This window comes from Gambusia affinis, linkage group LG15 (genome assembly GCF_019740435.1).
Source record: "Gambusia affinis linkage group LG15, SWU_Gaff_1.0, whole genome shotgun sequence".
Taxonomy (NCBI): Eukaryota; Metazoa; Chordata; class Actinopteri; order Cyprinodontiformes; family Poeciliidae; genus Gambusia; species Gambusia affinis.
The window spans coordinates 12,778,604-12,899,337 of NC_057882.1; the positions used below are offsets into that span (position 1 = coordinate 12,778,604).

At 39.4% G+C, this 120,734-nt stretch overlaps 8 protein-coding genes across 11 annotated transcripts; 5 read left to right on the forward strand and 3 right to left on the reverse strand.

Annotated features, from left to right (window-relative positions):
• Positions 1–8,066: 8,066 nt before the first annotated feature.
• On the reverse strand, positions 8,067–15,547 carry LOC122844636 (transgelin-like). The gene is made up of 6 exons (XM_044140307.1): positions 15,460–15,547; positions 13,535–13,656; positions 9,890–10,076; positions 9,622–9,793; positions 9,406–9,508; positions 8,067–9,317 (listed from the first exon to the last, which is right to left on the reverse strand). Exons 3-6 carry the CDS (start codon positions 10,067–10,069, stop codon positions 9,167–9,169), a joined length of 606 nt encoding a protein of 201 aa, XP_043996242.1. The 5' UTR covers positions 10,070–10,076; positions 13,535–13,656; positions 15,460–15,547; the 3' UTR covers positions 8,067–9,166.
• A 10,223-nt stretch (positions 15,548–25,770) lies between these two features.
• On the reverse strand, positions 25,771–47,766 carry LOC122844635 (gap junction delta-2 protein-like). Of its 2 annotated transcripts, XM_044140305.1 has the most exons (3): positions 46,566–47,766; positions 43,607–43,663; positions 25,778–28,182 (listed from the first exon to the last, which is right to left on the reverse strand). In XM_044140305.1, the coding sequence occupies exons 1-3, from the start codon at positions 46,634–46,636 to the stop codon at positions 27,324–27,326; spliced, it is 987 nt and encodes a 328-aa protein (XP_043996240.1). In that variant the 5' UTR covers positions 46,637–47,766; the 3' UTR covers positions 25,778–27,323. The 2 variants fall into 2 exon arrangements, with proteins under 2 accessions (XP_043996241.1, XP_043996240.1); XM_044140306.1 differs by lacking the exon at positions 43,607–43,663 and having other exon boundaries at positions 25,771–28,182.
• Positions 47,767–51,894: 4,128 nt separating this feature from the next.
• Positions 51,895–62,064, forward strand: LOC122844637 (ras-related protein Rab-6A). Of its 2 annotated transcripts, none has more exons than XM_044140308.1 (8): positions 51,895–52,225; positions 55,604–55,662; positions 55,744–55,797; positions 56,319–56,424; positions 56,577–56,688; positions 57,406–57,499; positions 59,465–59,531; positions 60,562–62,064. In XM_044140308.1, the coding sequence occupies exons 1-8, from the start codon at positions 52,156–52,158 to the stop codon at positions 60,624–60,626; spliced, it is 627 nt and encodes a 208-aa protein (XP_043996243.1). In that variant the 5' UTR covers positions 51,895–52,155; the 3' UTR covers positions 60,627–62,064. The 2 variants fall into 2 exon arrangements, with proteins under 2 accessions (XP_043996243.1, XP_043996244.1); XM_044140309.1 differs by lacking the exon at positions 57,406–57,499 and adding an exon at positions 58,693–58,786 and having other exon boundaries at positions 51,906–52,225.
• A 922-nt stretch (positions 62,065–62,986) lies between these two features.
• On the forward strand, positions 62,987–66,607 carry dnajb13 (DnaJ heat shock protein family (Hsp40) member B13). Its single transcript, XM_044140310.1, has 8 exons — positions 62,987–63,183; positions 63,274–63,377; positions 63,659–63,820; positions 63,908–64,056; positions 64,731–64,844; positions 65,694–65,807; positions 66,002–66,078; positions 66,267–66,607. Exons 1-8 carry the CDS (start codon positions 63,116–63,118, stop codon positions 66,430–66,432), a joined length of 954 nt encoding a protein of 317 aa, XP_043996245.1. The 5' UTR covers positions 62,987–63,115; the 3' UTR covers positions 66,433–66,607.
• LOC122845312 lies at positions 66,559–74,421 on the reverse strand. Its single transcript, XM_044141516.1, has 14 exons — positions 74,319–74,421; positions 73,877–74,010; positions 73,587–73,794; positions 73,307–73,504; positions 73,125–73,226; positions 72,846–73,026; positions 72,457–72,564; positions 69,003–69,126; positions 68,589–68,699; positions 68,283–68,499; positions 68,012–68,209; positions 67,820–67,921; positions 67,567–67,747; positions 66,559–66,682 (listed from the first exon to the last, which is right to left on the reverse strand). Exons 2-14 carry the CDS (start codon positions 74,000–74,002, stop codon positions 66,568–66,570), a joined length of 1,971 nt encoding a protein of 656 aa, XP_043997451.1. The 5' UTR covers positions 74,003–74,010; positions 74,319–74,421; the 3' UTR covers positions 66,559–66,567.
• A 4,365-nt stretch (positions 74,422–78,786) lies between these two features.
• On the forward strand, positions 78,787–86,153 carry ppme1 (protein phosphatase methylesterase 1). 2 transcript variants are annotated; one of them, XM_044140312.1, is made up of 14 exons: positions 78,787–79,079; positions 80,435–80,528; positions 81,313–81,405; positions 81,501–81,558; positions 82,157–82,208; positions 82,497–82,651; positions 82,800–82,890; positions 83,207–83,272; positions 83,376–83,502; positions 83,581–83,710; positions 83,837–83,881; positions 83,961–84,025; positions 84,144–84,211; positions 85,782–86,153. In XM_044140312.1, exons 1-14 carry the CDS (start codon positions 78,994–78,996, stop codon positions 85,783–85,785), a joined length of 1,134 nt encoding a protein of 377 aa, XP_043996247.1. In that variant the 5' UTR covers positions 78,787–78,993; the 3' UTR covers positions 85,786–86,153. The 2 variants fall into 2 exon arrangements, with proteins under 2 accessions (XP_043996247.1, XP_043996246.1); XM_044140311.1 differs by having other exon boundaries at positions 83,376–83,710.
• A 2,579-nt stretch (positions 86,154–88,732) lies between these two features.
• On the forward strand, positions 88,733–90,526 carry LOC122844641 (odorant receptor 131-2-like). The gene has a single exon (XM_044140314.1). It carries the CDS (start codon positions 89,553–89,555, stop codon positions 90,477–90,479), a length of 927 nt encoding a protein of 308 aa, XP_043996249.1. The 5' UTR covers positions 88,733–89,552; the 3' UTR covers positions 90,480–90,526.
• A 5,828-nt stretch (positions 90,527–96,354) lies between these two features.
• On the forward strand, positions 96,355–118,723 carry nectin3b (nectin cell adhesion molecule 3b). Its single transcript, XM_044140315.1, has 6 exons — positions 96,355–96,657; positions 105,746–106,093; positions 107,803–108,102; positions 108,564–108,681; positions 110,785–110,936; positions 114,995–118,723. The coding sequence occupies exons 1-6, from the start codon at positions 96,375–96,377 to the stop codon at positions 115,663–115,665; spliced, it is 1,872 nt and encodes a 623-aa protein (XP_043996250.1). The 5' UTR covers positions 96,355–96,374; the 3' UTR covers positions 115,666–118,723.
• The last annotated feature ends 2,011 nt before the right edge of the window (positions 118,724–120,734 follow it).

A 120,734-nucleotide genomic window follows, 5' to 3' on the forward strand; every position in this document is an offset into this window, starting at 1 on the left:
TCACACAAGACTACATGCAGTAATGTAACCTCATAATGTCACTGAGACACGTCCGGAAAACCCTTTTCTGCCCCACTACCACAAAAATAAACAGACTGAGTTTAGCCTTTAACTGGAACAGCAAGATATTTTTTTTCTAAGCTGATACTAAGTATGACATTTCAAACAACATGCACACCAGCAGGAAGGTCAAACACGGGATGAATTTGTGGAAAAGCACCTCAGACTCACTGTTAAATATGATCTCGATTCCCAAAGGTTTATAAAAAAAACAAAACTGTTCAGCTAAACTGGATCTTATCTGCGGCTTAGAGGGCAGATAGGCGAGTATAAATGATTATAGATGAGGACCCAAACTTATTTTAGCACCATGCATACAAAGACTAATAAAGGAAATAAAAACAACTCCAAATGGTCAACAAGTCTCCATAGCAGCCATTATGGTTGTACTGATGCCATCATTTTCAGTTTTACCTTTATTAACAAAACAGTTTATTACACTCATGGGCACTGGAAAAGCATATTTCCCAGTGCACCAATATATTCTAATTTAATATAATATACACTGTTTATTTTTTTAAAAGCATGTTTAATATTTTGATGTTATATAGGGGCCATATTGTGGCCTATAGAATCATAGGGAGGACTGCTGACCTGACAGATGGCTAGAAGACGGTCACTGACGTCCTCCATATGGAGAGTAAGTGATAAAAGGTTGAAAGAAGCTGGTTGTTCGCAGAGTGTTGCATTCAAGCACATTCATAGAAAGTTAAGTGGAAGGACAAAGTTGTAAAGACGTAGAAAAAATGCAGAGTACCCCTTACACAGATCTCAGTTGGCTTTAAAAACATCCTGGTTGTGCTCCAGGACTTGCTGTGCTCCTTCATGATGTTGTTTGTTCACTAATGTACTCTAACAAAACTTTGAGCTCTATGCAAAGCAACTGGGTTATACTGAGGTTAAAGTTAAATTACTGTAATTACAGTAGTTGATTGGCTTTTATTTAAAGTTTTTTTTTTGTATTGGGATCTAATTACCAATTCACACCACCACCTTTTATATGTATATAAAATTCTATTAAAATACATTCATGTTTTGCATCTGTAAGGCGACAAATTATGGCAAAGGTGAGGTGCTTTAATTTTTGCAAGGCACTGTATTTTTTTTTATGTGTTTATCTTCATTGATATGGCCAAAAATTTACTTCCTGTCCTTCAAACAGATCCCTCAAGTGTCGTTAAATCCTTTAGATTAGCTTAATCACAAGAAGGATTGCAGAAGGTATTTCTACTCTGATACAGCTGTTGACACTATTTTATGTGATTTCCCTTTAACATTTTACCCTAGCTGATCGACTCCAGCCTGTTGAGCTGTTGCTTGGTGACCTTTGATGAACATCTCCATCTGCTGCACATAGTTATAAAAAGCCCAGAACTTCACTTGCTGTGAGTTAATGGTAATGTCCTCGTTTATGACACTGGTTTGTCGCCTTTGAATATATATTTCTCTTGCGGTGTTTATTTATTTCTCTTGATTTCATTTCCCCTTTTCTTTCTGACTGTAACTCGTCAATATTATCACTTGGTGTTGCTATGAAGGCTCGGCCAGTCAGCTGATTGCAATCTTCCAAATGTTAATTCTTGTACATTTCCAGCAACCGTGTGCCTCAGGAGCGCAGGTATGACAGACACAGACTGCGTGAGAGCAACCAGCAGGAGGCGCTAGAGCAGCAAATAGGACGTTATTCGCTCTCATGCTTCAGCCAGACAGTCAAGGGTTGAGGCCAGAGATCTGCTGTGATGTGTGACAGTTTTTCCTCTGCGTCACTCAGAGTCCTAATGTTTTGACTTTACTAAGCGTGGCATTAGTTTCAGTCCAACAACCACACTGAAATCACAGAGAAACGTCTTTGTATGGAAGTTTTTGCAGAAGTCACATCCAGATGGTTTCTTATCTTCCCTCCCGCGTACTGTTCTGTAACCTTCCGCTTCTGACATGGGTGAAAAACAAATGTTGAAACCACATGAGTTGGATCAATCTAAGACCTTTGAATGACCTCATCAGAGGGAAGATCTGTCTCCTGATGGTACAGCAGGAGCGGTGGACTTTAGCAGCTCTGTGTCCAGTAGGTGCTGAAGGATTAAAAGCGTTTTAGCGCGGCCACCTCGTTTCATTTTTCCTGAAAGTTGTAGGATTCAAACTGGGATCTCTAAAGTCTAAAACCTCTCCTCCTTCTCTGACCTAAAGCCCAATTTTATAGCCTCTGACATGCCAGTAAATGGCAGCAGAGTGCATTCCTCTTCACGCTGACGTTGTGTTCCTGCTCTCACACCTTTATTAAAAGCTTTACTAAGCTTTACAAGCTTTACAAAGTGAAATCATCTCAGCAGCACAGACCTGCTGAAAGGACAACGCTAAAAGTATAAACAAAAAGTAACCAGAAACGATTTAGACATAACAGATGGATTTCAAATTAAATACACTTGTCTAAGAGATGATTACTGAGATTCATCACTACAACCTGAGAACTGAAACTCAGTGTTTTTATTGGGATTTTATGAAAAAAATGCAAACACAAATGAGTGCATAATTGCGAACTGGATGGAAAATGATGCTTTATTAAAATTGTTTTACACAAAAAAAAAAAAACAAAAAAAAATCTGAAAAGTAGTTCCAGTTTCTATCCAGCCTGATTTAATCGGACACTCCTGAACGGTAAAGTCCTATTTGCGGTGCAGAGGACAAAGCAAACGTTTGGTTAGATTCAACTAAAACTGCAGTTTCTGAAAGTAAATAATAAATTGTTTGCTTCCTTGTGTTATCAGATAAAATCTCACAAAAAATACATGAAAATGTGTTGCAAAATGTGAACAAGTGGTCAAAAACCTTTGTAAGCGACTATGTGTCACACATTTTTATAATGTCGTATTTACAGGTTTGCTGAAATGATATTTTATCATTATGGACCAAACAGGTGTGGCTATAAGTAAAAAAGACAAACAGTTGTTTTTTTTTTTCATTTGATGCCTGAAACCCGGCTGAAATAAATTTAGGTAAATCAAACTTTGTGAGTCCCAATATGGTATGATGAATTACTTTTGCATTAATGGTAATATGTTGATGTTTTTTTTTTTTGTTTTGTTTTGTTTTTGTCTTGCCTTCCTTTTAGGTTACTTTTGCATCATCTTTTCTGTCAAGTAGACTCCATCTGCTTCCCCTCTTGCAGCCTCTATGAGTTGCAAAAGGGGAACACATTTACTGCTGTGTTGTAAATGTGCATGGTGCAAAACACCCTGCTCAGCGGTGCAGTTCTCCTGCTTGTCGTGTTTTCAGTGCTTCTTGGATGTAGTCCATGCTGCAGGTCTGCTCTTGTTGTATGTTAAAGTGCTAATTTTCTGAAAGTTTTTTCTCCAGATAGATTTCTATTTGACTCTGACAACAAGCAAACATGTTGGTTTTGCCCTTTATGGAAGTCTTTATAAAGGACTTTTATAGAAGTCGTTATAAACGGGAGATATTTTGCTCATAAAACTTGGATTAACTTTACTTGAGTACATGCCTGTATAGACCTGAAGTTGTGACGAAATAACTTGCACCGTGATCAGGTGAAGATGCTTTTGTTTTTTCTCCACTAATATAAATCTACTCCCATTCCTTTCGAAATCGCCTCCTTTGTTTTGGGAACATTTAAGATGGCTTGATTGTTCATAGCTGATGTCACAGAGAAAGCCATGAATGACAAGCCCTACAGCTGCAGAGCCGATCTGAACACTTTGCCAAACGACAGCGCCCCGACTTCTGTTTACTTTAAGTCTGAGGTGGTTGAATTGGAATGTCAGCTTCTATAAACCAGGTGGCTCTGAAGGCATCAGTCTCTGTTTTCTCGTGAAGTTCAGGCCAAATCGTGTTAGATCAGAGTGGGCTTGCTGAAGCTTGTGCAGATTATATCTTCTAGCGCAGGCGTGGATACAAAATAAAGAGTCGCAGCTTCTTTTTCTTGCACGCGCCTTCTCTTCTATTTGAGGCCGTCTCTGATAAGTTGGTTTGAGCCAGTTGTTGGGATGCGTAACCGTGGCAACAAGATCTTGTTTTCACAACTGGGTGTATAGCTGATTGGCGTCTCAAATGATACCTGAACTATGACCTCAGATCCCAGAGCAAAGAGGTTTTGTGGAGGCAGAGCAGGACCAAAGAGAAGCAGGAAGTTCAATCCATCTCTTTCTGACTGGACATCCAGACAGAGATATAAAGGAGCAGCAAAAGCAAATGAGATGGATTAGCTGTGCTTGGCAGCCACTGATGATTTTATCTAGTGGATGCTGTTGTGAAATATTGTTGCTTTCAGTTTTTAAATGTCGGCTTTGCTTATTAAAGGAAAGAAAATCCAACGTAATCGCTCCTTTTTGAAATCGTGAATTTACAATTTCACTGTTACACCTCGAGTTTCATCAACTAATTAGAACAGACTGACAACCTGAAGTAGGGGGGTGGGGGGAGCACAATCAGATGAAATTTCTATTCACTATTCTCTCTTTCTAATTATTTTGTCTTTGAGATCCGACTTTCTCACAGTTCTTTTGGTCACAGGTTATCACTAAACCTTGTTTATGTAAGCAAAAAAGAGAAGCGCCAGCATATAGTTTGCTTTCCCTAATGAAAGAAAGACTGATGAGCCATGTGTACAAAGTTCAACGTTTTATTTTCTCTAGTGGAGCAGATGACAAATGCTACCGGGCCAAGAGGAGGGCGGAGAGGACAGTTAAAATCTCCAAGGATCTCCATGAACACTGTTGTTTGTTACCTAGGAAAGCTGGCTCGTTGTCGTCACAGAGACTGCTATGAGGTGATCGGCTAGATAACAATGGACACCTCTCAGAGTAACTCCGGATGATACAGAGGAAATGTTATCACCCATAGTTCAGAGTCCAAGGCATGAAGAAACTTGTTTGCAGTGATTACATCATCGCAATTCCTTTTAGAAAGCTTTTAATCTTTTCTCTCTGTTTGCCTTCTCTTCACCGTTATATAATAATAATAAAAATAATAATAATTAATAAACAGATTGTTTCATATGTGCCCCCGGCCACCACATCATGGAGAAATATTACAAGAGACTAATTCCACATTGATGACAATTGCAGGAAGAAGTGGCTTGAACTTCCTGTTTAAACGGGGGAGGCTTTGTTTCGCCACGTCCTGCTGTGCCTCCTGCCGAACTCGGTTGGGATTTGAGGGATCAGTTAGGCTTTGTAAAGCTAAACTAGTCACAAGTCAAGTTAGTTTGAGCACCCATCATCACAGATGGGTAGTACCACAAGTTAGCTAGCAAAATCTAACGCAACAGATACTCTAAAACATCCATTTGTTCCTACTTATCTTTGTGGGGTCATGGTGGAACCGGTGCTTAAATTCAGCAGTGATTGGGCGAGAGGCGCCTGTTCAACACATGGCAGACTCTGTCAAAACCTGTTTTGTGGGAGCTCACATCAAAAATAAACAACACTGCCAAATTTAGGTGAGATTTTACAGACCTTTGCCAACCTGTTGATACCTTTTATATATTGTGTCAGTGTTGCACAACAAACTGTAGCAGGTTTTACATTGTGTCGGTGTGTCGCATAAAAACCAAAGCAGCAGTTTATTGTAACATGGAAGGACAATGATTCAAGGTTAGTGATATACTGCACAAATAAAAATATGAACATTGTGTCTTGCATTTGTATTTAGAACTGCCTTTAACTATTTTGCGGTTTATCTCTCTTTGGAGGGTGAAATAATGTTCCTGTGCATGTAGGGAGTTCTGCCCCGATACTCATGTCTCCTCCCACAGCCCACAAATCCTCAGTAGAGTTTGCTGGATGAAAATGCAGACAAATTAAATGGGCACGAATATCTTACAGGGCACTGTAAAATAGTGCTGCCTTATTCTGTGTATGTGTTTTCAGGTTTTCAGATGGCTTCTGTCAGATTTTTCTCCCTTTTGGCTGTCTTCATGCATTGTAAACACCCATAGAGAAATATAACTTTTGAGTCTACAGTTGATTCGCCACAGCTGTGGATTCTGCTGCAGAAGGAAGAAATGATGAAAGGAACGTGTCACCCAAGGAAGTGCATGGACTTATTATTCCTTTGTGTGTAGGTGCTCACATTGTATCCTGTTCAGTGTGTGGGTCAGGAAGGAACATCTTTTTTTAACCCTCTCCATGCAACAGTGACTCCTTTTTTCGGAAATGGCCTCTGCTTTCTGAAATCCTTCTTTGTCTCAACCCATCCCGTGTCTGACCTCGACCCCCATGCTCTCCCCTGAGTCCATCTGGATGTTTCTATTTCTGAAATAACACTTTATGTTGCTTTACAATATCTTTTCTTATCAAATGTTGCTTTGTCCTTTTTTTTCCCCCTCCTTTCCTCACAGTTTTTTATTTGTTTTTGTCCCTTCTCTGAGCCGGTTCAGGCTGAACTTTGCTTGAACAGATCTAAAAGTGAAAACAGTGTAAACAGAACCTTGGCAGGAGAATCGGTATTCCTCCTCTGAATCCCCCTCTGCTTTTTCATCTTGTTTCATCCAATCAGGCAAAGTCCATCATAATACCCTCCTGCTTCATCTCTCCTCCTGGCTTTTGGGCATGTTGTTTTCTTTTTGTCAGCTCTCATCACATCTGCTGATCTGTAGTAGAGGTCCGGTTCAAGTTTAAAGCGGTGGTTGTCACGGACTCATTGCTACCAATTGATCAGGTACTCCACAGTCTGCCAGCCAGAGAAGATTCCATCATAAGAACTAACTAAAAGTAACTCACATTTACGTTTTCCTTAAAGCTTTGTGACAAAAAGCACCACATTTTAAAGAAACGTATTTAGAAATTAGGCTTGCAGAAATGTATGAACTCTAGTTTCAGGTGCAGTGATGTGTTGTCAAAGATCTACAGTACCATGTAATGAGCCAAAACTTATACAAAGATGTGCGTTTTTCATTGCTAAAAAAAAAAAAATCACCAATAGTGTTTCAAAGATATTTACACTCATCACTTAATTTGTGGATGCATGGTTTGCAATTTTGCAGCCATTATTCTTCTCCACAGATCTACTTTAGGTCAGTTGGGTTGGGTGGCCGGCTGTTGGCGGCCATTTTTTGATCTTTATGGAGATAGATTTAGGTCTGGAGGATGTTTGTTGACAATCCACCCCATTTCCGATAAACTTTGTAGAGTCAAAGTGGACAAGCAGTAATGGCGGCAATCGATTCTCAATAGGTTATAGTTCAGACCCTTTGTATGAAGCAAAGCATAGAAAAAAGGAACTGGTTTTTACCAGGTGACAGGAAGTGCATGTCCTTTTATTTCATAAAGTCTTCTGTTGCTAAATAATGGAGACTTTTCTTCATATGATTTGCTTTTGGAGGACTGCAGTTTCCGTTCCTCCATTTCTTGAGTTTCTGCTCTGATGTGCACATTCAGCTGTGAAACCCTACGTAGATAAATGTGTTCAATCAGCTGAATTAACCACAAAGATTCAAATCAAGTAAAGAATCGGAAGCACGATCAGTGGAAACCTGACACATATGTGCTCAGTTTCTAACTAGTAAAGAATGTCAATACTCTTGTTTCCATTTTTAAAATTTAATAACTCAAAAATATCCATCTGAAAATTTGTTTTCACAAAGGCTTTGTTGTGTAGAGCTTTTTGTTTGGAGAAAATGTGTAAATGGGATTTTAGCACTTATTGGAACAAAATAGAAAAAGCAAGGGGTGTGAATATCTTTGAGTGTCACTGATCACTTTTTTAAATCTTCAGCCACGATCCAGCACAGACTCAAAATTGCTCCTGGGTCACATATCTTGCAATTTACTTTGTTTGCCTCTTGCCGATATTTCTCTCCATGCCAAGTTATAATATGATGACCTTTGTTTCATCTCAAAGTACTTTCACAACTGCACAGAAACATGCAAAAACAAACCGATATCACTGCCAGAAAGTCAGCACTTGCAGCTAGAAGTACGCAGATGGTAACATGGTGTCTAGTAAATAACTCATTCCTCCATTGCAAACTTATTACTCAGACATTGGCGTGTCCTTGAATGCACCACCCGGTGAAGTTTTATTGTTTTGTTGGGGGGTTTTTTAAGCATTGTGTCCTGGTTACAATTGTGAAACAGAGAGGAGAACAGAGAATTAATTTTTGCTTGACATGTTTTCCAGCCACACTGAAAAATAAATCAATCATAAATGTTTGCATTCGGGGGAGGGGGTTTTGTTTTGTGGAGAGGTTATGAGCCGTCAATATCTTACCAGTAGGAAGTATTTCTCTGCCATTTCCTGTAGCTAGAGGTTAATCCAGATGGGGCCAAAATCAAAGTGGATTGATCCCATCTTCAAATAACTCCAGTCTCAGCAGGTAATGCAAAAGCTAGTTTAGAAACCTTTAAACCACCATCATGTTTGCTTTAGACTTGATTTACATAGAAGCTTATGGTTCTAAAAAGGTTGCCATGTGAAACGCACAGTGGTCAAGCAATTTTACAACAACCTAAAGGTCAGACTTTAGATCAAGTTATACTTATTACAAAACAATAATTTTGTAAATGACAGGATACACCTGTTATTGTAATAGACCACTAACTCATTGTAAATAATAATAAAAAAACAACTTCTGTGTAAATTAATCTAATGCAAATTTGATTCTAGTTTGAAGATTTACAAAACAGCATTCACATGAAAACAGATTTGGGATTGGAGCCACTTTAAGATGGCAGCTTTACATTAATATTGGGCCCTCTCTGACTAGCAGTTAGCATTAGCCTCCATGGAAACTAATCAGAAGAAAACTTTAAGAGCATTACCTATTACAGGCAAGACGGTCTTTGTTCATAACTTTCCCACAGAAACCCGATTTCAGAAATTAACATACTCCTTCTCATAAATGAAACGTAATCGGTTTAAAAATGTAACTGACAGGCAGAGGGGTAGCTATAAATCTACAATGTACCAAGCTTTAGACATCAGCTTAAGGTCTCAATGTGATATGTGCTCAGGTTCTCTTTGGTCCCTAATTTGGTCCAGTTTTTCTTGACCAGTAAGGTCAGTTTTCTCCTCACGCCCAAAGTCAGAGTCAGAGCTTCTCCGTCCCTCCTCGTAGGACCTCTGAGGGCCGTATAAGACCCGCCCTGCTTCAGGGGTTGTTGATGATCTGCCTTGGGAGTCCGTAGCCCGTCATACCAGCTTGAGATGCTCCTCGATTTGTGCCCATCTGCAGGCCGATGACGTTCCTGCCTTCGTTCAGCTGGTCCTCTGAAAAATCTCTCTTGTTTTCCTGCGACTTCCTGCACACATACAAGCACAATTTTCAGCACCACAGGCTTTTCTTTTGTCTGGATTTAGTCACAAGGATAATAAAAGTGTTAAACTCACTTGGGGAACCAGTTAGGGTCTCCTTTGTAATTCCCATCATTCTTGGTGACAGCCAAACTACCCAGGGTCAGCAGGGTCCTCTGGACAGCAGCCAGGTCTTTGCCTGCAAACATGCAACAGTCCCATTTGAACACATTCAAGAGGAAGAAATAGACCTGAACATTAGCCTCTTAATTCTGCTAAAACACGTCAGTAGGCATCTGCTGATTTTCTTACTTTCATAAAGATCTACAGTCTGGAACATGTCCGTTTTGATGACTCCGTAGCTTTCTGCGGCTTTAAGGAACATGGAGATTTGCTCCATCTGCTTGAAGGCCATACCGGAGGTTTTAATGGCCTTAATGGGTTTGTTGGCTCCATACAGGCTGTTGATGAGCTCACACAGTACCTAAACACAGAACAGATACCTCTCATCAACACTGCCACAAGTGTGATTTACTAAGTCCTATTTAGATAATTACATTCCTGCAGATCAAACACTCACACATCCATCCTTGAGCCACTTTTGGAAGCCAGCCTTGTCTTTCTCGGGCTCTTTAACGTTGGGGCCACACTGGGCGATAATCCACTTCACCAGCCTCTCCTCCACTTCCGGGTCGTACTTCTTGTCAATCTTGCTCTGAACCTCGCGGCTCAGGCCGTATGCTGGACCCCTGTTTGCCATATTTGTCCTGTTGGGTGTCATTGAGAGAGAGTTAGATAAGCTGGTCGTTCATTAACCTTACATCTGCGCAGGATGGTGTGTCCATGTTATTGCAGCATTTGCAACCAAATGTTTGCACTATGCACACCCAAAACCCAAGATTGAGCCACGATTTCTATGCTATTTGGGATTACATAACTTTCTTTTGTAGTTTTTAATCATTAGTTGAGTTTCTTTCAGATATATAGTACCTTGCAGAAGTATTTTGTTCTCACTTTTTCCCCCATTTTGGAATGTCTACACCTTAAGCTTTAACATACATTTTTTTTAAGCTTTGAAAACATTAGAAAATTTGTTAAAGGTTTGCAATAAGCCATATAGTATGCATATAAAACATGTGGAGTGTTTTATAACTTAACACTGTAAATCACTGAACACACCATCCATTTGGTGTGACATGGTGGTGGTTGCATCATGCTGTGGGATGCTTTAGCTTAGCAGTTTCAGGAAAGCTGATGAGAGTGGATGGTTTAGATCAAATACTTATGCGTTGGAATGGCCCAGTCAAAGTCCAGATCTAAATCCAATTGAAAATATGTAGCAATATACAAAAATTACTCATAAGTATATAGTTAATTGAATCTGAATATGTACTATTTTGTTTGACTAAGACGGGACTCGGACTATAATTCACACTGTCAGATTTAAACAGCTTGGGAATTCAGATTATCATTTTTTTTTTTGATAAATTAGTTTCAGATAATGCACCTAAAGCGTACGTGCATTTTGGAAAGCCACTTCCACTGGAGTATCTTGTGTGTTTTAAACTATAAAGATAAAACCAGTTGCTCTCTCAATAGAAAGGGAAGAATGAGGGACAAGGACTTTTCTGGAAACTTTATAGGAATACAATCCGTGTCCTTTTCTACAATGCAAAACACATTTAACTTTCGACTGTAAATCATGGCCAAAACAATGAGTGGTGGTGTTTTCATTATCCAGGCCGTGGCAGTGTAATTATCCAACAAACACGAGAAAATTAAAGTGATGGATGTCTTGTGGATTACAACCCAGTTGCTCTCTGCGAGTAATTGTGGCTGGCCTATCTCAGTTATTAATGCTCTATGAACTTCCTGTCGAACCGCCCTGCTCCCTGCATCCTGTTTGCTCACTCTGGTGTCACTTCCTTCCCCCCCTCCCTGACAAAAGTAGCTATGTGTACAGAGGAATCTAAACAAAACACTACGGTTGTCACTATGGGAACCGGCTTCAAAATGACAAACGCTGCATTCAGCCTGCTAAATTGTAACAATACTCAGCCTGTGTAGAAGCGGGGCAAAAATCCTGCAATTTCTGGTTTTCCATGACTCCGGATAACATTATGCACATGTTTAGAAGTGATGGGAAAGTCTTCCTGGGTATTTTTTAAGCAGTCCACACACAAGAAGTGGTGCGTTTTGCATGTAAATATCAATGCAAGAATGTGCTTGTGGGTTTTTGCAGGAGGAATGGTTTAAATTTGATCCATGAGACATTAGGTTCTCTGGTGCACAAAGACGCACCTATTTTGTCCATTGCAACACAAGACACTCGTCAGACTTGCGCAATAAGTGATGATAACTTGACGTATCATCCTCACAGAAACAGTTGATCACTTGCACATCGTCTGCATTTTTTCTTTCTGGTTTCAGTGGTTACACACCAGATGGATCTCTTCCTGTCCTCTAAATTATTCCACGAGTTTGTTGCAATAAGTGTGGGGAAAAAAATACAAAATCCCCAAAACATCTAAAGTGTGTTTCTCAATCGGAGGAGTTTCATCAGGGATGTTCTGGCATGCCCGGGTTAACAAGCTGCAGCTGCAAACATCAGGACTTATTCTCAGTGAGAAATCGAGGATGACAAAGACAATATAAACTCTCAGATTACACGGCACATTTGAGCAAGTGGCATCGTTTCCAAGCCAGTTGTGTGTTTAAGTGTCGGACTGAGGGACTTGAAGACGTTTCAGCATGGGTTTATTTTAAAGCATGATCAAACAAAATGTGTAGACGAGTAGGAAGCAAACTTAGGGCAATTTTATAGTTTAAAAGCTAAAAAGAAAAATGTACAGGAATTTCTGTCTTTTTTAGAAACTCTTATCAAAACAACATTACAGATGTAATTTCTTGGAGAGAAGGTTGTTCAGAGCTTATATAACTTTAAAACCCACAACATGTTGAGTTTCTCGTTATCCATCATTACACTTTTAGTGTAAAAAAATTTGATAAAAACTAAAAGCGCTCTCTTAACTGTACTTCAGCAGAAAGTCTGACTAGTTTGCTTCATGAGTGGAAATAGCTAAACTTTCATTCTTATAAAGGGGAAGAAGTCTTTCAGGAGAGGGACTTTCGGGAGAGGGACTACACCGTTACTCTATGTTGATTACACCCAAAAAAAAAAAACAAATCTGAAAACTTAGACATATTGTACTGAAGAGGATTATGGTGAGGATTCTGACAAATCTCAGATTTGTTCATGCACCATCAAGTTAATCTAGTCTTAAAACTCAAAGGGACAAGCTTTCAGTCTGGGTAAAGGGCACTTTTACAAATCCTATAACAAAAGAAATAGTTATGCGATTATTTTTACATGGTAATATAAGTGACACACCGAAGAATGTTTGGTTATTTGGATTATGACAGACAATCAGAATCCAGATTATGTTTTTTTTTTGTGGCACTGATCTTCTCCCGTATCACCGTTAGTACGTCAGAATGTAGAAGTGGTGCGAATTCATTTCTTTAAACTGGTTCTGAAACCATTACCGTTTACAGTTATGGTTTCAAATCACGTTTTATGAGTTTACTGAAAGTTCTCCGTAGTTAATCAATATGCAACAGATCTGTATCAAGTCATTATCGAAAGTTAAATCTCACCTGCCATCTGTGCTTTCATTTGCACCAGCGCTCCCACACTCTCATATCATAACTTGCGATCTTCCGTTAAATGAAGCGTTTCACAACTTACTTGTTGCAACAGAATTTGAGAAGATCACATAAGAGATCCAAGTAAAGGAGCCCATATCAGCTTTTGTTTAATTTCTGCCAGACCTGACTTTTCTCACACTCACACACAAACGCACTTAAAAAAACAAAAAAAAAAAAACACCTCATGCTTGACATGAGGCACATGATGAATAATGTTCTGCATTTACTTCCTGAATTAGACTCCTGCATTTCAGTGTGTGAAGCAAAAGATGGCTAAAATAGACAATTTCAACTTGAAGTGGTTGAATCTGAAGGAATACATGTACATTTTCTCCAGGCCTGTGCATAATTAAACAGTAAGGAAAGAGAGCGAGAAAGAGGGTGGGGTGCTTGAACCATTGAACATTTCTCATTCTCCCTGTATGGAATAATCCACAGCAAACAAACAGGCATCCAAACTACCAGAAAGATCTCAGAAACCTCAGATTGAAAAGGAAAACCAAGGGATTTTACTCACGTTGGGTTGTAGCTTTCAGGTGGATAGAAATTAACTGGGCCTTGTGCTGCTGTGTTTTCCTGTTTCCTCCACGGCTCGGTGCAAAGTGTGCTGCCAGCACAAGTACAGCAAACACCTCCCGTCTGTGACAAAAGAGAGAGAGAGAGAGCGCAAAAACTGTTACGCCTTCAAACCCTCTCATTTCACTCCATGACCCGCCCATGGGGCTCCAACTTTGTTTCCTCACTAAAATGTAAATTCCTTATTTAGGAAAAGGAGAGGAAGGAGGGGGATTAAAAGCCGAACATGTGACTTGAGAGCGTGGTGTGGTCGCTGAAAGGAATTCTCCAAATTTCCCACTCGACCACAGGAGAACAAGATGGGATTAAGCAGAGGAGGGGAGGCAAGGCAGGGGCGATAACATCCTCCAGACGGGTGAAGCTTAAGGAGCAGAGAGAAGGGAGTTGCTGTAATTAAAGACCGATGAAGCACATGTGGGAGATTATGCACTGCTTCAGTTGAAGCCGGTGGTGTTTGTGGTTCTTAAAAAGCTCGTCTGAAACGAAAACAGAGAACCGGCGGCTGTGAAACGGAAACCTCCCCCGTCAGGACGAACAAGAGAAACGGGTCATGAAACAAAAGTTCAGACTGGCTCTTCATTTTAGTAAACAAGCAGAGACGCTTCCCCCTCTGGTGCATTCCAGCCTGTTCACCTCTTGATGGCAGCAGCAAGTAGGAACCTGTCAGGGCTTCTGCATAAAGACGTGGAATCGTTGCTGATGCGATTACGCTCCAAGAAACACGGCACCAAGAAAACTGAAACGTTAAAACCCATACAGGACGCAAACGCTGCCCAACCAACAGGCAGGGTGCGAGTTAGAATCACGTTTCATTCTTTCTGCATTTGATGAAAAGTTCGCAGCCAGTTCGCCTTGGCATTAGGTTTGGGGTTCACTCGCGTACCTTCAAGATCTTGCGGAGAACTTTTCAATTCAACATCTGAAAGTGTGACCACATAGCTATAGCTGCCTGGGTTAGGATCACAACTGAGGCAGCCAAGAGGCCAGCGGCAGCTCTGGAGGAGCTGCAGCTAACCCCAAGAGAATCCAGCTAAACTAGATTATCGATCCGTCTCTTCTCAAATTTGAGAGTGGCAAGAAGAAAGGCACAAATTTGCGGTTCACTTAGCCTCTTACCCTGTAGGGGCCACCGGAAACACGTGGAGGAAAACTAGCCTGCGCATACTTCTACATATCTTGTAGCATTGTGTATTAAATTTTTCTTTAAAGCCTTTCTGTAGATGTGCAAGGCTGTTAGAAAAACTCTATGATGTGCAGCAAAGGCCTTTTTACAATGCAAAGATTCATGGGGATAGATTACACGTTTACACTTCCTGAAATTGTCTTTTGTGGCAGTCCATGTTAATAAAATACATTAAAAAATAAATGTCAACACTGTGCAAATGTATAGTAGACAGAGAGATGTGAAATTCAACATGTAGGAGGGTGACTGATGTGAAAGCAAAAATCCTCTAACCACACCAAAGTTCCACAGTTCCACCAATAACCTTGGGTGACATTGGTTTTTGAACATTTTGTTTCACTTTCTATCTTTAAAGCACTCATGTTGAAAGTTTACTTTGTTTTCACCAATCCTTCTCCAAAATGATGCACATGTAAAAACGATCAGATCGTGTTTGCTGCGTTTTCATCCCTGACACTAAGCTGCTTGTTCCTGCTCGTTAGCGACATCTGGTGGACAAAGGTGGCAGATAGCAGTCAGGATCCTTGTTTGCCTCCCCGTAATTACTAAAGTCAGAGCAACTCGTGCTCCTTTTTGCCTCTACTGTGTCGTGTAAAGATGACAGACTCAAAAGCAGGCAAATTCTAGTTTTCAGAGACTTTGAAAATTGAACAGCAATTAAAGGAAAGAGAAACTAGTCAAACCTCAGGCAGCACAGCAGCTCAAGATGAACAAAGGAGATAAAAGACATCAAAAACCAGGAAGTATAAATACTGGAGAGGATGATTATTGATTGAGGACAGCTGTGCTGATCACGTAAGAAACAGCTATGAAGAACAATCATGTTACAAAACAAACAGGAATTTAAACATTATAGCTAACATCAAGGTAGTGTTTGTAGTTAAATACTTTCTGAAAATGAATGCAGTAACATATATATATGGTTCCACACCTACTGATACCCTCTACAGTTCAAAATAAATAACTGAATGTAAATTTTTTTTCGTTTTTAGATTGATTATAATATTTCGGGAATTTTATTTACATAACTTCCTGTTTGATAAAGACGTGGCCTACAACAAGAGAAATATGACAAGAGGTCATATCACTAAAGTAAAGTTGATGTGCTTTAATCAGCATGCTACACAAAATTACTAATTTAAACCTTACTATATGTAGAGCATACGGTGGTAAGAAGTTACGAAGAAGAGAAAGCGTTCAGCATTGTTCGTTCGGCCATCTGATTCTTCAGATCTACATCCTGCAGAAACCAGCAGGGCGAGCTGGAGAGGAGACAGTCTAACAGAGGATGATAGAGGGAGATGGTGCAAGTCAAAGATTTCTCTCTCTGTCTGTGTGCTCCAACACAGAAAGATGGAGGAGGAAAAATATAGGGGCTGATCTACTGGAAAAAAATAGGGTGTACAACTTATTAGCAGCAAGGTGTTGCCAAAAACTACGGCACTAATAGTTTTTTGTTTTGGTGTCGTTCATCTTTTCGAGGTGGGATGCAGGTCAGTTCAGAATGAATGCATGTGAATAAATAGTGGTATGTGTGTTCTGTGAACTCATTAACACTGCGACGCCTCTGGTCCCAAGACATCAGAAATATGATAGGTTTAGAAAACATTAGTGACCAGCCCTAGAACGTACAGATGAGTTAACGCAGGTCATTTTATCAAACTAAACTTAGACAGACACGCCCGCTGGGTGATAATGATCAAACCGAAAGCTGCTAATTGAAAAAGAGCCGGCCGGTGGTCAGAGCGGTGTGCGGCCATCAGGGTGTAAAGTGTGAGCCTGCTGGACACAAAGGAACTGCACAGGCTGAGATGATGAATTGCAGCCCAGGGGACGGTCGGAGAAAAGCAGTTAAGTGTTTTGTTGCTTTCAACCTTGGAGGCGAATGATTTAAGTCTGCTGCTTTCTTTTTTTTTTTTTTTGGCTCACATCCAGGAGAGCATCACATAGCCCTGTAAGATCTGCCTGAGTGATTTCTGAGTTTCAGAAAGGTGAAAACCCTTGAAGTGGAGTGGGCTTTCCTTGGTGAAAAACAGCTGGACACATAAACAATAACCGAGAGTCTGCACGAGTCTGTGACACGGAGCAGTGCTGCAATGCTGCTGCTCTCTCCTGCAGGTCTATTGATCTCCATTACCATGTACATTAAGTTTTACTGCCTTCCATCAGCAGATAATCAGGTGTTTGTTTCAACAATATGTGCATTATTTTACAGCCAAATTCTAGTAAAACCAAAATAAAAGCTAACCTTTTTAGTGCCCAGAGTCTCTCTCACTGAGATCAGTGTGTCATTTTATAACTGGAAACTACTGCTTCAAATTTGGAAAATAAACACTTAAATCGACATAGTTGGAAGAAAAACAGGAGCGCCTTACGAAAGTATTTAAACCCCCTGAACTGCTTCACATTTTTTCACTTTACAGCCACAAGATTTCTTGTATTTTGATGGGATTTTATGTAATAGACCTACACAAAGTAGCACAGCCTTGCAAAGTGGAAGGGAAAAGACACAATACTTAAACATTTTCTGTAAAAAAAGATTTAATAAAGTGCTTGGTGCATTTTTCTCCAGTCCCTGTTGCTCTGATACCCCGTAATTAAATCCATTGCAGCAATTTTTCTTAAGAATTTTCATAGGCAAACAACTCTCACTTGTGTGTAATTTAATAAAACAAAACATTCTGTTGTTATTGGACATCAATGAACAAACAACATCTTGAAAAACACAGAATGCAGCAGACAGGTCATCATCCAATTCATAATGATGCACTTCTTTGTGTTAGTCCCAATGCCATAGGCTGAAATTTATGCTTGGAAAGCGACAAAGTGTGAAGAAAAGCTCAAGAAGTATGGATACGTTTGCAAGTATTCACTGACATAAATGATGCATGTGGTAAACACACTAAAAGCAGGAAAATCACCTTTTGGATTTTATGATTCCAAAGAAAAAGCTAATTTCTCTTCAGTCATTTTCTCCAATGTTGGTTATTCTGAACTCTCATTTACTTGCATAGTTTTGTAAACGCTCTTATGGCCAAACTGCCGGCAAAATAATAAATGCCAACATGATGTTGAGCTGCTAGAAGCAGGTTTTTGCCTACCGAGTGGAAAAGGTCCCCCTATTTATTGCAGCTCTTTAAAAAATAAAATTAGAACGCCACATGCATAGTAAATGTCATTCTGAGCTCCAGATGGCCAATGATAAATTATATTTTACCCAGTCCTCCGCTCACAACCACAAGGATAACGATGCAGTGGCAAACATAAACTAAGGAAGTGCCTGGTATCAATACTTTCCTGCACTTAGTTTAAAGCGGACCAGTTTGCAAAGACGTGTGGTAATCCGGTAGCACAGGATCAATAAAATATATACGGAAACAATCCAAGTGAGATCATTCAGAGTCGAGGTCGCTGCAGGTATGACTGCTATCTGAACAATGCAATCCCAGATGTACCGCGGAAACTTGTTTATCGATAATATAACAGGACCGCTTCTGCAATTCGTCGAGCTGAAGTGTGCGGTAGTCAAACAATTGCTAACAATTATTCTCCCCGTGCTCTCAGCTGACCCCTGAACGTCCATATAAATCTCATCCTCCCCACCTCCTCACTGTAACCGTTGCTCCGACGCGGGAGCCAGTTGAGCAGAAAATACCCATTTGCCCTGCAGTAACTGTTTGGTCGCGTTCTTTTGTTTTAAAGCAGAGCTCTCTGGCTGCAGCAGCAATGACGTCCGTATCCTAACCAACTGTATCGACTGAACACAGCTGATGGACGGCAGCGACATGCTGTTTATTGTAGCTGTAAGTGAAGATCAGACGTAATGTATATGACCTCTGTGTGTTGATCTGATAGAGGAGCGTGGATGGGGGATGGGTGTGAAAAGAGAACCTGAGATCATAGAGGGCAAGGGTTCTGAGTGCGGTTCTTCTGTAGAGCAGTCACTATCCCACCTGAAGTGGGACAAACATGCAGTTTCTTCTTTGACAAACATGCAGTTTCTTCTTTGTCATGAAGCATCGGACTCAAAGAGTCAACTGAATGGGGCTCAAGATTTTTCCAAAATCTAAAGATTGCATGTGCTTTTATAAACGCCTGCAATGTCATCTCTTTGGTTTCCAAAGTCAGAGCTCTACGGTTGCTTTCCTGGCTGCTTTCGTTCCTTCCCAGGATCAACACACCTAAATCAAATCAAGTCGAATCATGGCTTGTTACCAAATGTTCTGCAAAACCTGACTAAAAATAACCAGGCTGAGACCAAATCTGGTAAAGGCAGAAAGGAAAGGCAGCATGTAAATGTGTTAATTTATACTAACCTGAATTACTGTAGATTTTTGCATTTTGATTTCTACCGTACATTACTTCTCATCTGTTGCCACGGCCATACTGTCTTCTGTTACAACAAACCTTTTAGCAGAACAGACAAAAGACACATGCACTGAGTGTTCATGCTGATGCTCAAAAGAACAACGCAAAACCAGGACTGATTTGTTTTTCTTGTTGTTTTTTTGCTTCTCTTCCAGTATCAAGAGTAGGTCAGATTAATCCAGGATTTAAAACCATGAAGCATTTTACATTTCATTTCTAACTCTCCTCCAAAGACAAATTAACCCAATAAGAAACAAAGAGGTGAGAAGAGACATTTATTGCAGCTCTCAATATTGTAACCTGGTCTTTTATGCGTTTTATATACTCTAATTGTCTAAATATTTTTCTAGAAATGTAAGAGTGATGTCAGAGCAGCAAAAAAAAAAAGAATAAAATAAAACAGCTCAGATTCCTTGGTAAAGCTGTCTCAACCTAATACAGTAACAGGAACATCCCAGGTCTCTAGCTGAGATTCAGCAGTTATAAACAAGAAGGAAGAAAAACGGAGGAGGGAGGAAGGATAACTGGGATTAATGTCGATCCGAGAGGAAATCCAGGTGGACGAACCGGAGCGAGTCTGGATGAGTGAGGGCGGAGAAGGTCAGAGGATGGCAGGAGGGCAGGATGAAAAAAATGTGGAGGTGGACGAAGCGGCGGGAAAGAAACGCGCGCAGGACCAGATGGAGGCAGAGAGAAAGGAAAAGCAGAGAGAGACCGATCCCACAAAAAGGAGTCAGAGTCACTTGCAGAGAGCGAAATAGAGACTGACATAAACCGATGGACGGAGCCATTAGGAGAGTGGAAGTGGAGCGGGCTCCAGAGAGGAATAAGCCAAGTCCAATTTCATCTTTATGAGTGAGGGAAGTGGCAGAGAGGGAAATATTGAAGGAACGCAGGAGAGGAATAATGAAATGATTCCCCTCCTGTGTTACTGTTGGCATATTAATAAATCAGCTTAAAGGAGCGGGTCACGGAGCAGAGAGAGGTTTAATGAGGAGGCCCGGGAAAGTTTCTGTAACAAGCCGGCCGCTTATATTCAGTCTTATTACTTCCTATCAGGAAAAAATATTTTCCCCCTCTTTTTAGAGAGGGGATATCCTCTTTTTTTGCTTTTTGTGACACTTAAATGTCTCATATCATAAAGAAATGTTAAAATTAAAGATAAGTTGAGTAAAAACAAAATACATTTTGAAATGATTATTGAAAAAAGCTTTCTAAACCAACTCGATGCTATTCAAAATAAATGGCCTTCTGGGGCTCATTAGTTACAGAAAATCAGGAAATTCTGGTTATTAGTTGAAGTCTCAGTTATTAAAACAATTATTAGATTTCAGAGTTTGCAAAAACAATCGATTTATTGCATTTAGACGACAGTGGAGTGACTTGAATATTATATTTTCTTGTTGTCCAGTGAGTGACACAGCACACGTGGAAAAGGTCAAACTACAAAACTGCACAACACCGTAAACAGGGGATAATCGCACCAAAACTTATGAAATAAATTAAGAATCAGTGGCTTGATGTTAACCGATTTTAGCTGGTTTCCAAAAAAACGTTGACAAGCATTTCAGTCCCTTGATGTGCAATAACGGACAGGAGAGACTTGCAGCTGGAACTGTAATGAATTTAAAGTAAACTCAGGGAGTCTGAAGATTGTTACATGCCATATTTTTTCAGTTTTTTGTTTGCGAAAAAAAAAACCTAATTATAAACCATACGGTAACTTTTTAATCAGATGGTATTTAGAAGCACAGACTGTGCTGTTTAAAAAAAACAAAAAAAAAACAGGTATTGTCTGAAGTTCAGAAATGTGAAACTAGAGAAATAGCTTCAGTTGCAACACCCACTTGCGGCCACTTTCACCTTTGACCTGCATTGTTGCCTGTGTCCGCTATGCTGCAACATTTGTGTTGGAGCTATTTATTCTTTATTTCTTTATTTATTTGAATTTTGTTAGTTAATTCTTAAGTGTATGTTTTTTGTATTATTTACAGTATTTATTTGCAAGTTAATAATTGTTGATTCTATTTAATTTTTTGTTTTATTATTTTTCTTATTCATTTTGAGTTAGACAGGAAGTCATGTGGGTCAGTCCACTTGTCTATAAGTATAGGGGCCTGGTAAAGGACCAGCAGGCATTTGGGTTTGGGGCCTATGGTTTTTACCAGAGCAAAAGAACAGTGCAAGAGAAGTAGATAGGAGAACAAAGAAAAGTTTGAACATTGTAACTGTTTGCTGAAAAGGAAAATAAAAGCAACCAAGACAGTCAACAAGTTTGGACAATACAACTTCTTTCGCCTGCGTGAATAAACTTGACCCCAGTGCCTCTTAGTGGCTGAAGGAACTTTTATTGGATGTTTGGTTTGACAAACAATCGCCACTACAATTTGCATGCCGCTCTTCTCCAACACATTACTGCATTGTGATCTTTTGAGGTAAGTAACGTAATACATCTCTAAACCTCTTAGCAGTGTTATCTAAATGATTCTGACCAGAAGCTACAATTAATCCAAAACAGTCCCATAGGATCGGCTTCAGCTAGCTTGCTTCTGTTAAATAGCACTTCACCTCTTTAGCTTCCAAAACCTTTGGTTTGCATTTGCTGTAGAGTTTCTCATATTTCATCCATTCTGTCTCATAAATAGCCCCAGATTTGATTTCTCCTCACTTCTCCAAACACTTCAAATAGCAAAAAACAATCTGTCATTGATTGTTTTTTATTTTGGGTTTTTTTGCTAAGATTTTGTCAATTTGTTAATATTTCTACATGTCATTTATGCCTATGATAGCTCTGTATGGAAAACTGTTGTTCTCATTATCACTCCTCTGCTGTTGACCAGCTATTTACACACTTTAATGCACAAGGGGGCGGCTGGGATGTACTGTGTTATGCATTGCTCTATTCAGTGGCCTCTGCTGGGGACAAAAATACACTAGAACCAGACCGGGAGCTGTTTTAATTCTGACTGGAGAATGAAAGCAGTTTTGAATTCACTTGTCATTATAAGAGTAGTTTTTGCTTTGCTTTGTTCTTTTGCACTGGAGGCAGCATAGTTCAGCCTTTTAAATCAAAATGTTTTCAGGAAGACTGTTCAATACAAAGCCTGAGCATGCATATGCAAATTAAATGTGTTTGATGGCACAAAAAAAATCTCAGATTTTATATCCAATCCAGCTCAATACAGGAAGACAGTGGAGTGACATGTTCATGTTTCCTTTATTTAATTAGGATCCAGATCAAATTGTTCTCTATGTATTGATGTTTGTGAATGCATTTATTGATGTTTCTTGGAAAAGTGGATTGCATTAATATATTCTTGAGGAGATTAAATGATGGACTGTTGTTTTCTTGCAACAAACAACAGTTTGTTGCATCAAATGACATAAATAAACAGCATTTCGCTGGTGGAAATGAGAGTCTATTGCTCTCTTTGTCTATTTTAAAGAGAGCAATAGACAGAGTTTGAGATGTTTTAGAGATGCAGAGGTGTTTCATGTGTGTTTCAAATGTGAGTTTAGTCCATCCATCCATCCATTTTCTGTACACCCTTGTCCCTAGTGGGGCCGGGAGGTGTTGGTGTCGATCTCCAGCTAACGTTACGGGCGAGAGGCGGGGTGCACCATGGACATGTTGCAGGGCAACACGGAAACAGACGGGACACACAACCATACACACACACACTCACACCTAGGGAGAATTTAGAGAGACCAATTAACCTGACAGTCATGTTTTTGGACGGTGGGAGGAAGCCGGAGAACCCGGAGAGAACCCACGCATGCACAGGGGGAACATGCAGAAAGACCCTGGGCCGGGAATCAAACCCAGGACCTTCTTGCTGCAAGGCAACATCTCTACCAACTGTGCAGCCCTGTGAGTTTAGTGTTGTGGGTTGTTTCTGTTCCTTGTCCAACTTTTTCTGCCATACGTTTTCCTTCCACTCAACTTTCTTTTAATGTGCTTGGATGCCGGCCTCTGTGAACGGCCAGATTTTGTAACAACATGTTGCAAATGGACATTTTGTGGCTCACGCTCCTTGCAGAAACATGCAGTTTCTCAAACCTTTTGAGAAACTGAATTTTGAGTTTTCGCAAACTGTAAAAATACACTTGGAAAACCTGAAATCTGTGCAGTGGATCTATATAGTAAATTAATATTCTGTTATGTCCTGTGTTGTTTGAGTTGTTTTTGGGTTTGTTTATTCTGTATTCCTTCATTTCTTTTCATGAGATCAGCCTTTATTTCAGTCCTTTGTTAGTGATTCTAGTTAGTTTATTTCTTATCTAGTTATTTTTTTTTTTATGTTAAACTTGATTTCCTTGTCCATTGTTCCAGCATTCACACTCCCAGTATTTATTCACTTTTCTCTCTTTCCTATCTTCTGGTTCCTTTTCTTTTGGATAATCCCATTACATCCCCATCAGTATCCTGACATTCTCCTTTTTTCCTCATTGGATTTATGATTTTTGTTTTACTCTGGCTCCCTGGGTTCTCTGTAATTTATTTATTTTTTTGCTTATTATTTTTTCATTAAATCTTCCAGACTATTCGCCATCTCATCTTCCTGCATTTTAGTCTGCTAACAGTCTCATCATGACAGTTTGGCACTGAATTAAAGAGAGAAACCTTTTGAGAGAAGCATTTGCGGCTCTGTTTTTATCAGCCTGACGAAAAGCAAGTACTGTCTCATGAAACTGTTGCAACAGAGGAAAATAGGATTTAGCCACTATTTAATGTCCACCTCATAAGTGCATCTTTAGGCGCAAACTACTCAGAGCTGAAGCTTCAGAGCTGCAGCAGAGAACCCAGCCCAGCTCACCATGTGTCAAACTTTCAGCACAAATCAATGTGGACTTTAATGTTCTCTGTGTGGCACCAGGGAGCGACAGGAGATATAGTCCAGGGCTTCTGCTCTTCACTGGTGTACGTCTCTCGGCTGCTTAACATCATTACTGCCCTCTTGTCGCCACAGCAACCGGCCTGGTCACATCGTCAGCAAAGCGTCAGCATTTGAGCTCAGTTTGTTTGTGTGTGTGTGTGCTTTAAAGTGTGGAGGCTGGGCATCAAATACCAAACGGATTCAGTCAGGGGTTTCTGTGTGTCAGTATATGTGGCTTGTAGGGAATAAATAAACACCGCTTTCATTATTTTACATAATATCCCACGCTCCATTTTATTAACACTCCTCCACATCACCTTTGTTCCTCTTCCTCTGGTCCCTCGCCGCCGTCGGTGTGTCCCCAGGATGCGACCACGTGCCTCGCGCGCCGACTGAAGATTTAATAACGCTAAAAGGTTCGCCACCCCCACACCTTTGTGTTCTCTCCCTCAGTAACCTCGCTCATTACTGGAATTATCAGCTCCCATCTAGTAACCCACCTGCCTGCCGAATGAGTCACAGACTCTGGGAAACAGTGGGCGTCAGACAGGGATATTTATACTGCTCAAACGCATGGAAGCTGTGAAGGCGGAAAAGCCCAAAGAAAAAGTTTAAGAAAAAGTTTTTGCACTGGGTTTACGGGGAGAACAAAAAAGTTCACCCAAGAGTGTAATATCCTGATATGAACAGATTAGAAATCAATAATTCATCAGGAGAAGCCCTAAGAGTGAGTTCATGTTTCTCTAAGAGATGTATCATCTCTTTGAGCTAAATAATAAATGGTAAAGTTGGGGTCTGAGCGTCTCTGTTGTGGACTTTTGCAAACCCCTTTAAACTTGCTCACATTTTGCCACTCTACGACCACAACCTTTACCGTGTTTTACTGGGATTTTGCACAACCAAGCAACTCAGAATGTACATAACTGTAACGTAGGGGGAAAAAAGGATATACTTATTTAAAAAAATGCTTGAAAAACAAAAATCCGAGTGGTGTGAAAAGCGTTTGACGCGAACTTTTCTCAGGTGCCGCGAAATTAAACATGGCCAACATGCCATTTATTTAATAATATGGATGTTTTTCTTTGATTACATTTTGATAGATGCTTGTCCCATTTACTATCAGATGTAGAGTTCTTTGCTAAATATAAATGTTTTTCATCTTAATCGATGTGTTGCGCTCTGTGAGAAGATTTGTTAAATGCTAATATTCACATATGTTCTCCATTCAATCTGAGAGACCCTGAATTAATATCTAAAGAGCATCTGGCAAACATATCAGTCATTAGATGTGTTAAAACAGTAGATGCATGTCCCAAAATGGAATTTCTTTATTCTTTTAACACTAGATGTTTTAAAAGGTATTTGTCACTTGCAATTATGCTCTACTTTCTGCTGGTCTATCATATAAAATCCCATTAAATTAGACTAAAAATCTGGCTGTGATATCATGAAATGTGTAACACCTTACAAGGTATGAATGCTGTCGCAAGACATTGTGTGCACGGTTTAAATATGCTTACTACCACCTAAATGCATGCTAGATCTACTCAGTGCAATTAATTATAATTTAATACCACAGGGTCTGAATTCTCTGTGCATTAAGCTCTTGCTTTTGATGCTCCGCGTTCATTCTGCTGATGTGTGCGGTTTGCTCAGTCCGGTATGTCTGCTCTGACCTTTCCAACACATCAACTGAAAACGAAAGCAATGCGATGTTAATTGGGACCGTAAGACACAATACAACCAGAATCGCTGCATAATCATTTATTCACATATTTCTTTTTCACATGTTATAGTCTATTATTGCTGCAGTTGAGGCGCCTTTCCGATTTTCTGCTCTCAGTGTTCCCCATAAAACGAGATTTCCTTGTCGTGTCTCTTTATATTTTTCATCTTCATGCATGCTGAATATTACATTTCACAGGAGCAGGATGCAAATAAATAAAACAGTCTCTTTTTTAAGTTACATGTCATATTCTATTCCATTCTATTAATGCTTCTGTAACATGCCTTTTTCAAAGTCCGAAGAAGGAAGGAAGAGGAAAATAAATAAAAGACTTTGTGGGACATTGTTTCCGTTAGAGGGGAGTGGGGATTGAAGGCATAACAAAGAGCACATTAATGCTAAATATTGTTAAAGCTGCAATCTATGGTTAATTTTCAGAAGCACCCAAAGCCCCTGCTCCCCACCCACATGTAGCCCATATGTGACAGGGGAAAAAGGCTAAGTGTAATTACTACATTTCCTCTATGTACAGTAGCTTTGAAATATGGCACCAAATGTGCTTGTGAAAAAGGTTTGAGGTTATGCATTAAAATATTCGTGACTACGTTGTTTTGTATTTTCCCTCCGTTTAACTCAAAAAGGTCTGCGTGTAACTCCATTCGTAAGCCCTTGGCAGCAAGAGCATTTTACAAGCTAACGTAAGGTTACTGGCGTGGTTTTCGGTTCTGAGCGTAAACGGCGTGCCGCGGAGGCGCCAGGAGCAACGAAGAGCACCGACACAGTGTTGGAAATAAAACTCATTGTCAGTCCGTTTTCTTTGTGGTATCTGATCCATCAAAGCACATAAAGAAGTGTGACTTTTTTTTTTCTTTTTCCCAAAACAAAAATCCTGCAGCGACAACAACAATACAACACAAATACTGTGTTCCAGTTGACACGGATCATTCTAGTGCTCGTAGATTATGCTCGTTTAAGAAAAAAGGTGCTTATTTATCCATCCAGTAACTATTCTCCAACAATGAGAAATAACTATCTTACTTTCAGTAATTTAGAATAATTTAGCATTCAGTTTCCCATAACATACACACTCGCGCGCACACGCACGCACACACACACACACTCTCCTACTTATGCATGCATGCACGCACTGGCGTAAGCTCTTGCATATGCACATATGGAAAAAAATTACATCATCTTTTTTTCTGACCTACAGCAAAGGCAACTAAGAAAGAACTGTAGATTTTTCAACCTCAGACTATCTTTACAGTATCTTAGTGATATTTGTAAATGCTCAGTTTCAGTGTTAGTTTCTCTGAAAGCACCTAGTGTCACCCAGGGAGAGGTCAGAGGTGAGAAAACTGGACATACGAGTTTTCGCGGGTGGTTCTTTTTGTCTTCAAGTGTCCAAAACCCTTTTTTTGGGGGGTGACATGTTGTTTTGTTGTGACTACACAGAGTCTGTGCTCTTGACCACTAAGGGTTCAGTGGCCACTCTTGTGTCCTACTGAGCAGGCCGGGGAAAAGCTCTCCTCCAAAGTTTTAAAGGTCCTCGAGCTCCCAGGCGGAGAAGCCTCTGTCAGACATACGCTGACTCACTGGACTGGGTCCTGCCCAGGTTTGGGGCCTGGGACAGGTGTGAGACGTCCTTCTTGCGTACTTCGCAGATGGACTTCCTCCGGGCCTGCACACCCCGGATGGCCGTCTTTATCTTCCTCCATCCAAGGTGGTTGAGCTCGGCCAGGTTGAGCAGCACACATATGCCGCTTACAGCGAACATAAAGACCAAGAAGACAGTTTTCTCCGTCGGACGAGACACGTAGCACTCCACCTCCTTCACACAGGGGTAGCGGTCACACTCGAACATCCCCGGGACGTTAAAGCCGTACAGGAAGTACTGGCCGGCCAAGAAGCCGATCTCCAAGGCATTGCGGAACACCACCTGGATGACGTAGAAGCGGGAGATGCCTTCCTGCCGCCGCACTTTGGAGCTTTTGTGCGTGGGAAGGGCCCCTCGAGGTCCGTTGGGGATCTCCTTGACGTCCATGTCTTGGTCGTCCTTGCTTTCGGGGTGCACCAGGATGCCGTTGATGTTGCGGGAGTGCAGTTTGCGAACGTGATGGTCGTGGTGGCGACCGTGGTGACCGTGTCCGTGGTGGTCCATGTGAGAGTGGAGCAGGGAGTAGCTGCGATCACGCGCTTTGGCGGACTGGTGGACGGAGTACGTGATGAAGCAGAGGCTTGGCGTGCACACCAGGATGATCTGGAAGACCCAGTAGCGGATGTGCGAGATGGGGAACGCCTTGTCGTAGCAAGCCTGGTTGCAGCCGGGCTGCATGGTGTTGCAGATGAACATGATTTGCTCGTCTTCATACACCTTCTCGCCCACTATCCCGACTATGAGGATACGGAAGATCACCACCACTGTCAGCAGGATCCTGCAGAGACGCAAAAGAAGAAGGAACAGACAGGTAGGGGAGCGGAGAAAGATGACAACAGTTAATGAGGAGCAGATGTACCAATCTGCAGGGAAACCTGGGTGTGTGTGTGTGCGTGTGTGTGTGTGAGTGTGACTGTTCAGTTTAGATGCTGAAATTCTTGTTCACTATGTCCTAAATGCTGATTTTCTTTTTGCTCGTTATTCTTACTTTTTCTAAGCTGAAGGAAGAGAAATAATTTTGTGGTCACTAATAACGTGTGCTCATGTTAGACCACTGGTGAAGAGAGAGTTAATCAGAAGCCGTAGACACTTTCTCTGAAGATATGTGATCTTTACATCTTTTATTGTTCTATGTAGAAAAAAAAAGGTTTTAAATGAATAACAGTTAAAGTGGCTTTTTCCTGTTGCAAATAGCTTTCACCTTCAAAGTGGAACAAAAAAGAAGCAAAAGTATTAATACTCCCTTATATTAGATTCAACACGTCAGCCCAGCAGAAAGTTTGCAGAAAACACAGAAACAAATAAATGCATGACTTGATGTGAAACAAAGAGAATGCGAAGTTAAACGGAACTTAATTGAACTGAATTGGATTTTAAAAAATAGCTTAAAGTGGCCTAACACTATTAATTAAATTTCATTCAATCGAACCAATTAAAGTGAAAATAAACTGAACAAAATGTGCTGTTGTTGATATAAATTCAGATAAACTGAACTGAACGTTACTCAATTCAGTTCACCTGGGTTACATGACATTACAATGAGTATTCTTGCGTTTTGGTCCAATCAAAAACCCACTAAACTGAATTCAACTGATCTTAACAGAGTTGAGTAGCAATATATTCTATTGAAAGGAACTGAACCGAACAGTGTTGAACTGACTTGACTTACACAACTCAAAGGAGCTGATTGCACTGACTGCAGTTTTAGATTAGTTGAAATTAAAATTTATTAACTAATTCCAAGTTAGCTGAATTACATGGATTTTATGTAGGTAAATGAAATTGTTCCTGGTTTGAGATGATTTGTGCTGCATGAAGAGCTCAGATTGAACAAAAGTGAATCAAATGTAGTTCTCTTCTTTAAAGTGGGTTGACATGTGACTTGAGTGTTGGTGCTGTTAGCGGTTTTTGTTAAACTGAGTTGAATTGACCTGAATTAATGTGAACGAATCCCCAGGAGACAATTTGTAAATGGTTCCGAACATTCATGGTAAAACCTTCTGGGCCACCTTCGGGGATTTAACATTTAAACGAACAAATTTAACATTTATTCAATTTTTATGTTAATGTTTTTTAAGTTTAAAACCCCCATAAATCTTGGATTTCACCATGTTGCTATTTATTAAACAAGGAGGAAGCAAAACCCTCCATCATGCACAAATAAACCTCTGAACTTATTGATGTTGTATTCTCTTTTGACCACGACTGCAACAATGATCCCAATCAACTTCTCTGTTACACTGAAGGGTTTTCTACATGCTGCTGCACTTTGACCCCTGCGGCCACCAGGAAAGGTTTTATCTGCGTCTAAGCGTTACAGTTTAAGAGCTTTTGGCGGTGCTTTTAAATTCTTTGCAATTATTAAAACAAAGACTTAAACAAATCCTCTCTTCCGAAACTCACATCGTCAAACTATTGTCAGCTTTTTCTCCTGACGCATATATGCTGAGCCGTCAAGGGTGGCTGGCTGTTCTGAAACCTGTAAGGACCTCCCATTGAGCATTATTAGAGCGCTGCTGCAGTTATAGAAAGCCGTGTCCGGGGAGCAGCAGAGCTACAGAGTGGTGCAGCTGCTTTTTAAGGCCTCTGAGAGACTGATGTGCTGCACTGTTACATTCTGGTGTCGATCCAGCTTGGGCACTGCGGAGGAGGACTGGGGCTTTAGGGCTGCACACTCAGCTCTTTTTAATGAGCAAGGAAAGCCTGCGCATCACAGGGGCTCCCCGATACTCACGCCACAATGCAGAGGATGTGCCTGTAGCCCTCCTGCATGGAGGAGGTAATCACTTTTAAAACACTTGCTCTGCGCACAACAGGGACACTCACTATGCAAGTTAGGGGACAGAGAAAATAGGTTAGAAAACCCCTGGTAGAAGGCATTCACTAAGGACCCATGCTTCTAAGGAGGGCTAAAGTGAAGCGGCATTGATGTCTTTTACGAACAAGTGGATTGCCGCACTTTCTACCTGCATTAGGGGGAAAATTCTGGAAGGAGGAAAGTACAAAGTTAGGGGAAAAGCACTGCAAAGATTGATAAAAGGGAAGGGAAAGTGTCTGAATCCAGGCTTCCTTTTGTGAGGGAAATAATAAACGTCTCTGAAGAGCGTGACTGGGGTGACAGCTTGTTAAAGCGAAGTGAGAGGCAGGTGAAGATAAGAGCAGGAGAGGAGCATGTGTTGACAAAAAAGCAGACTTAAAATAGAGCAGTGTTACATTACGGCTGTTCCTGCCCCACCTGTGTTTATCTGCCTGTGTGTGATACTTTTTTTTATTTATTTGTTTTTGAAAAAAAAAAAAAAAGACAGACTCAGGGATGCAGAAACAAAGACAAAGACTCAGCCATGTGTGCAAAATGGTGAACACATCCAGCAGCCTGTGCTCAAAGCAGCTGCCAGTGCATATGCAACACTGACTGAGTGTGTTTGATAACCCGACTGAATGCAGATTCCCTGCAAGTTTTGAATTCAAGATTTTGCATGTAATTTACATGAAGTAACAAAGTCATCTCGTGGCTCTGTTTGCTCGGCCTCGGTGGGATCAGGAGGTTTGGCAGTAAAGCGTTTGAGTGGAAATTGATGCACCTTTTTGCCGTTTCTTGCGTAAAGCTCTGAATAATTTTGAACAGTTCCCATTTCATTTTGTTTTCGGAAATGGAAACTGTGTTTGAAAGAGTCAGTCTATATTCTGTTGTTTTAACTTTTGTCTCTATCAGATTTGGAACAAAGAGTTCAGTTTACATTTAGTAACCTATAAGGCAGCCCTTCAGTTTAGTGCTGACCAAATTTTGTTACGGTGCTTGCAATGTGCCCAACATGGGGACAACTATTTTTCATTTAGTGGAAATGCAAACACATACAGGAACACTCAATCGGACTCTGTTTTCTTTATGGCGCTGAACAGTGTAACGCTCATGCCTATGATAACACTCTGGGTGGAGAGCCATTTCCCTCAGATCAAAAACCTCCACTCGGTATTTGATGCAAGCAGACATGGACATTTTTGGTTACATGTATTTAACTGCAATATTTGTTCACATTCTGTTTTAATCGGCAAAAGTTACATTGTGTTTCATTTACTAAATCAACCTTTTTCCCCTTATCAATAAAGACTACACACATACTGCATGGTAAAGCTAACTAACTCACTCCCCTACCTCGATGTTCAGATGGTGAAGAACTCAAAGACGAGACGGTTTTCTGATGCGGAAACGCTTTTGTTGCGTTGCTCTGTTTCTGTCCGATCTATTATAGAAGTTGTTTTGCAACAGATGGCTTGTTTCACCAACAATCAACAACGTATACGATCCCTGCAACGTAATTTAGCATATAACCACTTAGCAGTCAACTGGAAATATGCAAGATGTTCGGTGCAAACCAGCGGCCTGCTCATTAAACACTCTTCTCATCCATCTCACTGAGGCTCATATCCGAGGTTTAATTAGTGGTGGTCTGAACTCTCAAGAGTCCTTTCTGTGTGCATTCATTTGTGGTTTCGTTCCTTTTATAAACACTCTCACCTCACATATACCGTGAGCCTTTTTTGTTAGCACTTTAAAGTAAACTAACCTGTATGCTGTTCGTTTTAATTAAAACTCCTACAATCTGTTCCACAATCTACAATCTTTACACAGATGGTGTAAGACAATTCAAGTCTCCAACACAATGACATATGTTTTTATAGAATTGTTTTTTCACATTGTGTAATCATTCGGGTGATTTATCTTCCTAGATTATAAAATTAAATGAAATAGAATCAGATATGATTCAGAGGTTTGACCATAAACGACAAGCGTGTAACGATCTGAACTCATGGAGGCTTGAACTCCTTTCAGCTCCTGAAAATAAAACTGATCATAAATTTTCTATTTTATCTGAAGTTGCTACTAATAAAAAGATTTTAGGTTGATATTTATTTAACTTTGTTGCATGAGGGTAACTCTTTTTATGCTTTATAAATTTTAAATTAAATAAGCTACTTGCAGTGCTTTGCAGAAATACTCTTCTGTTCTCTACTTCTTTTTTTTTTTTTGTCAATTTGATCAGTTGGAACCTCAAACGTCAGTGTGTTTTACTGGGATTTTGAATCTAACAGACCAACAGAAAGTAGCCCATCATTTTTTTTTTTTGTTTAGTTTTATTTTTTTTAATGGTTTTAAAGGTCTGACTGCTTGTTTTGGATCTTTGTCTTCCATCTACCTGCCCATAAACTGTGGCAAGCTTCTCTTCTCCAAAGCATTATCCTGCCACCACCTTGTTATCCTGTAAGATTTTTATGCCACACAGACCATGAAGTTCAGTCTGGATCTCATCTGAGAGAACGCCTTCTTCACCATGTTGCACCCCAAGTAGCTTGTGGCAAATAATGAAGCTGGAGGTAATATGACATTTTTTCAACATTGCTTTATGTTTAGTACTCTTCCATAAAGGCCTGATTTGTGGAAGACAATGTTAATAATTATTCTGTTTTATGCACATGTTCACTTTATATACTAAGGAAGTAATTTTTCAAAACAGTTAATCATATTAGATTTTATTGAGGGGTGTTAAGGTAAGAAAGGCTGAGTACAAATGGCATATTTTGTCCTGTGTAAAATATTTATACACTTCTTCTTTTACTTTATAACTCTGGACTAATTTGCTTAGATCTGTTTCATAAAACAATAATAGAATATTTTGAAGTGAGAAAACTGACGTATCTGAATGTGTAGCTTTCCGTTAGTTGATTGGCGCAGCATGAATCATGTGACAGGCCAGATCTTTTGAAGTATCATGGAGGACAAACATGGATAAACCTTTTGTTTGACGTCGCGGTGCCGGCAGCCGTTTCTGGCTGCGGTTTTCTCACTGCAGCTTTGTTCACCTCAGTGGTTTGCAGATTTAACCTGTGGATGTTCAATACTGCGGCTACGGCCATTCAGTCTGTGCTGAAGCAATTTTTGTCATAAAAAAAAATAAAAAAATAAATCCCAAGACATTGCGTGTATTGAACGCTTTCTGTGTTTTCCAAGAGGGTGTGTATTTATGTGTGTGTGCGCTCACCAGTGCTGGGTAACAGGATAATCAGCACGAGGCGGATTGCTGCATTAGCAGAACGCGGTGCACTGAGGTTATCTGCAAACATCAGTGTTTTAAGTCCCGCAGAATAACAAGCCAATACTGTTAGCTGGAGCAGATCAGGACAGTAAAGCCTAAAGGCCTGAACCTGCAGAATATTCAATAGGCATCATAATTTATGAAAAAAGGGGTTCAGATTCCTAAGTGTTCTTACACCCCAAGGGAAGGCTCTAAAAATAAACTCACTTGCTGAGTAAAATTTCTAAAGACAACATGAAAAAGATTCAGGCGTTACAACAAATGGATCCTTCAACAAAAAGTTCTTTAAATGACGGGTAAAAAAAAAAAGATCACCCACATCAGTCTCCCTCTCATCACCTCATTTAGCTGCCTTCCTCTCAGAGGACTTCCTCTTAGTTGAGACAAATGATTACAATTTCAGAGGCCTCTGAAATCCCCCTCGGTGTCCAATAAACGTTACAGGACTTGAAGAAAACTGATGTGTCCGCCACCAACGCCCACGTGGCTTCACATTCAGAGCTTCTCATTTTTATCTGTTTGCGCTGCAGAGACGACAGTTGGCATTTTCCTAAAACTTCAAAAGACCAAGAGCGACTCGTGGGCAAGCAGAAGTAAAGGTCTGGAGGGACGAAAAGTGGAGGAAGTGAAGATACGGGCGTCGCGCTTCGCTTCGAGAAGCCCTTCGAACGAGTCTGCTGACTGACCTGTGTGATTTGTGTTTCACTTTATGCTTGCTGCTCTTCAGCTGGTGTGTTGGCTGGATATGCAAGCCCTGTCTTTCCCAGAGGCTTTCACGCACGCACACACACTCAACACACACACAAAAAAAAAAAACTTCATTCATACAACAGCTGCTGCCGAAGGCCTTCAGGGAGAACAGAGCCACCCTATGGCGCAAGAGCAGATGCATCAGCAAACACACTGCTTTTCCCTCTCGCATAAAATAGTTGCTTGCTTTAAAACATGTAAAACATTCTGTGCCTGCAGAGTCTGAGAAACAGTCCTGAAGCTTTCACCCCGCCCCAAAGTGAGGCAAGTTAAGTATCAAAGTTACCAGAAATGGGAAGATTTTAACTCCACTGACCTTCTAACCAGCTTCCCTATCCATGTGTCAGGAAGTGTCCCCACAGCATGATACTGCCACCGCCATATTTTGCAGTGGGGTTTGTGCTTTCGTGAACATGTGAAGTGTTTGTTTACAGATATATATATATATATATATATATATATATATATATATATATATAAAAATAAAGAATGTCTCTTACTTTTACTAGATTCTCAATGACATCAACTTAAATTTTCTAAACCTAAAAATAGGTCAAGTTCAATAACCCTTGGTTCGTCACCCCAGGATTACAAGGATCTTTTAAAAGAAATATATAATTTTTTTTAAATATATCATTTAAATATATAATTTTGCTCCACAATAACTTTTTCCCTAACCTGCTTTCTGTGTTTCTTGGTTTTCTTGATGCTGCTTGATCACTAATGCTCAATACCAAACCTTAACTCAAGAGAGTGTTCATATTGACAGAAAACACTATTTTTCATCTCACAGCAAATATCTTGCTTTTCTGTACCATTAGCAACAAAACTTAAGGTGTAAATTATTACAGAAGACAAGTTTCTGGAAGGGTGTTCGAGATTAGAGGTATCTGTGGTAAAAATATCCCTCCCGCCCATAAGCTCTCAATAATAAGCTCCACTGATTACTGATGGCACCGCGTAATGAATAAAGACCTTACCAGGCCTCAAATTTAGGCAGCTTAATTATCAGAGCGCAGGCATTTCTTTTCTCCCGTCCCTCATTTCCTCATCCGCACTCCCCTCTTAAACTGTTAATAGTTTCAGGCTTCGCCCATGTATCAGGCAGTGAAGCAGACAGCCAGGGGTGCCGCTAAGAGTGGGCGCAACAATTACTGTAATACGGGCTAAATTTGTGTTCCCTCAGCTGAGGCGCTGCAATTAAGAGATTTGTAAGATATTCTGTTGTTTCTTTATGGTTTTAGAACTAAAAATCTCTATGTTTTGTTCATATACCAACAAGAATTAATAGTCATGGAGATGTAATTATTTCACTACATCATTCAGCGTCTCTGAGGGAATTGAACTCCAGCTGTTTTAGAGGGGACAAAGAACGAAACGGAGGAAAAATGAAGATTGAGGCGCCCAACAGGTATGAGGAAAAAAACAACAAAAAAAAACAAGCTAGAGGATTGTGATTAAACACACCTTTTCTGTCATTTCAGCCTAACCAGGCATGACTGCGCCGCACACCAGATCCGGCTTTTCCACATCTCATTTGTCTTCATGTCATCTGAAACTACCCTTTCATTTCTATTCAAGCGAAGAACGGCAATGCCTGTGTATACAGAACATCTAAAATAAGCCGAAGGCTTCAAATGAATCACATCAGCATTTCCACTTGAGTCCAAACCAGCACTTTATGCTGATTGAATCAAAATGAGAGATTTTAAAAAATATTCCATAAATCATTTATTTGCTCGTCAGAATTTCTGAGACAAACATGTCAGGAATACGATTTTAACTCGGAGCAAAACATTTCTCTTTGGAGATCAGTCTTTATTGCTTTACTTTGATTTCTTCACATCACCTCCCCCTTCGTTTTAAGGAAACATTCATTCCACCATTAAGATCATTTGCTAAATTAAATGTCTCCTTTCTGCAGCTTTTTATGTCGCAATATATGCAGAAAATAGTCCAATAATATACTTTTTCCTTTAAACATGTTCGTCTGAATGAAACAAGAACACTATTTGTTATTTGTTGTACTCTGAACAAAGCTGAAGCAGATGACACAGACATGTTTTCCTCGTCTGTCATATTGGACCCTGACTCGACTGGCTTGGCACAGCCCCACTTGGCCATGTTGTGCAGGAGAAAGCGAAGATGTGGAGGGGTGTCCAAGGATGTGGAAGAAAATCTGATCTGACATTAACACTGAAATGTCCATGAATAATTTTGTTAAAAAATTAAAGCTTTGCAGAAAAACGTCACTAAAGAAAATCACCGTGTGTTCCAGCTGTCGGGCAGCACACTCGCTACAGTTTTCATAGCTTGAAACAAGTTCAGCGGTGAATTTCTCAACACAAAGATTTTGTCTGTGTGACCCTATTAGACAAGTTGCTGTTGATGTAGGATCTGTCTGTCCCTGCTGTTTTGTCTATCTCTGGTTATACTGCATACAGTAATGTTGTGATGAATAATGTAATTCCAATAGTTTAAGAAAAAAATGGAATGTCGAAACGTATGCCCCTGTCATTAAGCAATATAAAAATGTCGATTAGGATTACAGCAATCAAACCATTGTTAAAATTGCTCATCGACTTTTTCAGTGTTTTTACTGTTACTTTGACCATTTATGATGATTTACTCCAAGTCGCAGCAGGTGGAAGACCCTAATCTTTATTTTACAATCACCACCCTGCTGCACAATATAAATCAGATGTAACAAACAACTCTGTAGAAACGGGTTCAACCTTGTTCTAATTTTGTGTACATGATAGCATTAGCAGAAAGCAGAAAGAAACGCAACAATCGAAAGCTCATTTAAATATTTCGCCCTCCCTTTATCCTCCATGTTATGCTTGAAAGCTTCGAATTAGATCAACTTCAAAGCCAACTGCGGTTTATGGCCACATATTTTTTACATATTTGATTTTACTGTGCATGACCGAGAGGAACACCCACTAGCCATTGACAGAAAATGTAAATACCCACTAAGATCCTTATTGAGTTAAAATTCAGATTTTATTTTTTGAGTGTGTATGCCTCAGATGAATCTTGTTTTATCAACGGGAATAATTTTACATAAATTTTCATTTTGAACCCATCTATAATGCTGTATTTAAAAATGCTACTTTTTGTTGACCATGGTTTGCAGGAATTTATAATAGAATATGCATATTATTTTGCTGATACAATTGATCAGCCCAACAATCTGCGTGATATCCTCGACAGTGACATTCACTTCCTGTTTGTCTGTGCCATGTGACCTCCCCTGTGTTTCCCTTGGCTGAAACATTGGCCATTCAATTTTACCAATGTCTAAAGGAAAGCATAAAATCTCTCCTTTGTATACAGGTGACCTACTCAAACCTCTTCTTTCAATAAGGGCCAAAATATCAACAAGTCATACCAAAACAGAGAGAATAAATTCTTCCACTAGCCTAGCACTTACGCTAGCAAAGCGCGCCAGATGAAAACATCGTCAGCAGGAGTTTAATAAAAACTGTAAGTGTATGTACTGATAAAATTGCTGTTGCTCTCCAGAAAACTGGATTCTGGAACATCATTGGTCTGTTAAGTGGGATGCAGTAGTAATAAAGTGCGGAGAGTTATTTTACTGTACTGGACTGTGCATGGGTAGAGACATTTAACCTGAAGTTGGCTAATCACCGCTATTTTTTGGTAATTCATGATTTTGAAATCTGCAAAAAAAAGTAAATATCTGTTCTTACGCATAAGGAGCTCAACATCAGTGCAAGGAAAAAACTCATCTCCTGCTTTTTCCCCGTCAGAGGATTATGTACAGTTACAAATTCTTTAGTTCTCGCAGTTTGAAAGGTTGGTTTGTTTTATAGGCAGTTTCATTGATTTGGTTAGACTCCTATTGTTAGTCTTTGCCAGGTAATCTCTAAAGACTGAGTTCAATCAGCCTACAGCCCAATAGAACAAACAGTAATGTACTTCCTTGGATGCTTGGGAGTTGTAAATGCCTCATTACATGTGCGAAGTTATGGCAATATGGATCATGCATGTGATTCACAGAGTTCACATACGTAACGCTTTATAAAGTCTGCACAAACACACACATCGCTGATTGGTTGCTAAAACGAATAACAGCCTGTGCTGAACAAAAGCTGAACTCTGCTTATCTGCAAAAATCATGCAGTCGAATAGAATAATCAATAAAATTCAACATCAGCTATTGCTGCACAAATAAAGCAATGGCGACTCTGGATGCACGCACAGACACTTCAATTCAAATCACAGCAGCAGTGACTGATGGATTACGATTTCTAACCCGTCGCTTGAATATTGGTGGCAATATTTCCCTTTGTATCGAAATCCCTCTGTGGCAGAACGCAGAAAAGACCTTTTCCAGGGTAAGGCTTTTGAAAGTTACATGAAATATGTCCCGTCTTAATGTTTCTGATGGGATGATGCCCTCAATTCCAGCAGAGCATTCCTGTATCTTGGATTATTTTAGGATATCTAGAGTGCCCTCCTTAATGCAGGGTACTTCCGTCTTGTGGATATCCTGACCCATTTAGGGGAAAAGTGAAGAGAACGTGTCCTTTAAAACCCACAAGAGTGAAAAGCGGCAGACTCTGTATGTTTTCTGCTTTTAAAGTCAGCAAATAAGGCTTTCCAAGTGTCATCCAACATTGCGCGGCTCTCCTTTTCTTTTTTCCGAGCTTTCACGGCAATGAGGTATTTCATGCACCACTTTGTCCTCCACATTAAAAGGCCGGTCAGTTCTGCATCCATTTTTAATGAATGATTTGACACCTGTTGCAACTTGAAACAGGCAGAATACAACATTTATTAAGAATTTATGACTTATAATGCTGAAGTGAGAAGTGATAGATTATAAATAATGGATTGAGTTTGTTATGCCTGCATGAGATATGAAGTGGGGGGAAACTGATTTGGACATTTACACCAACATTATTGTACACAAAAATGCCTCTTATATATGCCGAGTAAGAAATTAACATACCAAAAATATATTTTTTAGCTAATCTCCTAAATTCATATTAAACATAATATGCCTCTTTTCTTTATTTCAGCACCGGCTCCAAAAGGAAGCAGCTCTGACACAGATTCTCTGGACCGAGCCTCTGCGGAGAGAAAACTTTTTCTGCTTCCTCTGCATCCTACTCTCCCTAAATGCAGTTTTTTTTGTTGTTGTTCTATCTCCACAACTTCTCCTTTTATCCATCGGCAGGCTTTATCATTTGATCTTTCCTTAGATCCTTCTATACTTCCATTTATTGCTGCCTCGTGTGCTTTCTTACTCCTCTATTAGTCTTTGGCGCTGGCGTGACTACAGCATTGCAGTCTTGTTGAAGATGCATCGACACTCTTCCTGTCTTTCCTTCCTCCCTTCCTTCCCCCCCCCCCCCTACCTGCAAGACATCAAATCCTATTACATTAAGGAGCATCCGCTGTGTAACCCTTGGTTAACCTGTGCATTATGCATTATGTAAATACTTTTTTCTTTTTCTCAAGTACGCTTTGTGTTAGAGCTAATAGCTTAGGTTTTTTATTCTCAGTATTGTGTGACTGTTGTGTATAGCTGACATCACACAGGGGAAGAAAGAAGAACGAACAAAAGCAGATGGTGGGAGATGCCAGACACCAGCCGTCCACATTTAGTTATCATTTTGGCAGTTCAGTGCAGTTAATAAGCATTTGTTTTTCCTGCAGGAACAAGCACTGTATTCACATTATGTACAAATTTTAATCCTTGTGTTTAAAAAAAAAAAAATCACTGGTATGATGCAAGAACTATTCATAGCCTATTCCTTGGACTTTTAGCACTTTGTCACATAACAACTAACTTAAATGTATTTTATGGGATTTTTTTTGTGATAGACCAACACTGAGTAGTCTGTGATTTCACAAATACCAGCATGAAAATGTGGGCCTACATTTGTTTTTCTATCGAAACAAACTAGTTGTGCACCCTGCAAAATATGCTTCTATGTAAAATTGATACAGCAATGCTGTGAGAGACGCTTCTCTTCAACAATAACAGAAGAGATGGTCGACGTCATGAGAAAATGGTTGGCGCTAGAGCGGGCAATCCAGGAAAAGAACCAGTTTAAGGTTGCGAAACACTTGGCACTGGGTTTAGCAGGACATAAGCCCTAAATATAAAACCAAAGCAACAATGGAACAGATTAGATCAAAGCATATCCATGTCTAGATGGCCTAGTCAAAGTCCAGACCACCGAGAAGCTGTAGCAAGACATGGAAGGTGTTATTGCTTTCCATCAACTCTAGTTGTCTCCAGTTGTGCAAAGATTTCCAAAAGCTGCAGCTGTATTTTCATTTGAAGGAGGTTTTAGAAACCATCAACTCAGAAGGCAGGCCAGCAAGTGCACACCACACTTTTCAGATTTTTTTTTTTTTTTTTTTTTTTTTTTTTCCCCACCAGGGGGTCTTTTTGTGGGCTCTAGTGTCCCTTATATGACAGTAGGCTGACAGGAAAGGGGTATGGAGAGGGAATCGAACCCACGACGGCCGCACCGAGGACCGAAGGCCTCCACACGTGGGCCGCGCCATCCCCCACGCCACCACAGCACGCCCCACTTTTCAGATCTAAATATGTGTCCTGTCTTTCATAATTATGTAGTATTGTGTGTTGGTCTGTCAGATAAAATTTAAAACAAAAACTTTAAAATTGTGATTGTAATATGACAAAAAAAAAAACAATCCTGAAGTTTAAGGGCTATTTTTGAAAAGAAAAAAAACTTTGCAAGAACAAATCAGGATTTTTATGGTTTTCACAGAGGTGGAAACATAGAAGATTCATTAATAAATTATATATAAACCCATGAGACACAAAACAACCACCAACATTATCAAGGCTGCCAAATCAATTTAAGGCAGCTGTGCCCTCAGCATAAAATCTGTTATTCATTTTTGTGACAGTTAGGCATTTAGAGATCCACACAAGGCACAGCACAGACAGCACAGTGCTGACTAATGCCACCTAAGTACTTTCCATTATGAATCCTAATCAAATACGCTGGAATATCTCTGTAAGCATGTATTTTAATTAAATACATAAAGTGCACAAATAGCTCTGGCTCTGTCCTCTTAGGAAGCTCCCTCTGCCCATTACAACCAGAAATGTCATTAATTCACCAACCTGACAGAGCAGCTGAGACAGGCTGTGGCTTATTTTCAACATGTTTAATGCTTCAAAGTCCCACATCGTTGTAACTTTAAGCACGGGGTTCTGATCTGCAAACATGGTTATTGCAGCCTTGACAATGCTTTCTTTATCGGTGTAGTCACGATTACAGACGTTGGTTATCCATGCACACACTGTACACAGACCAGTCAGATCACAGCACATAACATCAGTCTCTGAATGAGTCACCATACGCACAGCACCTGTGGTTAGTCAGAGGCACAGAAGCAATTCTCAGTTGTCATTCTCCTTCCAAGACCGTAATTAAGCTAACCTATGCCGCTCCATGAAGATGGTCCGATTCTATTTCTGTATTCCTGGGCTAATTACCTGTCCTATGCCTGGGCATAGGTTAGCTTAAAATCTACAATTAAGAATCAGCTTAATTGTAGCTTGATCAGACAGTCTAGTCATCCGACAGAGGAACTACATTTGCTGATTGGCGCTCAAAAAACGATGACAGGCATGCAACCATGTTTTCAGGGTGATGCGGGGAAGACTTTTCAGTCAAAGGGAAACATCTTCTATTTCTACTTTGGAAACACAGTGTTTGTGCTGCAAGCACACACATGCAAAACTGTTGGAAACAAAAGAAAACGACACACACAGGCTGGACGCTCCTAGTCGTGATGCGGTCTTTCGGACAGTGGCTGCATGCTCTGGCCACACCCTGTGAAGTGTTAGACTTCACAATGCACAACGGTGCCACAATACATCACAGTTGTTTATGTTCACAAGTGCAATGGAGCACACCTGACCACCCCCAACTACACAGCTGGGGGTGGTCAGTGGTGCAGTAGACTTGAACCTTTCAACCCATAGAGGTCAGTGCGTAAATTTGTACGTAATTTGGTGTGGAGTGGCTCAGTAACAATCTAAGAGGCACCTCCACAGCACAAAACTGTGCCAGTGGTGAACAATTCTCCAATTTGCTGGTACGTCCATAGACATCCATCCATTTTCTAACACCCTTGTCCCCTAGTGGGGTCGGGAGTGGTGCTGGTGCCTATCTCCAGCTAGAGGCGAGAGGCGGGGTACACCCTGGACAGGTCGCCAGTCTGTCGCAGGGCACTCCATAGACATCATTGTCATAATTTAATGTGGAAGGTGTCAGTAATGTTCTGACCATGCAGACACATGCTTAGGATTTGGAGTCAAATTGTTATCTTCAGTAGATTTGTTAAAACTGCAAAAAATAATTAAAATAATTGCCTCTCTACAGGTAGAAAGCCCAGATCCAGACCATCGATTCATGATAAACTGCAATAATCTAGTTAAATACTTATAATATGGAAACTACTGTACGTTTCACTATTTTTAATTAGGGTTTCCTGCAAACAGGCTAGATATAAAAACCACATGATTTTGAAAAGGATAAAGAAAAAAAAATTCAGGGGATCTATGACCAAAAATGATGTACAACGTGAATACAAAAGACAATGTAGCTTGTCTCCTATTTCCTAGTCAAAGTGAATCGAAGACAGACTGGGAAGCTCCTAATGTAACAATTAATACCCTAGGGTCAACTAGAAAGAGCCATGTAGGACAAACACAGTCTGAGGGAGGCCAAATACAGAGGGATTATTTACAAAGCATCTCAGCGTAATCAGCACTGTATCGCATAGCTGTGGTTGCTGTAAAACTACTCCCTATGGAGGGAAGGGGAGTGCTGTGTTCTCTAGCTCATGGGATCATTTAGATAGCTAAATTTATGTCATAGAAAGCTTTCTATATGATAGTTCTCAACACTGAAAGACACAAAAAGGCATGAAGAATTGACCTGCACCAATTAGAGAAGCACTGCTTGTTTAACTGTGGTACTTTATTTTTTTTAATGAGTTTACCTTTTTTAATGTTCACACGCCTGAAGGTTACAAGAAAGCATTACATCTTCAGAGTGTTTATTATGATTTTGAGAGAAGTAGCAGACAAATTGAGAGTTGCTTCTGTGCCTCTGTAAGACTGTAGGTGGCTTGAATTATCCAGAGATTGATTTTCATCACTCATTTATTCAGCTTCCAGGACAGGATTTCAAAGCTGCATTAAGTAATTTTTTTTTTATCTTTATTTTGACCACTAGGGGGCGGAAAGACTCCAAAACATGTTCACAACAGTTAGCATCTAGCTTATGAAGTTGTTATGGCTGACATATTAGCAAACAGTTGCCTACTCACATATCCAGCAGAAACAGAGCAACACGGACATCCCTTTGGTCTCCTTTGTCTGGCCACCTGTTGAATGTAATTCCAATATTCACTGTCGCTTTAGCCTTTTTTTGCTCCTCTGGCTCATGAGGAAAATATGAGTACCATTTTGATTTCCTAAATGGCCGACTTCCTTCACCAGCTCTCCCAAGTTTGGTGAAATTGTCACGAAGGTCAGCTAGCTCGTCTTCGCTCCTGCTCAACAGCCAACTCTGCTTTGGCTGAAGCTCAGTGGAGTTAAAAAAATGTCTGTGTAGCAATTCAGGTCTAGAAGTAGTTTGCTGAGAGTTGGCAACGAAGCCAAGAGTGGGAAGGAAACTTGTGATTTATATGAACGAAGATATTGCTTAATGCACCTCTAAATCAAGCTGGTTTGCAGGTTTTCATCCCACCAAAATATTAGACCATTCATAGGTCATTCGTCTTTCAGTAAGCAAATAGGAACTGACTGAAATTTCGTGGTTGGAAGGGAACTCCCTACCACAGGGAATGCCTCAGTTCAGATCTTTTTTTTTTTTTTTTTTGAGGATATCTTGACAGCTGAGGTGGAAAACTTCATTCCTCACCAACCGGTGTCCTGCATGTAGGCGTCTCCCACACACCGGACACAAAATCAAAGGGTTCTAGATTCAAATAATCAATTATTTGAATCTAGTGTTGGAGCAGGGCCACATCTAAAACTGACAGGACTCATGTCCCAAAATATTCCACCCCTGTCGTCGAGACCCACATCATCTGTGCTGCTTTGACGCAGTTGCAGTATCAGTAATTTGTCAGATTATTTATGATAAAATGTAGAGGCTTACAAAAAGATTTCACACATTATAATTTCTCACATTGAATCACTTATAACCACAAACTGCAGTGTATTTCATTTGGACGTTATATGACAGAAAAGTGCCAAACAACTGTAAAGTTATATATATATATAACTGTTATATAATATATTTATTATATAACAACAACATCAATAATAATAAAAGTAGTATTAAGTATATATATATAGTATTAAGTATATATATATATATATATATATATATATATATATATATATATATATATATACTTAATATTAAGTATATACTATATATATATATATTAATATATATATATATATATATATATATATATATATATATATATATATATATATATATATATACTTAATACTACTTTTATTATTATTGATGTTGTTGTTATATAATAAATATTTAAAAAATCATAGAAAAATGTGCTATGCAGTTATAGCCACCATTCTGACCAACTACCTTCTTTCGACTCTACCAATCATCCCCACAGCATGACGCCACCACCACCATGTTTCACACTGGGAATGGTGTTTTCAGAGTAATTCAAAATGTTATTTTGCCATCCCCAGTGTTTTGCATGTAGCAAAAAAATAATAATCTGCTCTCAGATGATTAGAGCACTTTCTTCTTCATGGTTGCTGTGTCCCCTGCGTGACTTGACGTAAAATACAATGGCTTTCTTCTTCCTCTTTATCCTCCATCTTTAGGCCAGATTTGTTGAGTGCACAAGTAATATTGCATCCTCCCACCTGAACGGTCAATCTCTGCAGTTCCTTCAAAGTTACAATGCACCTCTTGTCTGCTTTTATGAAAGCTCTAGAGGGATAAAAGTTTCTGGTGGAGTTTTTACTGAGACACACAGTTTAGGTGACATCTTTAGATACCTGATAGCACTAGATTGTATTTATGGGTATCACAGTTAAGGGGATAAAATAAATCTGCACACTACATTTCTTAGATTTTGTTTGCATACAAAACAACAATATATGCATTGTGTAGCTTATGCTTTACAATGCACTGCAGTATCATCATCAGTATATTGTTCTATCAAATGAAAAAAATGTAATACATTAAAGTTTGTGGTTGTATTGTGACAAAATGTTTCTTTAAAAATTAGCAAGGCACTGTGTTAGCCAGTTCCTGCTCCTTCCATGGATAAAAAAAAAAGCCACATTAGAAAGAAGAAGGTTAGAGAATGCCCTCCCTCTAGACTACCTGTGATCAGGGTTAATGAAGAGAGAGCAGCCATATTAACTGATTCAAAGGTTTCCCATTTTCTTTGTCTTCTAATGAGAAAATTCTCTAATTACACTCTGACGCATCCTGGTTTCACAGGCTGGGCAGCGTTCACTTTTCCAAATGAACATCCAAGTGGGACGTTTGGATGGTGTTCAGTCGAGAGGAAAATTCCACTTTTGCATCCCATTAATCACACAGAGATGATGTGGAGCACATATTTCACACAGATTGTACAGAATGTCTCCACGGCATGTCCCGACTCACAATCTAAGAAGAACCTTTTTCCTTCTTCGCCTCGTCACTGCAAACTGTTCTCGCTGTGAACATAAGAAGCCATCTCACCATATGGTCATAAGGAGGAAGGTTAGTGCAGACCAAAAGAAGCTAGCAAACTTTTTGTAAAAGTTAAACACAAAAACTCTTCAAATATCAATCTCTGCCACCTTTGATTTCTACCTTCCTCACCTTGCTTTCATCTTCCATATCTTTGCTCTCTCACTTCTACTCCCCTCTCCTCCTTCTGTCCTATTGGTCTTTGGCCAAGCTCAATCTATCAATACCCGGGCTATTAGCTAGTATCAGCTAAGGACCCTCTCTGCATTAACCATAATGCTTATCAAAGCCTGGTATTGATTATGTGCAATTAGTTTATCCCTTAACTAGTGATGCGAGAGGAGGATAATTGCGAGGAGAGGGTGGAAATAGAAAATGAGGGAAGACTGAGGAGAGAGCTCTGGGACAAGCCTGGAGAAGGAGCTGGAGGTGTGCGGGGGTCACCAAACAAAACGGGTACTGTACATGAACGCACACACCTCGAGTTAATATTAACAAAACAACACAAGCGTGAGAAAAGAAAATTTTTATACCGGCCTGCGCCTTACCTCCCAATCATGGTGGAGTGCTGCTGGACAGCTGCCTCCAGCAGCCTCTCCAGGATGGTCCATTCTCCCATGGTGATGGACCGGCGTCGGTGGTGTCACAGGAAACAGGACTCTCGGCTTTCCTCCGGCCCGCAGGACCAGCCTATGACCAGCTGAACCGAGCACCAGGTCCTTTCTGACCTCTACTCGCTGACCTGGCTTCTTGTCTCTTGTCTTGGTGTCTTCTTCTGGGACTGTCCTACAGTGCGTCCCCTTCCTGGGTGCTGAACTCACTGCATCCCCCCCACCTCTCCACTACCTCCTCCACAGTGCAGTAATGCTTGTCCTCCCCCCTGCAGCAGCGCTCTGCTCTGCGCTACAGCATATGCTATAGCTCACTGTACGACAGCCATGATCACCCTCTCACTGTTCTACTTTCCTCTTTCTGTCCTCTAGCTGTTCTCTCTCTCTCTCTCTCTCCCTCCCTCTCCTTCGTCCTCCTCTACCCCTGGGGCACTCCTTGTACTTCAGCTGCACTCTCGGCCATTGGTGTCATTCGGCACTCGTCCTTGCATTGTTTAGCTTTGTCTTTGCTGCACCCTTGCTGCTCTAACCTACACACTCACACACAACACCTAGAGCTGATCCACTTTGGCTAAGCTCACCATAAACGCACACACACATAGTTTCCGCTCGATGACAGCTCCGACTCCCTCTCTACTACTTCCTTCGGTGGACTGCAGACCCCCACCAGAACAAAAAGCTCCTGCCTGCTGAATGTCACTTTATGACTGGAGGAATGGTCGCTCCCCGCAGCTCGGAGCGCCACACAGACCCATAAAATCCTGCACACACACACGCATGCACTTGCAAACACGCTGCCACCCAGCCCCTCAGTAATAAATCAGCTGCCTTACTGCATCCAGCAAGACTGAACCTGAGGCAGCTCTCCGAAGACCCTCTGTCCTGCCCGCCGTTGTCCCCCTGGCTAATTTCGGCACAGTCCAGTGCCCAGAGTCATGTCTGCTGCACAGGGCAGGAATGGAAAGCTGTCCAACCTGTTTCTAGGTTCCATCATCTGGCATCACTCCCCCCCCTTTCCTCCGCTTCCACCTCCACTGATTCCCTCTTGTCTCTCTTCTATTCACGTTTGCGTGCAGATCTCAGTCCTTCCTGCTGCCTCTGCCTCAGTGCTCCATCTCCTCTCTCGGAGCTCTGTGCTCTCCTCTCTGTCCCTGTGCCTCCTTCCTTGCTTTCTTGCTCTATCTCTGTCACACTCTGTGAGCATGCAACACCCCCCTCCTTCCTGCCCCCTCCCTCCCCTTCTCCTCTGTACCTTCTCCGCTCATAGATCTGCTCCCTCTCATCCTCATCCCCTCTCCTCCTCCTTCGCTCCCTCCCCTTCCCTCCTTCTTCTCGCCTCTTCTGGTAAATGTGCTTGGATTGCTACCCTGATCGCTGCTTCCCTTATGCTTGCAAGAATGCCTGCTGCTGTGCCGCTGTGCCTGTCTCTGCCTGATGTTGCACAGAAAGGGCGGATTTGAGATCTAAGAGCGGCTCCATGCCCCGCAATCCTTTTGTTTAGTTTTTTTTTCCACATTGAACTCTTTCAGGTGCCACAGATCAAAAGCGTTAAAGAAAAAACTATCGTTCCTACATTGAATTCCCTATTTGTCTCTTAATGTCACCATCTGACCCAACCCTCATGCCCTCTTATGTTCTTTCTCTCCTGATCGTCTCTTTTGAATCTCCCTTATGCAGCCTCCATTAAAGCCCCCCCACACTCTGTCCCTCTCTAGAGAAATGAGAGCTGTATGGTACTTTGCCATGACATTGAAAGCTGCCTTCAATAGATTTATGGTAACATGGTGAAGGAAATGTGTCAGTCTACCTCCAGCCCGCCCACAGACGCATGCAGATGGATATTTTGCTGTCAACAAACTCAAATGCACACGTACATGCAACCAAGGTAAGCAGAGGATGGACAATTGTTTGAATTATACAGAATCCTTGGGCTGCTCTCAAGATGTGAGTCATAGTAAGGTTTTCCCATCTGGAGGACTGAGTCAAGATTTGCAGAAGTGAAAAAAGATGCAGTGGCAGCACATGAGACCAGCGCACCAAAATAACGTCATGGCAGCAGATTTAATTGTTTGACCCTGGGATGCTTTTGAGAATTTTAAACCCCCCCCCCTTATATAAACCCCCTTATTTATATATATCTATATATATATATATATATATATATATATATATATATATATATATATATATATATATATATATATATATATATATATATATATATATATATATATATATATAACAAAAGAGGTGAAGTCAAACACTTTTACTTTGGAACCTTAGAAAATGCACATGTGGGAATAGATAAAGATCAGGACTTGATGGGGCAGCAAAGAGATTTTGCCAGATCAGCATCTTCTGTGGTGGGACTAGAGACTGGGGGGGGGGATGGATGTCGGAAGGGGGGAGGGGGTCTTTCATTTACCAAGGACATATGGCGTAGGAGTGCTGAAGCACAGAGGAGAGCTGGGCCGGTGGAGGATGAGGGCTCTTGCTTGGCACAAGCCGACTCTCAAACAGAGCAGCTGAAGCGCTGGCATCAGCCGGTCGGCACTCCGGAAATAACTGGATGGCTCATGAATGAAGGAACACAGATGTATATTGTCTTTTCAGTGACCTAGAAGAGTAAGCGAAAGCAGACAGAAACATGGATACGGTACTCACGAACATGGACGCATAGCTGCTATAATACAGGCATAAATGTAGTAAAACCTTACCTCTCAAGAGAATTTATAATTTTGCCAAATGAAGAAAAAAATCAGGCATGGTTTTCAACACGCATTATAAATGGAATAAGCTAAAAAAGAAAAAAAAGTGTGGCATTTGTATTCAGCTCCCCTGAGTCAGGATTTTATAGGACTGTTGCAGATACAAATCGGTGTGTTCCTATCAATTAAGTGACATTTTTTGGCATCCTTTGCAAAATAGTCTAAGCTCAGTCAGAATGGATGAATTTCAGTTTCAAGACTACTGACTCTTATTTAGATGTAGGACAGGACTTTGACTTGGCCATTCTCACACATGAATATGTTTTGCTATAAGCCGTTCCACAGTAGCTCTGACTGTATTTTTCAGGGTTTTAAGAGCAAACGGGGGCAGCTTAACTTAGATATACCAAACTCTGCAGATGTTACTGTAAACATTTTGAAAATAAAACATCATTTCATTCCACTTCACAGTCATGCACTTCTTGGCATTACTCTGCCACAAAAAACCCAATAAAAGCCTTATACCTTTGTGACTGTAGCATGATAAACAGCTAAAGATTTGAAGGAAGGAAGGATTATTTTGCAGAACATTCTATAAAACACTTTCTTAGAATCAACGGGGTCCTGTAGTGTTTTACTGCACGTCTCTCATTCACAAGCACACATGTGTTGTTTCATTTTATATACTTGCACTCTTCATATTAAGTGCACTCTGTATGTGGAGCACTTAACTTTGAATCAAAGTACTGACCTTCCAGTTGGGGGACAACCACTCATCTTATTAGGCCATGACTTCATCCATGAATTTAGAGTGCACACATGGAAGTAAGAAAAAGCTAATTTATGAACTGACGTGTGTACTATGCATTCTGTTGGAACCTTTTCTGTTTTGTTTTGTTTTTTTTTTACATTTTATAACAGTAAAACAACAAACTTCTGAATATGTTTTTTTAGATTTTATGTTACAGAACATGCATAATTTTGAAGTGGGTTTTATACCAGCATTTCCCATTCATTTTTATGTGACTATAGGCGGAAATTAGCATAGCAATTCATTAATATGCATTTCCCCATTCAAAAAAAACTCAGTTTCATTTAATTTCCCATCAGCTCTGATGAGCTTCTCTATCCCTACATACATTTCATACAATTGAAAATTGTAATTTGGTTTTCATTTCACTATTATTGAGTGTTAATATAATAGATTGAAGTACTTAGCTGTTGTATGACAAAATGTAATAATGTTCAAGAAGTTTAAATATGATTCTATTCACAGTTTGCTGTTGTGAACACATTTTTGAAGAATTGAGTGTCTCAACAGTACAGCACTGTGTGTCTCTCTTGTAATTTTGTTTAAGATCATTTTCTTGCTTGAATGTGAACCGCTGGCTCAGTCTCATGTCTTCTGCAGCTTCCTACATTAATGCAGCACAAAAAAAATATTTGCACATCATGAAGTTTCCACTGCCATGCTACCCTGAGGATGTGTAGCATGGCACAAGGTGAAATGTAAGAAATGTGAAAACCATATTTTTTTTTTCTTCTCACTTAAAAATGATAGAATCCCCATTATATAATGTCTTATAGATTCCATATTTAATAATGTTGTCATGTAACAAATGTGCACAAGTTTTAGTAGCATTAAATCTTTTACAAAGCACTCTGAACTAAGTCATCTTGTGGACAGACAGCTGCTGTCCCATCAGCTGAAGGCCACAAGCAGTCCAGTGGGTCTCGTACACAATGTAATGTGATGACAACTGAGTCCAATTTCACACCCACTGTAAATGCTGCTTTCCCTAAACTGCGATTCCATTTTCTTCACAGAAATAATTATGGCCAGTTGGCTTTCTTTTTTTATAAAAAACAAAACATGGTTGCCAACAGAGGCTGGCACCACTGCAGTGAATTTAGCAGCACTCACATGCTAATTGCAGTGAGAACTAGATAACAGAAGATGGTAAGACAAAAAACAAACAAGTGTTAACCCTTTAATTCATGGTAAGACGTCAAAAAAACCTGTCTTTGTCCTATATTATATAGATTTAAAAAAAGTGGGTAAGGTCTAAGTGTTAATTAATTTTGGATAATTAAATATATTTTCTTTTTAAAACTTGCAAATGTAATAAATACGAGGAGACTTGCTTAGATATATTTCACCTAGCTCTAATAACAAAAGATTTATCAGTCACTAATTATGTGAGACATTAATCAAGCCAGCTTCCGCAGAACTCATGATTAGATTATCATAAAAGTTGCTTAGTATGTAAAATATAAGATATGGTGTACGACCGTCCCCTTCTGGACACAGCAATGCATAACACGTCTTTCACTTATGATTCAAATTTTAGACCAGTACGTATCAATGTAAAAAATATACGAATGTGCATTTATATAAGTTAGTACTATAGGGTTTTAGATACCCAGCAGAATAAATCAGAAAAATCCTGTCTATTCAGGTTAGATTCATCATTTGGTTTCTCAGTCAGAGCGCCTGACTTGGTTCTAATGGTGGGTTATTTCAACCACTAGGGGGCAGCATGATTGTTACTCGAACAATGTTCACTTTGTGTCTAAGGAAGAAGTTATCCAGCTAGCTGGTAGACAGTTAAAGAGACTGCAGTAATGCTAACTTGGCCGCAGTAGTGACTGACTTATCCAACAAGTATTAAAGCTACAAGGGGAAACTCTGGAGCAACTAGCATCGCCGAGTGGCCATTTATCAGCGTTGGAAAACCAGTAAAACGCTGCGGATAGTGGACCATTAATAACTGAATCCAGCAGCTGCGAAAGCTCAGAAAGTATCATTATATTCAATCATGTCTGCGGCCGGAGACTTCGGAAACCCTTTAAGAAAATTTAAACTGGTCTTTCTCGGGGAACAGAGTGGTAAGTTTAAACACGTCCCGTCGTAACTGATTGAGAGGAAAGTAGTGCTGCTATCTGTGTGAAACGTAGCCGATTTTAATGGCTTGTTGTGGGGATTGACGCCGAGCTGTTAGCCAGGCTAACGTTAGCCGCATATCGTTACACTGACTGTGTTGGCACTTTGGGAGCATTGCGACACTGTTGATTCCGTGTGTTTGTCCACGCTGGCTGCTTCTTGGACCTGCTCGTCACTCCCTTCCAGACATGACTCTTGATTAGGGAAACTGACGTATTCACGTAGTTGCTCACTCTGACGCGATGTTGCTCATAGACAAAAAGAAGGTAAAGTAATGGGAAACTTTGATGACTGGTTAATTAGTCGAAAACAGGAGTTATAATCGAGAATTGAATCTATTGATAGTGTGTTTTATAAGAAAGCAATCGATGTCGGTGAAAGTCCATGAACTATGATCACTCTGGTATTTTTTTTCCACCCTTGAGGCACTTCATAATTACTCAGACCTATCGTGTAGCATTCCTGAAATACCCCATCATTATTGCCACCCTTTCCCAGCCTGAACCCACCTGCCCAATGTGAATTAAGCTTTGGGGAGGGAATAGGGAATTTTATTTTCAGCGGTACAGTGCTTACTTATTCCCCGTCTTTTTAAAGCTGAGCAACAACGTGGCGTGAGACTAAATTTGGGGTTTCAGGTTTTATTTTAATCAAACTTTGCTGTACAGATGGGAGCTGTAGTTACCACACAGTAGGATAATTCAGCGCATAATTAAAGAGAATTGATGAGCCACAGGCTTATGTGTGTGCTGGAAAACCACTACTATTCCACATAAAATCATAAATATAATTAATGACTGGACTCTGGTATTGATGTCAGCCGAGATATATATATATATATATATATATATATATATATATATATATATATATATATATATATATATATATATATATATATATATATATATTTATTTATTTATTTATTTTTTTTAATCAGGCAGTAGTACTGTTATACAAATTATAACTACTCGCTTACAAAAAATTTAAGATGTAATTTCTAAGTTCTCCTTAAAAACTTCTTTTTTGAATTGGTTTCTGTGAATAAAGACTTTTTAATTAGTGCACCAGTTATACATTCACCAGTTTTGATTGTTGCATCGCTCTAATGATAAGAAATAATCAGATAAAATTATAATTAGCTGGCTAGACCTCAAAGAAAATAAAAGAAATTGGTATTGACCTGGGAAATAAATGGGATCTGTGGTTCTGTAGTTTCATTGTTGTATTGTATACTGGCCTAATGCTGTGTATGTAATATGTAGTGACCAAACTATTTTACGTTTAAATATACAGCCAGAAAACAATGCAAATTTAAAGAGACGACTTCTAACAGAATGTGAAAATTGAAAGGAATTTACAATTTCCTTTCAATTCAGTCAAACAATGCTCACAATAAGCATTGTTTGACTACAATAACTCATAGTTGCTGTTCTATCAGCATCTATGCCATTCAACTATTGCTATATTTGTCATGATATAATCTAAAAGAAGATTAGCTTCCCATCTTTGGGTAAGTTTTGTTGTCTATTCCTTGTGCTTCGTTAATTTTGTAGCGCTTTGCACCTCACGGCCACCGTAACAAACGGAGGACAACACCAAACAAAATAAATGAAAGGTTGTTAGCCCGCCCTCACAATCACTAAGGAGAGACAAATAATCCAAACTGGGCGGACTAACAAATCAAACTCTAAAAGGACAGCAGGAAGCAGTGACAAAACTGTAAAAACAAAAATAAAAAAATTACTAAAGCTTATTAGGAAATCACTTTAATCAAGTCAATCTAAAACACTGCATCACATAAACCACCATATATATATATATATATGTGTATAAATATACATATGTATATGCGGGGAAATATACATATGTATATAGTCTAAATTTTCACCAACAAGCATAACGTTTCTGTTTCTTCTGCTGACAGTCCTGGAGGTCTGAGTTGATCTGAAACTGTAGCTGTTAAACAGACCAGAGGAGAGAAAGTCTCATGTTATGAAATAAGCAAAATTGCTGCCATTTTACTAATTAAGCCTTAATATCTATTTAACCTCTAACCTTTTTGTTAGTGGAGACTGAGAATCCATTTTATTTTTGTTTTTGGTTGTTTTGTTTATTTTATCAGTTCCAGTGTTGAGTGTTCTTTGGAAAATAAAGTGTATTTATCTTTGGCAGGAAATCGCATGCATTATTACGTCATTTCCATTAAATCAGCGTACAAAGGTCTTCAAACAATACTATCGTCTGTCGCAATAGTTTTTTGAGATAATAAATCGTTCAACAAAATTTGCTATCGTGACAGGCCTATCCACGTGTAACAGATTGATTTTTGTTTGTGGGGCCGTAATCAGCTGTGGGTCTTTGCGAACTCTGAAGCAGGTGTGTTGACTTTAGCCATGTCTCTGTCACTTGATGCACATTGTAACTGATGCTGTAACCTGAGCTCACCAAAAAGTCACAGTGTGTGGCTGAGCACCACAGGTCCAGAACTCAGCAAGACATCATAAGTTCAGCTGTTAAGAAATAAAACAAAAACAAAAAAAGAACACATTTGTTTTGCACTTGTGTACAAGTGAGGAGTTTGTATAAAACAGCAGCTCTCAAAGCTGGGGTCACAAATATGTAAATGTGAGATACTCTTGAGAAAATAACATAAATAGCTGTGAGAAAGCATGTATGAGTGTTTTAAGATAAAAGACAGCTCTTGAATAAATTAAGTCAACTTATAGGTCAACATATTGACAGTTGATTCTGCTTGTGTTGCCATTTTATCGGTTTTTAACTGACTCAGGACAAAATGCTTGTACCCTCAACCAAGAGTCGGCGTCATGACTCTTAGATTTTTATTTTGTGGGTCAGAGGTTGGGCATTTTGGAAGGCAGTGTTATAGATGCAGAACATGAAAAATCAAATACCTTTCTTTAAAAGCTGCAGTTTGCTTTTCCATTTAACCAAAGGAGTATTCCCAGTGCCGTAAATGGATTTAATATGTTTCACCACCATATTTTAAATATTTCAAAAGCAGCTCTTTTGAATTAATATTAGAGATGTCATTACAGATAAACTAAAAATGGTCTTGGTGTGTTTGTTTATAGTAAAAATATTTTTACCAAGGTTAGCTGTACGTATACAGTAAGTCTGTATTTTTAATGTAGTTTTTCTTGGACTTATTTTGGACTTATTTTGTTGCAGAGCAATGGCATATTTTATTCAGTAATTTAGCCCTTTTATTTTGAAAGGTCGTTACTTTGATGGCCTTAAGCAGCTGAATAATCTCCCAGTTTGAACTAAATGGGTTTTTTTTCTTTCCATTCGTGTCTCAGTGGGCAAGACGTCATTGATCACCAGGTTCATGTATGACAGCTTCGACAATACCTACCAAGTGAGTCATCACTGTTTTTAAGTCACCATTCTTTATGTCTGCAGTGGATGAGTTGGTTCATAATTTCTCATCTATTTTCAGGCCACAATAGGAATAGATTTCCTGTCAAAAACCATGTACCTTGAAGACAGAACAGTAAGTTTGTTTCCAGTGCTACTAATGTTCGGGGATTCTCATGTGTTGGGTGATCTTGTTGTGCTTATTTATTTTTTTATGGCTTGGTGATTTTGTGATCAGGATACTGTTCCCTCTGGACAGTCCGTATATTCACTGAGTGCTTACTCCTTCAACTTAAGTCTTCTCCGTCTCCTTCCTACCCCTCCATCTATCTCTCATCCCATTTTTTTTAATGAAAACACCTTACTTGATCAGAAGAAGAGGGATGGTGACAAGTGAAGGGTGATTATTTATTTCTTTCCCCTCCAGGCCCAGACAGCTTGCTTTCTCTGATGGTCATTCTCGACCTGCATGCCCTACGCTCTGTCTGTTTCTCTTTATTTTTTTTCCCCATCCGTCTTTCTTTATTTGGTTTTGTTTCGATTTGTTTTGGCCACATTAACTTAGCTCATTTATCTGTTTCCTTTTTATTTCCATTCTCTCTTTATTTTTTTTATTTTTTTATATATTTTTTGTTCCATCCTCTCCCTGGCCCACAGATCAGGTTACAGTTGTGGGACACAGCGGGGCAGGAGCGATTTCGCAGCCTGATCCCAAGTTACATCAGAGATTCAGCTGCTGCTGTCGTTGTGTATGACATTACAAGTAGGTGACACGATATAAGCTCCGTCTGTTCAATTATACTCTGTGTACAAAAACTTCAAATCAATTTCAGACTCTTTAATAAATTTCTAATGTAAAAGGTGTTTCCATCTCCCTAATAGTGTGGATCTGTTTCCTCTATTACTTTCATCCAGATGTCAACTCTTTCCAACAAACCACAAAGTGGATTGATGATGTCAGAACAGAGAGAGGAAGTGATGTCATTATCATGTTGGTGGGAAACAAGACAGACCTTGCAGACAAAAGGTTAGTTGTTCATCTTTCTTGCCTTTGTCTTTTAACATTGTTAGTGTTAAAAGGCAGATTAATATTACTAAAGGGACATCATTATGTAAAATTAACTTTTTTGAGTTTTACATCATGTTATAATGTTATTCCCTCATCAAAAACATACCTGGAGTGTTGCCTTGATTCTTTCATGCATGTTTGAGAAAACCTTTAAGCTCTTGTGGCAACAGCTCCTCCTCTTTTTGAGGCAAAGCACCTCCTCTTTTTGAGGCAAAGCACCTCCTCCCAGGTGCAGTTTCCAAGGTTCTGCCTCACAGTACACACCCCCCCCCCCCCCACTCAGCTCCTTCAGACTAGACAGCATCAATTAGCAAGTGCCTAGTGGAGCTGTGCATCTGCTGAGCTCTTCATATGAGCTACTTATCAGTGCAATTCTGGTAAATATTTTGTTAAAGGTTTAATAGAGGAGAGCTATTGCAATGACACATTATGCTGCCTCTTTAATTATAACTTGCTTGTTATTAATAACTTTTCCAAAGCAGCGTTACATCAGATGAGTTTAATTTTTTCTCGTCTTTATGGATGTCAAAGCAATAATCGACTTTATCTTTTCCGCATTTCTGATCTCTGTCTGTCTGCAATGTACGACTTTTTTTTTTTTTTTTCTCTCCACTATATGAACTTGTATTTTCATCTGTCTGGCTGTGCATCTTTTAATTTCCTTATCTATCACAGGCAAGTATCTATTGAGGAGGGTGAACGGAAAGCCAAAGAACTAAATGTAATGTTTATTGAGACTAGTGCGAAAGCAGGCTACAACGTGAAGCAGGTAAGTGTGTGTCTGAGTCGTGCTCTGAAGTCCTGCTGCTGGTGCTGCAGCTTCTCTGCCAAAAGATTCCCGTCTGGAGCAAATAAAGAAAAGTTGCAACTGAGCAAGATTTTTTACAAATTTTTTAATTCTTCCAAATATGCAAATAACTCTTACTTTTCTTGATATTTCCTGGATATTGAAAATATTTAGTATCTATGGTGCCTTATGCAGTATTCATACCCCTTTTTACATTGCAGCCTCTTACCTCAGTGTATGTTGTTGGGATTTTGTGTGATAGATCTACACAAACTTGTGCATAAATGAGAAGTGGAAGGATAAGGTTTTGTGGATTTCAATGTTTCTTTTTTTACAAATAAAAATGTGAAAAGTGCCGTGTGGATTTTTATTCAGCTTGGCTGAGTCAATAGTTTTTTTGCATCACATTTTGCTGCAATTACAGCTACAAGTCTTTTGGGGGTATCATTCTAGCAGCCCTAGCAATATTTTTACCAATTCATCTTTTTTTTTTTTTCTAACAGCTCAAGCTCACAGTGGATGGAGAGGATTTATGCACTTTAGTTTTCAATCCTGACACTCATCATTTCTCTGATTTTGGTCATTGAGTCATTTTAACTTAGAAATATGCTTTTAACCAATCCACTTCATCATCACTCTGGCTTTATGTTTAACATTATTTTACCTGTAGGAAGGAGAACTGAAGGTGGATTTATACAGTTTATGTCGCACACAAACATGTGGGCTCTATTTACTAAATCTGGAGGAAGCTGGTTGCATTGTGCTTTTCTTCGCAACACCAGAGTAAAAGGAGCTACTAAAAATTAAAACCCATTCATCATTTGTCTATTTATTATGCACTACTTTGTGTTGGTCTGTCACATATAATCAAAATAAAACACATTTGTGGGTGTAGAAGAGTAGATTGTCAAAATGTTCAAGGAGTATTAATACTTTCTCCTGGCCCTGCACTGAGCAAACTTTGAATTTAACTGCAAGCCGGTACATATTAAGGTTTGTTAAATTGCACCGGGAGACTTTTGGTTCTTGAGCAGCGGTGCCAGTTGCAGCAAGGAGGAGCACGGCTTATTATTTCACTTCAATATAATCACTTTTTTTTTTCTTCTTCTATCTGTGTTTCGATATCTGTGATGCGTGTCACGGTGGGTGTTTGTTCGTTCGATTGGGACTCTCAGACAGATAACCACAGAAGAAGGAGAGCAGAGAGCGAAAGAGATGAATGTTCTGTTTATTGAAACGAGTGCAAAGACAGGCTACAATGTCAAACAGGTAGAAGCTGCGCACGCTTGTGAGTGTGCGTCCACAGCACTCGCTGCCCTGTTTTGATCGGCTTCCATTCTACATGCATGCGTGCTAGACATGTGCTTTAAGCGTCTGCTTCCAGTGAGGAGCGGGATTTTGCTTTTCAAGCTCTCGCCCAACTGTTGTGCGTAATGATTTGGCCAAGTTTTGATCAAACGTCTTCAGGATGGGTACGAGTTTGCAAACCAACGACTGGCCTTTCTTGATTTTCGCAGTAAAAGTTTGTTACTGTGAAATCTTGGTTATGGAAAGTTGTTTCATTTCATGCAGTTTATTAGGGATGTGCATGCTCTGCATCTTGATTAAATATATCTCATGAGGATCCATCAGTCAATTAAAAAAAAATAATTACACCATCAGCGGCTCAGTTGCACTAGAAAGGCACTCTTAAGTTTTTTGGGGGTTTTTTTCGTAGCCCTCTTGACTTATCAGATGCATGTTCATGTAGGATCCCCAACACAAGCGCCTTAATCACTGTCGGATTTGACAAAGCTCTGTTGGGTGTGTTTGCTTTGTTAAAGTTTGAGGTGAACTTGTGCTATAAAATATGTATTGTGATCTCACACTGCATGCATGCTTGTTTCGACTGGTTGTTCTGTCCTGAAAATATTCCTGACGATATGCGTCCGCTTGTCTTTCCTGCAGCTTTTCCGCCGCGTGGCAGCCGCCCTCCCTGGCATGGATACCACACAGGACAAGAATAGAGAGGACAGTATCCTTTGTGTGCTCGTCACCGTCTTCGCCTGACATGACAAAGGAGTTGGGAGGTCTCCTTGCTCTCTAATGTCACCTCATATCAAATCTTGCATATAATCCTTGCCACGGGGAAAGTCCAGCACAGCTTTATGACGCCTCACTTTTGTCATTTAACCTATGAGTCGCTTTAGATTTAGTTTTCCAAGGACATCCAGCTGCAGATTTAGTATGATCTAAAGGATCATACTAAAGATCATATATAAATATATATATATATATATATATATATATTTGTTTTTTTTTTCTCAAGGGACTTTTCATCAGGCAACAGTTTGAGTCACACTCAGGAATCTTCAGAGCATTTTGTAACTTGAGGTGGCTCAGGCTATTGCTAATGTACCCTGGCTAGCTAGCTAACAAGCTTTTTCTGCCTTCTATGGATAGGTGCAAATTTATCACCAGTTGACTGGACAATGTTCATCAAGCACTAGTCCTACCTTTTGAAGAATTTTATTTAAACAAAGTTGTTACTGTAGAAGGAAATCCATCTGAGAAGTAGAGTAAGGAAGAATGGAGCCACGGATGCAACTATGGTGACAAATAAAGGAAAAAGATCAAAAGGAATGGCATTTAATGTCTTCAACTAAAGTTAAGAATGTGACAATATCAATAGATAATCTCACAAGTAGTACCATTTCTTCCTTGAAAGCCTTCAGTTCTTTTATTTATACATATGTTGTGATACTGGCCTTAAATCTAATTGATAATGGTCTTAAGAAGTTTTTAATTTGAGTTGGTGAAACTCTGGGTTTCTGTTAACAGATGAGGATAAATTGCCAGTAGTAAATCAGCTGAAATGTGGTGGTATGTTTTGTTCATGTTGGAATTATTATTTAGTGCTTAGCGTGACTTTTATAATGACTTTGTTCACAACCCTTTCCTCCAGTTGTTTCCCGTTTAGGTGTTGGCTGCAGTGTTTTAGTTCCTCTTTAAGTCGGCACATTTTTTCTTGTTCTGTGTTGTTCCTTAATCCACCAACCCTGCAGTGATCGACATAAAGTTGGAGAAACCACCCGAGCAGCCGGTCAGCGAGGGAGGCTGTTCCTGCTAGAGTTGTCCGCCGTGCTGCAGGCGTTTTCCTGGAAGCCGGACTTTCTGTAAATCTTCCCTTCACTACACCCGCCTCCAGTCCCCAGTCCGACTGAGAACACTATACACCCGTTACCTTTTGGCCGTCGTGACTCCACCCGCGCTTTCATCCTGATGTTCTGAAAGCCACATATCACTAAAACTGAACATCACACTGTAACTGACATATGTACTGAAACCACAGACACACGTGGAGCTCACCTTTACACATAGCTCCTGTTTTCAGACATTTCAGAAGAATATATTGTTGCAGATGTCATCGGTCATATTGGTGTATTTCTTTTTTTTTTTTTTCAAAACCAAACCGAAAGCGAATGTCTGCTGTAAGTTATCTGTCCGGGTTTGTGTTTTAAGAGGGAGAATATTCATTTTAACAGGAGAACACTGATTTAAGCCTAGTAAACTGTGTGAATGTTGTGTGCATTTGTCACTTGACATAATTTATGCCGTAGAGAAAGATTTGGAAGACTTTCTGGTTTTAAATTAGTGGTGAACAAACTTCCTTTATTAATCGAGTACGGTGTGGGAATTTAAGTGGGAGCATGTTCAGTTTAATCACAATCACGCTATCTCTACAACTGTGATGCAGCTAAAGTCCGGGGCAGAGAGCTTACTCTAAAAATTATGTTGCCTGAGCTGTCAGAGAATATTCTGTCACCTTTTTATAAACGCATATTATGAAAACACGTCACTCGCACTACTTGATTTTTAACGCCTCAAACACGTACCACAATATGTCAGCCTCATTCACCGTCCTGCACCTGCACGTCCTCTTGAGTTTTTTTTTGTTTTGTTTTTTGTCAGCTTTTTCCCTAAAGTTTCATAGACTGTTTTTTTTTTTCTTCTTCTTCTTTTTGATTGTAGTTTTAAAGAGAGGATTTTCACTTAAAACCCAACACAAACTAAATGGATGGAGAAAATTGTACCTTTTTAGGCTAAAATCGTAGAGGGCTTCCTTGGCGTCAGGTTTCATATGATATTGTTTGAACACTTTCTGAACTTTGTTTTACTTTTCCTTGTTTCTACTTTTTGGCTTTGATTTTTTTATTAGTGATTTATCAGCACATGTATTTAATCTACAATGACTTGAAATATTTATTTCTGTTGGATTCTTGCTTCTTCTTCTTTTTTTTTCTTTTTTTTTATGACCAGTAATATTTTCCCTTGTGGTAACGAGTCCTGAATCGCTACTAAGATATGCATTCTTCCAGACGAGCTTTGACAGAGTCTGTGACGGATTCTGCTGTTTGTCTGGCACCTCTGGGTGGGAGTTCGATCATACTGGTGATATTGTGCAATTCTTGTGAGAACTTATGCAGGAAAGTCCAGTATGTATAGTATAGTTAACATTTCTGTCTGGAATGGTTTTAAATGAAAGAATAAATTTACACTTCTCACAACTGATGTAATTCATGTGTCGCTCATAAAAAAAAAACACCTGATAATGACCCTTATGTCCCCTCATAATTCAGCTTTGACTTGCTGTATGTAAATCAAGTACAGTAGATTATTTAAAAGCAAAAATGTTTATTTGTTCCGGTGTCCAGGTAAACTATATGCCTAGATTCTTTAAGACTCCATATTTGTCATGCAGTAAAATACCAACATCACCAGCAAATGAAACATGGTTTGCACTTTTTCTTTTTACTTATAAAAAACTAAAAAGTGCTTATTTTTAATTACTTCAGTCCCTCTTGGTCAATAATGTGCACACGTGCTAGAACTACATGGAATTATATTCATTGTACTTTGAAGCCATGACTGAATGTTTAAGGACTGAAGTCTTGCTGAACAGTGAACAGTCTGCTTCAACCATCTTCTCATCAGCTATGATCAGCCTCCCTGTTTCCATTGCAGAAAATAATCAGTATCCCCACAGCATAATGCCGCCACCACCATGCTTCACCATGACTAGGGTCAGTCAATGGTTGGTTTTCTTCTACAAGTAGAGCTTTCCATGTTTGATGAAGTGAGTATGAACAAAAATAAGCACGCCATTTTAATAGCTTTTGGTGTCACAACATTGTAAGACTGACGCAACAAATTGCTAAACAAAAAAAAAGGAAGTAATACTAAATAAAATACAAATTGGCATGTTATTTGAAAGTTATAGCAACACAAATAAGTAAGAAATACGAACTGAGCTGCTGTCTCTCAAGAATTAATGTATCAGTAGTTGCACTGGTAATAATATTAGTAATTTATTATAGGTCTCGAAAAATAAAAAGCGTGCCTTTGACCTTCGTAAGTTTTTTTTTTTATAAAATTTTTCTTCTATTCAGGGCGCCTTATTAATGTCTTCAAACCTCGCGAGAGCATTCTAGACTTCCCTCACCATGACAACCAACATCAACACGCACCAGGCTACTTCGTCTTAGTCGATTTTTCAACGTGAGTTTAAGTTCTGTATTTTCTCAGATAGCTAGCAAGCTGTAAGTGTTTAACCTCAACATGAACCGCGATTACTACGAGACTCTTGAGCTAAACAGAAACGCAACAAATATAGATATCAAAAAGGCGTAAGTTCCACTCACTTATTCTTTTTTTTTTTTTTCAATCGGGCTGTCTGTGAAAACGTTACAGTTTTTTTATTTATCACATTTACGTAGATACCGACGTCTTGCGTTGAAGTTTCATCCGTGTAAAAACAAAGAACATGGAAGTAAGGAGATTTTCCACCGGCTGGGTGAAGCCTACGATGTTCTCAGTGACCGTGAGTTTGTTCTGAATCCACACTGAATGCTGAATGCTTACAAGCTGCTCCCACAATGCCTTGCGAAATTATTTCTGTCCATGAGATGTTGATTTAGTGCGCTAAATACAAATATACGCAACACTTTTCAAACTATTATTTGTAAATGCTATTAAAAAAATACATTTTTAGTTTTCCTTCCTCTTCACTACGTTGCTGGTCTGTCTCAGAAAATCCGTCTAAAGCACATTAAATTTTATAGTTGTAAATTGACAACATTTTACGTATCTATTCATTTTTAGCAAGAAAAAAGGCAACTTATGACAAATTCGGTGACGAGGGACTCAAAGGTGGTATCCCTGTAGAGTTTACCAAAGGTGGAGCTTGGTCCTCCAAATATACCTACCATGGCAATCCTGACAAAACGTTCAGACAGTTCTTTGGAGGTGACAACCCATTTGCAGGTGAGAAAAGTGCATTCAAAAACCATATTGTACCTTTTGCTTTTAATTCAAAGCTGCTGAATTTATTGTGTTTTGTCTTTCCTGCAGATTTTTACACCATAGAATCAGCTCTTCAGTTCAGCTCCCTGGTGGTAGGAGTTGAGAAGACACAAGATTCTCCAATAGAGAGAGATCTCCCTTTATCCCTGGATGATCTCTTCCACGGATGCATAAAGAAGATTAAGATTTCTCGCAGGGTAGATGCTACTAACATATTAGAGAGGTGGTTTTTTTCCCTCCTCTGCTCTTCCTGCGTTAAATGATTTATATGTCCATTAAATGGAGTGCTTCTGGAGTGCTGTGATTCTTAAAGTAGTACGAGTCACAACAAAGACGTTAATCTAACAATATGTCAAAACAGAAAAAAATGCTGGGTTACCATGTACAGGTACAGCACTGGTCAGAAGTTTGCATACGCTCGTCTACTGCATGTCTTCTGATGATGTACTTATCAGGTTGATCCAATAATACAACACAAGGGTCAGTTGATTAAAACAAAAACTATTTGATGAACAAGTTTGGACTTATTGTGGATTTTCTTTAATCCACACAAGTTTTGAATCATTGTCCGCACTGTTTCCATGGGGTTTAAGGACTCGGCCTGTCCAGAAAACATTAGCTTCCTGTATTGACTCCCAAACCAGTTTCAGTGTATGTTTAAGATCCTCATCGTGTTGGAGCAACACTTTGTGTGCAAGCTTCAAACATCAAGGTTTTTTTGAAGGTTGCCCTCCTTCCTTATTGCATCATCTCTGAGCTATGGTAAAAATGTTCACACAAATAGGTCAAAAATGTGCGTCCTACTATAGATATGATGGCTTTCTTATTATTGAAAAGTGGGGTTTTCTACATTTTGTCGTGTGTGTTGCAGGTTATGAATGAGGATGAACAAACTTCCAGTATCAAGGACAAGATTCTGACTATCGAAGTAAAACCTGGATGGACGGAAGGCACCAGAATCATTTTCCCCAAAGAGGGAGATCAGGTATTCTCTATATCAAAGGTGTCAAAACTCAATTTTGTTTTGGGCCAAATCAAGATCATGAATGCTCTTAAAGGGCAGGTTGTGCCAGAATGTATTGATAAAACCAGTTCACAAACTGTTAAAATAGCAATAAATTCTTAAAATTAAATATTATTGAACGTCTTTTCAGTCCCTCCAGAATTTTGTGATACTTTTTTGTGTCAACTGCAGCGGCTGTAATGCGCCACAGCAAAGGTAAACAAAGGTAAAATAACCCGAACAGGTGATCAACTCAAGACCACTCGTACCTTTTTACTCTCTCTCTCGTTGTAGTTTAAGCGCACCTGTTACCGTGGCAACCACCTGCGCCCCGCAAGATGAGCAAAGATTACGTTAAAAACATAACATTCAGTCCATTACGATATCAAGTTTCCAGGCTTGATATTTATTTCTGGATTATTAATCAGCGCTTCCCTGAACACAGCGATGGTTGAGATTCCTGGCAGTGCCTCTGATTCTGCACACTGTTTTCATACAGTTTTTTTTTTTATATCTATACATATACAGAATTTCTTAGCATGTATATCAAGTATTATAGCCACTGACAAGTATGTTTTATTGAAAATAATTTTTAGGATTTTACATATACACATTGTCATGTTTTACCATAAATGTACAGGTTGTTGTGCTTTAACTCTATTTATGTTTTTTTTTTGTTTTTTGTTTTTGTGCTATTTGGACAAAATAATTTCCCTGTGGGGATGAATAAAGTAATCTTGAATTTCAAAAGGTCAGATTTGAGAAAACCAAACTCATTCAGGCGTCGTCCTTTTAGACCAGGTTAGTCATCCTATTATGTTTTATCTGCAGGGACCAAACTGCATCCCTGCAGACATTGTGTTCATAGTGCGGGAGAAGCCCCATCATTTGTTTACAAGACAGCTCAGTGACCTCATCTACAAGGCCAAGATCTCTCTGGAGATGGTGGGTCATGTCTGTGTTTCATTCTCTGCCATATTTGTGTCCTTTTCTTCCTAGTTTTTCTTTCCTTCCTTCAAAGATGATAATATCTGCCTGAAAATCCAGTTTTATATTTTTCTATAAAGGATTTGGTGATGTAGTGCAATAATCAGAAGAAGCTCTACAGCTGCAATGTTAACATATTCCCCTCCCAACAGGCCCTGACTGGCTTCTCTGTGGATGTGGAAACGCTAGATGGCAAGCTGCTCACCATTCCTGTCAATGACATTGTGCAGTAAGTGCTTTCTCGTGAAAAGACCTGCCGAACGGCATTCGTTTATTCTTCTGGATTTTGCAGAAGCTTCCTATTAGAGGTCAAAGATCAACAACAAACACACATGGTGTCAAAAATACAGCCACTCTGCGTCAACTGTATGTTTTAATATCAGCACCACTTTCTTTTTTTCCCCCATGATGAACCAGCCTGTCGTACAAAAAAGTGCTGAGTGGAGAGGGAATGCCGCTGCCGCAGGATCCGACCCAGAGAGGAAGCCTCATCCTCACCTTTGACGTCGAATTTCCAGAAAAGCTCTGCGCTGAAAGCAAGCAGCTGATCAAACAAGCTCTAAATCTGAAGTATCCACACTAGTTTAGCTAAATGTGTTGCACTCCCAAAAACTTCAAAACGTTTGCTGCGTTAGGTGTGAGCCGAAGTGTACACTGAAAGAAAGCTAAATGGAAGGCAGCTGTTTTCCAGTAGCAAACTTCAGGTAAGCTTCAGCGGTTATAATAAAGCTGTTCGGCTGTGATTCGCTGCCATCAAAGCTCGCTTCAGCTGCTCGTATGTGACAAACATCACCACGTTCCAGGAGCCCAGCCGTAAGAATGATGGCATGAAGCTAAATCGGGAGAAAACAAAAAGACATTGTGCTTTATCCTCCGTTTGTTACAGACACCAAGAGCCAAAAACGCCACAATGCAGTGAATCAGTCAGCTGATAAACATTTATAAAATAGATCACAAATTCTGTATCTGGTACAACCGTCTATATGTTTTGTAGATCTAGAGCCCCATAAAGTCAGTAAAAACTGTCACCTTGGATTGCAAACCAAATATTGGTAGTCATAACAGCGCAAGAACACAAACTTCACATCTTACTGGGACAGAAATGGCATAATTCAATAAATGATCAAATTCTTAAACCATTACTTAAATATCCCATTTAATTAGTTTATATTGAAATAAAGTTGATAAGGTGTGTAAAGTAATCAAATTTATTTAATATCTAGATGAGCCATAGGGATAATTTAAATGAATTCACTCAGTACTGAAAATAAAATAAGATTTTATAGATAATAGAATAAGTTTAAAGAATATTAACATTAATGGAATTAAAATTTTACGTATTGGGTTAGACGTTCATTTTGTAATTAAAAATATACACACATGTAAACAGTTATTAAACAACTGACTTATTAAATAAGCATCTTTTCTGAAAGATTTACCATAAAAAGGAGAATATCAGGGGTCAAAAGTGCCACAATCAGAATTACAATAACATTTAGATTTGTAAATAAAACTGCAAGTACATTCAATAAAAATAAATATATAATTCATATATATATTTACAAACTTATATATATTTATTTTTATTCAATGTATTGGCAGTTTTATTTAAATTACTTAAAAATCAAAATATTCTAATTCTGCTTGTGGCACGTTTGACCCCTGATATTCTTCTTGTGGTAAATATTTCAGAAAGGTCTCTACAGTCTTGCCTTACCCCTTATAAAAGGCAAGCGGACCTTCTTTGGCCATCATGGCAGCAGCACAGTTGAGGACGTTGCTGTACCGGCCCAGAGCGGAGTTCATGTATCTGGTTTTGACCACATCCACTGGGGAAGCGATCACAGTTGTGCATAACCCGGCACCAAAGGCTGAGACGAAGTGGCAAGGCAGGTTGTCTGTGGAGGACAGGAAGCTACAGTTCCAGATTCACACTTGTGTTTCACATCGGACCAAAGCCACTACTTTACCAGACAGGGGAGTGGAGGTGAGGAGGAAATCCTTAATGAAGTCATATGTCACCAGCTCTGTGCAGTTAACGATGGCATTGCGGGCAATGTTGGGGCCTGTGCCTGAGTGCACACACACACACACACACGTATTTGTCAAAAAAAAAAATTTAACTGCAGTAATTGAGACACCATCTCTTAGGCGCAAGTAACCTTTCCAGAGACCACGGATGCCTTCCTCCTTAGCAATGGTCTTGTAAGCATCAATGGTGCCACAGTAGCGCCTTGCGTACTCATTAGACCTGGCCTGTGCCTGAAAACGGACTTTCACCACATCTGTGGGCTGAGCCAGAGCCACAGCCATTCCTCCTGTGGTACATCCCGCAAGCAGACGACTGCCGATGCTGACGTCTGGAAATTTGAAATCGATTTTGACTCGTTCAGGCCTTCTTAAGTTAAAATATTTGGAGTCACTGAAACTTACGATCAGATCCTTTAGTGTAGAACTGCTTAACAGAGTCATAGAGACCAATGCGGATAGAGGCAAAGCTCATCTGTCTCTGGAGCCCTGCAACCAGCCCACTGTAAAGACTCAGAGGCCCCTCTGTGCGAACCATGGTGATGATGGTACCAAACACACCCCGGTATTTTACTGCAGGAACTTTCCCCATTGCTTCAGAGATGCTGGTCTCTCCTTGGACCTGTGTAGGTAGTGAAAGAAATCACACTGGCCAACAAATAAGGAACAAAGTAAGGCGTTTAAGCTTAAAGATGCAGAACGTTAACATACTTGCAGGCGCACTTTGGCAGTATCCAGGGGAAAGGTGAGCAGGTCAGCAATGCAGGCTGCAGTTCCTGCACCCACAAACTTAACAGCTGCTGTTGGAGGCACATCCACTGGCTGAAATCCAACCATTTTTTTATTATTCTCTTTGGATTAAAACTAAAATTCAATGGCAGCGTTTGTATATGGACCGGACAATTATCTGAAATAAAACAGAATTTCCATTAGTAAATCTATTCCACACTGCCAAGCAAAATTAAAAAAAAATTGTACTTAATGAATCTCCATGGCATGCTTGATCCTTAATTTTCTAGTGATAAGTGATCCATCTTTCTGATATAAGTAATAAGTTAACTTGTAAACTCTTACTTTTCATTTATCCATGTGTTAAACGAAACGGATGGAACGCTTTATTCTTACCTTTACTGGAACAGTCAGTGCGACAGAAACACAGAAGATCAGGATTCTCTGAAGGTGTCTCTTTGGCTGAACTTTGTCCCAGCTATAAAGCAGCTTCCTTGTTTTTCCATAGAAGATCTTGCAGAAATGATGTCAAGTAAAATCATACTCTGAGTCCTGACAGAGCAAGCATAAGACTGAGAGCAGGGCAACAGTTTGACAAAATTAAAAAAAGCTGCAAAAATAGAAAAATATTACTAACAAAAAAAAAAATAATCAAATCAAATTTTACCTTTGTATGTGATTTGTTAAGGTTATGATGTGTCTTTAGGTGGCACTGTCTGAATGGATCTGAAGCAGTGATTGGGGAAAAGTGCAGCAGGGTGGAGAAAGAGCGAGCGCGCCTTTAAATACTGCTGTGATGCTGTTACATAATGGTGCAGCACGTGTTTTCTGTGGTATCTAATAGGAACAATGTTTGCTGATCAATCAGACAGTAGAGGCTGACCAACGCCGTCTAAGTCTATTTGTATATGAATGTAGACTTTAGAGCAGGTTTGTCTCCTGTCTTTATTACTAATTTAATTTCCACATCAAATTGTAACATTGTCAGCAACAAGCAAACAAGGCTCTTCATTATATTTTTTATAAAATAAAGTAACAACAAATATAAATTATTACTTCTTTCTTTTTTTTATACAATTTGTTTAAGTCACCCGTTTAGTGATGGGAGTGTTGTGTATTATTAAGTAAACGCTGAGTCATGCTGAACATACAAAAAACACAGAGAGCGCCAGATTGGAGCCATATGTCTCGACCCATAATCATCTAGCCACCAGTTTCAGTCAAAAACCTTTTCCAGTTTTTTTTTTTCTTTCTGCTTTGTGCAGTGATTAACTACCACTCTGTCATTAATCTTAATTAATTCCACATTTTGTCCCATTACAACCTCAATCTTCAGCAGTCTTTTCTGGGATTTTATGTGGCAGGTAATCAAAGCTATTACAGAATGAGAAGGAAGATTAAACATGGTTTTAATTCTTTTTAATTGATTTTTTTTTTAAAAAAAGATAAAACTGTTGTGTGCATATGTATTCACCTCCAAAGAGTCAACATTTAGTAGAACCAAACTTCATTGAAATTATAGCTGCAAATCTTTTTGTGTTATGTCTCCACTAGTTTTGCACATAGAGGCAAAAATGTGTCTTTTTTGCAATATTACTCAAGCTCAGTCTGATTGGATGGAGATTCTGTGAATGGCAATTTTCAAGTCTTCCCACAAATCCTCAATTTCTTTATGTCTGAACTTTGATTTAGACATCCTAACACCTCAGTGAGCTAATCCATTCATTTGTAGTTCCGGCTTCATGTTTAAGATATTTATAGTTTACCCACTTGGCTCTTGTGACACTCAGCATGTGAATCTTGTCTCTTTGACTCCATATTTACAATCCACTGCCACAAGTACTGGAGTGAAATTGGACAGCATCCTTAAGTTAGACACGCAAGTCAAATCTGTGGTAAAAACAAGATTTTTTTCTCAGTGTGACAAATGTCCAAAATCAAGACAACTTTGTCTTGGGAGGATTTAGTTTTTTTACCCCATGCCTTGACTTTTGTAGTGCGCTATATTTCAGGGTCAAACCAACTCCCCTCTGTGACCTCGCACTTGTTCAAAAACAATCGCGCAGACGGGAACACGTCACTCCTGATGTCGCTGCTCTGTACTGGCTTTCTGAACTGATTTCAAAATTCTTTTGGTGGCTTTTAAATGTCCTAATGGTTTCGGGCCGCTATCTCTTGGACTGGCTTCACCCATACTCTCCTTTGCAGTTTCTAAAGTCAGCTGACCAGCTGCTGTTGACCGTTCCAAGACGAGGCTAAAGCTAAGTTATGGAACAGGTTGCCAAAGTATGCAAGGCCGTGTTAAATGTCTTTTTTCTATGGTGTTTACATTAGTTGTTTCTTCTTCTGTATGAACTGTTGTATCATCTAGCATTGTTTTATGTATCTGCTTTTCTTTTTGCTTACTCTTCAGATGGGTTGGATAAGGTCAATGTGCTGCAAGAAGATGAACCTTTCTCTCTCAAGTCTTTTGCAGCTTCTTACAGGTTTTCTTCCAGCATTTCCCATCAGCCCTGAGCTTTGCCGTCACTCTGGAACGTACATCACAAATCTGAAAATCCCGTTTTTTCTTTACTTCACAATTATGCTCTACTTGTTCTCTCATAGATTGCTCAAAGAAAAGCTATGAAGAAAGTTTCCATATGACAAACCAAAGAATTCAAATGTTAATTTGCAAAGGTATTTGCAAGTTTGCTGTTGTAGTTAATTATTTGAAGGGATATTTGTTTGAACTGCACTGTCTGTCCGCACCGCTAGCGGTCATTAGACAAATATAGAAGAAGCATACACGTGATATCTGAGGATTGTGAAGTGCGGCGTTATTACCCAGGGCTTGGGTACATGTTGTCCTACCTGTATCGCTGTAAGATGGTGCTGTCCCACTGCGTATGTCACTCACCCAGCTGTGAAAATAAATCATGCTGCAGTTCTTCAATGTAGCCAATACCAAACCCTTTCCTGATCAGACTTCATGCCCTTTTATGGACAGTTGATGTTTTTGGGGGGGCAGTTTGAAATTGTTAAATAATTTGTAGCTTCTGAAAATTTAGATTTGTCACATATTACAGGGTCCAATAGTTAGTATTAACAGCGGAGACACAGGCTTAATATTATCATGTAGCATTTTATTTAACAGTGCAATTCTTTTCTCATCTCTAGTTTAATGACAAAGTGCAAAATTAATAGAGCTAAAATATAATTCTGTTTCAGACAAAATTTTACTTGATATTTTTAGTTCTGAGTTGTGAAAAATTAATTTCATGACCCATTGACCAGCAATGAATCAGGCAACTAAACATGAATGTGTTTACTGTCAGCGATCTACTCCTAGTCATACACCCAAAGCAACAGTGTAAACATTTTGGCAATATTGACAAAGGAGGTAACATAAAAGTGAAATGGTCAACGTTCTTGTGGAAAAATTTCTAAATACTAATTCTCATGTAACAGTGCTGTTGATGTGACTGGAAAGTTCATCACTGTAAACATAAAAAAAAAAAAAAAAAAACATCATCAAACATCCTGCTGAGCAAAATTCAGTTATACTGATACGTAATGGAAGCTCTGGTCACATCAATCCTGATGAATCGTTGTGCTGTAATCTGTGAATCCTCCTGCTCTTGCAGGAATGTTCCTGATTCTTTTTGTCACCCACGTCTTTATTGGCAGGTGGTAAAGTAAAGTACCTGTCCTCAAAGGCCAGATCCCCACCTAACTCAACAGTTTCCCCCACACTTCTTCACTTCCAGCTGTGTTGCACACTTTTTCCTCACTGCATCACGCCGCTTGTCGTGACTTTTGCTTCTTCGCATTCTTGCCATAAAAGTCCCTGACGAGCTCCAATCAAAACGGTGACTCCCAGTACTGCTGCGCTCTGGTCATACCCCTTTTAATTTGTTCATATGTCACAAACATGACAATGTTCCAAGATCCAAGACGCAGAAAAGAAGGCATGAATCTAGAAGAAGCAGAAGAGGGGAATTTAAGGAAGTGGAACTGGCATGTTATGTTATTTTTACACTCCAAAAACTGCCGGGGTATTTCTTTAACGCAAAGCCAGGGTTGTTAGAGCAGAATAAAATTACACCCAATTTATTAAGTTATAGAAGAGAGCAGGTTTGTTTACTTTTAGTAACATCAGACCGAACCACGACAATGATGCCAAATTTCTCCACATTTGGTTGGTTTTTCACCCAGCAGTACTTAAAAAGCAGTTTTTATTTTCGTTTTAGCTCTTACCCTTTATAGAAGGCTCCAGGTCCTTCGTTCCTCAGCATCATCAGAGTGCAGTTGATGGCGCTGGCATACTGTCCGTTTCCTGAGTTCATGAACCGTGTTTTAACCACATCTACTGGAGACGCTACTACAGTTGTGCAGAAGCCGGCACCAAAGGCAGCTGTGAAGTGGCAGGGCAGGTTGTCTGTGGGAGAGCAGAACATAAGTTACTTCCTGTGACAAGGATTTGTGTATTTGGAGTTTTCAAATGATGGCAGTCAGTTGATTGATTCTTTCACTCACCTGTCATTAGGTCATACTTCAGAATGAGTTCTTTGATCATGTCGTAGGTGACCAGTTCTGCACAGTTTACAATGGCATTCCTGGTAATGTTTGGCATGCAGCCTGGAAGAAAGAATATTGTTCAGATCTCTGATGGGTTTTTTTTATGTGTGGAAGTAACATATTGAGTGAAAAAGCAATACCTCTCCAGAGTCCCCGAACTCCTTCGTCTCTGGCAATTGTCTTATAGGCGTCCAGGGTGCTGTTGTATCTCCTCTCCCCATCAGCCATTCGCACCTGGGCTTGGAAACGCACCTTCACCACGTCTGTTGGTTGTGCAAAAGCCACAGCCATGGCTCCTGTGGTGCAGCCTGCCATGAGTCGGGTAACAATCCCAGCACCTGAGCGGCAAGAATGTTAGGACCTGCTAATACGACACAAACTGCGTTGTTCTTTCACTTTTTTAAAACACATAAAACTCACTCTCTGTGCCTCGAGTGTAGAATTGCTTCATGGAGTCATAAAGGCCGATCCGAACAGACGCGAAGCTCATCTGCCTCTGGAGGCCGGCTACCAGTCCGTTGTAAAGACTCCTGGCTCCTTCTGTGCGCACCATGGTATTGATGGTTCCGAACACACCCCGGTACTTCACCACACCGGATCCTTCAACCTTCTGAGACTCTCCCTGGATCTGGGTACATGGTGGCGTTTATTAATCTTTCGCAGCACATAAATAAAACAGCTAGAATCATAACTATTTCAGGTGTATCTACCTGTAGTCTGACTTTGGCCGTATCCAGAGGAAAGGTGATGAGGTCAGCAATGCAGGCTGCCGTGCCTGCTCCAAAGAACTTAATGCTTGCAGAGGGCATCAAGTCTGTCGGTTTCACTGCAACCATTTTTATTTCTGGAATTGGTACAAAAACAGACAGCTTTGCTCTTAAAGACATGTTCCTTCAATTACAACTTTAGACATGAGTTAAGTGGTTGTTCTTACATTTACAAAATGATGCAGAGAAGTTTAAAGTTTTCTCAAGAATGTGACAGGGCTTTGGGAAGGGTTCTGTCGTTAAAAAGCCTGTGGCCATAAACTTTCTCAGCCAGCATAACACTGCTCACTAAAACAGGCAAGTCATCATTAGTTTGAGCATCTTTAGACAAACTTTAACATTCTGTTATACCGATTAAAAGCATCAATTAGCATATGACATTTACCTTGAAGATTTTCCTAGAAGATTTTAATCCAATTAAAAGAAAAAATATAAATTCCTCAATATCCTTAGTCCAGTACTTCCTGCAGGATGCTTCTTACTGTCTCTCTGAAGATGGAGACGACCCCTGAATTTATAGGCACCTTTTGCACATGACCTGTTAGCAGTCCAACAAGTTTTCCACACCTGTTTTTTGACTATCATGTGTACCAGTCTGTGACACAGCAGGATATCTGAGCTCTTGTTGATCTGATTCCACACGTGTCTTTATAAAGGACTGGCACTGATGTGCACTCACTGACATTTACACCATTTTCATGACATTTTTCTGAACTTAATTTAACTCTCTTTTATATATATATATATCTATATATATAATAATTATAATAACAATGAGTAAAATTTAAACTCTATATCCAGGGCTTCTTGTTTACAGTAAATTTCCACATTAACTGTAAACATTCCAGCTCGTATTACAGGACAGACGTCACAGAGTGTTCCCTGTTTTTCCATTGGATAACTCGCACAGCCTATCCAGCTCAGAGGTGTGTACTCTAAATGTTTTAATGAGGCATATGCTCTATGATGGTGTTGGTGCCCAACGAGAAAATTCTGATCCATTTCAGAAGATCTTGGCATTTCACCAACCCTCCAATGAGGACAAAGTTACAAAACCGACCCGACGTTAATGAACAGCTCTACTTCTGCCTCAACCAATCCCAAAAAAGGACCACTGTGGGTGGATGCCACATCTGAGTGCAATCACTTCGACGTCCCATCCAGTCAGGTTAACTGCAGCCAACAAAAAGTCAGGATGCAGAATGGAAAGTGTTAAAAGACGGGAAGATACTTGGGAGGCGAAGGGTTAGTATTGCTTGTGTGTTTGTCACTTTCCACAGCAGCTGCAGGGTCTTGATAAGCTTATGTAAAAGCAGACAACTGTGCCCTCACAAATATTTGATGATTCAATTGCTGTTACATGAGTCAGCATTATTCTGATCCCTCAAAATGCAAGTTTTCATCTCGTATATAATATTGCCGCTTTAAAGCACTTTGAAAAACTATTCAAACACCTAGAACTTTTTTGATTTTTTTCATTTTATAGTATTAAACTTTAATGTATTTTCTTGGGTTTTATGTGACAGTCCATCTGTGTGTAAGTTAGCCCCACAGATGATATTGATTTTGATATCAACTGGACAACATCCCTAAACATACAGCCAGAGGTGTAATGCCATAGTTTCAATCACAGGGTATTCACCTGTTGGAATGGCCCAGTCAAAGTCTAGACCTAATTTCAACCATTCAAATTCTTATTTATAATTTTTTTTAAATTATTGTTATGCTCCTTCTACTTTAAAATGAGTCTTTGGTTTGTTTTAGTTTATCGCATAAAATGCCAATAAAGCCTATTCTGGTCTAATAGTAATCTGACTTGTCAGGATGCAATCTTAAGATGTCTTTTTTGCAGAGCAACCATCTTCTAAATATGGCATGCCTGAAATGCCAAATACAGGACACATTAGGAAAAAAATCTGTCATGTCAAAATGTTCCATAGGTTGTTTATTTGTTTGCCAGATGGGATGACTTCATATACCACGAGATGAGCTTCTCAAAATCCTTCAGTTTTATTTTGTAAACAAGTCTGTTGACAGTAAAGTCACCCTTTCTCTACTGTTTACATTACATCACCAAATAATATATTTACTGTTTTTGATCCATAAAGGTTAGTTACTTAATGATGCATAAGATTAAGGGGAAAGTTATCTCTGCACACATTCAATAGGGTTTCAGGACAAAAAAACAAAAAAAAACAGACAGCATTGTGATGTTCCAGTTCATTCAACATCCTTTGTGAAGAAATGTTGAGGAGGGACAGAGATCTGCTTTCCTCGAGAACACGGTTTGGGTAACCTTTGAGCACACAGTCTGGCCAGTAAACACCTCACTAGTCCGGCTTCAACCAGCCTGAAGCCCCTCCTGTCTGCTCCCTCCCCGGCAGCCTCATGAAACGAGACTAAGCATTCAGACTCCTGGCACTCTGAATGCCACAAACATGATTCGCTTCTGAGAAAGAGATCATTTCCATTGCTCTATAAATAAAGATCATAACACTGCTCCTCTAATAGGATAACTGCGTCACTTAAAGGTCAGTGGGACACAGTGCCTCGGCAGGGAGAACTTTATTTTTTCATCCACACACCCATTTGAATGTGAACCTTGTCCTAATTTTTTATTTTTTTTTTTTGCTTGTTATTTGACGGAGTACAAAGCATCATCTTTCTGATCATTAGAAATCTAAACCATTTCAACTTTTCATTAGTTCTTTAGTACCAATTCATTTTCAATAAAAGCGTTTGTGACATAAGGTGTTTCGAAACATGGATGAAGAGCTGTTTTACTGACACAGCAGACGGACCTACGTACCATGAATGACTCAGCAGTTTGTTCGTTGCTTTTGATGAATTAGGATGGTGGCTTTTGCTTCACAGCGTTCTTATTCGAGGAGCAGAAAAGCTGATCTAAGATGATTAACTGGCTAAATATTTTTTGCGATAAGTTGCTTCAAGAAACAAAGAGCACAGTAAACTTATCTAGTATTTTTATCATGACATTTAACAATTAAATACTGTTGCTGTAATTTTGATGTAATTAAAAAAATAATAATTTTTAACAACACCCCACCACCATCATGACTAAATCCTGCCTGATTTTCAGAAATCATTGCATCAATAAATGTATTTTTGTTTACAAAAAGCTAGTATTTTAACTGGAGTGTGAACGTTTCTGACAACCACGCCACATAGTTTTTAAACATAAAAATCCTGAGTATGCGTCATAACTCAGCAGGACACCATGAAGGGTGAACTATTTGCACACCTGAAAACTGAAGGTTCTGCCTTCCCTTTGTGTAAGTGAAGCTCGTAAATACAAAGCAGGTCACTGCGAGTTTGCATGCAGACTTTTGAATTCCATTCTAAACTTTACCAGGAGACAATATTGCAACAGTCTAGAAACAGATTTTTCTAAGTCACTTTGCTTCTCCTTTCAATGATACTGATGAGAGTCTCCAGTGCAGAAACTTGTTTATCAAAGGCTTGTTTCCATTATGCAACCCTGAACCTTCTCCCACAGAACTCAATTACCTCAACCCTCAATATTCCCTGGGCTGTGATGTGTTGCCGTCAATCCAAGACAGAATAAATACATTTCATAATGTGTTGACTACATAACTTTGATAAAGTTACTCCAAATTAAGTCCAAATTTGAAACTTTAGCAATGTTAAATGTTTCATAGACGCAAACTTTACTTACATCCATGGTAAAAGAGATTGTCAAACAATTAGAAAAACAGTCTGATGTTAGTTTTACAGTCATAATTTCCGATTTTATCAGTCTTTGGTAAATAAAGAAAAACTGAGAGGGGAAAAGAACAGTCCCACAACAGCAATGTGGTACCATGCAGGAGAATATGTCTGAAGTTGGAACAAGACTTCAAAACATCAGAAAGCCCACATAAATGAATCCTTTGAACACAACAAAACCACGACTTTGTTCTAAATTTGTAAATAATGATTTTCAGCTCACAGATATCTGCAAAACCTTTTGCCTGTGTTGTTTATATTTCAGAATCTTTGTGTCTAAAAATGTGGAAAAGGTTTGTACATTTTCCATTCAGGCTGAACAAAATCTCACCTGCATTTGCTACACATAGGCCATTTCTTGTGCAAAACATGAGCTATCACATTATTTTAAATCTAAATTAATTTAAAAGTTTTCATTTCATTTACTGCAGTACCAGTTTTCCTTCACAGTCTTACCATTATCACCGCACTTTTAAAACCCTCAATCTGTTATATTTGATCAACGTATCTCTATTTTGCCTTAAAAACTCAGTTGCATGTTGAACTAAACAATAATCAAAACAAAAAATCTACACAATTTCCCACAAAGTATTTTCTATAAAACGCAGCTAAAGTTGATTGTTTAATTCCGGAATATTATACCGCCATCTTGTGTTCAAAGTTGGAAAAATATGCCAAATAATTCACAAAATACTATAAAGTGACTTACTAAAGTATTAATACTCCTCAAACTGCTGCAGACGCGCGCGCGTATACACACAGATATATATATATATATATATATATATATATATATATATATATATATATATATATATATACACAGATATATATATATATCTTAAGAGACAGTGGGTCTCTTAAGGACCCACTGTTGGTTTTTAACATCTTTTCAGTAAAAAATATATATATATATGTATTGTTGAATTTTTGTGTACACCGTTATTTTATTTTATTTTATTTTATTTTATTTTATTTTATTTTATTTTATTTTATTTTATTTTATTTTATTTTATTTTATTTTATTTTATTTTATTTTATTTTATTTTATTTTATTTTATTTTATTTTATGGCCGATAGGGGGCAGTAAAACTTCCACCAGCTTATTCACTTATGACTGTGGGAAGGAAAACAAAGAAGACGAAGAAACGCACTGAGAAGAAGAGGGCTAGCTGGTTGCTAATTTAAACAGAGCACCTTATGTAATGTGTCATTAAAGTCGGTGTTCCTGTCAGAAAAACATCATATGCGGCTGAAGAAGAGGAAAACCATCACAAACATTTCCTGACACAAGCCAACTCTTTGCTGACAGCATGGAGAAGCAGTTGCATTTGAACCTGCTAGCATCCAGACCCCCTATGGCAGGTGGTTTTCAGTCCGGGTCCAAGATGAAAATGGGGTGAGTCAACTGGCTTATTACATCGGATTTCGCGCTGTTTAAATGTCCTGTTTAAGTTTAGCTACTATTAAACTAACGCGGTGGCGTTTCTACACCCGAAAGTTGGACCTAGCTCGTAGCTATAGCCAGGCTAAGTTAACCGCGGCTCTAGTTCGTTGTGAAACACGATTCTTTCGGGTCATTAATTGTTTTCTTTATTCATAAATCTAGTGTAGGTGACAGAATCCGTTGGTAAAACAGTAAATCAGAACCCTAACACACATTAACCGGGTGTGTTAAGGTTTATATCTGCATGTAGGTGACACTTCACTGCCTACATGCCTAGCTGCAGTGTTTGGTGTTTGCACCTCCCTCAGCCCACAGGCTCACTGCACCAGTTTGGATCTGTCACAGTGTAAACATTCAAACACCTTCTGTTTTTCCCGAGTTTCTTTTTGAAAGGAAGGAATTTGATTTAATGCTAAACTTGAATGGATTATAAAATACTTATTGTATTTCTAGGCTTTTTCATTGGCCCATATATTATTTGTGTTCATTATTCGGTCGTCTATCCTTGCATTTGTTCATAATCTGTTTTTCCCTTATTGCTCCATCTGTCTTTAATTTGTCCTATCATCTATTCACCCAGTTGTTGTCAATCTATTCATCCACCATCCATTCATAGTACATATGTTTGTAGATCTATATAACACGCCTACATCCTTGTTTTATCATCCATTTGTTTAATCACCTTAAATAATCTGTCTATGTATTCATCTATCCTTCCTCTTTAGTCTTTAGAAATTGTCTATGAGAAACATGATTTTTTGACACTTTAATTTATACATTAATAACATTTTGAGTTCAGTTTTATTTATGAGTAGATTATGGATTATGTATGCATTTATTTCGGCTGAATAAACTTTAGCACTTGTTTGAGAATTTGTACATTGTAGTTTGCCTCTGTTCTATTTACTTAATGGGTTGGTTTTTTTTATTGGTTTTCTTTTTCTTAACCACAATTCAGACTTTTGAATGTGTTTCTTTGGGTATTTATGTCCAACTGTAATGTTTCCATGTCATTGTCACAATTGCATTTCTTCTGTCTCTCAAACAGCATCAATTTTTTACCTCCATATTTATTCACATTTTGTTTTTGTTTTTTACCCTATGATTAGTTTTAGAACATTTATGTTCCTCATTTTGTCATTGTTTTCATTGCCTCTGGTTTTTATCTTGCATAAAGCACGTCGTATTGTTAGTTTTGTTCATCTTGTAGTGTCTTCTATCTTAATGCGTTACTAGTTTGGCTACATTATACGGGTAATGCCAAATGAAGGTTTCTTTTAAAATGTGTTTGTTTCTCTCTTACACAGACCTGGACGAAAGAAAGACTTCTCCCCCTTGCTCTGGAGTCAGTACTTTGAAACCATAGAAGATGTTGAAGTGGAGAATGAAAATGGCAAAGATATATCCTTATGTAAACCCTGATTCATTCATCCTTTACGTTGCCAAACGGAAAAACATGACAGTTGTCTTGACACCACTGCATTTGCCATTTTGGTGATTTTGTATTCAGCTGCTCCCACATGAAACCCTTTTCCACAAGACACCCTAAGTGCTGCTTGAGCTAGTCTGAAGGGAACAGAAAGTTTAGAGCGATATGTGTGTTTACTCTCCAGAAAGTTGCTGAATAATTCTGCACGCTTTGCACCACAGCATGCTGAGTTTCAGTTGTTCCTAATTGCTTCCATGTTGCTATGGTCCCGCTAGTAGCTGACTGTGGAATATCTTATTTTCATGAACTAACTCATGAAAATAAATTGGTTATTTTCATGAAAATAACTAACTCACTGAGCTCCTTAGAAGGACACTTTTTGTTGTTTTTCCCCCCACAAATGTTTGTGAAGGGAGGAGTTGCTGAGGATGAGGAGACAGCTCTGGAAGTGCTTATAGCTGGGGAAGGGAGGACAGTAATGCCACATCTGTCACTCCAGCAGCAGTCACACTTGGCAATTTTCCCAATAAATCCTTTCTTCTTTCATCTTCTTCTTTTTGTGTGTTTGGCAGTGTGAATGTTAAATCGGCTGTCAGTAATGGCGTCTCTCTAAAACGTCACGGTTCATGTGTTAAAGAATTTCTTCCTGTTTTCTCACAACAAAGTAACTGCGTGGCTATTCTGGGTTTTTTTTTGTTGTTGTTTGTTTAATCACTTGCACAGCGTTTTGTTTTTATGTCCTTGACCACCCAGAACATTTTCAGACTTTACTGCAGCGGCTCCAGCGGTCCTGTGCTGCTGCTGCTCCATGGAGGCGGCCACTCCGCGCTGTCCTGGGCCGTGTTTACCGTGAGTCTGATGAACACCGCTGCCGTCATAGACTGTCTAAATACAGACCAGCATGGTGGGAAAACCATGAGACATTGTTACATGTGTTTTTATAGGCCGTCATATGCAGCAGGATCCACTGCAGGGTGGTGGCCTTGGACCTTCGAGCTCATGGTTTGTTACACTTTTATAAAAATGTGAAAAAGTGCCATTGCTTTTAAACATAAATGTGTCAAATGTGTAAAGTAAGCATTGCCTTTAGCTTGTTTTACACCCTAACTGATTCATCAGAGTGTGGAGAAATCAGTACAGCAACACATTTCCTGTGTAAACAGAAAAAAAACAAAAAACTATTCTGATCACTGGAGCAGCTTTAACTAGCACTAATGTCTCTGCTGTTGTTATCAGGAAGTTTTTGTGGATTTAGTTGAGTTTAAAATGCCTCCTCATTATCTAAGCTGAACAGAATATGTCAGTGTTGATTTTTTTCTTTCTTAGAGAGTTCAATTATTTCATTAGCTGTTGGGATCAGATGGGTTTTTTTAAATGTGGAAACCAAAACATTTTTTTTGCCTAGAAATGACTGGAAAATAGAGAACAGAACGTACTGTGCTTGTCACTCAGCATTTAATAGTTTTATTTTCAGTGAATTTATTATAATGAGCTTCCTGTTCTTGTTTTGGTGGCATAATTGTCCATTTTTAACAGGGTTTGCATTTTTACTAATTGCGAGTCTTACCACTCTGCAACCTGTTTCTGTCACTCTTTGCAGGAGACACTAAAGTTAAAAATCCAGAGGATCTCTCTGCAGACACCATGGCAAAGTAAGTGTTTTTAAGAAGCGTGTTGAGCGGAGAAAAGTTTCCTGTTTGCACCAGTTGCATAAAACCACTGAGGATCCAAGCAGATAGAAAGTTCCAGCCATTAATCATAACAACCAGTACAGGACGTTCAGTCAGTGAACGTCGAAGGTGTTTTAAAAGTTTAAATTCATCATTCAGAGTTGATCAATCTTAACTATTTGATTTCTTTCCATATTTTCTTAATGGTCTAATAATTTTCTCTACACCTCTGAATAATCCTGATGTTTAGCTCTCCTCTTTTCTTTAAAGGGATGTTGGTAAAGTGGTGGAGGCACTGTACGGAGAGAACCCTCCTCCGATCATGATGATCGGACACAGTATGGGCGGAGCCATCGCCGTTCACACAGCCAGTGCTAACCTCGTCCCATCGCTGCTGGGTCTCTGTGTCATCGACGTCGTAGAAGGTAAACTATTGCTTTTAACCACTTGGCTGCCTCAAAGTTTAGCAGGCTTTTACTGATCTGTCCATTTTAATGCTCCTTATTGTTATTAACAAATAATAAAATAAAAAAACAGGGGTATAAATAAATAAAATATATTCTTTTCCATTAGGTACAGCAATGGACGCTCTGAACAGTATGCAGAATTTCCTCAGAAGTCGGCCAAAGACGTTTAAGTCTCTGGAGAATGCCATAGAGTGGAGGTAAGTCACAAGCACTAGGACTTAAACTATACTCTCCTCTGTTTCATTGTTTTGAGTTGTAAGACGTTATGGCCTACTTCAAGGTAAGGGAGGTGTGTAAGAGCATGTCCATAACCTCATGCCGACATTGGAAACGTATAGCCGCAAGTGTCACGGACTCCACTGTGAGTCCGAGGATTTTGGAGGAAAATCTGAGACATTTTTACAAAATAAAGCTGAAGCAGAACTTGATCCTGCGACCCAAAACATTCCAATAAATCCACAAAGAATCCTCTTTAGAAAAACTCCCTGAACTTAGTTATTCTTTTGTTTTCAGCGTGAAGAGCGGTCAGATTAGAAACATCGAATCTGCTCGAGTTTCTATGGGAGGCCAAGTGAAAAAGTATGGACTGAGCTGTTTTTTTTTTTTGTTTTTTTTATCACATTCAGTACGCCATAAATTTCTGTAACGGGTATTTGACCTCCCTCTATTTTTACTTGTGCAGATGTGAGGAACCTGCCTGCAATCCAAGTGTTTCTAATAGCATCGGCGAGGGCGTCATAGAGGAAGAGGAGGAAGAAGAAGGAGCAGAGGAATTGAACAAAAAACGAAAGAAGGCGGACGACCAAGAGGTTCAGTCTCTCTCGGTGACTTTTCTGTTTTATACAACCATTGTTTTGTTAAAAATAAAAATAATTTCTCCCCTCCAGGTCAAAAAGGAAAGCTTCTACACCTGGCGTGTGGAGCTGTCAAAGACGGAAAAATATTGGGATGGTTGGTTCAGAGGTCTGTCGGCCCTTTTTCTCAGCTGTTCTGTGCCAAAACTGCTGCTTCTCGCAGGTTTGTTCTCCTTTTATTGCATTTTTTTATCTTGTGTAATTTAGTTTCAGGGTATTTTTGCCTCTATAAAAGCAAGTTATATGATTAATCTAAGAGATGTTTCTGTTGATCTGTGTGTTTTTACAGGAGTGGACCGGCTTGACAAAGACCTCACTATTGGACAGATGCAAGGTGAAAAGAGACGAGCGGATTTTATTGTAACTGTACTGTTGGTTGAGTTTGGCTAAAATGAAAAAATGTCTGTCCACAGGGAAGTTTCAGATGCAGGTCCTCCCTCAGTGTGGCCATGCTGTTCATGAGGACGCGCCTGAGAAAGTAAGAGTTTACCTGTTTAATGATTTCTGAAATATTCAAGGCTTATTTGTGTGTTTGTTCTGTTTAACCAGTTCAGGCTGTTTGATTCAAATTCACATTATTTGTTCGTTTTTGTCAGGTAGCAGATGCTCTAGCAACATTTATGGTCCGACACAAATTCACTGAGTTTAAAGAAGGATTTCTGTGGTAAGTGAACTTTGGGTTTTTTTTGTTTGTTTGTTTGTTTTTTTCAATTATTAAATCCTGGATTGATTATTCTATAAAAGTTTTTTTTAAGCAGCCAAACAAACATTTTCCTTTTAAAGCATGAATTAAATGTATAAAATGCCCCCTTCTGCATAATGAAAATATGTAAAATGAAATCATGTGTTTACTATTAAAAGAGCCTAAATATTCAGAATGATAACTGTGACGGGATTGGAGAGGAAAACAAAAACAGAGCTCAGTTCAGTCAGGCGGCTACTCCAAATGAAAACCAGTCTGGTTTTATTAAAATGCGATAATTCTTATAATTTTAAAAGTACCTAGTATAAGTTATTTGTTACAGTTTGTTCCTTTATAGATATATTTATATTCTCACATTTGAATTTGATTTGAAAAAGAGTTAAGTCAAGTTAATGTCGGCTTTTTTAGGCAGCTAATCAGGAAAACATGCTGGAAAAGCAGCGGGAAACGTCTCGACCCTCACAGGAAATGCAGCAGCTTTAAAAACAACCTTTTCTGTTCTGGCTCATCAGCAGCTCCACGTTCAGCCTCCTAAGCTTCCCTTGTGTGCTCTTCTACTGACATAAAGCGTCCAAGCTGCTGTTTTCATCCTGCAGGCTTCATTGGTCGGCTTTTGGCAGCTTTGAAAAACGTTCACAACCCGGCTCATTAGAGACTCGGGCGCCTTGTTTGGTTTAAAGTCCTGCTGCAGATTTAAAGCCACACAGTTTCGTGCAGATGTAGAATGCAGGGAATAACTTATCCCAGCAATTTGGACAGATGAAATCATCAAAGATGTTCATATGCTGGCTACAAGGCTGAGGGATTATTGCAGCCAACTTTATTGATGACCTCAACGAATCGTAGTTCTGACTTATTGGCCCTCATTGGACCTTTGAAGAAATTCATCAGTGGTTCTGCAAAGAGGACCGTGGAGAAGTAAGAGGCTGTTCTTGCTGAGGCACAAACAAAACCATGCAGAGAGCAGAGTGAGGCCCTGGGGCCTCTTCTGTCCCTCTGAATGATTTTGTTCGGCCCTCCGATCACAAAATCAAGACTGGAGCAAATCTAAGCGCGGTTACACCAGACGGACTTTATTTTTTGAAGGAGAATTGAAGACAGATAAAAATGCATCTTTTGTGAATATTTTATTTTGTGGAAAACTGCAAGCACCACCGCCTCCCTCTGGAGGTTGCTGCAGTAAAAATAAAAACTACATTGTCTGTTTGAAATCTTGCATATTTAGAATAATGTCAAACAGATAAAAAAAATAAATAAATGTCTCAAGAACTGACAGTCAATAACACATCTATAGTGACAGTTCTGCCTTGACTCAGCTACAGATTTTGTGGACCGACGTGTTTTTGCAAAATTTTCTGTACAGAACCACTTTGATTCTGAGAAAAGGCTGAGGCTCCTACATGAATTGCTTTTGTTTGAAATGTAAAAATAGACAATGGTAAATGTTTTACAGTATCTGAGCTTTACTGTAAATTTGTGTATAATGTCTTTTTTTTTTTTTTTTTACTCTTTTTTTTTTTTTTTTCCCCAGCTAACTTCCTGTCCTGATTAAGCCAGCAGGCGTAGAAGAAATGCTTCAAGATTCATTGCAGTCATTGTGGAACTTGAACGCTATTTAAGAAAAATATTACATTATTATTACTACTGTTGTTGTTGTTTTGCTGCTTTTGTTCTGTAGATATTTTTGCCTTTCAGCTTTGCCTTGTTTTCTTTTCAACACTATTTGATTATCTTTCTTTGTACTCCCATTTTTTTATTCTCTGAAATGTAAATCTCTTGTTTTAGTGTTTTATTTTGAGTGATTGCATCACTTCACTGTTAATGTTTTGTCTCTGAAGTGTTAGTTTGATCTATAATGGCAATGATTAAAAACGGACGCAATAAAAATATGTTCAACACTTTACTGGATGTGCTTCATGAAAATAAAATGAGTGTAGCCATGTTGAGGTCTGTCTAAAAATGTTTGCATTTTTAAGTTGACGTTGAAGAATTTGGTAAATAGTGATGGCAGTTTTAGTTTGACGATTTTAAAAATACACTTAAAACAAGCGTTGATAACTTTTCGTTTAGTTTCATATCTTGGTTCTCTAACGTATTTCTAATGACTTTTCCATTCATTATTTTCAAACAGCCAAAAATATTAAAAGTAAACGATTGTTTAATTAGGACTTGCATGTTTGTAAACTGAAGTGCAGATTACATATTATTTGTTCTAGTGTCAAACTTTGGGGACTGAAAACAGGTTTTAATTGTCCCTCTGTGGACGAGCCTGGTGACAGACGTCTTACATGTCAAATAAAAACACGTGAATAATTAATGAATCATAACAAGCCTCTGAAGAGCAACGGCCTCGGAGAATGTTTTGTAGTTTGAATCCATGAACTAGTTTTGTTGTTTACTGAGGCTATTGTTTGTTTTTTTTAGCTGTCATTTGGCTTTCCAGGGAATAGTTTTCACATTAAACTCTTTTTAGATAACTCAAAGTGAGACATACAGTGTGATGGGTTTCTCTGACTTTACAGAAAAACTTTACGAAATCCTCCCAAGATGTGTTTCGCCTCTCTTATTTGGCTCTTATGGTAATATTCCTACTTTGAAAATATCCTCCTGTAAAATAATTGACCTGAACAATGACCTGAATAAGCCAACACAAATCCAGCTAGGTTCATGCTTATTACATATGGTGTGCCTCAAGGCTCAGTTATAGGGCCAAACATGTTTAGCACATTTGAAGGATTTGTATTTGTAACATTTTCAGAGGTGGTGGTCACTAAAGAAACAGATTAAATGTTAGTTTGGCATCGGCTAAATTTACACAAAATTGACGTTTGAAAACAGACACACACAAATACATCACTATACAAGAAATAAATGGAAAGCATAAATGGGTAATCTAAATAAAACTGGATGCGGAGACCACAAAATTGTGTTTGAAAACAAAAGTTGTAGTAAACAAATGAATGAGAATGTTTGTTGGCAATTTGTGACCACATTTAATTTTTCATGGGTTTGTTTATGGAATCAGTTTATCGTTGCATGCTCTACAGAACCACTACCGTATCTGGCCCTCAATACTCTAATGTCGAAGCTTTTTTTGTCACTTGGGCCCAAAAAAATGGGAATGAAAAATAAAGCAAATAAAGTACTGAATTTTTTATTTTTTTATTTTTCGTAAACGGAGATTATTCATTGTTGATTGTAAACTTTAAACCGGGTTAGGCAGATTTGCTTTATTAAAAGAAAGGAATATTGTTTTCAAATTCTTTTGACAAATTTATTCTCAGTTCTAAGAGCAGATTTTAGGGTCGCTTTCTTTAAAAATGTTTGCCAACATTTAGCCAAATTCAGTAAATTAAATAAAAGTTGATTTTGGTGTAGCAGAGTCGGTAAAAATCTCTGGATAAACATGGATCTGCTTCTCACTTTGTGTTGTGCCTAACTTTTTCCATTGTGAGAAAACGATGGTAATAATTTCAGCCTGATTTACAAATAAAAGTAAATTGGATGGATCAGATTTCTATCATTTTAAAACTGCTTTTCGGGGCCACACAAACTCAGTCCAAGGCCCACAAACGGCCCCCAAGCCGCACTTTGGACACCCCTGCTTTAGAACGTCATAAAAATCGAATCAGTTTTTCGCATAGTGTCAAATTACAATGTGAAGATATGTTAAATATGAAATTTTAAGACATACTCATCACATGCTATAACACTTTACCAGTTTGTTCATATGTAGTTTTAACAATATGTTTCAACCGGCACTTTGAATGTAAAAATGAGTTTGACACCCTGGTGAACTTTATCAGGTACAAAACTTTAAGCCAACCTTTAGCTGAAGGTGTTTTTCATACGACTCACATTATTGTGGAGGAACTTTGCCCAACTCTTCTTTGCGGCATTGCTTTTGATAAGGTCATGACATTTCAACATGCTGACTTCTGGACTTTAACTAGACTTTTGCAACTCGGATTATTTGTCAGACATTTTGCTATAGATTTTCTGCTGTGCTCCTGCTCATTGTGTTGTTGGTGACCCAGTTCTGTTAACTAACGCCTCCAAACCGTGAAAGCGGCAAACGTGCAGTACTTCTCATCGCTGAACTGACAGAAATTGAGTTTTTGTTTTGTTTTTTGTTTTTTCCCCACCATGACTAAGTTTGTCCTCATAACCGTCTCGTCCCAACATCATGTTCAGTTATCAAGCCATTCAAACCTAAAAATACCTCTGTGGTTTAGGTCTGACAAACTGTCTGTTTAAATTTGGCCCACTATTGTTTGCTGAATGGATTTAATTCAGCCACATTGGAGTATCGGGCCTCCAAAACCATCTCTGACTTGAACAATTTAATAATTGATTCACTGTTGGACAGGTGCTTTGGAAAAATTATTAATTTTTTTACATCAAGACAGGTTTGTGTGGAGATTCTTTTCTCCATAATAACCAAAATCATCACTTTAAAACAACTTTTATGTTTATTTAGGTTGTTGTTGGCTGATGGTAACGTTTGTTGGATAATCCCAAAAGTGTGACTGAAAACAGAGCAACTGTTTCATCACACCAATGAAACCCACATTTGATTGGCTGGTAAATTCAGAGGAGTGATGATGTCAGCAAAAGCAGCCTTTATCAAAAGTAAGGAGCCTGATTCTCTTCTTATATTTATCCTCCGAAACGTGACCGCCAGGAGAGGAGTCAGGACAAACCAGTGAGGAGTGAGTGATTTGTCCAAAGCACGCACACAGTTTGTTTTCATTTAGCTGAGCATGAATAACTGAACTGTTTATTTTGTTTCATATCAGAACATGAGTTTAAATTGTGTTTTGTGCTGGGTTTACTGGGTTTATGGACTGATTGATTTAGAGAAATTTGATCTTCTGACTAAACCGATGACATTTTTGTGACATCGTCAGTTCATTTCCGTTAATATTTCTCATCCAAAAGAAGTTTTAGGAGAAAAGAAAAGTTTTCTAACAGAGTGTATTGATTGAATATTACAAACTTGGATTTATGTAAATTGAATAATAAACACTGATAAGGGTAAGTACATGTAAATTGAACATTACATCATTGTGCAAAATTCTCCATCTCTTTTATGTCCTTATGGATTCTCGGGAAACCGATCCATACGTAAGAACAAGTTGACCTGTTGACCTGATTGAGCAAAACCAATGTGGTTTTTGGGTTCAGCACATCAAAACAACCCTAAAACAGATGAAGAAACCCCAGACGTTTTTTCTGGTTGTTGATCAGAGCGATGCGTGTTTGTCCTGTATTTTCAGAAAACTGAACTGGAGCCACAGGAATGAACGGCACGGAAAGTCCAAGCAGGATCCAGATCCATGTATCCGTCAGGGTTCTGCTGACTGTGCTCCCATGCCTCTTTTTCTTGTACGTTAACAGCGTCATGCTGTTCGCCCTGGTGAAAAAGCCCCTGCTTCTGGAGTCACCCCGTTACATCCTGTTTGGGCATTTGCTCTTCTCCGACTTCCTCCAGGTCCTACTGACCACGCTGCTCTACATATTCGCTCTGACCATGGTCAGAATCATCACTTGCGCTTGCATTTTCCTCATCCAGTTCACAGCCATCACCGTGAAGATGTCCCCCATCAACCTGGCTGTCATGTCTTTGGAGAGGTTCGTTGCCATTTGTTTCCCGCTGAGGCACGCCGCCATTGCAACCTCCAGGGTGACGCGTGGCGCCATCGCTGTGATGTGGACCGTGGCCTCTTTGGACTCTTTCACGCAGCTCTGTCTGTTTTTCAGCATCGGCAACAGAAGCCTCACCGCTCAGCAGGTCTGCAGGAAAAAGACGGTGTTTCAGCTGCAGGTTTACGTGATTGTGAACCAGGTTTTCACAGTCGCAAATTTCGTCCTGGTTACCGTTATTATCATTTACACTTACATTGCCACCATGGTGGCGGTGAAGTGCGGCTCTTCGTGCGCTCACAAGGCCAAAGTGGCGCACCAAACCGTGATCCTGCATGCGCTGCAGCTGTGCCTGTATCTCATCTCCACCCTGTTTAACATGATAAACTCCAGCGACCTGTTTAACTTGGACCCAGGCGTTGCTCTTTACGTCAACCACACGCTCTTTTTAGGGCTAATCATTTTCCCCAAGTTTTTGAGCCCGCTCTTATACGGCCTTAAAGATCAGACGTTCAAACACGTCTTCAAATACTACTTTACCTTTGGCTACAGATCTTCAGTAGAGCCGTATCCCAAGCCTTGATCACTAATTGGAATAAGTTGTGTTTTAATTTGCATAGTGCATGAAAAGGTGCTTTGAAGTGTTTTTTTTTTTTTTTTTTTTTTTTTTTGGATAAACAGAAAAACCGAGTATTTTTGCTGAAGTTAAAAAGAGTTGAACGAAAATAAAAAAACTAAGAAACGGATTGAGGCTGCATGTTTGCATACATTGTATAATTTGTGGATGCAAGAACAATGAGAGATTTCTTTATTGTTTTGTTCAAATTCACATCTTTACAGTACTTATTTTTAGCAATTGATGCAGTTGTTTAAAAACGTGATGCCTGGGGGTCAAACCTCTCGGTTGTCCAACCACAAGATTCTCACAATAGCTTTCTGGACGCTTGGCCCATTTCTCCTGGCAGAACTGGGTCTGTTTCTAAAATCTGCTTTGCTCATACGCACATTTTGAGCTCTACCCACAAATTTTTAAGTGGACTCAGATCAGGTCTTAAGAAACTGGCAGATATTAACCCGTTCTACAGCTAATTTGGAGATATGCTTGCTGTCGTCGTCCACTTGGAAAGCCCTATTTGTGGCTAAATTTGAACTGCATGGCTGCTGTCCAGGGATATTGTTTCAAAATTTCCACGTAATGTTTGTTTTGTTTTTTTTTTGCTCATGATACCATCTATTTTTGTAAAGTAGACCAGTCCCCCTTATTGCAAAAACATAAATTTACCATTTTGCTTCCAAGTGACAGTCATAGTAGCCAAATACTTCAATATTTTTGTTTTGGTGTCTCAATAAAACAAAGGTTTCTACCCCTGAGAGCATTATACAGAATACACAAACATTTGATTTCAACTATGTCAGTCTAAAATTATATATATATATATATATATATATATATATATATATATATATATATATATATATATATATATATATATATATATATATATATATATATATAATTCCTTTAAATCTGCTTCTGCTTTGTGCAACTTGTCAAAAAAGAAAATGCTGTTTCCATTTATCTGTCAGAAATAAACTAGTCCAAAATGGAACCTTGTAAAAACGTGTTATTTTGTGACGTCTTTTTGGTTTCTGTGTTTGTATGTTGAGGAATCTAATATTTATGCAGAAATCGTCCATGTGAATATAATTTATTAAGTCTCGATGTCGATGCTTGCGCTATCTGTGGAAACAGGTTTACAAAATTTATCTCGATTTTCCATTACAGTTGATATATTTCAAACACGTAACTTAAAAAAAAAATAGTGAAGGGGAACAGCTTGACTTGATGTTTTAAGCGAAAGCAAGCTTAACCACAGATAAACTCTCTAGTTTAATTGTTTGTTTGTATGTTATTGATCGGTAAAACATATCCATAGCTGGTCATTGTTTACAACTAGTAAAGAAACCTGCTGATGTGAGTGTTATGAATTACATTTAAATCATCCAAGGTGCCAAAGTGCTGAACTATAAACCATAAAACAAGTCAACAAACATGCACAATAGCAATCTAAAAACAAAAACTAAAAATATGTTTTAAAAATTGATTTCAAAAGGCTCAACTACAATTCGGAGTGAAATCAAGCAGATGAAAACAGTTGGGCTTTCAGGAGTTCATTTATTTCAGGGGTTCATTTATTTCCTCACTGTTGTGTAAATATGACACTAGCTGTGCTTTGTCCTTCTATTTGGATTTTTGTGAAAGCTGAAACATATTGCAATTGAAACTAAACCTTTTCAGGTTGCTCAAAACCACAGCTTTTAAGTTTTAGGTCACACTCCCTTTGATAGAGTAAGGAGAAGCTGAGTTCACTGCTCTAACCAGCAGATGCCACCACAGGCTTTGGAAACAGGCTCCCAAAGCGCATCGCCAGCACCAGTCAATTAATGTTGACTTAGTCTGTGCAAGTATGCGACTCATAAATCTGCAATGTGCAATAAACCCAGTAACACGTGACTTTATTGATGAAAGTCTTTCGTTCTCACAGTGAAGATGGATGGTTGTGTAGGAATAAGGACTGAGCCTGGCTGCAAACAATTTAAGAGGCTAAACAGGCAGAGAGGGGCTGGAAGGCAGAATAAAGGAAGCATCTGAGCAGGAGGTGGACTAATTTAAGCGATCTCTACACCGCCACAGTCCACAAGCCCGCTCAATACCTCTCCAGCTCCCTGTGAAAGAGCTCTCCAAGGGCTGAAAAACATTCCAGAGGGAGAAAGTACTTGGTGACCGAGATGCGCTTTAGTTTGGACGACAAGAGCAAGAGGGAAAAGGTTTGTTGTGATGATAATGGAGACCTCTCAGATGTTTGACAAGACAGCTTGCGTCTTAACAGTGGCGAGGTTCTCTGGGGGGGGGAGTTTCACGTGCAATCGTGGAGGTTTGCAGGGAGGCCTCTCGGCTGTACAAACAGGGAGTGCATCCACTAAAGAGCCGATGACGCACAAACAAAGATGGCCCTGGACATCTCAGAGAGCTCGTCTTTTACGGCTGTAAGGAGAGACGCAGACCTCAGGACGGATCTGTAACGTCCATCCAAAGTCTCCTCGCTGTAGCCCAGGTGATCGCGCGACATTTGTCTGCGTCTGCTGATTTTGCGGTTTCTAAACTTCTATGTGTAGCAGAATGGGAAGAAGTGGGGTAGCTGCTCATGTGAGGGGGCGGAGGGGAGAATACAACAACAAAAGGGAGAAAAAGGGCATTCTCTGTAAGAGTACAGTGATGGATTGGTAGGTCTTCTGTTCCATTATGAGAGAACCATAGGAGGATGTGCAGAGCTGCACAGATTCTAATTCAGAAAAAAAAAAGCTAATGAAATTTTAAAACCTTTCTTTTCCTCTAAATGCAGGCTTGCAGAAGTATTCGATGCCCTGTTTTCACATTTTGGTGCACATTTGAGTTCAGCCTCTTTACTGCGAGACCCCAATGTGAACTCCAGGGCAAAGAGCAGTAAGAAGATAGTCATTGTTGAAACAAAGTCATGCATTTGCTAAAAGCTATCAGACAGCAAACATGTACACTGTGAGATGAGATTAAGTTGGGGTTTTTTGTTTGTTTTAAAAAATGTATAAACACTTGATGAGGAAGAAAACTACCACTGCACATCACCCTGAACACATAATCTATGTGAAACGTAGTAGAGAAAGCATCATGCTGTGGGAAAATCAGTAAGGTGGCTCAGGCTGATGGGAGAATAGATGGAGCTAAATACTGGGAGAAAATCAGAGGCCATAAAAATCTGAGACTGAGGGGAAAAAAATCACCCTTCAGCAGAACAATGACTCTAAACAAATAGCCAGAGGATAAATAAAAACACCACCTTCATGTGCTAAAATGGCCTAATCAAAGTCCAGACCTGTAGACCAATTAAAAATACTACAAAATGTATGTACAAAATGTATTTTCTAAAGCTTTCATTAACCCTCAATTCTTTTTTCTGATACCACATCTAATGCTTACTCTGATAAAATTCCTGTCTCAGTTCCTCTAAATCTCTGCCTCACTGTCAAACACACACATACGCACACACACATCGAAAGAATCTCACTCATCAGTCAAAACGTTTCAGACATTAAATGTGTAGGTGCTGGGAGATTTAAACTCCAACAGATTTCTTGCTTTAATTGAAATAAAAAAAGGGGACGGGATGCTTTTCAGATTCTCACACGTACAAAAATATTTTAAACATTACTCCTCCACTTTGTGGTGACGCCACATATCTATCTCAACAGAAGACATGGAAATCCCAGTCAAATGCATTTGAATTTAAAATGTGACAAAAGATGAGTAGTAAAAGTTGAATAGTATGCATTTCATCCACTGAAAACATGTAGTTGTGAACAACTGTTTGTGCATGTAGGGCTGCGGATGAAGAGGATACTTCAAAAGAAACTCTGTCCATGTAATTCAGAGTGAAAAGCTGACCTGGTTAGCGCTCTGTGTCCCCTATATGGGGGGCTTTCGATCCCTGCCACTTCCAATTCCTCCAAAAAAGATTTTGTGGATGGGAAAACAGTTGCACTTTAAGCTACATACTTATTTAGTGGTTGTATTAAGAAGCAGCAGCGAGAGAAAAACATCAACAAAAGTAATTTCATGTTATCCTCGGTTGGATTACTTTGGCAGAAAGCCAAAAAAATTTGAATTTTTAACAAATGTTTGAATTTTCCAAGCTCTAACATGTTTGGGTTCCAAAGCAGATTTTAAAGATAATCACCTTAAATTCATAAATGTTAAAAAAAAAGAAAAAAGATTTAGACTATTATTTCAGCCTGTAAACAAGGCACATTAAAGCAAAACCATCTGCTGTCTAGAAGCAAAGTACAAAAAAAAAGTTCTTGAAATTTACATAAAATAATTATATATGTCACTTTTTTTTTTTTTTTTGGAAAATAAACTTTGAAGAGGAACAGAAGACAAGTTAAATCTTGCTGAGAACACGTCGTCTTTTTTTGGATGGGGCTGTTGGAGGTTGTGGGCGGGAGGGTAAAACACAGGAAGGAACACCAGCTTCTTGCACTCAGAGCTGCTAGAGCTTCATTATTGAGCTTGAAAAACATCTTAATGTGAATTAAACGGATTATTATTGGAATTACGCACCGAGATGCTTAATAAACTGTGCTTGAAAAAAACAAAAATGCCCTTTTCCTAAACTAGGAAACAATTAGCTCTGACTTAAAGTCTGAAATAACATAAAAGGTTGTGATGATTCAGGTGGAAGAAATTTCTAGATGAAAGAAGGAAGCAGCTTGTTCAGCTAAAAAAAAAACAAAAAAAAACGGTGTGTAAGGACCGACACGAATCAGAAACGTTCTGGAAACATTTTGGTGACAGCCGTGAATATACCGGGTCTTGAAAAACCATTTAAACGCCTTGATTTATTTTCACATTTTGTCACGTTCAATCACAATGTCCTCCACCGGGACTATAGACGCTAGACAAACACAAAGCAGTGCATGCTTTGTGAGCTGGAGTAAAAAATCTGAACCTGTTCACTACATCATCTGAAAATGGAGATAAGCGTTGAGGTTCAACTAAACCACCAAAACCTGGGCACCTAAGTGACTGTAAAAGGAGATTTTTGATCAGTTAAAAGCCCCTCTACAGCGCCACCTCTGGATAATCAAACAGCAGCACATCTATTAGTCGAGCAGCCTGTAAAGAAATGAGATGTTTATGGAAACCATAAGAAGTTCTGTCTGCTGTTTGTCTGTCTCCAAACAACAGGAGTACAGCGCAAATGTGCAAATGTGTGACAAATAAGTAACAATGGACATTAATGAGAACAAGGGAAAACACAAAAAGTTGACAATTTATCTTACATAATCTGTATCCAATGAGATCTGGATTGGGAAAAATGTGCAAAACTGGTCGTGATTTAAGAACAAGAATACTTTAATCTAATCCCAGCAAAAAGTGGCTCAAAGTCTTGAAAACAAAGGCATCTTATTTTGTCTGGTAAGCATCTTTAAAAACGTGTTACTCTAACACAAAATGCCAATAAAGTACCTTGAGGACGTGAGTGACACTTTTAGGAACATTTAACAGTTTTTCTGCTGTATCATAGGAATTTCTTGAAAATCTTTCTTTGAATTTAGTTGACAAATCTTGCAAGAGTTGTTCAATAGTCCAATTTTAAGAGCAGAATTGATCCGGACGGAAAAAATAACGCTGAGGCCGCATAAGTGAAAGGTTCTCTTTTAATATTGAGCCACTTTTGACTATTTCAAAAAATAAAAACAAAGCAGGCAAATATCATAGCCATACTCTGGCATTTACAAGAGAAAAAAAATACTTATCCATATTTTCATCTAGTAAAAGACGACGGCAGGAGAGGAAAATATCTGATTAATCAATATCTGTGGAGTTATCAACAAAGATGACGTAATGTGAATATCAATGGATCATTCCTGGAGGGGGAGGATGCTGTGGATCTGTAACCAGGGCCCCGCTCGCTCCCAGTGTCAGGTGTGCCCACGGCCTCCCCGCTCCCGCCGGCCCACATGGTACAGTCCACATGCGGTTCGGAGTTGTTGCCGAGGAGGTTCCACTCTTCAGCGCTCCTCAAACTGGCATGCATCCTACGCTTTGGCCAAGCAGCAGGGGAATGCACTTCTTCTTTTGACAATGCTACTCTTTTCTGAGCGGAGGCATCTCAGACAGCAGAGCAAGAGCGCGCTCTGCTACGTTTTGTGCTTTATTTCAGGTGAGTCCGGGTTTATTTTATGGTAGTTTTTTTTTTTTTTTTTTTTTTTTTTCTTCCGGCGTACAGACAGAAGTTTTGTCAAGAAGCATCAGAGAAACCTGAGCGAACCAGCTGGTACCGACAGCCGGACGCCGCGGCGTGCTTTCGAGACGAAGTTTGTGTTTTGCGTGAGTTCAGCCGGTGTCATTTAGAGGCTGAAACTTGGTGCCAAGTTCGCTTCGGAGGAGCCGGCAAGCGGACTGGCACCTCCGTGGTTGGTGGTGGGAGCTGGAGAGACGGCGAACACGGTGACACAGAGTGATTTAAACCCTCAATTAGCGAACGAGGAGGTCACTGCGGAGCCAGTGGCAGCCATATTAGCATCATAAAGTGTTATATTAATGTGACGTGATGCGGCGAAGCCACCTGCTTTAACTAAAGAGTTGAGGAACTTAGATTTGAGTCACCAGACGGAGACGGTGATGATAATACAGCCTCCCACCCCCAACACACACACACACACACGCAGTGGGATGAGGGTCAGCCACCATGTGCCTGTGGTTCAGCCTGAGCTCATTATGGTTTAATCAAAGAGTGGGCAGTTTACTATCTCCACCCAGAACCACGCAAGTTTGTGCCCACTGATTCTTGTGCAGCACCAGCAGCCAGAAGAGCCAGAGCTCTGGGTTTTGGGATCCAACTTGGACTGAAAGCTCGGCTCAGATCTGCCCTCAGTTCAGAACCCAGAAAGGCATAATGAATGGGCCGATGTGATCCAGCAAAAGGTTAAGTGAGTTTCTTTCCTTTTTTTACGTCGGATATCAAGTGCAAAACTATGCACAATTCTGATGGGTGTATGCACCACAGCTGGTTGCTGCACACTACCCATTAGCTGGCTGAAAGGCACTTAAATTAGCTGTGGACAGTGCCATTGCTTTTTTTTTTTCAATTAAGGATAACTTAAAAAATATATTATTTTACAATCTAGGAGAGATAGCCTGACTAATTTCAAGGTTTCCCCCAGGAAACTTGCTAAAGAAACTTAGGACGCTCAACAGTCATTCATCCAGCGGACCGCCGTGTTTTTGAGTTCAAAAATGTTTAATGTTGACAGAAAATTTTGAAAATATCACTTGATGATTATGTGTTATTGGAAGATTCATATCTAAACACAAACTATAAAATCTTAAAAAATGCAAACGTTAAAAAAAAAAAAAAAAACTTCAGTAAATATGCTATGCTTAGCCTGGTGGGGGCACAAGTAAAGCCTGGTGGCCCGCCAGGCTTTACTTGGCGGGCCACCAGGAAACCCTTAATTTATTAGTTACCAGCTCAGTATGTAGCAAAGTGATTTAATATGCAGGCCAGGAAGTGGTTTCAATTAACCATTTTCCCTTTTTAGTGTTTGTCTGTTATGAAAAGTTGTTTTGAAAGTCAAATTCTAGCTTCATGTTAAAGTGATTGTTCTATGTAGAGGTGCTTAAATGATGAGTGGAAATGGGTGAATGTTACCTGGATTATTGATTTTATCTTATGTTTTTCTAGGGACAAGGACAATAGGGGAAAAAAAATAATAATTTTTACATTTTTCGCCTAAACTATTTTCCAATGTTTGTCTGTAGTTGGGCTTTTGGATACATAAAAATTTAAAGGGAAAAAAAAAGCACAAAAAAATTAAAGAAATGTTAAGAATCCTTCATCATATTCATTGTGGTTTGACCAATATAAATATGTAAACTAGAACTAGAGCTGCAGTCCACGTCCCTTTAAAAACACACAGAAACGGCCATTTTAATTTAGTCCAAAACTGTTCAAGCCAAACTTGATGGATGGTGAGCCAAATCCCCCAAAAAATGCAACAGCTTTTAAATTTTAATTCCTTTACAAGTTCTGCCGCCAATCATGTTTCTGTTTGGGCCTCAGAGGATCCTCCACTTGAGTGTTGTGGAGTGTTTCCTCTGCAATTAAGCAACAGGACAGTCTGCAACGACCGGAGGCCTTTGTGTACGCTGCTTAGATACATTTAGATGAGGATTAGAAAAGTCACCCATAAATTCTTTAGCATATTATTAATATCCTGCATATTGTCTTCTTGTTAACATGAGTCATTGTTTTGTTTAAAGCTGTTAATGAATCTGAGGGTTCAAGTTTAGGGGCAGAGACGGGCGCTTTCGTAGGTCTAGTTAAAGTCTGCTGCACATTTCAATGAGAGTTTTGACCTTCTGCTTGTTTTGAATACAAAATAGATAACCCTAAACCGTTCCATTTTATGGCGTTCCAACAATCTTAAAGTTGCACAAACATTTTTTTTCTCTTGTTTCTTTCCCTCTCCCCCCTTTTTTTCTTACAAAAAATGCACTCGTCACTGCTTTTCTCCTCTCTTCATTACTTTACCTTTAGATCAAAATTCTATATATATTCCAAGGATTGGACTGATGGCAATATGTGACTGTTCTTCAACTTGAGCTGCACAAATTTAGTGAAGAAAGTCACATATTCATACTTGTTCTGCTCAGCAAAGGCACCAGCCCTGACCTGTGCCAATGTGGAAGTTGTTAAAGAGGAAAGGTGCCTATTTTCAGTTTGAGCAACATGTTTAAAAATGAATATAAAGCAAAAAAAGACAACATAGCCTGCAAAATGTATAAGATCTCTTGGAAGAGTGATAAGTAGGACAGCAAGATGCAAAGTATATTTAGAATCAGTGTTGACTTACACCAATCCTGAAAGAGTTTGCGAATGTTGCTTTTGCAAATGCGAAGAATCGTGAGATGAAGTAATACAATCCAGCTGTTCTGTTACCTTATTGTGAAACTTAATCACAGAAGGTAATGCTTTATTCTGCAGTATCTATTTATTTTATGCAGACAATTTTAGCAACATAGCCACTTTTAGAGTCTGGGCAATACTAAATCCTCGGGTGAATTAACCTTAGAAAGGCCTGGTTAATATTTTAGAAATCTTCTTTACTGATAAAGTGCCCAACTTTACAAGATTTCTAGCAGAGATCTCAGTCTTTCGATGTTTCAAATATCTTTCTGAACGTCAACATGTAAAAAACTTAGTTACTAACTGGTCAAGAAATTAGAAGTGACTAAACATCAGTAAATTTCATGTTTGTTTATTTTACTAGCTCAGACACCAACTATAAGTTGATATGTAATTAAAGCAGACAGTGGAAACTATCTTTTTACTACCACAGAAGCTAAAATCTACAGTCTTCCTTGTCGTCTCTCTGGCACATTTAATCGCCACCAAGGAAAATGGACGGCTCTCCTGGATTGGTTACTTTGGAAACCCCAGCCAGTAGCGTCACAAGTAGCAGAGCTTACGTAGCGCAACTTCCCAAGCTGCATTTTAGGCAAATTTCCGTGAATAATTTGATGATACTCTCCACAGAAAAAGTCCACAAGTTGGTGAATTAGGGAATACAGTTAGGCAGAGTGGTCCACTGCATTTGTTTTCATGAAGATTGAGTCAGTATTTTCCAACAGGTATACTCAATAAACCATTAAAACATTTCTTTAGCAGTAAGAAACTTGAAAACTCTTGATATAATTTGTTCTCGGATACTTTTTTTTTCTGTTGTTAGAGCCATTGTAAGAAAAATGTTGGAAATTGGTTGACATTATCCAGACACCAAAAATATGAGAACTGGAAAAATCCTCTTGTTTTTTCCTTTTCTATTGATAGAAAATGTTTTTTTTTTTGTTTTTGTTTTTTTAATAAAACAGCTCTAGGATTTCCTAATGTTTTACACTCAGTGAATGTTCACATTTGCTCTGCCTTCTCATATTCTAAGGAAGGAAGTGTGCTTTACTGCCCACCTGGTCGATAATTTGGAAGTAACCTTAGCCGTGTTGCTTTACTTACAGCTCAGTGTGTTGCTCCAGAGTCATTCTCTACCAAAACACGACGCAAATCTATGATGCACTTTTCTGCTGGCCAAGTCTTCTTCCTCCTAAGGGATTTGCTTCTAATTAGCCACTTTGTTCTGTTTATTACAGCCATTCATAACTCTGGTCTTGACACTTGACAGCATTTAGGTAGTAAGAAAATGCTGACTCAGAAGTGACCTGACTGTTGCCTGAACAACAAAACTGCACCTAATTTAAAAAGGTTAATTGAATGCATTTGACATTAAAAACAGATAGAGGCGTGAGATCCGATACTCCTTCGCTGTCCTTATCATTCTCAACAAGCTCTGTCACTTCCACCCCAACACTATTACCACTTGTCCAGGAATCTCCACTTTCACCAAGACAAGCTGCCCTTTAGCAAGGTACACATACTAATACACTTACCACCACATAAGTGGCGCACGTGGAGGTAATATTGACTAAAGTGAGAACAAGCCGAGTGTCCCCAAGGAGCAATTTGTCCTTGATGCCAGGACGATAATAAGTATAATCTGTTTCCTGCTCTCCGTCAGTGAGACGCGGCGTGTTGGATTTGCAAACCTAACTGAACGTGTCTAGAGGTTTCTCTCTTTAGGTTATAATAAGAACTCCTCTCTCGGTCTCTGGGGGTTATGAGGCAGGAATCACAGTCGCTGTGTCAAGATGGGAGGCACGTTGGATCAGTTGGAGGATGCTCTGATCATCATCACTCTTCTTACTGAGTTGAGGAAAACAAGGCCACGGTTATGTAAGCTTGTCATCACGTCTCCAATAAAAATTTAATTTGGTGGCTATACCTCTTCCATTTCATATTCAGTGCAGGAGAAATTCCCACTGCTATGACGGGATGCTTACCCCCCAATTTCCACCATTCAATAAGGAACATAATTGGCTTCTTGCAGAAGGAAGTGGATCACTTGCTCCATATTGTTTTGTTGTTTCAAGCTGGATTTAGGTTTGGCATTTCTGTGCATTCAGCAGCTAAACAAACGTTGTTCTGTTGGTCTCATGGAGGTATTTGGCTTAACCCACTTGGCAAGGGACAAGCGAGATTACAGATCTGCTTACAGTCCACTACACTGGCATTTTACAATTTATTTTTTTTCTTTTGTGGGGGGAGGGCGGCATCTTCAACACCGTGTAATAGAGCAAGGGAATAAATATTTGAATGAACCTTCCTTTTAAATGCCGATGTACAGATAAATGAAAAATATAATGCATTAAAGCATATGTGGCATAAAACCTGAGATGTAATCGCATAAAATGGATGTAAAATATGAAGTAATAAAGCAGATTTTAGGTTTTATGGCTAAACTGCAGGAAGTAATGTTTTCAGTCCTGATGTATATGCTGCCCCCTCTTTAGTTTCCAATGATCTGAGGGGTCTGCATGGTTCAGACCAGGCTAGAAACTCTGAAATGTCTATGCATGTCACAGCAAGTGTAAGGGCTTTTCGAATATTCAGTTTTTAATAAACATTTATTATATTGATAGTCCACCAATGGTGATAAAAATCAGTTACTTTTATTTTTGACCAGCTCTAGGCAGGTCAACTTTTGAAAAATCTGATTCTTTTACTCTTCTTGTTGCAAACTGATGACTCTCTTTTTGCTCTATTATAAATGGATAAAAGTATTTTCAACATGTATTTAAAAAAAACAACAAAAAAAACAAGTCTGATCAAGGTTTGAGATACACACTTTAAAACTACTGCTACCTTCAAGGAACCTGTAGCACACTTTTACTACACTTTTAACGCCTGATGTATTTTATTGTTGAATGAGTGCAAGTCTACAGAAACGGACAAAATTATTCGTCAGAAGTTATTTAAATTTCAAGAAAATCTATTGTACATAAACGTATGTGAACACGTACAAGTTGGCTTTTTAAAACAAGTTGTCAACAGATTTGCTGCTGTAAAGTGATTTAATGTTGACAGAGAAACTTTTAATCAGAAAAACTAACTGCTAACATGAACATAAAGTCTTTACAACTTTTTAACACGCTTCTTTTGACCAGTTTTGCAATAATCAGAATATTTTCTAAAACCAATTTCTCTGGCTTAAAATTTTATAGGTTCCAGAGATGTATTGGGATTTATGGTACCGACACAAAATCAACAATAAAATGATGATTTGAGGGGGGTTTACTGACCACTTTGTGTGCACTGACAGGCCAGAACATGCAGGGGCTGCATGGATGACGACAGTGATCTTCATTGGCTTCAGTGCAGTGTGGCATTGGAAAGTTCTGGGTTCTGGTACTCCTGCGGTTATTACTCTGACACATCCTGTTCTCAGTTGGATGAGATTTTTATGTCTGGGTCTGTCTAAATCAGAAATGAGATCTGCATTTAAAGGAATAAGAATTTCTCAGCCAAGTAATATCACACTGTCACTACTGTTCAATTTAGCTGAGCTTCGGCGAAGATTTTGAAGACTTTCTCAGCAGATCAGTCTCGGAGAATACAGAATATTAACATTTGTAATACCAATCAAAAGTGATTGGTATTGGTTTGGAATTGGAAAAATAAGGACATTTGCACTTTGTGCTTTACTTTCAGGAAAACTTCCACAGACTGTGCCAGTGTTTGAAGACCTGTTCCTTTGTAGATTGAGGTTGGTCAATGACTGAACTGTTTCTGGCAAAACAACAGAAGAATATTTGGAGTCTGTTCCCAACCGCGTGCAGCCAATTTCAGTTTGCAGTGATGTTTTCCTCCTGACAGCTTGTTACAATTAGGGATTTAATGAAAGAATTTAAGTGTGTGATTGCTGCTCGATGCATTTTAGTATGTTAATATAATTCCTGCTTTTGTATTTAGATCTGATGTTTCTCCTCGATGCGCTCCTGCCTCTCCTCTCCCTCAGCCTTCTTTTCTTCTCTTAATGATGATGTCATCGTGTTAGCATATCACTTCCCTTCCTTCCTTTTTTTTTCCCCCTACCAGATGCAGCCTGTTCTCGTCATTTGGACTTTCCTCAGCGTAGCGTTGAGCTCCTACATTTCAGTCTTTCAGCATTTCTGCCTGGTAGAGTGCATGGGTTGGTTATATTTGGACAAAAGACGTACACAAAGTCTGATTATAATTCCTGAATTCAGGTCAGTAGGAGGGAGACTTTTTTTCTTCTTCTTTCTTTTTTTTTTGTGATTGAGACCATTTAGTCTCCATGTAAGCTGTGTGGTATTTGTTCCAACCCCAGATTCATGCTTTGGTTAAGACATTTTTAAACTGATATGTCAGAGGGTTCATATATCGAATGGACTTTAATGTCAAAAATACACTTCTCCCACTGAAGCTGTCCTGATATTTTTGATCTTTCCTTTTCAGGTATTTAAAGTATTATGTTGCAGTGGTTGTGGATGAGAGTTGGTGTTTGATTCAGTACTAAATGTTTTATCTACAGTCCACGTCTTTCTTGTCACTGACTGGACAACATGCGTGCATACACTAATGCACATAAATTACATCTTTTATTTTCTTTTTTTTTAAGCATTTGTTCTTAGAGGATTGGTATATCTTACAAATTAAAGTAAATAAATCTGTCACTCTGCTCCATATTTGAGATCTCAGGATTAGTGCTTCAATGACCAGCATTTTATTTTGTTTTGCAGATGATTTTATAAAGATATACCATTCCACGTTTTAGCTGGTGTAGCTGGCTGGAAAATGCAGCACTTTGTTTTATTTTTGTGAAAAAAATACTTTTGAAAGATAGCCCAAAAGCTACAACTTTATTTTTATTTTGTTGTGCACTACATCAAGGGTTTTTTGTTTTTCCCAACCACAGCATAGGTTAAACAATGTCTAAATAATGTCATTACAGCAGAAGAGGATCTGGTTTGCAGCTGTTGTTAAACAGTTTATTAAGTTATTGTAAATGCACTTGAAACTAGAAACATTTAAACATAGCTCTGCAGGTAGACAAACCAAAGACAAAGTAAGAAATTGGCTTTGTAATCTGTTTTTTGTGTATCGGGTTATAAAAGCAATAAGCATGATTACCATTACTAAGAGCATTCTTCACAGGGATTTCTTAATGAATGAAGCCCCTTTCCGTAACTCGGATTTCGAAAAGGTGAACAAATCCTAACGTTCTGACTGAAGGAAACTTATGAACGATAAAGAAGAACAACTTTGCTCTCATTTGTTCAGTTTTCTTTTTGTGGTCGTCTAACCTCAGTAAAACAGCTGACATGCTTGCTTGTCATATAAGCATGTTCAGTCATGTTCATTTACCAACAACTTCCACACTAAAGATTGTTTATTGCAATTTTGTTGCGCATTTATGACCATTTAGTTAACAATCTGGGATGGTTGAGATAAACATCATCTATGTTTGGGCTCCAGTTGATTCCTCCCTACTATAATGTATTGGTAAAGGCTTCAACCTGACGGTAATGAGTGAGGCATTAGCATTTTCTCCTGTTGGCACTGCAGTCAAAAGCATCTATGACCTGAAGAAAGTCCCACTCGGGTGTCCATTACCCAGTACAACGAAATGAGACTGTTGAAAACTTGTGAGGAAACGTATCGTTGGAGAAAAGTTTCCCTTTACTAAAAGTTTCTCATTCAGAATGAGTTATGCGGCTTTAGTCATAAATGGGTTTTCACCAATCCTGTTCATTTTTATCCCAGCAGGTAAGAACGTTTTTAATCACCGAGGTGTATTACGGCTGTTGCCTTTTTAAATAGTCTCATCTTCAGTGAAAGAAAAAACTTACTGCAGCCTTTTCTGCTGCCTTTTTCTAAGTCAGTGAAATATTACACATTTTAGGGAACAAAAAAAAAAAAAAAAGACTCAGTCCTGCCAAGTTCTTGAAGTCGGTTCAAATAAATATACCTTACAGTAGTTTTAAGACTTAATTGTCCCGGATTTGGTCATCCTAACATTAATTTGTTTCCGAGAGCTATTTGTTTATGCTAGGATGCATAAACAAATGCATAAATCTAAGGGGAAGCTTCCAAATGTCAATAAAATAATTTGTGGCTCTAGTTAGACCAGGAGAATATTGTAGTTTAATTAAACTGTGGACTTTAATTTGGATTAAGAATGTGAAAAACACTTTACAAAATTCCTTCATGTTCTTAAAAGAAAAAAAAAGTATATTCCTGAATTATGGTTAGTTGTTAAAGTTTGTAAGCATTTTGTGATGGATGTTTTTGAAGTCGGGTTGTGACTATATTGCGTTTTGTGTCCTCTTTCCAGGTGCTGTGTGCAGTCAGGTGGTGGTGCCTCAGAGAGTGAGCGCCGTGCTGGGAAAAAATGTGACTTTAGATTGCCGGGTGGAGGTTGGCACAAACCTCACTCTGACTCAGAGTTCCTGGGAGCGCCGCCTGCCTTCGGGCTCCGTAACCGTGGCGGTGTATAACCCCGAGCTTGGCACCTTCATCCCACCGGAGTATATCAACCGTTTGCATTTCCGGTCGCCATCCTCTCGCGATGCCACTATCGTACTGGGAAACGTGGGCTTCTCAGACGTGGGGATCTACACCTGTAAGGTGGCTACGTTTCCTCTGGGAAACACCCAAGCCTCTACCACCATTAGTGTGCTCGGTAAGTATTGTAACAATTTTCTTTTGAGATTGAAGTCCTATGTTCTATAGACTCTGTCACACATGTCCGATACTCTTTATTAGCTAGTGCCGTATTGTTCCACATTCTATGAATAATTTAACGAATATAAATAGCAGCAGTTTGGGAAAGATTGCTTCGCCACCTCTGTTAATTCTTGACTTTAGGATTGCCATTTTAATCCAATTTAATTTGGGTTTTGGACGTCTCGTTCCAATCCCAAATATGTGATTAAGCTCCTAATGCATTTTTAAGTAGTTGGTATTGGAGTCGCTGACGAGCTCAACTCCTCATATCTGTAGTTGATGGAAAGTCATTTTTATGCCTTCTGCACCCTCGGTGAGCCCTGCAGTCAGCAGGTTTTAAATATCACAGCAAAATCTTCTTTTCTTTGTTGCTCAGCTTCCAAAACTGCATCCCATGCCGTGCTCTTAACTTTTGTAGTTTCCTAGGGAACAGACAAATGTTATGTCAAGACTTCAGCCAACTTTTAAACTGATTTTCCCTTAAGGACGCTCCAGTTCTCTAAAGAATAAAGACTGTAAATATTGAAGACTCAATGTATAAATCTGAATGACTCCATTTGTTTTGAAAGGTGATATTTCCATGTAAATGTAACTAGTTCAGTGATGCACTTGAAGGGTTCACACAAAGTTGTTGGCTTTATGGTTCAGTATTGAAGACAAGTGAATCAAATGTTTACAATCTCGGTTTGAATCGTCAGAATCTTTGAACATTTCTGAATGTTTGGACTGCGGAATGAGGTCAAATAAATCAGATCAGAACTTTTCACAGTTGCACTATAGAGAAAATGACGATCAGTGGACAAAATGACAGAATGGCACAAGAATTTACAAAGTAAATGAGTGCCAAATTTCCAAATTCCTCATGGAGTTACATGTGCACAGGATGTCTGGCCAATCAGATTGACTCTCAAAGCGCTTGCACATCTTGAAGCACACAAGAGCTGCGTGTTGACAAACGAGCAACAGAGGAGAAAAGAGACGTATTATTGAAAACAAGAGTTTCTTTTTATACAGGAAGTGATAAATTTCCTAAAATCCCAACAGTTAAGTTAGTGCATGAGTTAATGAGCCGACTAAATGCATTTTAAGTAAACACACTTTTTAAACGCTTTGCATGGACTAGTGTTGATGTCTTTAACCTAGCTTTCTTTTCAGAGTATATTTAGCAAGATGTCTTTGGAATAAGTCACCTACCTGTAAAACGTTGTTTTCTTTTATCCCATAACTCCTTGCTGCTACCTTAAAACCAAAGACAGAGGAACAGAAATCTTTCCCCTCAGGATGCTCCAGTTTAGTCAGGGTCTCCTACCGATCCGTGTATCAGAGTCATTTGTTCAGTTTGTGAGCAACATCAAGTTCAAGGGCTGTGTTTTCAATTTTGCTGAGGGGATTACCCATTTTTCATTTGGGCCAGAAGTTGTCACTGCACAGAGACGCTGCGTGTGCTTCCACCCTGTACGTTTTTTGTTTTTTTTACCAAACACATCATAAAGGGGGATGGAGACGCCTATTAAAGCTGTTATTTTGTGTGGTGGAACGTATGAAGTCTCAAAGTTGATCTAATAGTTCAGTAATGACAAAAGTAATATAAACAGCATAATGAAGCCTTGATGCTGTTGGTAGAATTGGTTTTATTTAGCTTTTCTCTGGCCGTGTGTTAAACAGTGGAGCCAAAGGTCTACGTTTCCGCCGGCTCAGCCGCTCTGATCGACGGGGGCAACGACACCGTGGTGGCCACCTGCATCGCCGAGCGAGCTCGGCCCCCTGCTGAGGTGTCTTGGGAGTCCAACCTTTTCGGCCAGTCAGAGGTGCAACTGTTCGACGACGTCAACGGCACGACCAGCACACAGGTGCGCTACATCTGGCAGCCCACGCGCCACGTCCAGGGCCACGCGCTGACCTGCGTGGTCCGTCACCCGGCGCTCCAGAGCGACTTCAGGATCCCCTACCAGCTCAACGTGCAGTGTAGGTTTCCATATGATCGTCTGGATCTGCTAATATTAATCTAAAGCTATCACTACTGGGTTAAGGAACTACAATTCTGCAAGTACTGCAACAGCTTTGTTTTCCTGTTTTGCTTTCTGAATTAGCAGTTTTTCTCTTTTTATCCTCACTGTCAATATTCTCGATTTTAAATGTTGTCGGCATAATTTAAACTAGCAATTCGTTAAGTCCAAGTTATTTTAAAATATTTTGAATTTTCAGACACCTGCACACAACATTGTATAAAATGGCGCACTGAAACAGGGTCGTTATGCTAATTTTGAATGGGGGAAAACTACAGCAATCTCAGCTCCAGAGTTATCATTACAGCATATCAGAAATGGCTCTTGTGTTTTAAAATTTATATCGAAACCATGCTAATATATTTTGCTGGAAATTATTGAACAAAGTTGTGTTTTAAACATGTTTTCCTCTCGCTGCAGTTGCTCCTGATATATCCGTTGTGGGGTATGATGGGGACTGGTACGTGGGCCGAGACAATGTTCAGATGACATGCAAAGCCAACGCCAACCCACCGGCTCATCACTTCAGATGGATCAGGTGTGTGCTTCTCTTTAAACACAATAAGCTTTTTTTCTACCTTTCCTGGCCCAATGCAAGTAAATCTAAATCTTTCCATCTTGTAGCACAAGATTTAGTTGCACTTTGTGGCGGTTCTGCAAATGCACTCAACTCTGCTGACGGTTTCCTTGTATGCTCCTTTTAGTCCTATGTTTCATAAGCTTCACCTTGAACATAGAGCCTTTGTAGGATGTTGAGGTGAAGTACGTTGGTTCAAAATGACAGCCAACACAGAAAAGCATTCACTTACAAAGAGTAGCGCGTCAAATGTCACATCAATTCTTACAAAGCAGATCCCATCTAAAGGCTTTACTTGAAGAGCTTTGTGTAAAAGTGTAGCATTAAAAAAATGTCTTTTAGTTTTCAGACATCAAAACCCTCTCAGATAGCGGATGGAGAAGTTAAGTTTGAAATTTCGCACTAAAACTCTAACCTGTTTACTCTAGTAAAGGAACAAATTTGTGTCCATTCTGACATAAATCTTACCAGTTATTTTAGATAACTTTTGGGGTATAAAGATAAAACTCAGCCACACAATTATGCCAACAGTTGGTCAGAGTGAATATCACATTAGTGATATTAATGTTAATTTTTAAACTGTTAGTATAGAATATTTAGAGTGAGCTTTGGTGGACTTATTCCTGTTTGTCTAGACTGGGATGTCTCTAACCAGTATCTTATCTGTCCATTCTGCAGATAAGATACTGGTTGCCACAAACCACAGAAAAGTGGAAGGAAAACATTTTTAAAAAGGACAAAAAAAATAGAGTATGTGCATTTGCTCTATGCCTCCCAAATACCTGTGAATAAAATCCAGGATGTCTTGACAGGACCTGAACGGACAGTCGGAGCAAAATGGATCTAAATCCAAATGGGAATCTGTGGCAATACTAGAGAAATCAATATTCAGTAAAAACAGGATCTGAAGATTATGCAGTTATGCACTACTTAGTCCATCAAATAAAATCCCAGGAAGTTGTTTCTAGTTTTAATTTTCTATCCTTTTGTGAATGGCCTCCTGGATGAGGCTCATGCTGCTGCTGCTGCTGCTTCAAATCCATACTATAGCGTGATACAAATTTGAATTGTAGATGAAAATAGTGCTTAGACTCACAGTAACTTGCGTCTCCCTAAAAGTGAGCTCACTGTGTCGGACAACAAACAGAGCCTGGTCTCTGTTCTTGGCAGATTCTTGGCTCCCTTCTGCTTAATGTTTGCCTCCAAATGCGTAAAAATGATATGAAACTTTTCTTAAGCGCAAACGATGAAAACATGCACTCGTGTTTTTTAAATATGGTTTTTGGTTTCGTCTTCTCATGGTGCCCTGGGCAACTGCCCCCGTGACTCATATTAAAACCTGCCTCAGAGCAAATTAAAGCTGCAGAATGTAACTTTTATTTTAAAGTTATGTTTAAAATAATTTTAAGTTTTTAACATGTTGAAACTATCCCCATGTCGTGACAGTATAATATGAGACAGATAATCTGTGAAAAGATCAATATCCTCCACCTCCACCCTGTGCTGTTTGAAGAAATGCACCGTTCCTTGTCACAAACAACCAATTGGATCCAGGAGGACTGTCTTAGCGCTGTCAATCAACCTCATGAACATGCTTCTGAATGTGCTAATGGCAGAGAAACAACTCATCTTTACAGAAAAAACTGTTTGAATGTCACAAAACGCATCTCTGACACTGACATTCTGCCCAAGGAGAGAAGCTGTAGCCTAAAAGAGAGGTGGCGTGTGATTGGCCATGATTGGCCATGTGAACACAAAGACCCCCCTCCTGGCTGTGATTGGTTGTCCATAATTGGCGCTGGGAGAAGTCAGTGGAGTTCCATTTTTTTTTAATTATCTGTCTCATATTCTACAGTCACAGTTAGTGACCGTTTCAATGAATATGTAAAAAAATCTCTTTTTTTTTTTCATAAAAGTTGCATACTGCAGCTTTAGCAGTTTTTCCAAGCTACAGAAACCTATAAAATGCTTCTTCAGATTAAGATCAGCTTTGATTGCCAGTTTCTACTGGTGATTTGTTTTCGGCTCGTCTCTGACGTCTCCCCTTCTGTGTGCGTTTTGCAGATTGGACAGTGAAATGCCAGACGGCGTGGAAACGAGGAACAGCACTTTGCTTTTCCTGCGTCCCCTTCATCGGAATGACTCTGGCGTTTACAGGTGCGAGGTTGCCAATGACATTAACCTCCGCAGTCGAGATGTGCGCATCCTCATAAAAGGTGAGCCGAGTTTATAGACGGGAACACAGCTGACTCCCAGGAAGCTCTGTGCATGCGTGTTCGTCATTGAGGGCATGACACTGACATTGTCCTTCGAGCTGAAATGTGACACTGTGCCACTCTAAAGCTTTGTGTACAAACTGAGTGTATGAAGCAATCCATGATACAGTGTGCTGGAAATGATCTTGGATTTGGACCTAGCTGCATGCAGATTAGCCCTGATTAGCATGAGGCCTCCAGATGTTCATACAGGGAGTCCCTAGGTCAAACAGCTGCTATTACTTAATTCCTCTTAAAGACCACAGTGCATTGCTTTTCTGCTCTATCCTGTTGACTTGATGCTGAGGTATGTCGTACCTCTGATGTGCATTGTGAGCATGCTCCTCTGGCCTCTCCAAGTCTCTCTCGCCTGTGGAAACTCTCGTCTTGAATGAATCTCAAAGCTGCGATTATTATGTTTTTGGGTTTTTTTTCCCCCCCTTTTTAAGTTCCTTTTCTTCTTGTGTTTCTTTTATTTCTGCATGTGTCATGCAAGTAAGAAGCAAAAGCCTGCAGCCTCACTGTGAGATGATGTCCCAGATTCATAAAACATTAACTAGTCCTTTTCAACTCCTATTTATTATTTATCATCCATATTTCATTTTCCTTTGAGAGGACCTGTACGTGCGTGTTTTGTGTGTGCACGTGTCGGTGTTCCCTTCACTGTATGTGTCGTCGTGGGTTTGCTCGTCTCGTTGTAGAGTTTACGCTCTTGAAGACAACAAACCTCTGGGTTTATGTTTCAGATCTCTAAGCTGGGAATCTTTGCCTCACATTTGGCCCTGCACTGAAGTTACAGTATCAAAGTGATTTTTTTTTTTTTTTTTTTCCATTACTTTAGCTGGTTGTGATTATAGCCTTTGAGTTGCCTGTCTGTGGGTATAACCACTAACCCACTTTCCATAAGGAGGGTTTTCTCCAGTGTGGAGAAAGTATACACACAAAATAAGGGCTTGAAAATAATTACATGTGTGCTCATGATTAGAAATCCAGGTGCAAGGGATGACCCTTACTAACCCTTTTAAATATACGAAAAGTTTTTTGTTTTTTTTTGTTTTGTTTTTTTATAAAATTTTGTTGTGTGGTTCAGGGTTTATTTTTTGTAATACTCATTTGTGTAACAGTCTGTAAATCTCTAAATTCCTCTAGTTTGTGACTCTTTGTCTCATAGTACCTCTAACCTGCTGCCATAAGTGCTACAGGGAGAGCAGCATTGATATAATGTTGTTAGAAAGGAGTGTAAAATAAAGGGAATAACAGTTTACTTTTGTCTAGAGACATAGCCAGAATTTGACCAGTGATCAGTCAATTAATTTCTAGCTTGACTGGATCTGACCAGTGATCAGACGGTCAAAAAAAAAGTAAAAATCCCCAAATTTTTGATGAGTCAACACCACGCATTTAATAACAACACTCTTCAGTATGAATGCCGTTACTGAGTGAAGACTCAAACTCATGTTCAGAGTCTCTAAAGTTGCCTGTCAGAAGTTGAGCTGGAAAGGTAATTGTGTAATTCTAGAGCAGAACACTGCAATAATGGTGTTAATTATGATCAACATATTTCAGTTTTTGACTCTATTCTTTTCCGTCATTAAAATATCGCCTCTCTTTTTGGACCTTTAGCATCTCAACCTCTAAAATTGTGCATAAAGTTTAAACTCTGGCAGTAAAACTTGAATCAAAAAGGCAAAATATATTATTGGTTTGCATAATTTGTGCTAACAGTACAGGAAACACTGGCTGCAAGCAGCCAGTTGTGGTTGCGATATCACACCCATTGATATTGCAAAGCATATTGCCATTCAGTGTACCGTACAGCTGGAGTAGGAAGCTATTTAAAACTGAACAGCATTTTCTATTTTCTGCTGTTCATTCAGAGCTAAACTTTAGCGAGCGCTGGTCATTTCGCTCCTTCATCATTTCATGCTTTTGCAGTTTTAGCAGTTCTGCTCCCGTAAAGGAGCAGTCTACCATAGGACATAGATCCATACTTACCTAGGGGATGTTTTGTTGAATTGGCAAAAAAGCAATCTGAGCCGCAGTCGACTTTAGGGGATATTAGAAAAGGCTGAATGCATTACAGTCTTTCTTTGGAGGGTTCGACCTCTGTTACGGGACATGCTGGGTTTAGAAATATTACCAAAGTTTTAGAAATATCAGGTATAAAATGGCCTGTATTATCTAGAATATGCAAATGGAATGCTGATCTAAACGTGCTAATTGTGCTAATTATATTATTTTTGAAATAATCTTTTGGTTATGCAGTGGCAGAGAGGATAGTACGTCGTTTTGCTTAAGAGGTTCCTGTTTCTGTTCTCTCTGCGGTTTCTCTCCTGGTACTCTAGCTTTCTTCTTGCAGTTCAAAATAGATAGATAGATATCTGTGTATGTAAATAGCTGGTTGTCTAGGCGACCTGCAGCACAGCACACCAAATGATTTAACTGAAACTTTCTAGATTTCTGGTTAAATAGTGTTATAAAACTTTAGCTGTGACCTTCTTCCAGCGGCTGCTAGCAGCAGTATGTTCCATGGAGACGCCAGGAGTTTTAGATTAACAGCTCAAATAAGAGAAAGTGTTTTAGGAGAGAGCCATTTCTTTCCTCTGTAGCTTTTTAATGCCTTTTCGTGAAGAGTCAGACTGTGAAGAGCCTGAAATCAAAGCAATAGGATGTTTTATAGCTCAGAATATTGTTTTAGAGGATGCAGGATTTACACGGGGAAAGTGCTCACGCCGTCGTATAAATAACATTCCCGCCTGCTGACAGTTCAGCAACAGGTGACGAGGAATTTCCAGAGATGTCCGACACAGAAAATATAGCTTTAAAATGGGAATGTTTTTATTTGCGTGCTGAGGATCCACTTAATGGCCCTAAAGTTGACTGAGCTCTATATTGCACAAAAAAGGAAATGCTGATAGTCCTCCAAACCCCCCTTTTTTTTTTTTTGTACAAAAATCACATCCCAGCTCATTAATTGTGAATTACCTACCGCTGAATTATAGTGAATTATTGTTGGAAGATAAAAGCTGTAACTCAAAACTGAACCGTGGAGTTTGTGAACCTTCCCACTCTTGCGTAGAGAAAAATATGTCCTTCAAACAGTATTTCAGGGTGTTGATGTCTTTAATTTTAGTGATGAAAATAACTTATGACTTTTCCAGTATGAACTTTTTTTTTTTTAAGAACTTCTGAAAGGTTGCTGAATATAAACCCAAACTTTGCTGTGCCCAGTTCAACTCTCCTGTTATCTGCTAAAGTCAGAATGGGGGCGATGATGTTGTTCACCAAAACGCCCCACAGCAAGATATAAATTTACATCCGGTGGCAGACGACTACTTTTTTGGTACAAAACAACCAAAACAGAAATGTAGGGAATAGCGAAGGAGCAACATGACCAGCATTTATTGTTCAGCTCACTGTTGAACATCCAAAAATGTTCCTTATTCGAAATGGTAGCTTTTTTTTTTTCTTTTTTTTTTCTTTTTTTTTTTTCTACAAATTCTTAAAAAAAAATAAAAAAAAAATGCACTGAAAATGAAAATACCTCGATCTGAGTCTAGTTCCTACAGTAACATCTTCCACACTGAAGAGAGGTGTTACTGCAGCCTGGTAGTACCTAAGAATGGTGCGTTCAATAATTGGAAAAATCGATCAATTGATGCTGGTCAAGATAAAAATTATTTTCATCATAGATCTAAGAATTCATTTAGTTTTTTTAAAACAACTTTCTTCATCTTCGCACAAAGTCGATGAACTCGATTTGAAGTAAAGCCCAGAAAACAAAGCTTAAGACAGAAGTTTGGTGTCTCATTGTTCCTAAACTCTAGATTTTACTCCTAACTTTCTTGCAGCTTTTAGAAACCCGTGGCCACTATAAGCATATAGACCTTAGATTAGTTGATTATCTGTCCCTTCTTAGTGAAATGCTGATGTAGATGCCATTGACATTTTCTGCTTCTGTCTGTTCATCTCTCCCCTTTTACCCTCCATCCCCCTCTCACCCTGTTCCCCTCCATTAGATCCTCCCACCATGCCTTCCACCATTACCGCTCCTGTCCTAACCGGCTCTTCCTCCTCCACCTTTATGGTCGATAAGGGCCACGTCCTCCTGAGCTCCCCTACACTTGAAGCCCTGCCCGAAAGTAATCTTGGTTCCATAGTGGGTGGGGCCGTGGGCGGGGCCTTGTCCCTTCTTCTGGTGTTGTCTCTGGTCGGCGTGTGTTACCTACGGAACCCGCAGACTTTTCACGGCAGCTACTACGCCAAGCAGAACCACGGCACCTCTGATTTGCAGAAGGCCGCCGGGCAACACGAGCTGCGGCCCACGAAGGCCGGCGGCGGCGCTAGCACCCGGGATCACGACCGGGAGGAGTGGGGCGACCGCGAGCTCAAACAAGAACGAGACCAGCATCGCTATAACGAGTACAACGGAGAAAAGTATCCCGTTAACGGCTACACGAGGGCCATGAGGGAGAGCGGCCGCCTCAACCAGCAACAGACTCCCCGTCAGGAACACGCACAGTTTTCTAGTCCACAGCGGCCCAGGTGCGCCAGATACCCTCACCCACCTAAACGGCAGGGAAACGGCTCCCCCTACCTGTCGGATGACTGCTACGATAGCGGGGCCGACGGCGATTACGTGTCGCACACAGACGGCTCGCTCATCTCTCGTAGAGAGTGGTACGTTTGATAAGCTGGATGGTTCTGCAGGCGCAGAAATGCAACTAAGGTTTTGTTTATGAAGAACACACCTTATTGTACGTGTACACACACACACACCTCGGTTCTAGTTCTCTCCAGCTGCTTTGTTTTCAACTCTTTGGGACTGGATGGTTTGAATGTGGAAACACTGGGAACTCTTCAGTCAGTGTAACATCTTGGTACCTTTATCTGTATAAAAATGAAGTGTGTGCTGTTGCTGCCTTACTACGTGGACTGCCACAGTTGATTTAGCATGAATACTGTCTCTTCAGTCAAAGCCCTGGTGGCTCCAGATAGGAGGTTGCAACAACAATCAAATTATGTTATTCTACGGTTTCAAACTTTTTCCAACTGATCATTTCACGCCAACTTACCAGACTCTGTTGGTTAAAAATTACTCATTTGTTTTGTTAAAATTATCCCATGAAAATTAGTTGCTTGCAAAGTTCTGTAGCTTCTTTGTAAATACATTACTTTAAGTCTCATCTTTCTGTTTTGCAAAGATGCTTGATTGAGATTGAAATACGACATCAGTGAAACTTTGTAGATAGCTGATAACAGTCATTGCTAAAATGTTCCATTTTGTTTAAAATCATTTGGTTGCTGTGAAATTTTTAGTTATGAAATGTTTACTCAATTTAGGTTGTCATGTATGTTGTTTGATACGAGTATTTATGGAGGAGATTCAGAATTGTGCCTGACTCGCCAACCATTTGATCTCTTTTTCGGAGCTGAGCAGGTCGGTTGAGCCGATGTGGCACGTACCTAGTTTGCGTTAACTTTGTTGTGTTTGCACCTGTTTACAAAACCACTAATACGTTTCCTCCGTTTTAAACCATGAAGGTGAACTTGCAGGATTTAAGCAAATAATTTCCCAAAAACCTGCACAGGAAGTTCATTATGCACTAGATTTGTCTCCGTAACGAATCCGATGGCTTTTGAACTTTAACAGCGATGAAGTGTATCGCACTGCCTGTCCCACAAAACTCAATGACTCATTACACTAATTAGTTTTCATTTGGTCTGCTCTTATGTAAATCGTGAGGTAAAAATTTAGGACAACGTGGCAGAAAAGGAACTTAAAGAAACATTCATCCTGAGCTGATGCAGGACAACTTTCGTTTTTAGTTGATCATTAATCCGATGCCATAAAACGAAATAGCAGGGAAATTACTTCCATGATATTTTTAGCTTTTTTTCTGGGAAAAGTTCCAGGTTAGTTATCCTCATCAGTTAGCCAAGCATGTTCACAGTATCCTGCCGCCTTTTTATATAATGATGGCTCTGTTTAAGAGTTTGGTCACTGGCATCAAAAGCGTGCCATCAGCAGGGTATTGTTTGAAGCAGGCTACTGCAAGGCAACCATCACACGCTGGCCTCCTCATCAAAAACGGCTTTGTTGCATAATTAATTTAGATTTTTCACATATTTTTTTTTTTTCTTTTTTTGTCGTAACACTTTTCCCACACGAACCGCTAACGGTTTTCTCTTCTCTCGTCTGAGCAATTTTCATCATGCGTTGCAAATACAAGCAGAGACGGTAATGGATAGTGGTCGTTCTCTTGCATTCATTCATTCATAGAGCAGAAAAACTTAAACGATGTAGACACATCAGGTCTGTTTCTCTCCTGATTATCAGCACTTTTACTCTTTCACTGCACCGAGACGGAAAATAATCAGTTGCACTCGTGAAACTGAAACTAAAAAAAAATTTACTTGCCAGTTTATACTCTTGAACATAAGTACTGTGACTTTTTTTTTTTTTTTTTTTTTTGTACTTGTCAGTGTTATTGGGCTTCACAGCTCCAGTAGTTCAGGTCTCAAACATTCACAAATTAATGTGATGTAAAGTTTTTGTAAGAAGAAGAAGAAGAAAAAAGGTATCCTGGCACTTGTACCCATTTACTTGACCACATGGAGGAAATCCAAATATTTTTGTTTTCATGTACAGTAATTGTGAACAAATGCCAACTTTATTAGTATGATCACACCTTTACGACGCGAACTGCCGGATGCCGACTCTATCAAACTTGTATTTAAAGTAGGGAAGCATTTTCTCACATAAATAACAGTATCATCAGCGTATATAGATAAAATATATCACTGTTGTGTACAGGGTAGCCTAAAATAGAAGAGATGCTTTATTATCAGAGTAACAGTTGTTAAAATGGGAAAGTGTATTACAAATTACTTGTCCGGTTGTGACTTTTGTGCAGTGACTAGGCTGCGGAAAACGAGAAAACGACCACTTACTGTTGTCAGCAAAGTAGTAGTATTACAATTTATAGAAAGATGGTGCACACTTTCATAATAACAGAAAAAAACTTGATCTCTTTGCTTATATATATATATAAAAAAAAAATACTTGAGGTAAAAATTTCCGTTAAGTTTGCTGCTTTGTTAAATCTATTTAAAATGGGGTTTTTTTAATTGATTTTTGATAAATCAGTCCTTATCTTTCACAATTGTCCAACTAAAATGAAATGTACGCTGTAAAGACGATTTCAGCTACCGGCTTAAACAGCCATCTGTTTTCCCTATTGGATTCGTATTGCATACATGTGGAAAACAGGAAGCGCGGCACTCTGAACCCTACGTGTGCTCGCTCCTATGCACTGAGGAGGAGATTCCTTTAATCGATACGTTTTCAGCTCGGCTCCTCGGTTTCCAGCTCCACGCCTGGATCGATGAAGTTCTTTTGTAACCAGATCATCAGTAACCTCACCTAAGTTGAGAAATAGAACTAGTGCCTTAGATACTTTATTTATTTCTTTTTTTTCGCTTGTTTGTTGTTTATGATGGATGTGACATATTTTCTCTCAATTGTGTTTGATTTTGATTTCACTTAGTGCCAGGAGGAATTCTTAGTGCCATATTCACCCAGACGGAGGACGTTGGTTGTATATTTGCAAACCTAGAGGCATTAAAGAAAAAAAAAAAAACACTCGGTGAAAGCTTTGAATGAATTTTCCTGTGAAGTGACAGATCTGTAAAAGGGGTTGGTTTATGTAACGTAACCATTGTTTTTTTTTTTTTTTTTTTGTTTTGTTTTTTTTTAAAACAACAACAAAACTTCAGTGTCATTAATTTAAAAAAAAACAAAAAAACTTTTTCTTTCTTTTTTGTATATAGAGCAGAAAATGTAAGATTGTGGGAGGAAAGTCACTGAAAGCAGTGGAACATTATTTTGTCAATCCTTTTGAGAAGCTATTGTTCAATAAAGCACCTTAGCACCTGTGAGTTTCTTCTTCTTCTTCTTCTTCTCTCTGGAGCGTTTTCAGCTTCCCATTACTCAGACTGCTCAGACTCAGCCTCTTTGTTCATCTATAAATGACATCATCTCAGCTCCCCAACGCATACTGCTGCATAACTCCTCCACCCCAACCCCACCCCCTCCAAAAAAAAAAAAACCAGAGAAAAATCCAGCGTGTGTATTTGGGACGCTCCACATGATGTAATTCGGAAGCCTTTTTTTTTTTTTTTCTCTTCCTCCTCCTCCTCTCTCACTTCATCTACTTCATCTCATCTTTGTTTCTGTTGAGGTTGAGGATTTCTAGTTTTTCCTGTACTGCTGAGCTGTTGGTCTCTGGTGGTATTTCTGTGGGCAGTGGAGACCCTCATGACGTTCGCCCCTCTCCCCTCCATCAGTCCCCCGCTCGCGTCGTCTCAGGACAGGGAGGCCTTCGCTCCTCTCCTCTCCTCTCCTCCGCCCCGCTGTCTTTCTCCCGACGTCTGCCAGCTGGTAAAATTAAACGCTGAGTGTTTCCGACTGGCCCAAAGTCCCCACTCTCCAGCCCATTGACTGTCCCCATGGCAACAAGCTCATCTGGAGCTGCTGATGGAGGCTGTTGTCCGTACCTGGCCACAGAAAGCGGTGGGAGCGGGGCCTGCCGCGGAGCTGAGAGGTTAAATGGGGGGAAAAAAATTGGAGAGAATTAACTGCTCGTCGTGAAGAATATTCCTTTTATTCCCCCCGCCGCTCGGAGGGTAGAACCACACCGCTGTGACCTTGACTCTACTAAGGTCACACTTCAAAAGTCTTCATTTCAGCCGACCTGTCCGGGCGCGGAAGGGTTTCCGTCTCGTCCGCAGCGGTTGTCACTCTGACCTTAAAGTAGGGCAGGCTGGCACTCTGTCTGGGTCTGAAAATAAAATGCTGGAGCAGCTCGGTAGCCGTAATGATGTCAGCCGGCGACGCTCCGAGTTTGTTTTGAGACACTTGTGTAGAAGATCACCAGATTTGCTTTTCGCCTGCGACACAACAGTTTCCAAGGATACTTTTCACGACACACAAAGGGACTAAGTGAACGTCTCAGCCGGCACAGAGGGATGCAGCGCTGACGAGAGCGCCTGTGAGGGAGAGGCTTTGATATCATCTCCCCCTCCACACACACGCCGGACGAGGTGGGCGCAAATACGAACCCATTATTAAAAGCTTCCGGCCTCCGTCCCCCACCAGGTCAGGCCTGCTCATCGTAGGAGAAATAAAAACATGTTTTCTCTTGCTTAGGCCTCTTTGGTTAATTCATAAGTCTGCTTCTCCGACCCTCCCTGAGCAACACTGTGCACTTCTGTTGGCCTCAGTGGTGCTGCTGCTGCTGCTGCTGCTTCATTTTTCCTTCCTGTTGTTCCTGGAGAGGCGTGCAAAGGACAGAAGGGAGCCAAATCCCAGTGTGGGCACAGTTGATCCACCAGTAATCCAAACCACTCTTCGGATGGATGGTGTTTAAAGGCAAAACTGCTTGTAAAAAGTTACACTGTTGTTCCTTTTAAACAAAGACTACATAAATTGTAAATAGATTTCAGGGGAGACCAGGTCTATGTATGTGAAGGTGTGTCTGTAAAATGAATGCACACACAAAATTACAGGAAATACTTTTTGATTGCTGACTCAAGTTGTAGTTTGGGTTCTATGAAATCTAAATATTTCATAAGACCAATAAAAAAATTATCCTAAATGTAGAGACCTAATATGCTGTTGCTTTTTGAGATTTTTTTTTTTTTTTTTTTGCCTACTTCGTGTTGCCAGTCAGGTCTCTAGATGGTGGCTTCTTGTTA

Bases quoted from the DNA above. Each gene is read 5' to 3' on its own strand.
- nectin3b (XM_044140315.1), top strand. From the start codon at position 96,375: ATGCTGTGGATCTGTAACCAGGGCCCCGCTCGCTCCCAGTGTCAGGTG. The intron at 106,094-107,802 runs GTAAGTATTGTA...TGTGTTAAACAG, and splicing joins TACCACCATTAGTGTGCTCG to TGGAGCCAAAGGTCTACGTT. The intron at 108,103-108,563 runs GTAGGTTTCCAT...CTCTCGCTGCAG, and splicing joins CTACCAGCTCAACGTGCAGT to TTGCTCCTGATATATCCGTT.
- dnajb13 (XM_044140310.1), top strand. From the start codon at position 63,116: ATGAACCGCGATTACTACGAGACTCTTGAGCTAAACAGAAACGCAACA. The intron at 63,378-63,658 runs GTGAGTTTGTTC...ATTCATTTTTAG, and splicing joins CTACGATGTTCTCAGTGACC to CAAGAAAAAAGGCAACTTAT. The intron at 63,821-63,907 runs GTGAGAAAAGTG...TCTTTCCTGCAG, and splicing joins AGGTGACAACCCATTTGCAG to ATTTTTACACCATAGAATCA.
- LOC122844635 (XM_044140305.1), bottom strand. From the start codon at position 46,636: ATGGGAGAATGGACCATCCTGGAGAGGCTGCTGGAGGCAGCTGTCCAG. The intron at 43,664-46,565 runs GTAAGGCGCAGG...TACATTCAACAG, and splicing joins CACTCCACCATGATTGGGAG to GTGGCCAGACAAAGGAGACC. The intron at 28,183-43,606 runs GTGAGTAGGCAA...GCGTCTCTGCAG, and splicing joins GCTCTGTTTCTGCTGGATAT to GATCCTGCTGACAGTGGTGG.
- LOC122844636 (XM_044140307.1), bottom strand. From the start codon at position 10,069: ATGGCAAACAGGGGTCCAGCATACGGCCTGAGCCGCGAGGTTCAGAGC. The intron at 9,794-9,889 runs GTGAGTGTTTGA...TTCTGTGTTTAG, and splicing joins AGTGGCTCAAGGATGGATGT to GTACTGTGTGAGCTCATCAA. The intron at 9,509-9,621 runs GTAAGAAAATCA...GCATGTTTGCAG, and splicing joins GACTGTAGATCTTTATGAAA to GCAAAGACCTGGCTGCTGTC.
- LOC122844641 (XM_044140314.1), top strand. From the start codon at position 89,553: ATGAACGGCACGGAAAGTCCAAGCAGGATCCAGATCCATGTATCCGTC.
- LOC122844637 (XM_044140308.1), top strand. From the start codon at position 52,156: ATGTCTGCGGCCGGAGACTTCGGAAACCCTTTAAGAAAATTTAAACTG. The intron at 55,663-55,743 runs GTGAGTCATCAC...ATCTATTTTCAG, and splicing joins GCTTCGACAATACCTACCAA to GCCACAATAGGAATAGATTT. The intron at 57,500-59,464 runs GTAAGTGTGTGT...TCTTTCCTGCAG, and splicing joins CAGGCTACAACGTGAAGCAG to CTTTTCCGCCGCGTGGCAGC.
- ppme1 (XM_044140311.1), top strand. From the start codon at position 78,994: ATGGAGAAGCAGTTGCATTTGAACCTGCTAGCATCCAGACCCCCTATG. The intron at 81,406-81,500 runs GTGAGTCTGATG...GTGTTTTTATAG, and splicing joins TGTCCTGGGCCGTGTTTACC to GCCGTCATATGCAGCAGGAT. The intron at 82,209-82,496 runs GTAAGTGTTTTT...TTTTCTTTAAAG, and splicing joins TCTGCAGACACCATGGCAAA to GGATGTTGGTAAAGTGGTGG.
- LOC122845312 (XM_044141516.1), bottom strand. From the start codon at position 74,002: ATGGTTGCAGTGAAACCGACAGACTTGATGCCCTCTGCAAGCATTAAG. The intron at 67,922-68,011 runs GTTACTTGCGCC...GTGTGCACTCAG, and splicing joins CATCCGTGGTCTCTGGAAAG to GCACAGGCCCCAACATTGCC. The intron at 66,683-67,566 runs GTAAGGCAAGAC...CTCCCGATTTAG, and splicing joins CCGCTTGCCTTTTATAAGGG to CTTCATGCCATCATTCTTAC.